Source organism: Hibiscus syriacus, unplaced genomic scaffold, assembly GCF_006381635.1.
Source record: "Hibiscus syriacus cultivar Baekdansim isolate YM2019G1 unplaced genomic scaffold, ASM638163v2 tig00110013_pilon, whole genome shotgun sequence".
Classification (NCBI taxonomy): Eukaryota; Viridiplantae; Streptophyta; class Magnoliopsida; order Malvales; family Malvaceae; genus Hibiscus; species Hibiscus syriacus.
Window position 1 is genome coordinate 3,739,947 of NW_024062563.1, and position 144,179 is coordinate 3,884,125.

General features: G+C 33.8%; 4 protein-coding genes, 2 long non-coding RNA genes and 8 pseudogenes across 6 annotated transcripts; 5 read left to right on the forward strand and 9 right to left on the reverse strand.

Moving 5' to 3' along the window:
• The first annotated feature begins 549 nt into the window (after positions 1-549).
• LOC120212560 lies at positions 550-3,777 on the forward strand (annotated as a pseudogene).
• Positions 3,778-13,020: 9,243 nt separating this feature from the next.
• LOC120212561 lies at positions 13,021-14,720 on the reverse strand (annotated as a pseudogene).
• Positions 14,721-14,732: 12 nt separating this feature from the next.
• Positions 14,733-17,986, reverse strand: LOC120212562. Its single transcript, XR_005524711.1, has 3 exons — positions 17,869-17,986; positions 17,692-17,784; positions 14,733-14,834 (listed from the first exon to the last, which is right to left on the reverse strand). It is a non-coding gene; the product is annotated as an uncharacterized LOC120212562 (long non-coding RNA).
• A 5,365-nt stretch (positions 17,987-23,351) lies between these two features.
• On the reverse strand, positions 23,352-26,207 carry LOC120212563. Its single transcript, XM_039210833.1, has 5 exons — positions 26,089-26,207; positions 25,233-25,521; positions 24,350-24,831; positions 24,042-24,273; positions 23,352-23,743 (listed from the first exon to the last, which is right to left on the reverse strand). Exons 2-5 carry the CDS (start codon positions 25,510-25,512, stop codon positions 23,622-23,624), a joined length of 1,116 nt encoding a protein of 371 aa, XP_039066764.1. The 5' UTR covers positions 25,513-25,521; positions 26,089-26,207; the 3' UTR covers positions 23,352-23,621.
• A 25,477-nt stretch (positions 26,208-51,684) lies between these two features.
• On the forward strand, positions 51,685-52,681 carry LOC120212315 (annotated as a pseudogene).
• Positions 52,682-67,216: 14,535 nt separating this feature from the next.
• LOC120212565 lies at positions 67,217-70,481 on the forward strand (annotated as a pseudogene).
• Positions 70,482-74,434: 3,953 nt separating this feature from the next.
• Positions 74,435-79,136, reverse strand: LOC120212607 (pre-mRNA-splicing factor CWC22 homolog). The gene is made up of 7 exons (XM_039210859.1): positions 77,832-79,136; positions 77,530-77,719; positions 76,590-76,693; positions 76,378-76,480; positions 75,988-76,286; positions 75,478-75,783; positions 74,435-74,874 (listed from the first exon to the last, which is right to left on the reverse strand). The coding sequence occupies exons 1-7, from the start codon at positions 79,134-79,136 to the stop codon at positions 74,512-74,514; spliced, it is 2,670 nt and encodes an 889-aa protein (XP_039066790.1). The 3' UTR covers positions 74,435-74,511.
• Positions 79,137-84,949: 5,813 nt separating this feature from the next.
• On the forward strand, positions 84,950-89,542 carry LOC120212566 (annotated as a pseudogene).
• Positions 89,543-90,630: 1,088 nt separating this feature from the next.
• Positions 90,631-97,608, reverse strand: LOC120212608 (annotated as a pseudogene).
• A 4,676-nt stretch (positions 97,609-102,284) lies between these two features.
• LOC120212355 lies at positions 102,285-102,774 on the reverse strand. The gene is made up of 3 exons (XR_005524694.1): positions 102,681-102,774; positions 102,541-102,593; positions 102,285-102,397 (listed from the first exon to the last, which is right to left on the reverse strand). It is a non-coding gene; the product is annotated as an uncharacterized LOC120212355 (long non-coding RNA).
• Positions 102,775-105,247: 2,473 nt separating this feature from the next.
• Positions 105,248-105,874, reverse strand: LOC120212609 (GATA transcription factor 4-like). Its single transcript, XM_039210860.1, has one exon. The coding sequence runs from the start codon at positions 105,839-105,841 to the stop codon at positions 105,248-105,250; it is 594 nt and encodes a 197-aa protein (XP_039066791.1). The 5' UTR covers positions 105,842-105,874.
• A 19,387-nt stretch (positions 105,875-125,261) lies between these two features.
• On the reverse strand, positions 125,262-127,364 carry LOC120212337 (protein AGENET DOMAIN (AGD)-CONTAINING P1-like). Its single transcript, XM_039210684.1, has 2 exons — positions 127,274-127,364; positions 125,262-126,299 (listed from the first exon to the last, which is right to left on the reverse strand). Exons 1-2 carry the CDS (start codon positions 127,310-127,312, stop codon positions 125,736-125,738), a joined length of 603 nt encoding a protein of 200 aa, XP_039066615.1. The 5' UTR covers positions 127,313-127,364; the 3' UTR covers positions 125,262-125,735.
• Positions 127,365-128,939: 1,575 nt separating this feature from the next.
• Positions 128,940-134,414, reverse strand: LOC120212316 (annotated as a pseudogene).
• A 3,087-nt stretch (positions 134,415-137,501) lies between these two features.
• Positions 137,502-138,781, forward strand: LOC120212345 (annotated as a pseudogene).
• Positions 138,782-144,179: the final 5,398 nt, after the last annotated feature.

Sequence of the window (144,179 nt, forward strand, 5' to 3'; positions counted from 1 at the left end):
TAATTATAAGATTCAAATATGAGACACTTTAAATTAAAGACCGAAAGCTTAGTCACTCATCTATAGCGTGAATCTATTTTTATTGTACTAAAAGTAATACTTACTTATATAATTATTAAATTAAATTACTAAAATTTATTTTATTTAATAAAACAATTAAATATTTTATATATTTTATAAAATTTAGATTAAATTATTCTAAATATTAATAATGTATAACATTTAATAAAGAATGGTGTTGTTAAACATAATTGTTTTGAATGTATTAGGAAACAAATCTGAGGTTTAATACAGTAGTGATTTGTAACGGCTAAACTACTCTCCAAAATAAGTAAATATACAAAATTACAAATCTTAGCCAATGTTAATTTCCTTTCCCCCAAAACGTACTCCGACCAAAGACTCTACAGTAATTGAAATGGACAAACTTTCCATTTCCATGTTATTTTCCGGGAAAATTCCAAAACCAAACATACGCCGTGACTACCAATCTTCTCGTGAATTATTATAAATATCAACCACATGAACCATGTCTTCATCTACAAAACAATATCGGATAAACAATAGTAAACCTTCAAAAACCCATTTTTCGCATCCTATTGATCTCAATGTCTGCGTTTTTTCTCCTTTCTCTTCTCACTTTAGCCCTTTTCTTCAACCTTTCTTCCTCCCATCGTCACCACCTCCAGCAAAACCCGCCGCAAAACGCCTCCCAAATTCACCTTGCGTGTCAATCCACTCGCTTTCCGCAACTATGTGAAACAGCTCTAACGCAGTCCTCCTCTCTCCCTCCCAACCCGACTTCACTTCAAAATCATCCAATCCGCCATTTCTGTATCTTCCCAGAACCTTAAAACCGGACAATCGATGGTTAAATCAATCCTCGAATCCTCTAAGGGAAACATCAACCGTACCAACGCCGCCATAAGCTGCCTCGAGACCCTTTCCAACTCGGATCACCGCATCAATTCCACCGTCGACGGTTTGACTCAGGGCAAGATCAAGGACGCACGTGTATGGATGAGCGCGGCGCTTTCCTACCAGTACGATTGCTGGAGCGGGCTCAAGTACGCCAACGACACCCAGTTGGTGAACGAAACGATGGCGTTTCTGGACTCTTTAACGCATCACACCAGCAACGCGTTGAGCATGATGGCCGCTTATGATAATTACGGGGACGACATGGAGTCGTGGACCCCACCCAAAACGGAACGTGACGGGTTCTACGAGAAAGGGTCGGGAGGGACGGCGCTGGTTTCAAGCGGGGGAGTGCCGGGTGGGGTTGAAGCCGGACGTGACGGTGTGTAAGGACGGTAGCGGGGGATGTTACAAGACGGTGCAGGAGGCTGTGAACGCGGCGCCAGATAATGTAGAGCCGACTCGGCGGTTCGTGATACTGATAAAGGAGGGGGTGTACGAGGAGACGGTGAGGGTTCCGTTGTCGAAGAGAAACGTGGTGTTTTTGGGGGATGGGATGGGTAAAACCGTTATTACAGGTTCTCTCAATGTGGGTCAGCCCGGAATGACCACCTACAACTCTGCCACAGTCGGTGAGTTTCCTCGTAATCTTAACTTTGAGTCGAGTCCAATGCTAAACACTTGGACTGTAATTAATTAATATTTAATTTTTGGGTAAAGTACGAAATGACTCTCTACTATAAATTAAGTAGTCTATCGATTATTAAAAATTATAAAATAATTCTTTAGTTAGAGTGCATTAGTATTTTAAGTCCTCTAATTATTAAAAGTTATAAATGATATATTTACTATTTATATATATTTCAAACTCTTCTTTTTTGGTCAACATGTTGACTAAGATATAATAGTCGTTTACCTCTAACTCATACTTTTATTAATATTTTAATAGAAAATGACGAATTTAAAATATATAAATAATTAAGTGATCATTTTGTAACTTTTAATAATAAATAATTCAATAAAACAATATTTTATATTTAAAAATTATTTTATAATTTTTAATAATTGAGATACTCAATAAAATAATATTATGTAGTTGTTTGTGTGTTTTACCCTTTGTCAGTGGCATACTATTCTCGTTTTACTTGGGAAAGTCTTAAATTAATGCATAAAATTCAACGTAGACATTGAAAGATGTTGCGAAATAGCGGTCAAAATTGTCGAAATCCGTGGCTTTGACAGCGGAAAAACAGTCTGAACACATCACTTGTACGTGAAAAGTTCTCTACCATTATACAAGTCAACTTTTTTTAATAATATAAATTGATTAGAAAATAATATATAGAGAGAGAATTTTTTAGTTAAATGTATACGCATTCTGGTAATATAATTGGTCAGAATTGAAATTTCTAAAGAGTATCATTGAAGTTGTTCTAGGAGTCAAAACTTAATTACAAATGATTTAAAATAAAAAGTATACACATGCATCCTTCCAAGAAAGGGAGAAAACACAAGCAGTTGTGCATGATTTTCTTCCATTAGGTTTGGTTGATGTGTTAGTTCATCTGCAAACTGATGTTACTTTTCAAAAGATTAGGAGCAGGTAGCTTTAGTTGATTTCGTTTGGGATGGAGGGTGATCATAATTGCTTTCACCTTGACCTTACGTCCCTTTTATTGACGTTGTTAGGTTTTTGTTGTTTGAATAGATTCTTGCCTTATAAACTAACAAGGCGAGATCAGCTGAATTCATGCATCTTGTGGTTCATAATTCAGAACCGACCTCAAAGTTGTTAAAGAGGTGGCAGACAAATAATATGCAAGTAACTGGTATATACATTTCAGTAAAATTTGCTGATTTCAATCTTGACTTAAAGTATTGATCGCCATCTAAGAAAGAAAAGGTACCCTTTTTTGTTTAGGCAGAAGAAATGCATATTGAACGATGACGATCTGTAAACTGAAGAATTTGTACAGTTTTATCCGATTGTTATCAGTTTATCATAGTCCTACTCCTAACATGTTCCATTGCCCTGTTGCAGGAGTTCTTGGGGATGGATTTATGGCCAGCGGCCTTACATTCGCTAACACGCAGGCCCTGATGCGCACCAAGCAGTAGCCTTCCGATCCGATAGTGATCTTTCCGTAATCGAGAACTGCGAGTTCCTAGGAAATCAAGATACACTCTACGCTCACTCGCTCCGCCAATTCTACAAGAAGTGCCGGATTCAGGGGAATGTCGACTTCATCTTCGGAAACTCTGCTGCAGTATTCCAAGAATGCGACATTTTGGTTGTCCCCCGGCAGCTAAATCCCGGAAAAGGAGAAACCAATGCCATCACAGCTCATGGAAGAACAGATCCAGCTCAATCAACTGGTCTCATTTTCCAGAACTGTGTGCTCAACGGCACTGATAAATACATGAAATACTACCTTAGCAACCCTAAGGTGCACAAGAACTATTTGGGAAGGCCATGGAAGGAGTATTCGAGGACAGTCTACGTAAACTGTGTAATGGGACCTCTTATTTCCCCGGATGGATGGATGCCATGGAGTGGTGACTTTGCATTGAAAACACTTTTCTATGGAGAATTTCAGAATTCCGGACCTGGTTCGAATGTGTCTGCAAGAGTCCCATGGAGTACACAAGTTTCAGCACAGCATGTATACACTTACTCTGTCGAGAATTTCATTCAAGGAGATCTGTGGATCCCAACATCATCTTGATCTCTTTTTCCCCATTAACATTACCAAGAATCTTCTTGATTGTTATGTCAAAGTAATAAGAACTTTAATGTTGTAAAATCGTCATATTTATATGCTACAAAATATTTATAGGAAAAGTAGCAGTCTTTTAGTCTCATGATATTGCAGTTTTATACCATGTATCAGACGAAGGATAGATTTTGCATTACCCTTTTTCCATTTGGCCTCTCTTCCACCCTGCAAATAAATATATTAATTGTAAAAGGGTTATATATTTATTATAATTCTAATTGATAATTAAATTGAATTTTATTATAATTTTAGTAGTTGAGATTATTTGATGATTAAATTTATTTAAATGAAAAAATTATGTACATTGGTGATTAAGTTTGTTTATTCTATAAATATTTTTATCTTTTAGAATAATGAGATATAATTATTTTGAAGAGATAAATTTTTTCACAATTATTTTAATTTTCAGGGTTTATATTGTAGAGACAAGTCTTGTAACACGTTGAAAGAATGTGTTGAGCTTAGATGGTAATTTAACCCGAAATTGACCCGATCTAATTTTATAGTGTCATATTTTTTAAAATAAAATTCAGGTTCATGATGGGTTGAATTTTTTAAGGGGTAAGGTTAGGGTGGAGGGTGAAAAAACTCCGATCTGACTTGATCCATGGATAATACTGTAATTTTTAAAAAATGATTTTTTAATGAAATTTTTATTTATACGAGTCAATTTAGATTTATACGATAGAAATTTGAATCAGTCGAAAGATATATATATTTTTTGGTCGAATCGAGATCGAATGAACGATACTGATCAACCCAAATTTTTTTATATATATATCATATTTAGATACACCAAAATTTAGATATATATCATAATTTGAAATACAATTCAATTATGTATATTTGTGTTTTTTAGTTTTTATATTTATAATGAATTATTACATTTTTATTTCCTACACTAATTTTTATTCTTCATTACATAATTTTATTTTATTTTCATTTACATATTCCCGACAAAAAGTGTCCAATAACAAGACTCTCCCTTACATTTTCTTTTGTTTTGGTTGCTTTCTTCCTCTTAATATCAATTCTAAAGCCTTTCTTTTGGATGTAATTTTCTTTATTTCAAATATCAATTGAAAAAGATTTTTATTTTCAATTTGGAAAAATATGTAACCTTGATACCTAAAAACTTGTAGGAAGCCATATAGGCTTCGATACATAATAATCTAAAATAATATATATATTAAAGAATTTACATTAATCGGTGAAGTGATTAAACGTGTTCAAATTATCTCATTGTATGGATTTAAATTTCGACATGTACTTTGAAAATGTAATACCTCTCCACTTAATTAAAAAAAGAATTTCTTAATATTGTCTAACTGAAAGCATAGATCATATCAAGGAAACGTGAATTCTGAACTGATCACTTTAGAGGAAAAATTCAGTAAGAATGCAAACTTGATGAAATCAAGTTACAACAAAGGTATTCAGCTGTCAGATGGAAGTTTCACAAGCTGGTGAGTTAGATATGTGAAATCTGTGAAGCCACATAGATTTATAAAACCTATGAATTAGGCATAGACAAGCAACTTACCAGGAAGGTCACTTGGTTGAACAACTTGGAGTGGGGAAAACCATATGCATTGATGGAGATAGGGACCCTATGATGTATGACAATGGTAATAATGGAGAGGATTTTGAGAGTGGGCAACTGCTTTTCTTGACTTAATTCACAAAGTTGTTATGGGATGAAGAGTCCTAAATCAAACCAAGTTGCATCATTGTGTTAGCTAAGGTTGGTTGCCCACATGTATGAACCAAAGGGGAGAATGGAGGTAGTCATTTTCTTTAAAAAAAATAAATTTTTATATATTTTTATATTTTTATTAAAAATCTATCTTCGTTTCTTAAAATTTTATAAATTCACCCATTCAAAAAAAATTTATAACACAAAATCTTGTGTACATAACTGATTGACCATCAGTCATTGGACGCCTTCACCGGTTATTTCATAGAGTCAGCTATCTATTCTACATGGTTAGAGGAATGAATCATGAAATAATATTGTATGAGAGAGAAAGTAATTGCTTCTGTTTAGTGGAATTGGTGTTTGAGAATACCATACCCTGGTTCCGGATAAGACATGGGAGACCTCAGTGCCTATGATTCCATTGCGCACTCCACTCCACCACATGAAATTAAGCTTGTGAAATTGGGCATTCCATTTCCATAAAAGTCGTGTTTTTTATGCTTTCAACTCCACTAATCGTCTTGTGTTTGTGGTTCTTCAAGCAATGCCCATTAAACAACACTCTCTTCCTTCTTGTTTATCGCTATATGATGGTCTTCACTATTTACATTAACAAATTTAAGTTATAAGGATTTAAACTCATTGAGTCACCTTTGTAGTTGAAAAAAGTATTGTTCTCTCGTATGTTGAAGAATCGGGTAAAGAAAACGAAAAAACACAAGAATTTTAATGAGGTTCGACAATGTGCTTACGTCCTCGGTGCCTAGACGACGCTAGAAGTTTTATTCAATATCTCATAGGTTTAGGTTACATCTCTATTTATAATAAAAAACCTAGTACATAATTAAAAAATTAACCATGTATCGTACCGCGGGGGCTACACCCCCGTACCCAACCCACATAATCATAACCCCCTTTACGAGACTTTCTTTGTAAGGTCAATTGATGTTCACTCACTCCGCTCCATCCCATGTCCTCTTTACCGGTATATTTATGAGTCATACCTAACAAATCTCCACCTTGGTGAATATCCTGCCCCTTGGAAACTTCAATGTGGGTTGGGTTACCTTACTTCTTTAACAACTCGAAACATTCAATAAGTCCAAGCAATGCTTGAACTTGTCTGTTGTAACTGACTTGGTGAACATATCAGCGGCATTCTAATCAGTATGTGCCTTCTGAAACAAAACCTCTCCAGATGCAACCAACTCTCTGATCTTGTGGAACCTTACATCAATATGTTTAGTTCTAGCACGATACACCTGATTCTTACCCAAGTGAATAGCACTTTAATTGTCACAAAGCAACTGAACTCCACCTTACTGAACACCCAACTCCTTCACTAAACCAATAAGCCATAAAGTTTCTTTTGCAGCTTCAGCTTCAGTTGTAGATAGTACCACAACAGATTGAACAATAGACTTCCAACAAATAGGCCCTCCACCAAGAGTAAACACATACCATGTCGTAGATATTCTATTATCCAAGTCACCTGCATAGTCTGAATCCACATATCCTACAACCAAAGGATTATCCCGCTGACTACCAAAAACAATTCCATATCCCACAATACCCTTTAAGTACCGAAAGATCCACTTGACTGCTTCCCAATGTTGCTTACCAGGTTTAGACATGTACTTACAAACTTGACTAACAACAAGAGCTAAATCAGGACGAGTACATACCATCTCATATATCAAGCAGCCAACAACAATAGAATACGGAACCTTTGCCATATCTTCAGCTTCCTTATCTGTCTTAGGGCACTGTTCTAATGAGAGTTTAAAGTGATTCACCAATGGAGTGCTCATTGGTTTTGCACTGCTCATCGCAAACCTTTCTAGCATTTTCTCAGTATAAACCTGTTGAGATAGCCATAGTTTCCTTGAGTCTCTGTCCCTGTAAATTTCCATTCCAAGAATTTTCTTTGCAGCACATAAATCTTTCATATCAAATTCATGACTCAATAAAGTTTTCAAACCGATAACATCATCCATGTTCTTCGCAGCAATTAACATATCATCAACATACAGTAATAGAAAAATAAAAGAACCATCATCAAGGCTCTTAACATAGACACAACAATCATACTCACATCGGTTGTAGCCAATCTTTATCATATAGGAGTCAAACGGTTTATACCACTGTCTTAGAGACTGTTTCAACCCGTACAAAGATTTCTTCAATCTGCAAACTAAATGCTCGTTTCCAGGTTGAGTGAAACCTTCAGGCTGTCGCATGTAGATCTACTCCTCTAAATCATCATGCAAAAAAGCAGTTTTAACATCCATCTGCTCTAAATGCAAATCCTAACTAGCCACCAATACAAGTACTGCTCAGATTGAAGTGTGCCTGACTACATGAGAAAAAAATTTCATCATAATCAACTCCTTTCTGCTATGAAAAACCCTTTGCTACCAAACAAGCCTTGAACTTCTCCCCCTCTTTTTCTGTTACTGCTGGTTTCTTCTTATACACCCATTTGCAAGCAATCGGCTTCTTACCCTCAGGAAGGTGAACCAACTCCCGTGTACGATTGTGATTCAAAGACTCCATCTCCTCAAACATGACAGCCATTCACTTGTCGTTTTCCTGACTAGTGACGACATCATGAAAAGTAACTAGATCATCACTGCTAACAGTAAGTGCAAAAGATACCAAGTCTTTAAAATCCAATCTGTTCGGAGGCTTTATATTTGTCCGTCTCACCCTGTCTCTGGCAAGACTATAATCCTGCAAATCATCCGTAGCGGAACCACCAGAAGTCGGTTGAGAAGTTTCTGGTTTCTCAACTGAAAACTGCTCGAAATCCACCACTGTCGTGTCTTTCTTCTGCTGCAACATGGAATGTTCATAAAAAACAACATCTCTACTGATCACAATTTTCTTCGCAACTGGATCTCAGAACTTGAATCCTTTGACACCTTTCTTGTAACCCAGAAAAATGCACTCCTTTGATTTTGCATCAAGTTTGGATCTCTCATCAGCATGTACATGCACATAAGCAGGACAACCAAAAATCCATAAATGATCAAAACTAACATCATGACCAGACCATACCTCTTCTGCAAATTTTCCAGCCAATGATGCCCTTGGCGATCTATTGATAAGATAACACGCCATGTTAACAGCCTCAACCCATAAGTGTTTGAGAAGCCCTACATTTAACCACAAACATCTGGTTAATTCATTCAACGACATGTTCATCCGTTCCGCAACACCATTTTGTTGTGGTGTCTTGCGCACTGTAAAATGTCTCTTAATTCAATGCTCCTTACAGAAGTGTATAAACTATGAATATGTGTACTTTGTACCATTGTCAGACCGCAAACACTTGATTTTTCGTCCTGTTTGGTTTTCTACCTCAGTTTTCCACAGCTTGAACTTCTCAAAAATGTCAGACTTCTGTTTCAAAAAGTACACCCAAACTTTTCGTGAAAAATTGTCAATAAAAGTAACATAATACCTAAATCCACCCAAATACGATATCGTGGAAGGCCCCCATACATCAGAATGCACATAATCAAGAATCCCTTGAGTTGTGTGCTTCGCAGTCTTGAAACGGACTTTAGTCTGTTTACCAAGAACACAATACTTGCAAAAATCGAGCTTACAGCTTTTGACACCATGCAACAAATTTCTTTTGTATAATTCTGCCATACCACATTTACTAAGATGAGCAAGACGCATATGTCACAGTTTTGTAGTATCATCACAGGACTCAACAAAATGAACTCCACCTACAACGATACTCCCTAACAATTTATAAATATTCCCTGCAGTCATCTTTCCTTTCATCACAGTCAAATCTCCTTTAACAATCCGAATGGTTTCCCTATCTTCATCAGCCTTAGGGATAAAACCATTCTTGTGCAAAGTGCCCAAAGAAATCAAATTCTTCTTCAAATCTGGGATATGCCTAACACCACTCAACGTCCGAATAGAGCCATCATACATCTTAATTCTGACATCACCAATACCAACAATATTGCAACATCGACTATCACCCAAATAAACAGAACCGGAATTAACTGACCTGTATGTCGAAAACCATTCCCTATTTGGCGTGATGTGATAAGAACATCTAGAATCAAGAATCCAAACATCCGTCAATTGAGTCATTAAAATAGAGAGCATATCACCCTCACTGCAATCAGAATTGTCATCTTCGACCACATTCACAGACTTGGATGAATAATCACGCTTTTCATCAGTCTGCTTTTTCAACTTCGGACAGTCTTGCTTTATATGTCCCGCCTCCTTGTACTTGTAACAGTAAATTGTCTTCTTATCCCTAGATTTGGATCTGGGATTCCGCTTGCCAGACCCTGCCTTCTCTGGCTTCAGTTCACGGTCTCGATTACCTTTGACATATAAGCTATTGGCTTGAGAGCTTTCCTCTGCATTATGCTTCCACTGGTTGTGAGCCAACAAGGCTACAGTAATCTCCTCAACGTTGATACTCTCTTTCTCATATGTAAGAGTAGTCACCATGTGTTTGTAAGAGGGAGGCAACAAACACAACAGAATCATCGCTCTGTCTTCATCCTCAATTTTCATATCAAGCCGAGCCAAATCAGAAACGATTTGATTGAAGACACTCAAATATTGCGTCAAATCATGATCGTCCTGTATCTTCAGCCCATACAGCCGCTGCTTTAGATACAGTTTTATCGTTAAGGATTTGGACATAAACTGACTTTTCAACTTCCTCCAAATTTCGTCTGGAGACGACAGATGCATGACGTGATACATGACCTCGTCCGCCTAGCATAATCGTATGGTTCCTGCCGCTCGCTGTTGCAATTCTTCCCAATCTTTCTCCTCCATCGATGCCGGCTTTGTAGGTCGCAAAGCCTTCAGGATCCCTTGCTGCGCCAACAGATCCTTTACCCTCGTTTGCCATAATCCGAAGTTACCCTGACCATCGAATTTCGCAACTTCGAATTTTGCTTCTGACATCTGATACCAATTGTTGAAGAATCGGGTAAAGAAAACAAAAGAACATAAGAATTTTAATGAGGTTCGGCAATGTGCTTACGTCCTTGGTGCCTAGACGGCGCTAGAAGTTTTATTCAATATCTCATAGGTTTAGGTTACACCTTTATTTATAATAAAAAACCTGGTACATAATTACAAAATTAACCCTGTACCGTATCACGGGGCTGCGCCCCCGCACCCCCAACCTACATAATCGTAACCCCCTCTACGAGACTTTCTTTGTAAGGACAATTGATGTTCGCTTCGCTCACTCCATCCCATTTCCTCTTTACCGGTATATTTATGAGTCATACCTAACATCGTAAAATTCTAAATTCGAACAGTTGTATCTATAAGGTGTATTGTCAATAACTAAAAAAATAATAATACAATATAATATTTAATAATTATTTTTATTACTTTTAAAATTCTAATAATCAAAACCGATTATTATAGTACCCTTTAATATAGTATACAGTGGATAAGGGCAATACGTGAGTGTGCGTGATGAATTGCATCCTACCTTGAATAGAAACCCACTATAAAAGTATTAATAAACTAACACTTATTTAAATAGTATTAATTAAGCCATTTATCATTAATATTATATAAAAGTATTAATATGATATTTAATAAAATTGATATAATTATACATATAATTTTTAATATTTACATATTATGTTAATTTAATATTAATTTAATAAATTTTCTCTCCTACCGTGTGGTCACATGTGATTAGTGAGAAAATAAACTACAGAAAAATTGCATAAGTGAGAGGATGAACTTGGGTTTTCTTGGCTGATAATCAGCACCCTAGCCACTGAACCAAAAGCCCATTTAGTTGATTACTTACACTTGCATTTATTTACCTCATAATATATTATTAATGATAGTAAAATAAAAAAAATAAAAACATTCAAATAAAATTTAATTTTTAATATTTTATACTTTTAAATAAAGTAAAATAAGTTTAATATATTTATATTTTCAAACAGAATTTTGCCCATGTTAATCCATGGAGTGTGGTGTTGGTATAAAATTACAATTTTGCTAAAATTAATGGGCCATAAAGTTACACCTTTGGATATGTGTTTTTAGGTCTAATAGGGAACATAGTTTTATTAATTAGCCCAATAGTATATATTGAAGTTTGTTTTCGTATTTATGATATTTGTTATAGTGTTGAAAGAACTTATCACGTAAAGGTGATAAGTTTCCCTAAAAATTATATTTTATTCGAATGATTAATATTTAATTATTTTTCGTAGAATTCATCATGCCGAGGTGACGAGTTTTATTAAAACAATATTATTTTTTAATTTAGAGTGTTTTTATAAAAAAAAAATAGGGTCTAAAATAAGTAGTCATTTATATTCGTTGGCTAACTACATTATTTTTTTGAATTGATGGAACTCGTCATGTGGGCGTGATGAGTTCCAACGGTCATTTAAAAAAATCATTATAAAATTTTTACCTCTTTAATGTAATATTTCATGGTTTAGTGTTTAATAATGTTTATGATTCATTGTTTTTATAAACAAAATCTATTATGATCTTTTTAATTTTTCATTGACACATCACTTCATTTCAGTACTCAATCACACCATTTAATACTTTGTATTAAATAAAACCTATCAATATAACCATTGGAACTCGTCACCTGAGCATGATAAGTTTTATTTATTTTTTTTAATATTTAAAAAAACTTCAAATTCAAATTCAAAAACAAAAATATTATTTTAATGGAACTCGCCACTTCGATGGGATGAGTTCCAAGAAAAATAATTAATTATTAAACTAAGAGAATCGGTTGAATAAAATAAAATTTTCATTGGAACTCGTCACTTGACGTGATGAGATCTAGGAACACTATAACAAATGTTGTATATCCCAAAATAAACCTTTACATGCCTTATTGGACTTATTATTTTTTTTAGTTTGCTGTATTGGGCCAATTTGGCTGGTTCAATTCACGGGCTTCATTCGATTTTGGACTACTATGAACCTTTGACGGAATTCATGGCGCCTTTGCCATCAGAGGGAAGTGTGGTCCTGATGGGTTTCAACCTTGGAGCACTCTGCATATCGATATGGACAAAATCAGAAATTAATTATTTTTATTACCGAGTTAAGGGTTAATGATTTATTAATCAAATTATAGGTAACCGATAACATAAGTGATCATTATAGATTTTTATATATATTTTGCTTAATCAACGATATCTTATTTATTGATTAATTGAAGGTCATTATACATGTTTATTATGGGACAAACCTTTCAATTAATTTGTTATTCACAATGTCACGATTTAAATCAGTAACCTTGTTTAAAGATCTAACTCATCTAACTAAATCAAATCAATTGATAGTTGGATGAATTTTGCATTTTTTCGTCTGGCATAAAAGGCTTAAGAAGCCATCTCATAAGAGGTCAGTGGTGCTCAGTCTTACTCAATTCAATTGCTTTGTAGAAATCTGGATTCATCACTTCATTCTTGGTGTTTAGGGGTTTGGTTGGATATCACAGAAAGCTTAAGGGTCAAATTATAAATTAATCATTTTTAATCCAACGAATAGAAAACATAACAATTATAGTTTGATGATCAAAATCAGAAAAAATAATCGAATAAAGGTGACATGTTGTAGTTGACCAAATTAAAATCAAAAGTGTGAAGCCACTTTTAAAACAGTGTCATTTGCTTAAAGAACATATTCAAGAACCCAAACTCATAAGGCATAGAGTGAAGCAGTGTTGATTGCCGGTGGGTGTTGGAACATAAAATTCATCATCAGTCCAGTTATTTTCACCCAGTGTTTCAACATGCTTTCCCATTCACATACATTGTCAATGCACTTCTTCCTTCGCCTGTCCTTCACCTTCATCCTCCAATGTCCGTCGCTGAAGTTCGCCTTCTCCGCTTCCCGTCTATCAACTCCAACTGCGCCTTTTGCTTCGATCTCAACAAGCAAACTGCTGTAATTTCTCCGGCATCGCGTCGTGCACTTTCCACCATCTTTCATGTGCCGCATCGCTAGCAAACTCTAGCATTATGTCCACATTCCAATTGCAATCATAGTCCTTGTAGCACAACCATGGCTTTATGCCCAAGTAATGAAGTACATAAAGGACAGGCGGATCGCTGCCGAAGAGACGTGTTTTCTTTTGCTTCACGTCTTCCTCGTCGCCGCTCCAGAAATGTTTGAGGAAGTTCATGTGCCGTGGAATCCGATGCCACCATGTGAAGACCTCGTTTAAGTATCCTTGATCCCCACCGTTGTATGATTCGAACACATCTAGTGATCCATCAAGATGGAAGGTGCAGTTTGATGGCTCAATGACCATCACACCGGAGTGAAAAGTGTGGCGTTGTTCCCCGTCGCCGATATTTCCGGCATGCCGAATAAGAAATCGATGTTGCGAAGAATTAGCAGATCGGCGTCGATGAATATGATCTTATCGTATTCGGTGAGCTGCCATAACCGGAACTTGCTGTAGTTTATCGTTGTAGGCATCTTTTTCAGCTTTGGATTCTGATCCTTTGAATTGTCCTAACTTTCCATCCAGCTGCCTCAAGTCCACTCCGGTAAAACACATTGATCGACTCGTCGACGAGTATCAACGAGGTCTCGAGTTGAGCCGGACATGCGGATACTTGAGCCGCTGCTATTGCCCCACATACATATACATGAGCTGAATGCAGAATTGTCGCATATGCTTCTCGAGATGGATTCCGATATGTTGATGCTGCATTTACTTGGCCGATGTTGCCAGACTAGCTGCGGATAGCTGCAGATGCAACCGAGCAACATCCCTTGACCAATTCCCTTCGTTCCTACAGGAAGCTTAACAGCAATCAGATCGAGACGTTTCCCAGGGACTTCGATCTTGGGTAGCGCGGGGCAAACCGGGACGTCTTCTTCTTGCTCCTCGTCGATCCATTCGGGATACAACGAGTCCCATGTTACATTGGGTCGGCATGATCCAATCGAAGAACCATGTGGTTGGCATCAGATATGAGGTGCTTCCAATGAGTGATTTCCGTATCATTGAAGTTCAAAAGCCCAATTCCCTGGTAATCATTCTTCTTTTTATCCATTTTCTGAAAAACTTTGATTACATCACCCCAGTTGGTATCTACATCCGATACATATCGAAAATCTGCTTTTCCCCTATCCATCTGTTCACGAAATTCGTTCTGCATGGAGTATCATTTCTATGGTTATGTATGTTAATGTATGTATGTGTAGGAGAGACATACCGAGGCGATGAAGGGTGGGATTGATTGGGCCATGGAGAGTAGAAAAGCTTAACGAAAATGATACAAAGAATGAGAAGCAGGAGAAGCAATGGATATTTACAGCAGCATGAGGAGCGGTCTTGGACTAATGGGAGATGGAAAGGCTTCTCATCAACATCTTTCACTTTGTTCTTATTTACTCTTCTTTTATATATGGCCTCACTGCAAATCAATGTTAATGGAAGAAAACAAGTTATCATAAGGCAGCGTGGAACAACTACTTTATATATTTAAGATTATATTCGTGTTTTTTCTCTCAAATGTTTTAATTCATTTTTATTGGACAGATAACAGAAATTGAAGTCAAGATCTAAGTTTCAAAGGAACAAACTATAAACTTTTTTAAACTAAAAGGTAACTTCTAATTAACTCATAAATATTCAAATTATATATATAATTTAATTTTTTGCGGGGTTGGGGGTTATAGCCAGGGGCAGACCCAGGGGTAGCCAGGGGTTGCCCGGGCAACCCCTCAAATTGTGAGAAATAAAAATACTCTCAAAAGATCCGGCCATTTTTATTTCCTTTGCGGAGTCCCAGGACACTGTCAAGCCGGCCAGAAAGTTGATGTGTTGGTTAAACCGTCATCCAAAGGCCCAGCCGTATGTCCTAGCCCTTCTACTTTGGGTTCGTCTCCTGCAAACTCACCATCAGAAATGGTGAGTGCACCTGGCTCTGTCTCCAGGGGCGGACCCGGGGTAGCCAGGGATAGTCCGGGCAACCTCTGAATTTTTGTCCTGGGTCCGCCCTTGGTTATAGCCCCTCTCATTTACCAAGTACACTCGTCCCTGGTAGAGAGTGTTAATTATTTTCAGAAATAGAATTATTATAATGTAATATATATTATTTTGTTTGATTTATTTGATAGGATGTAAGATTATATTATTTTATGAGTAGGGTTTAATATTATTTAAAAATAAATTTTATTGAATATTTATTGTCATATATATATATATATATATATATATATATATAAAATAAAATTTAATATTTAATATTAATTAAAAATAAATTAAGATAAATTAATAGATAAATTTAAGACTAAAATAATTTATATGGTCATGAATTTTATATTACCGGTTAAAATCTTGAAAATAACATTTTTATAAATTTTATCACACAATTGACCTAATTGATAATGTAACATTCTTGCATAAGAAAAATATTTATAATATTAAACAATAAAAATATCTTTTTAAAATATTATTACACTCTATAAAGAATATTCCTTTAACTAATACATTGTTGACATGTTATTTTTTTTTCACTTGAGAATAATATTCCATTGTTTATGAATATAGAGAGAAAATGCACTTCTTTAGCTAAATAATGCAGCGGAAAAAATTTAAAAAAATACATATGTTTGATAATTATTTTGAGACCTAAGTTTATAATTTTATAACGCAGGTGGAACTCATCATGAACAAGGATGGATGTATATGTTAAAGAGGTGAATTTGACTTTTTAAAATCAACTTAAATTTCAAGAAGACAAAAAAGATTTTAAATAGAAAATACATAAAAAATCTAAATTATTTAGTAACTTTAAAATTTGAAGGAGGCGACTGCCCTCATCATTCCTCGTAATAACGGCCACGTATACTATGACAAATGGCATAGATCTCAAAATAATTCTCAATCTCTCCTATTTTTCAATATTTTTTTCACCCACAATATTTCTTAAATTTAAAAAAGAAGTGCACAAAATTTAGGCTAAAAATAGAATAAGATCTCAGCATAATAATTTTTTTTTGTAATGTAATGGAGAAAATCAGCAACATAAATCAAAGAAGTGCGACATCACATCGAATATATTTGGTAGAATGATATCTTCCGTAGGTGAAGTTTTGTTTTCGATCTTTCAGATGAACCTATGGAAATAATGCAAGTTTATCTTTTAGAATTTAAAATGATTTATTATTGATGAAATAAAGAAATTTAAAATAAATTAAATTTGGTGGAAGAATTAATAAAATTTATTAAATTAATGTCTAATAAATTGATGACATTAAATTTTTAAATAAAAGTAGATATAAGATAATAAATATTAAAAAGCACTCCTATGTTTTTATAATTAAATTTAAAAGTAATTAAAAAATGAATTTAAACAGAACAATTTGAGATATATAAACAAAGATTCGTAAAATAGAATGATAAACCAGTATCATGAATGTAACAGTAGCGTGAAAGGAACAGCAGTCGGCCAAAAGCTAATGGAACTCGTAGACTCTACTTCTACTCATACTCCAGAAGAAGAAGAAGAAAACTAATTTTAAAAGGTATTTTCCTAATTTAATTAATTAAATTTGAGTTTCAATGAAGTTAAAAACATTCTAGTGTTTGATAAAAAAAAACAATTAAATCTACGAAAACCAGGCGATCAACATATGAAATAGCACAACATAAACTGTCTGCCACCTCCACCAGGACTTAGATACACCGAGGTATCATTTCATCATCTTAGGATTTGGAATTCTATCATTTATAATACTTTTTGTAAAATATGTATTGATCATAGGATGAAAATATTCAATATATCGTTTTGACGTTTACACCTGTTAGGGATCATTTTCCTTTGACCAAATTGTTTAAATCGTATGAAAAGTAAATGCGTGGTTGGTTAAAAGGAAGCCCCCATGGTGGTCGGTCAATCATTGGATTCAGAATTCTAGACAGTAAGAACGATCCTTTTGTTATTATATTATTACAGTTGATGGTAAACTTTATATATCCACAAGGGTAAATATGATTGTAATTTTAAGTGCCTGGAATTCCTCAGAAACTGAGAGTTGCAGCAGAAACTATGGATTTGCAGTTGCAGTTAAACCCATATTCTAAACGTCACTTTAATAGTGCGACCTAGGTGACCCGGCTGTCTTTCCTCTACCCTATTCATTCCACTCTAATTGAGAAAATAATTTCTGATTTTTTTTTATCCCATCAATTATGCAGTTTTGCAGGTAAACAAATCCTGAAATATTACTAGTGCAAGAAACAAGAAGAAGAAGAATGAGACTCACATTGATGCAGATAAGCGATGTCTGGGTAAGTTGCCATAATCTCTCTCATTCCTAGGCCTTCAGTGTTAAACGGCAAGGGCATGCATGCAAAATCTGATCCACAAAAACAATGAAAACTGATATAATATGAACCAAACGACGGAGGAAAAGAACAAGAAATGCCACAAAAAACTGAACCTATGATGTGTGGCAACTGGCAAGAGAGAACACAGGCCTTGAAAGCCAAACAAACAAGGCAATATAGGCTGTGGGAAACTTGCTCCCTCAATTATTATATTATTTACTTCATACCCCAAAAATCTTTATTATTATTATTATATTATTATTATTATTATTTATTTTGATTTCTCACCATATTTTTTAGGCTGTGGGTAAACTATATTTTTTGTCATCCATCTATTCATGCAGTTCTATTTGGTCACAAAATTATTTTTTTTTCAAATACCTAATGTACATTTGATATGCCGTTAAAAAATTTAACAGTGATTTTAACGTATCATCATAAGATAATGTCATATCATCATTGAATAATTGGAAAAAATACTCACATCACCAGTTCTGTTTATTTTTTAACGACGGGTGACTAAAATGGAACTAAAACATAACGTTAGTAGGGATGAGAATGGGAGTTGAGCCCGACGAGTTTCAGCCCGACCCTATTGAGTCATTTTTTTAAATTAGGTTCAAATTGGGTCAAATTCAGGTTTAGGGTGAAAATACCCCTCAAAGCACACATCATTGAATAATTGGAAAAAATACTCACACCAGTTCTGTTTATTTTTTAACGACGGGTGACTAAAATGGAACTAAAACATAACGTTAGTAGGGATGAGAATGGGAGTTGAGCCCGACGAGTTTCAGCCCGACCCTATTGAGTCATTTTTTTAAATTAGGTTCAAATTGGGTCAAATTCAGGTTTAGGGTGAAAATACCCCTCAAAGCACACAAAATATAATTATACATTGTATATTTAGAGATAATTATACTAATACCATTATTTATATTATTTTTTAATTGAATTCCTATTTTATTGAATAAAATTTATATATATGTGTGTGCGTGCGCTTGCACGTCGGGTCGAGTTTCAGATTTGGTAAGTCACCCTAAAGTTAGATCATGTCGAGTTTCAGGTGGAGATGTATTTTATCAGGTCGAGTCAAGTTGGCTAGAAACACGACTCGACCCGACTCGACTCATGCACATCCCTCAATGTTAGGTATGATTTTGGAAATAAAAAATAGCTGGGTGACCAAAACGAAACCGTGAGAATATGTGGGTAACTAACTACATAGTTTACCCTATTTTTAAAAAAATATGTAAAAATATATAAGATTTAATTGTTTATTGTGGGTTTTAGTAATTGAATGGTGGGGCTCCACTTCAACTACTTATTACACCCGTCTTCAACTTCTTTACCATAAGTTCCATTGCCCCCGACAATTAATGATTCTCAAATTGCTTAATTTGCCCTTTCTCATGAAATATAATAATTATTTACGTCCAGAAAAGTTTTTTATTTAAAAAAAACAAATATTGGGTGATTGGTGGTATTGGCTTTTTGCAAAAGTAATAGGAATAATGGGGGAAAACGTCTAGGTTTAATGGTCCTTTCAAACTTTAACTATTTCACCAAACATACCCTAATTAAGAGCAAGTCAAAAGAATTATCAATTATTGAACAGAGATTAGCGCATAATTTTGTTTTAAAGTGAAGCATCAATGCGTTGCCCCACTAATCTTTCAATTTATAGAATTTCACGGCTACCATTTGAATCAAACTTAAAATTCCAAATTTTGAAGAGTAATAAGACAAAAAAAACAAACTAAACTAGAAAGACCAAATCCATAAATTTCAAAAAGTACATTGAGCAATAGAAGAATTTGACCTAAACATGTCATTTAAACTTGGGTAAACTCACGTTTAGTACTCCAACTATCACTCTTGTTCCGTTTTGGTCATCAAAGTGTTTTTGGTTTCACAATCATACATATCCTTACGCTTTGCTTTCATTTTGGTCACCTATCGTTAAAAAATTAACGGCGATGTTAATGTGTAACCATATGGTAATGTCACATCATCATTAAATTTTTTTAAGAAAATATCATGTCAGTAGTTCTGTTAATTTTTTTAATAGTGGTCGAGTAAAATGAAAGTAAAACGTAACGTTAGTTATGAATTTTAAAAAATAATAGTTGGGTGATCAAAACGGAATAAAAGTAATAAGTGTGATACTAAATATGTAGTTTATCCTTTTATGTGAAGCCCCCAGAAGAATGGAAACTAATAGGAAGAGATAACGTGGAGATACAGAAGGTGGGACTTGTCTGTATGATGGATGCCTTGCACCCATCGCTACGTATCTCTCTCTTACTCCATCCCATGCAATTAAAGTCTAATCTTTCCTAGGTATTTTAATAGTATATAATTTTTCAACTAAACAAAATTTTAAGGCTTCAATTGGCAAAAAAGAAAGAACTCAGAATCTAATTGTCTGGAAATTCAATAAATACATGGATATGACACTGACAACGTATATGTGTTGTTGTATTTGAAGGTAAGTAATGTCAATGTGATTGGATGGTATGTGGTCCACATTGGTACCGAAGGCGGCTACTCTTATTGTTGTTTTATTGGAAATATATTTTAGAATGGGAAACTACGTTTAACTTGTTGATATAGTGGGGTGAGACATTAAATTTTTTGAGTAAGGGTAGAAGCTTGAATAATGATATTTGCATATAGAACAAATTGGGTTGAGAGGGTCGTCCCTAAGTCTCTGTAAAATTCAATCTGATTTAGTCGGTTAATAGATCGAATATAAGTGATTATTTAAAAAAATTAGTTATTTTATATGCTATGAAATAAAAAAATGTTAAGGGGTTTAAAATGTCATCCTATGTTGAATTTATTCAACGATTTTAATGATAAAAAATCATTATTATTTTAAAATTCTTGAATTCGAACGATTATATAGGTAGGAAGAATGTATTACGTGGTATACTCTTACAAGTATAGAAATTCATATATGTGAGGTGGCATGTTGATAATATTTAGAAGCGTGTAAGTAAGAAGCAAATAATGATGAATGGGCAGACTAATAGTGCTTAATGTTGGGTATCTGTCTAATATTAATTTGATGGTAATGCTTGGACCGCTTGATAACTCAGTCCCACTGACTCACCCAAATCTCAACTGTACTTGCAAACTAAGACAGATGACCTATCGTGGCTTCTCTTCAAAGGATTCCTTTTTTGAATTTTGATGTATTAATAACAAATATTATTTTGATTTTGATTTATATTAAATTTTCAGGGACGAGATTAAGGTGCAGTATTGACGATTGATCCACGTGAAACTTTATTATTTTCTGAGATTCTAGTGTTGTACTTATTATCGTTTTATTTCTCCTTATTGCACTCATCTTAAGGGCAACAGTATGTGTGTCGATTTGTTATCTACAATTATAGTTTATAGTTATATTTTTATCTTTTTTATTTTATTTTATTTTTTTATTGTTTTTCTTTCAAACTTTTTTTTTTTTGTAAATTGTGTCTCTATTGTTATTTCTTCGTTTGATGAATTGTAAAAACAAAAACACTTGTATTCTTTTTCTCCTCAGAAAAAAATAGAACCTATCATTTTAAAACCGATTAACGACTATGATTCTCATCTAAATAAAAAATGGCATTGGATTTCAACAATTCTCATTAATAAAATTTATTTTGTCAAACAGATGTTCATCGCTTCCTCCGAGATTACTTTAGTAGTAACCTTAAAAGTACAATATCGTGTAAATTATTGCGGAAGGGTTAGGGATGTTTAATGAGTTGAGTAGCTAATAAGTTGTTCGAATTTGATTCGGTCAAAATTTTGTTAAAGTTCGAAGTTCAACTCAACTCGATAATTTTGCAAACAACTCATTTTTTTTAAATAATTTTTTTTAGTAATTTGGTGTTTGCAAGCAACAATGAATGAATTGAAGAGAGTTGATTTTATATTTTTAATACTGATATGTATCGTTGAACTTCTGTTTTCTTTTTTAAGAAAGTTTTTAATATGCTAGTTTGATGTAATTGTGGATTGTTACCATAGTTTTAATATGTTAATTTGGTGTACTTGTGGATTGTTACTTTAGAGTTTAGACATTAAAATTACTTCATACATTTTAAAAAAATATTTTTAATTAAATTTATTAATTTATGTTTATATTGAAATCTATATAGTATTAATAGATTTTACTATAGTTATAAAAACAAAGTAAATTTCAGTGAGTTTAAACGAATAATGAGTCCAGCAGCGAGCTTAATAAGCAACGAGCCCAACAACGAGCTTAACGAGCAACGAGTTAAGCAAAGTTTTTTTAACGAGCACAAATCAAGAAAAATTTTAACAAACTTAGCAAGCAACGAGTCGAACAAAATTTAACGAACTTAACAAGTAACGAGAGTCGTTGAGTAACAAATATTTTTAACGAGCAGAATCAAGTATTACTTAACTCACAATCGACTCGCTCCGATAAACATTCCTATGAAGTATACTAGAATCATAGTTAAGTAGAAGATATTTTGGACTGAACTTACGGAAAATACATTTAAAGACACAACCCACACATCTAAAGGGAGACCAGCAAGCCTTCTGATTAAACTGATGAGTTTTCGAGACGATCATTCTTTTAGAACTCCTTCAGGATAATGTCAATTGTAATACCGAGTAATTCAGCCGATAAGAACGTCGATGCGGACATTTGACATTAGCTGTTGCAGCTCCAACCAAGATTATGTCCAAGCCATTTGTGTCCGATCAAAACTGTTGAGTCAGCGTCGACAGTGGAGACACAAAGGTCATAGTACTTTGGAACTGGATATTATATCCAAGTCTTGAAAAATGTGAAACGAGCTTTCGAACCGATCTAATCAGAACCATGATCCGGCAGGGGTCATCTTCATATCAAATTAATTTTTTCTATCACCATCCAAATCCATATCCACACTTCATATAAAAGTTAGAAAAGGTTTGGCATACTCCAAATGATGCAATTATACATACACCATCCATGTTCACAACAATATATTTTTATCACAATGCCAAGCACTTTTCTATATCTTACTAGGCTGTGCGATGGACAAGATCCTAAGCAATAATTCATCACTACTAAATTTTGGGGTGATAATGGTTTAATTCGAATTGAATTCGGGAAGAATTTTCTCAATTTTTTTGCAGTCCTTAACTAAATCCATCCCCAGTAAAGAAGAATGAAGAAGAGACTAAGTGATAACTTATATATGCCAAAGTTCATCACTACAAAATGCCATCTGCATTGTACACAAAAACTTACCAACACCTGAGGGCGGAAGCCAGTTAACGCCTCGATTGTTCCCCTGCAGCTAATTTCTTAAGTGTGTTACTACCAATTTCTGCACTACATCAAAATCTTGCTCAAGTGAACTTCAGAAAGATCTAGTACCGGATCATCGAGTAATAAGGAATTTTGAAATGGACAAGTAAGGGCGATAGGAAAACGGACATAGTATACACATATTTGAACAATCTTTCTAAATTCTGTTGGCAAATTATCACCGTTCACCGCTGATCCCATTTATTTAAGAAATCATTCCACATTACAGTTGCTATTGATTCTCGTAAGATGAAGCAATTGTTCCTGAATTGAGGAAGCAAATTGCAGCACGGGTTGTTCATCAAAATCAGGTAATTCATCCACCTTCACCCCCTCAATGCTAGAAAACAACCAATCATGTCTTTCCTCACGACGGATGAAATTATGTAGAACACATGCAGCTATAACTATATCCCTTTGAATATGCAAGGCATATAGCGGGGCAAGTTTGAGAATAGGAAATCGAGCTTTCAGCACATTGAAAGACCTCTGTATGGCATTTCCAAGACAAGAATGGTGATGGTTAAAGAGCTCCTATGCATTTCTGGGCAGTTGATTGGCACCTCTATATTCATGCAGGTGAAACCGAATTCCTGGATATGGTGCAAGAAATCCTTCCATATTGGAGTAACTAGTATCAACAAGATAATATTTTCCTGTAAGAGCAAAAGTACAGGGTAAGTTAGTTTCACTTCCAATCAAGTGACCAGCAAGATAAATAGAAACTTAAGGCTAAAAGGAAATGATAAGAGAGATAAATTAGGCCTTGCGATCATGTAACAAAATATGGACCTGGAGTTGAACAGAAACGTAGATTCTTATACTATATTAACATTTATTCATTAGAAATGAGGCAACCGTAATCTCATCAAATTTCAACTTGCAACTTATATTTCCACGAGAAAAAAAAATAAAGCCCATCGGTTTCCAGAGAAAGAAGTTCAAAAGTAAAACCTTCAGAAATTGGAGGAAAATTCTGATCTGGGTCACCTAGGACTGCTCTTAAAACCCGTGAATCAGCAGCAGATCCTTCCCAACCTGGATAAACAAATATAAACTGCAGATTGAATGTGCAGGCTGCCAAAATATTTTGCAATAAAAAACCTTTGGTATTTCGAAAACGAGACTGATCTTTTGCTGGGACATGTGCAGGGATGTGCATTCCATCTATGACACCAACACAATCCTGAGAGAACTAAAGTTAAGTGAATCACCAATGATAGAGATATAATGAAACAGGAGACAAGATTAGAGATATTAACCTTGAAGTATGGAAAAAATCGATTACTACTATGTATTTCTGGAGGAATATTGATATTCGGAGATTGTAAGAATTCCCGCGAAAGTGACTTGATTGCCTTCAAAACATTATTAAAATGACGACTTATGGTTTCACCCGAATGTTGAAATCGCTCTTGGATTACTCTGTTGCGTTCATTATGACTCACAATATTTAAGAAAATTGCCAGCTGCTCCTCAATCATAACACCAGCTGTATCACGTAACATACCTCTACGTCGAACAGTGTAACATAGCTTGTGAAAAACATGTTTATCCATCCAGAACATTTCTCGACACAGATCATCGGGTCCTTCTAGCACTTTCATAAAACCACTTCCACTAGGTAATGAAGCACAACGGATTTGCCTGGTTATGCTATTATAGTAATAGCAACCCGCAGCTACAGCAACTAGTTCTATCTCGTCCAATTCTAAATCAAGGTCATCCATGCCAGTCGACATATCTGTGATATAAAATCAAATGAAGACTGTGTAATGCAATGCAAACAGTGAATAGCTCGTAATAGAAAACCAATCACACATCCAATCAACAAAACCAAGCAATATTTTTTGATTTTCAAACAAAAAGAATCAGAATAAACCACTGATAATCATTTAAGATCATTAATCAAAATCAAGTAACCATGAATTCAAGGTGTCATACATGCCAAAACCTAATGAAGAGACTAAAAGGTACACACAGCAATAATGCCATTAACCATTTCATCTATGAACTAGACATAGAACTACACTTGCCCTGCAACCATGGCAACCTTTTATCACCCTTAAAGAGAGATAAATATTTCTCTAGCATTGGGGTTCTCAAACAAATTGAAAGCAAGAAAGTAAATCCGTTGATCAACACCTTGCATCTCATCTAACACTTTTATGCATTTGCTTATAGAAAACCGGTCCTCATTCTTCATAATCGCCGATGCCCTCAATTTCGAAGCGGCTGCAATTTCTAGCATGGCATCCACTATGGCATCTCCAGAAGCTTTACGACTTCTCTTTCTCCTGCCAGAACTCGACGGTGTCACGGACTGACGCTTGTTGTGCCCTTCTAGCATGTTAACATCATCACCGGAACCCGTGGAAGCATCATCATCAACATAATTCATTTGCCCACTAGGATCAACAGACATGTTCAAAGCCTTGAAATGCATCAAAATTAAGCAATGTTTATTCCAACTGTTCCAATTCCAGAATAACAATTAAATGCAGAAGTATTACATGGAAAAAATGTTCTTATCAATCAGCATGTCTACAAAACCAATAAAGACAATTTTAAAAAATGAATCACAGCTGAGGACAACAGCGGGCATAGATTCACTTCTAATCAAGCTTTATAAAACTTATGCTAAATACCTAGTCTCAAGAAAAAATAAAATAAACAAGAAATAGTTGTCAGGTTTCCCATTCCTGGAAAAAAGGCAAGCTTTTTCCCACAACTAAAAAAAATCTTACTAAAATTTTCTCTTTTCTTTTCCTTACTTTCTCACTGATCTGATATTGAACTGGAACAGATTACGGAAAGAGAAATGGTGATTAAATGGAAATTAAAACGAAAAAAAAAAGAATTTAAACTTGAAATTTCTGGGCTTTCATGAAATGTGATATAAACCATAATGTTGTATTGAAAAAAAAGATTGGCATTTAATAAGAAACGATAAACAAATAAAATCACAGAAAGGGAGAGTGAGTAGATATGAAAGAAGTACCTTTGAGTTTGAAACAAATTTGATGAGTTTATCTTCACTACTTTCCCACGGAAAAGGAAGAATCCCCAACTTAATTCTCAATTTACCCAATTTCACTCACGCTTTTATATTACTAGATATTAGTCTTTATCACATTATGGGTGAAAAAATTAAGAAATAATCTGTATACTTTTAAAAGATAATTATACTATGTTAAATTAAAGGGTAAAGTACACAAATGATCCCTTGACGATAGATATTGTTTTATTAAGTCTCTTAACTATTACAAGTTGCAAAATGATTCTTCAACTATAGAATATTACTTTATTAAGTCTCTTAACTATTAAAAGTTACAAAATGGTCACTCGACTATTCATTATGTTCCACACTCGTCCTTTTTCGTTAAAAAAGCTGTGGTTGTCTAAATTGGACATTACCATGATGAATATGATAGTCGTTTGAGATTATAGAATCAAATTTTATCATATCACAATATTTAACGTTTAGCTCAAAATATCATCATATTTTAGCGAAAATGGATGAGTTTGGAACATAATGAATAGTCGAGTGACTATTTTGTAACTTTTAATAGTCAAGGGACTCAATAAAATAACACTCTATAGTTTAAGGACCATTTTATAACTTTTAATAATCAAGGGAGTCAACCAAGTAGTACTCTATAATTAGGAGACTATTTATGTACTTAACCCTAAATTAAATTAAAGTTAAAGGATATAATAATAAGTGAGTTAAAAAATTAGAAATTTCATTGGATTTATCTTTATAAAAAAATAGGGTAAACTATCTTTCAGGTCATCTACTTATTTTTATATTTTTTATTTTGATCACTCAATTATTATTTTAAATTACACCTAACATTATTTTTCGTTTCTTTTTAAGTCATATATTGTTAGGTTTAAGGATGATCAATCGTGAGTTGGGTTTTTGGTTCACCTGAACCCAACTCGAAAATATCCCCAAAATTGCACCCAACTCGAGTTTAAGAGAGTCATATATGATTTTATATTTTTAGATTAAAACTTGAACCCGAAAGTTGTATTATTACAATTATTTATAAATACATAGAGAATAATTATAATATGTTGATAAGTCAAATATAATTTTTCACCATAAACTTGAATCTAACTCGACCCTTAAAAAAACTCAACACGGCCCGAAACCGAATTTTCAAAATAAAAATTTGACATGATCGAATCATGCCATTCCTAATTAGGTTTAACCATTGGCATAATAAAAATGGAGATGCAATATGGTATAATAATAATTTTAGCCCTTTAAATTTACACATTCTATCAAATTAGTAATAATTTAAAACAATTCAATAGTTCTTCAATCTTAAAAGATCCAATAAAATTTATTCTCTTTTTAATTTGAAATAATTTAATAACATTTTAGGACGTATATCTACTTTTAAAACTATTATAGCATAGAGACTTGTTGTATGAATGTCATTTTTTTTAATTTCAGAAGTATGGATCATCTTTGTCCATCAACCTCGCCATTGTTTTACGCTGTCGAACTTACTGCCCTTTGCTAATTGCAACCTGAGTGTAACCCCGCTCCTAAGCCGTTCGGCCTGTGTCGCAGGAAACCCTCATCATTTCAATGAGTTTCACCCTTCCTAACCTTTTCGATTTCAAACCCTAACCTTAAATCGATGACAACTTCACTAGACCGACTCTACTTTACCGTCACTTTCAGAGCTCACCCTGATCAGATAATGGCCATGCCCTTATACGGTACCCTTCTATTGCGCCCCTCCGCCCTACCTCTAATCGACTTGAATCTCGATAATACATCATTGTACGTTGTATCTCACTTGAGTGTGCACGCACCTCCTCTGACCAAAACTAAGCATGTAGCCACTAATTAAAACCCTAAAAACAATTTAAAATCCCTAACTATTATTAAGGACTAAAACTGGAATCCTAAAAATTAGGGATAAAAAATAAAATGTGTCTAACACCATAACCCGTATACATCTTGTAATCATCAATTTTACCCGCTCCCCAAACACCATCGAGGCTACGACCGAACGGTGAGGAGGAGGGTCTCGAGGAGAGGAGCAGCATACTGAAATTTGGGCCCGATCCAACGACGGAATGTGAAGATCCGAGCGGTAGAAGTCGAGGGGCTCTCGACTTATTTCGAGGCGTTGGGGGTTGTTTTTTCACAAAACCGAGCTCGTATCCATGATCACCGCGTTGAGACGAGTCTCTCGGTAAATTTTGGTGGCCAACGGCCACCAGAGACGACGACGACGCGGTGGGCGACGAAGGCCCGACAACCAGCGAGCAACTTGAATTCTAGAGAGAGGGGAGACCCTCCCTCTCTAAAAAATTGAAAAAAAAATAGAAAAATGAAATGTTGAAAAAAAGAAAAAAGTTTGTATTTATAAAATAATTTCGGGGAAAATCGTGTTTTAGGTCCCCAGCAATTGCCATATTTTTTCAAAATGGTCATTGGAAGGGACAATTTTTATAATTTTCCATTTTTTGTTTGTGCTTTGAAATTTTTGGTATAATTTCAGTTTAGTCCCCTTACTTTTAGCGTATTTTACACTTTAGTCATGTATAGTGGCCTTTTAATTTTTTTTAAATTTTTGTGGACTTATTTTGTAATTTTGCCTTTTTATTTTAACAGGTTATTTTAAGGCTTAAACAAATGGTATAATTTCATTTAGGTCCCTTTAATTTTTAGCATGTTTTGTATTTTTGTCCCTAATTCATTTTTTTTGTTTCGATTTAGCCTTCGAATTTCTATTTGTTTTAATTTAGTCATATTTTATGTTTAATTTGTTCCCATTTAGTTTAGTAATTTCACATTTATGCAATTAGGTCCTTATTTTATGTTCATTTTATTTTTATTCTATGTTTTTACTGTTTTTTATTTTTATTATTTGTTTTAAAATTTTTAATTAAGTTTATTAAATGTCTCAATGTTTCATAGTTTAAATTCTAGATTTAATTTTAAATTAAATTAACACTAGAATCGAACTTAGAAATTAGGACCACACTCTAGTTTAATTAGGGAGCAATTCGAGTCGAGTTTTCACATAAGATGTCTGATTGCTCGATCTTAAAATTTATTAATAATTAATATTTTCTAAAAAACTTTAAGTTTAATAATTTAGATAATAATTAGGTTTTTTAATTAGCCCCCCAACTTTAGAAACTATTGATTTAGGTCCTTAAACTTTTAGTCTCTTAGAGCCTAGTATTTTTAGATCTTGACCTTTTAGTCCCCTAAACTTCAATTAATGTTTTAATTTTGACATAATTAAATATGTTAAATAGAGCCTCCATTTTAGGTTAAATAGGTCCTTAAACGACATGAAAAAAATCACGCGCTAAGTAAAACTTAGTGAGGCAAATAAATAAATCAGGGTGAGCTATATCAATAGAATGTCATAAATAATTAAAAACATAAAAATAAATGTAAATAAAATCTTTAAAATTTTCAAACCAGACTTTTTCAAGTCGTTTTTCTTCATCAGAAATCTGAAAATCACGATAATCAACATAAAAAATAGTATAATTTGCATATACTTTCCATTCAGACACATTTCAGAACTTTCATATTTCATGTTCATATTATTTTCCTTTCAGTCACTTTCAGAACTTTTCTTATTTCATTTTCATAGAACAATATATATTTATGAGAATGCAAGGTACGTGAGTCAGAATAGTGTATGTGCAATAAGCACTTCAGTGCTTTTATTAGAATCAGTCTATCACTTCAGTGCAATCATATCAGTCGCACCAAATGTGCTATACACAATATACCAATGTACCCGTCATAATCAGTTTCACTCCACCTCATGGCATGCCATTGTACCTACAACTCTCAATGCAATATACAATGGACTTTCAAATCATATCTTATTCATTTAATAGTCATCGTTTCATAATTCATAATCATTTAAAATTCATCATTATAAATCATATTTGGGCAGTTTGATAACTCCGTAAAAAGGTCATATTTGGGACTTTTCACTTAAGTTATTGACCGTCTTAGAGCTCATATAGGATCATATAGATGCATTTAGGAGCATATAGATGCATGTGGTGAAATTCTGTTTGCCGCGACATTTTATTTTATAATCAGTGCTGCTTTATGGGGAAGGTGTTTATCTGGTGATGTGCAGGATTTGAGAGCAAGGAAAAGCAAAAGGGAAATGCCATGACATAAGGAGACTGTTGAGCAGAATGCAAATGCCGAACCAGTTGGCATTTCGAGAGCGATCAAAACGAAAGAAGAATATTTTTAGTAAGAGCCAGCTGTCATGGTATAAAAAGTGCTTTATGCAATAAGCCATAATAGAGGGGCCAATTACCATTTTTGCACCGACTCTCACATAAAAAGAATGAACTTTAGGGTGCAAGTGTAATTTTAACACAAAACCCTAGGTTCATTCTCCCCTATAAATAGAAGATGAAGCCTAACTTTTTAGAGAGACTTGGAGATTTTTAGATAGCCGCCAAGAGCCTAAAAATTCAGAGAAAAAGTTCTCTCTTTTTCCGTCATTCATTTTTGCCGTGGCATTCCTCCGTTGACAGGCTATAGGGAGTGTCGAACTAGGCATTCAAGAGGAGCTAGATCGTTGGGACTGTTCGTGGTGGCCGAGGGGAGCTCCGACAGTACACGTCGAAGGCTTTTCCTCATTCCCTTTGCTCTTTGCTTTCGTTATTTATTATTTGGGTTGTAAGGAACATATTAACTTGCTTTGTGCTTGCTTATTTCGAACCCCACCATGAACTAATCCTATTTGGTGGGAGTTTATTTTGGATATTTAAGTTTTGCTTTAATGATTGACTGTTTTTCTATGTTATAATTTGTTTTTCTTATGAATTTTAATGCCTTAAGGTTGTAGGATCTATGAGAGTAAACATTCCTTAGGTGATTACTTAGTGTTCGAGAGAATGCCTAAGTAGCATATCCTTAGTATTCGAGAGAAACTAGGGAGAAACCACATAAGCAAGGGGTTCTAGATAATAACTAGGCCTAATCCACCTTAGAGATAAGGCTAGGATTTCATTCGACTAAAAGGAGTTGTGCATGAGCGATAGGTTAGATGTTAATGTTGCCACAAAAAGGTATTGCAAGACATATCTTGTTATCTGGACCAATAGGATCCCTGCAGTAGCTAACGCCAATCAGTTTTGCCAAGGCATCTTCAATCTGTCGAGTCCCTTGACTATAGATAGCATAGGGCACCCTTAGTAAACTCTGTCGAGCAGATAAAGCATAGAAGTAAAACCATTCTGAGAAGTGGACTTAGATTTTCCTAGGTAATTCCTATCATTCATTCCCATAATAGCTTGTCGTATGAGAAGTCTAAAGTCCTTATAATCAAATCTAGTATTTACAGTTTATTTTTCCTTTACATTTTTATTTGATTGCAGTACACACAATTCATTTTGCCACAACATATCCATTTGCTACCACATTGTCATCGTTCCATTTCCATACCATCCATTCATTTTGCCACAACATTAACATTTGTATATATACCATCTCTAACTTTACTTAGGTGACAGAGTAAAGTGTCGTGACAAACTTATTTGATTTCCCCCAATCCCTATGGAGAACGATACTCACTCATCACTTTATTATTTGTTCGATTGTGTATACTTGCACACATATCCGCACCATTTATAGTACTCACAAACAGCAAACAAGTTTTGGCGCCGTTGCCAGAAATTGACAACTAGAAGTTAATTTATTTTGTCATAGCATTATTATTTTACTTGTTTATTTATTTATTTATTTATTTTTAGATAGTTTTACTTTTTATTTTCCTTATCTTTTTCAGGTTTTTCGCAGTGTATGACCAGAAGACATTCAAACGAGCCATTAGAACCGGTTGTACCTGAGATCGAGAGGCTTTTTAGGCAAAGAAAACGTGCTCAATGTGCAATATGTATCAAATCAGAAATCAAGGCATTGGTCATGAGGAAGATCAGAATGTCGAGGCAAATCTAAATGCTGGTAATGCAGCCCAACCTCGTGCCATTCGTGATCACTTAAACCCGATCTTAGATGACTTAAATCCTGGAATTGTGGCACCAGAAATTTAGACAGCCCACGTCAAGCTCAAACCTGTCATGTTTAATATGCTGAACTCCATAGGGTAATTTGGGAGTATGCCAAATGAAGATGCCAGGCAGTACATTCGTAATTTCTTGGAGGTTTGCGATTCCTTTCACCAACAAGGAGTGCACGAAGATGTTTTGAAATTAAATCTATTTCTATAATCCCTACGTGACCGAGCAAGAGCTTGGTTGAGTGGCGTTCCAGCGGGTTCAATGGAGTCGTGGACTGATCTGTGCAAAAAAAAAATTGTTGCGGTATAATCATGCGAACATGAACACCCAACTGAGGAACGACATTGCTTCTTTTCGTCAAGCTGATGACGAGTCGATGTATGAGTGCTAGGATTAATACAAAGCATTGCTTCGTAAATGTTCAAATCATGGTTTTGAAGATTGGACGCAAGTGGTGATGTTCTACAAATGGAGTTAATGCACCCACGCGGATGATGCTAGATGCCTCGACAAATGGGACATTACTTGACAAATCACCAGCAGAAGCATTTGACATTCTGGACAGGATTACCACCAACGATTATCAGTTCCCATCCACAAGGCTTGGACTTAGGCGCAAATCACATGGAGTTTTTGAGCTAGACTCTAAGGATAACGTGTTCGCCCAACTTGCTGCTATCACCAACATATTGAAGAATCTACAAAGGCCAAGTGAGGTGAGAGAAGTGAAGGCAACCCATTCAGCATGTTTATTATACCACGACAATCACAATGAGAGTGACTGCCCGACCAATCAAGAATCCATCAATTATGTAGGCAACTTCAATCGAGAAAACAACAACCCCTATTCTAACACATATAATCCTGGATGGCGTCAACATACAAACTTTTCGTGGGAAAACCAGGGAACCAACAATACTCATCAACCATCTCGGCAGCAGAATTTCAATGACTCTCAGGGATTTCAATCGAATATGCCATGGCATAATTCCAACAAGGGAGGGTCATCTTTATCTAACACCAGTTCTTTGGAGGCCACAGTGCAAGAGTTCATAGCAACAACGAAGACAATGCTGCAAGACCATGCAACCTCCATAAAAAACCAAGGGGCTCTGCTTTAGAGCCACAGTTCATCGCTGAGGACATTGGAGAATCAGGTTGGTCAAATTGTCATGGCATTACAAGAACAACGACCAGGACATCTGTCGAGTGACACTGAAGTCACAAAACCTCATGGCAAAGAGCAATGTAGTGTGCTAACTCTACGAAGTGGTACACGAATTAATGTCGAAGATAAGTTTGGGAGAAGATCGAAGGATAATTGAGACTGTACAAGCTGATCAAGAAGTGCTAAAAAGAAGTACCAGAGGAAGAGGATAAAGATGATAGTTCATCAAGTAAAGTGACTGAGGGAGCAAACAAAATGCCAAGGCAAATTCTGTTCCCACCCCGTTAGTACAAAGAAGCCAGACCCCCACCTCCTTTTCCGCAAAGACTGAAAAAACATAACTAGGATATTCAATTCAGAAAGTTTGTTGACATTCTGAGTCAACTTCAAATCAATGTTCCTTTTCTGGAGGCTATGGAACAAATGCCTACATATGCTAAATTCCTCAATGAGATTGTGACCAAGAAAAGAAAGGTTGAGCAGTACGAGACAATTGCCACGGCAAAAGAATTTTGCTCTTCATTAAACAAGCTGCCACCAAAGAGATATGATCCGGGTAGTTTTATCATCCCATGTTCTATAAGAGACAAATTTGTTGGGAAGGCATTATGTGACATTGTCTCAAGTGTGAACTTGATGCCTAAGTCAATTTTTGTAAAGCTTGGGATAGGAAATGCGAGACCCACATCCGTCATCTTGCAATTAGCCGATCGTTCACATGTTCGTCCTGAAGGGCGAATTGAAGATGTCATCGTGCGGGTTGACAAGTTCGTTTTTCCTGTTGATTTTCTAATTCTGGACTGTGAGGTCGATGCCACAGCACCCATCATCTTGGGGAGACCCTTCCTAATTACCGGGAGTATTCTCATCGACTGCGAGATGGGCAAGCTGACCATGAGAGTGGCTGATCAACATGTCATTGTGAATGTCTTCCGATCCCTCAAGTACATGGATAATTATGAAGAATGCCAAAGCATTTTAGAAGTGGATACAGTAATCACGAAAGAAGCAAATCAATTTTGGCAGGACAACTTCATTCAGTTGGGACCTGATGAGGGGTTATTTGAAGACTTAAATGCTGGAGAGCCTAATGATTTTTCTATCGAGGAACAACAGGTTAGCTTCCTCAAAGATAGCCCAGGTACGCATTTTGAACCTCTTAAATTTGACGAGTTTGTTCCTCCTAAGCCCTCATTACAGCATGCACCTACCCTAGAGCTTAAGAATTTGCCACAGCATCTTAAATATGCTTATATGGGTAGTAACGAAACTTTACCTGTGATTATTTCCTCTGACCTTACTCCTAACCAAGAATCGAGTTTGCTAAGTGTTTTGTCACAGTATAAGAAAATGTTAGGATGGATGATGGCAGATCTCAAGGGAATAATTCCAACAATCTGCATGTACAAAATCCTGCTGGAAGAATGCCACAGCAAATCCATAGAGCCGCAGCGCAGACTAAACTCAATCATGAAGCAAGTTGTGATGAAGGAGATTCTCAAATGGCTTGACGCTGGCGTAATATACCCTATTTCTGATAGTTTTTAGGCGAGTCCCGTCCAATGCGTGCCAAAGAAGGGAGACATAATTGTGGTAACGAGTGAGGACAATGAGTTGATACCTACACGCACGGTCACCGGGTGGCGGTTTGCATGGACTACCGTAAGCTCAACAAGGCCACCAAGAATGATCACTTCCCTTTGTCGTTCATCGATCAAATGCTGGATCGACTTGCTGGCAAGGCATTTTATTGTTTCTTGGACGGATACTCGGGATATAATCAGATTGTCATCGCAACGGAGGACCAAGAGAAGACAATATTCACATGTCCCTATGGCACGTATGCCTTTTGGACTCTGTAATGCCCCGACAACTTTTCAGCGCTGCATGCAAGCCATATTTTTAGACATGGCTGAGGACATTCTGGAAATTTTTATGGATAATTTTTCTGTTTCTGGAGATATTTTCAAAAATGCCTCGGCAATTTGGCGAAGGTACTGAAGCGATACGAGGAGGTTGATCTCGTGCTAAACTGGAAAAAATGCTACTTCATGGTGACCGAAGGCATTGTTCTAGGCCATAAGATTTCTGCAAAGGGCATTGAGGTTGACAAGGCCAAGATCGAGGTGATCGAGAAGCTACCGCCACCAACTTTTGTCAAGGGTATTCGGAGTTTCCTTGGACATGTTGGATTTTATAGACGATTCATCAAGGACTTCTCCACAATATCCAAGCCTTTTTGCAACTTGCTGTAACAGAACCAACCGTTTGTATTTGATCAGAAATGCCATGGCGCATTCGAAGAGCTGAAGCAAAGACTTATCTTTGCACCGATCGTGGTTCCCCCAGATTGGACGGCACCGTTTGAACTAATATGTGATGCAAGTGATTTTGCCGTGGGAGCTGTGTTTAGGCAACGTAGAGGTAAAATCTTTCATGTTATATATTATACTAGTCGTACCTTGAATGAGGCACAATTAAACTATACCACCACTGAGAAAGAATTACTTACCGTGGTATTTGCATTTGACAAGTTTATGTCATACTTGATAGGCACCAAAGTCATAGTTCACACCGATCACTCAGCTATAAAATACTTAGTGAATAAGGATGCCAAGCCTAGACTCATTAGGTGGATATTACTATTGCAAGAGTTTGACTTAGAGGTAGTTGTTAGGAAAGGTACAGAGAACAAGGTTACAGATCATTTATCTAGGCTAGAAAACATTTTTGAATGCCATGACATTTTTTATATTAAAGAAGAATTCCCTGACGAGAAAATTTTATATGCCACGGGCAATTCCGTGGTACGCTGACCTCGTTGATTTTCTTGTTAGTGGTACGTTGACCAAGGAAAAAAGAGGTTTCTGCATGATGCCAAGTTCTATTTTTGGGATGAGTCGTACTTGTTCAAGCAATGTGCCGATCCAATGATTCGACGGTATGTCCCCGAAGAGGAGCAACGCGATATCTTACACCATTTCCACACAACACCCTGTGGAGGGCATTTTGGAGGTGTGAGGACTGTTTCCAAGGTCCTCCAATCAGGTTTCTACTGTCCATCGCTATTTAAGGATGCCCACAAATTTTGCAAGGCCTGAGACAGATGCCAGCGTACTGGGAACATTTTCAAACGACACGAAATGTCGCTGTAAAATATTTTGGAGATAGAGCTATTCGATGTTTGGGGAATTTATTTTATAGGGTTGTTCCCATCTTCTTTTGGAAACTTATACATTTTACTCGTGGTGCGCTACGTATCCAAGTGGGTTAAAGTGATTGCGAAACCAATGAATAACTCGAAGACGATGCTCAAGTTTCTTCACAAGAACATTTTCACTTGATTTGGAGCACCAAGAGCCATTATCAGTAACGAGGGCACCCACTTTGATAACAAGCTAATTGCCAAGGCATTATAGATATACGGAGTACGACATAAAATTGCCATGGCATATCACCCACAAACAAATGGGCAAACTGAAGTGTCCAATCGTGAAGTCAAACAGATTCTCGAGAAGATGGTGAACCCCTGAAGGAAAGACTGGCCCCAAAACTCGATGAAGCACTCTAGGCATACCAGACGGCATTTAAAACACCTTTAGGAATGTTGCCCTTCAAGATGATATATGGAAAAGCCTTTCACCTGTCAGTTGAGCTAGAACATAAGGCATACTGAGCAATCAAGAAGCTGAACTTCGATGCATAACTAGCTGGGGAGAAACGACTGCTCGATCTGAATGAGATGGAAAAGTTTCGAGCACAAGCATATAAAAATTCCAAGCTCTACAAGGAAAAAACGAATAAGTGGCATGATAAAATTATTTTGTCACGGCATTTTCATGTTGGACAGAAAGTGCTCCTGCTTAACTCTAGGCTCAAACTCTTCCCTGGTAAACTGAAGTCATGATGGTCGGGACCATTTGAAGTCCACCATGCTTACCCGTATGGCGCTGTGGATATCAAGAACATGGACGATGGGTTCGTCTTTAAAGTCAATGGCCAGCGCCTGAAGGCATACCAATGAGTCCCACTATTGCGTGACAAGACTGCACTTTTCTTGCATGAAGTTGATACTGGCCCAACATCTTAAGGATGCCGTGACATTTTAGATTTACTCTTGTGCATAAATAAATGTTTATTTTGTTACTGTTTTTATTTAGTTTTCTTTTATTTACTATTTTATTTTTCTTTGCAAGGTTAGGGTCAATCCAGATTTCAACCATATCAGCATCATATTCTGAACATTCCAGCCCCACACAATTATAAAAGCGCACACGTCACACAACCGCTATACCACCACAAGCATGAAGTCAAGGTACCTTGCATTGTATTGAATTTCATAGCATGTAGTTTAGATTTTTCCTTAGTTTTTATTTAGCATTGAGGACAATGCTTCTCTCAAGTTTGGGGGAATTAGGGTTCTCAAATCATTGCATGATAGTATTAGTAGAATGAATATGCCATGACATTAGTAAGTGGTTGAATTGGTTTTCTGGAATAAATTAAGGATGCCCGATGATGATGAACTCTTAATGGCTAGGATTGAATGTACATGACTGTTGAGGATAATAGAACCAACTCTAGGACTTGCTTCTTTGAAACCCTTGAATACACAATTGTATGTTTTTTCATGCTTAAGGAACTTATAAATTTTTTATAAGAGAATTCTTGCATGTCTTGGCATAAACGATGAAAACCCCACTTTGTAAAAAAAATTAAAGTTGTGAATATATGCTTCGACATATCTGTAGAGGGACACTCCGCTATGCCATGGCATTTCCTGGAAACTCCAAATAAATAAATGGAAGCTATGGTATATGAGTGAATGAAAGTAGTCACGGGATGACTCTACTTGACTAGCTCGGGGGTAGAAGGTATGCTCCCTTTCATCCCTTTCACCTAGAGTGTGGGATGGTAGATGTGATGGGCTGACTCCCCTCGTAGCAGTGTTAAAAAAACAAAAAGGAAAAGAAAACAATGTGAGAGTAAAAATTGTAAATTTCATGGCAAAACAAGAAAACTTGCGTATAAAATTTTTAGGTTTGTTAAGCATGGACTTGATACAAACACGCACACACCCACACAAAGAATCCTGCCCTAAGGGACAGTACTTGATTTCTCAAACCAGTCTAGCATGTTGAAGCCAAATGTTCTGAGGGCTGAAATTCTATCCCATATAACTATTCTGCTTCTGAACTTGCCATGGTATTTTTATTTTGCTTAATACTATCCATTGCTTGAGGACAAGCAATAGCTTAAGTTTAGGGGTGTGATAACTACGTAAAAATGTCATATTTGGGACCTTTTCACTTAAGTTATTGACTATCTTAGAGCTCATATAGGATCATATAGATGCATTTAGGAGCATATAGTTGCATGTGGTGAAATTCTATTTGCTGCGACATTTTATTTTGTAATCAATGCTGCTTTATGGGGAAGGTGTTTGTCTGGTGATGTGCAGGATTTGAGAGCAAGGAAAAGCAAAAGGGAAATGCCATGACATAAGGAGACTGTTGAGAAGAATGCAAATGCCGAACCAGTTGGCATTTCGAGAGCGATCAAAACGAAAGAAAAATATTTTTAGTAAGAGCCAGCTGTCATGGCATAAAAAGTGCTTTCTGCAATCAGCCATAATGAAGGGGCTAGTTACCATCTTTGTACCGACTCTCACATAAAAAGAATGAACTTCAGGGTGCTAGTGTAATTTTAACACAAAACCATAGGTTCATTCTCCCCTATAAATAGAAGATGAAGCCTGACTTTTTAGAGAGACTTGGAGATTTTTACCACAGCCGCCAAGAGCCTAAAAATTTGGAGAAAAAGTTCTCTCTTTCTCCGTCAATCATTTTTGTCGTGGCATTCCTCCATTGACAGGCTATAGGGAGTGGCGAACTAAGCATCCGAGAGGAGCTAGATCGCTGGGACTAATCGTGGTGGCCGAGGGAAGCTCCGGCAGTGCACGTCGAAGGCTTTTCCTCCTTCCCTTTGCTCTTTGCTTTCGTTATTTATTATTTGGGTTGTAAGGAACAGATTAACTTGCTTTGTGCTTGCTTATTTCGAACCCCACCATGAACTAATCCTATTTGGTGGGAGTTTATTTTGGATATTTAAGTTTTGCTTTAATGAATGATTGTTTTTCTATGTTATAATTTGTTTTTCTTATGAATTTTAATGCCTTAAGGTTGTAGGAGCTATGAGAGTAGACATTCCTTAGGTGATTACTTAGTGTTCGAGAGAATGCCTAAGTAGCATATCCTTAGTATTCGAGAGAAACTAGGGAGGAACTACATAAGCAAGGGGTTCTAGATAGTAACTAGGCCTAATCCACCTTAGAGATAAGGCTAGGATTTCATTCGACTAAAAGGAGTTGTACATGAGCGATAGGTTAGATGTTAATGTTGCCGCAAAAAGGTATTGCCAAGACATATCCTGTTATCTGGACCAATAGGATCCCTGCAGTAGCTAACGTCAATCGGTTTTGCCAAGGCATCTTCAATCTATCGAGTCCTTTGACTATAGATAGCATAGGGCACCCTTAGTAAACTCTGTCGGGCAGATAAAGCATAGAAGTAAAACCATTCTGAGAAGTGGACTTAGATTTTTCTAGGTAACTCATATCATTCATTCCCATAGTAACTTGTCGTGTGAGGAGTCTAAAGTCCTTATAATCAAATCTAGTATTTACAGTTTATTTTGCCTTTACATTTTTATTTGATTGCAGTACACACAATTCCTTTTGCCACAACATATCTATTTGCTACCACATTGTCATCGTTCCGTCCATTCATTTTGCCACAGCATTACCATTTGTATATATACCATCTCTAACTTTACTTAGGTGACAGAGTAAAGTGTCGTGACAAACTTATTTGATTTCCCCTAATCCCTGTGGAGAACGATACTCACTCATCACTTTATTACTTGTTCGATTGTGTATACTTGCACACATATCCACACCATTTATAGTACTCACAAACAGCGGACACAGTTCATGCTCTAAATCACCCATAAAATTTTATAAAAAAAAACATTATGGAAATATTTCATTTATAAAATAGAAAACATACTTTAAAATAATATGAGGTTGACTTATCGTAAGTTGTCCTCAAGCATAATAATTAAATAAATAAAATGTACTCATTTTGACACTTTATTTATAAATCAACATATAAGCCTCACTAAGTTTTAGATTTAATCATTTGCTTCCATTTGCTTCAACTACATAATTTATTAAAATTTCATATTTTGATAGTTTGTACTATCTTCAAAAAATATTATTCTTTATTAATCTACTTGCTTAAAAATTATTCCATTTGTACCACCTAAAACTAGACTCGAATATGAATCTAACCGTATAAGGCACTCCATCTAGTTCTACTTGTACATTTTATAGTGAATTTGCGAAGTTGATTGACAAAAGCTGTTTTAAGCAGAATTTACTGCCATGTTTTCTGGCATATTCTCAACTAAAAATTCATGTCTTTTCGTATATGCCTCGAAATCAGTAGCCATTTATTTTTGACAAAACTAGACTGATATAAAAATTCAAAATAAATTTTATCCTCTAATTATTTTTGTATAGTTTATACTGATTTTCTGAACTTACGGTTCAAATCTTGAATTCTAGGCATTTTCCTTAATTAGTTAACTTCCTTATCTCATTTCATACTTCTATTACTTATAGAATGAACATATAGGCTTGAATCACGATTCACATAACATTAGTAGTCACTTCTTAGCGTAGTAACTCCAACACTGACTCATCGCAAGCCAATATTTGTTCGATAACATAAATACAAATTAAATGCACTCACCTCTGACTCACTTCTGGTCCGATTTCTTTACTCACTTTCTTTTCTTTTTCCTTTTAAATCACTAGGATCGTAAGAATTATCATGATCTGTACGATATCACATTTATAGCACAATATTAAACTATATGTTAGTACTTATACTAACATAATCTAATTCCAATTCTATAAAACATAATCGATACTAAGTCGATATAAAACTAATTTACTCTTCTATAATAACTTCAAACTTTTCAAAATAAATATTTAATTCCACAAATACTCATTCTCATCACCAACCTTTCAGCTTTAATGGCTTTACAATTAAATCACTATTCATGAATTACCTTTAAAATTCATATAAACTCTTCCATTTTTTCTAAATGATTCTTCATCATTCTCATTTATTCTAATTAAAACTTTAGAATTTCCAGCATGTAGATAACATCCTCAATCCAATACTTTAACTTTTGAATTCTTGTAATTCCATCCTTAATTTTCCCTAACCTTTCTTGAATTCAACAATTAATTTACTAACTTACAATTTAATCCCAAAAATCACTTAAACTTGAAAACCAGCTCTTAACTAATAATTCCCAGCATAGGACCTTAATTTAATTTTTTTTCTTCAAGATTTGTATACAAATACTTCACAATTCCAAAAGTTACAAATAAATCTGTAGGTTTCAATCAAACTCCGTTTTAGTCCAAACTTGATTTCAAACATACCAAATCACTTTTATCATCATTCTAAGCCTTTATTAAATTTTTGAGAATTTTCCAAATATTTTCCCCTTTGCACAAATAGTTTTATTCTTTATAAAATAATCTCTAAACTTGATTCAAGCTCAATTTCATCATCCACACAACATTTACAACCAATTCAGCTCCTTTCCATATCAAATATAAATCAAACACAACATTTTCCTAAACATAACCCTATGGGCGAACCATATATATAGTCTTACACTTGATTTTTAACAACTTTCATGCTTGATTTCAACTTTACAACACTTCTAACATCAATAATCGACCTTTAATCATAAAAATCACACTTCCTCTTCATCCACATCTCACCAACTTAAACATAAAACATGAAGATTTTTATGCCAAATGAAAGAGAATTTCATGTAGGTTATTTTATCCTTAATAACCTAACTTAAAATCTTAATGAAAATGAACCAAAATTTAAAAAGAAAACTCTTTCACCTTGGTTATAGAACTCACGGCTGGAAGAAGAAGAAACTAAAATTTTCTTCAATTTACTTGAAATTATCCTGTAATACACACGACATCATTAAATATAAATGAATTTTAAATTCATTTAATCCACTTTATCATTTTTCCCTTAACAAAACTTAATAATTTCATCCATGCCACTCCTTGACATCATCCCTTACATCATAAAATCCATAAAGAAAACATATTCATTCTTATTTTATACTTTTATCATTGAAAGTTTCAAAATATGCAATTTAGTCACTAAATTTCTTCAATTCGGCTAAATAGAGAAAATTATATCCAAATTCATTCCATAATAATTTTCACTATTATAAATATGGAAATAATATTTCCAAAATATATTTAGCATATTCCAAATTTTCATGAAATTTTGATTCGATCTGATTATCCGATTTCTTACAAGACTTTACTACTCAATCAATTCTTGCACAAATTCCAGATCAAAAAATTGAATTTCACATAAGATCCACTCTTAAGGATGAAATATCTATTTATAGAATAAAAATTATTTTTAGGGAAATTATTATCTTGGTCCTTAAACTTTTCCTAACTTTATACTTTGGTCACTAAATTTTCAAAACTTTTATTTTAGTCACTAACCAAAAGTTAGGGTATTACAATTCTCTCCCTTAAAAAAGTTCATCCTTGAATTTCCCATAAGCATTTACATATATGACGTAAAAAGATAAGGAAATTATTTTTCATATCTTTTTTTATTTTCTAAGTAGCTTTCTTGACTTTATACTTCTGTTAATTTTTATAAACTTATTCCTTAGTTCATTGACTTTTTTTCCAGAGGTTATACCAATTGATAAGCCACCGGGCTAATGAATTTCGGACTTAACTTTTCTTTACATTCAGATCTCAAAACTTTGTATATGATGATACTTTAATAAATACCTTATCATCAATCTCCTTCTCTTCATATCTGAGTAAAATTCGTCAGTCGATATCTTTCTTAAGATTATCTTGTGTATCTTTTACTTTTTCTTCCACTTCTTCGATTAGATACGGGCCGATTATATTTCGATCTTTCAATCCATACCAATTCAATGGTGTCCGCCACTTTCTTTCATATAAAGCTCCAACAGAAGCCATCTTAATACTTGATCGATGACTATTATTATAGACAAATTCTACTGAAGGCATGTATTTTTCCCAAGTACCTTTGAAATCAATAACACACACTTAGCATATTTTCAAGGATTTGGATAGTTTTGTTCAGACAGTCCATCTAGTTGTGGATGAAAAGTTGTGCTGAGATTTAATCAAGTTCTTAAAGCTTTATGCAAGGACCTCAACTTTAATTCTTTAACACGTGTGGCATCCTTTTCCATTGATAATTGAGCATCTAAAGTTCTTAAAGTATAGAATATTTTTCAGCTAAATGCATCAATCACTATATTAGCTTTTCTTGGATGGTAATCGATAATCACATTATAATACTCTAGAAATTTGATCCATCTTCTTTGTCTCAAATTTAATTCTTTATAAGTTAGCAAATACTTCAAAATTTTATAATCCGAGTAGATATAACACCATTTATTAAATAGATAGTACAATATCTTCAAAGTAAATATTACATCTGCTAACTCTAAATCATGAGTCAAATACTTTTTTATGCACCTTCAATTCTCTTGAAGCATAGATTACTGTTTTGCCTTCTTGTATAAGTACACATCTCAAACCATTATGAGATGCATTGCTAAAATCACATAATCCTAACATGATTCCGGTTGTATTAAAATTGGTATCTCTGTTAGAATCTTTTTAAGCGTATCAAAACTCTCTTGGCACTTTTTGATCCATACAAAAGATGCATCTTTCCTGAGTAACTTAGTAAGGGAAAAAGCAATCATCAAGAATTTCTTCTCGAATATCTGATAATTACCAACTAATCCTAAGTAACTTCTTCATAGACATTTTTCAGAGTTTTCCACCCCCACTACTACTTGTACTTTCTTTGGATTAACTCTAGTTCCCCCTACCAAAATACATGGCCAAGAAAATCAATTTCGATAATCAGAAATCACACCTTGGCAACTTGGCATAAAGCTTTTATCTCACAACCTTTGGAGTATAATACGAAGATATACATCGTGTTCTTATTTAGTCTTTAGTTGATAATATCCAGACCAGAGATCAATCCTTAAATATAATGGTGCACCTTTAATTTGATAGAACAAATCATTAATCCTTGGAAGATGATATTTATTCTTCACTATTACTTCATTTAGTTGACTTTAATATATGCATAATCGCATAGATCCGTCTTGATTTTTAACAAAAAGTATCAGTACACCTCATAGAGATACACTCAGTCTAACAAAATCCTGGTCAAGTAGCTCTTGCAACTATACTTTCAACTCTCTAAATTCGTTTGAGCCATCCTATATGGAACTATTGAAATAAAAAGGTACCAGAAATACTTCAATCCTAAATTTAACTTTACAATTCATGTTAAATCAAATAATTTATCGGGAAATACATTAGGAAAATTTGAACTGTTGGAATATCTTTCAGGCTAATTTAAGAGGTCCATGTATTCACCATACTAGCTAAAATAGCTTAGTAACCTTGTAATAATAACCTTCCTAGTAGATACCATTGAGATCACATTAAACCATGGATTCAATTCTTTACCAATCAATATGATGTCTAAACCTTTTTAATCTTTCGAGATTAATTGTTCCAATAATACTCTACCATCACATAATACTGAGATAACCAATCCATATTCAAAACGATTCCAAACTTCTCATAGGAAATCCCATCAAGTTTAATAGAAACTTAATGTCTTGAATTTTATCGAACAATTTCTACATATTTGATTTACCTTCATATTCTAACCTTAAAGGTTGGTTACTACTTATAAAATTTCTTATCTATCATTCTTTCTCCTTACTCATAGAAAAAATAAAATCCTTTGGACCCTTCCAAAGTAATAACTTTAAGCAATCACCCAATAACGATTAACCAAGATATAGCCATTTTTCAATCGAATTATTCGAAATTCTTAATGACCAACTTATACGTTAACTATCCTTACCCTCTGGTCCATATAAAATTTAATTTTTACTCTATCACTTAAGATCAGTTTCATTCGACCAAACATATAGGTGATAATTTCAAAATCATTAGTAGATTCCTCTATTTTAGGGTCGTCCTCTGTCTCGAGCACTTTTACATATTTCCTAGACATAATACTAGGTTTTTCTGAATCAATGTCCTCGTTTTTTGAACGAGTAAGTTGTGACCACATTTTATCTTCCTCCGCATTATATGGCGGGATATTCCTTCCACAAAATGGAGAAAAATATCTTACGACACTAACTCTTCTAGGGTAGAATTCTAAAATTTTCTTTGGTTTGATTGGATTGATAACAATTTCGATCTTCCTTTTAATTTTATCACTCTTAATACCTTCAGGAACCTTCTGAACAATAGCTCGTTTTAGATCCTCAGAAATTGACATCTAATCATTCATATTCAACTTAAAATTAGTAAGGCACAACATCATTAATAAAATCACCTAACCATACCAGATCAGTAATATCGACATCTTAGTGACGTGTACACTTTTCTAACATAACATAAACTTGTTTTAGGCCTAGAATCGGCTAAATTTATAGTTCTGATACCAATAAATGTAACTCACATAACTTATATATGTCTCAATATATGAGTTACAGATGTCACATCAAATCTTTATATTTTCTTTATAAAAAAACCCTTAAATGTTGAACCATTTAAAAAAAAGTGGTTAAATTTACTAGTCAACTTTGTCTAGTTAATCCGATAAAATCATATAATAGTACTTTTTATTTTACAAAAAAAAATCCAACCAACTGTCAGCACCATTTAGACATATCGGTATTGTTTTATAAACTAGGTAGATTTATCTAAACTCTGTTTTATTTTAAAAACCCTTTTTTAAGGTCCATTTACCTTATATATATATACTATTCATGCATACCATTTGATATATATACGGATAGCCTAAATAATAGTCATAATTTACTATTATAGACCACTCAATAAAATTCTTTAAGCAAACCAACATAATATACATGTCACTAAAAGCTAAGTTAGGATCATGGATGTCTTAGTGATACTGTAACTAGGTACGGCTTCCCAAGATGCTTGAAGCTCCTCACTGATCATTACATTTTTTATTTGAAACTACGCATGAAAAATATCACACGTTAAGTAAAACTTAGTGAGGCAAATAAATAAATCAAGGCGAGTTATATCAATAGAATATCATAAATAATTCAAAACATAAAAATAAATGTAAATAAAATTTTTAAAATTTTCAAACCAGACTTTTTAAGTTGTTTTTCTTCATCAGAAACCTGAAAATCATGATCTCATAATTTTATCAAAATCAGGATAATCAAATTCAGAAATAGTATACTTTGCATCTACTTTCCATTCAGACACATTTCATAAATTTCATATTTCATGTTCATATTATTTTCCTTTCGGTCACTTTCAGAATTTTTTTTTATTTCATTTTCATAGCCCAATGTATATTTATAAGAATACAAGGTGCGTGAGTCAAACGAGTGTATGCGCAATAAGTACTTCAGTGCTTTTATCAGAACCAGTCTATGCACTTCAGTGCAATCATATCAGTCGCACCAAAGGTGTTATACACAATATACAAATGTACCAGTCAGAATCAGTTTCACTCCACCTCATGTCACACCAATTGTACCTAAAACTCTCAATGCAATTACAATGGACTTTCAAATCAATCTTATTCATTTAATAGTCATCGTTTCATAATTCAGAATCATTTAAAATCATCATCATAAAATCATACTTGGGCAGTTCATACTCTAAACCATCCATAAAATTTTATAAAAGAAATCATGGAAATATTTCGTTTAAAAAAATAGAAAACACGCTTTAAAATAATACGAGGTTTACTTATCGCAAGTTGTCCTCAGTCATAATAATTAAATAAATAAATTACACTTATTTTGACACTTTATTTATAAATAAACATATAAGCTTCACTAAGTTTTAGATGTAATCATTTGCTTCCATTTGCTTCAACTACATAATTTATTAAAATTTTATATTTCGACAGTTTGCAATACTTTCAAAGAAATATTATTATGTATTAATATACGTGCTTAACAATTATTCTGGTTGTACCACCTAAAACTAGACTCGTATACAAATCTAACCATATAAGGCACTTCATCTAGTTCCACTTGTACAATTTATAGAGAATTTTGGAAGTTGACTGACAGAAGTTGTTTTAAGCAGAATTTACTACCCGATTTTTTGGCTTATCTTCAATTAAAAATTCATATATTTTCGTATACACCTCGAAATCAGTAGCCATTTATTTTAGACAAAAATAGACTGATATAAAATTTCAACGGTATAAATTTTATCCTTTAATCATTTTTGTATAGTTTATAGTGATTTTCTGAACTTCCTGTTCAAATCTTGAATTCTAGGCACTCTCCTTAATTAGCTTCCTTATCTCATTCTATACTTCTATTACTTATCGAATGAACATATAGGCTTGAATCACGATTCACATAACATTAGGAGTCACTTCTTAGCGTAGTAAATCCGACATTGGCTCATCGCAAGCCAATGTTTGTTCGATAATATAAATACAAATTAAATGTACTCACCTTTGCCTCACTTCTGATCCGGTTTCTTTGCTCACTTGCTTTTCTTTTTTCCTTTCAAATCACTAGGATTGTAAGAATTATCATGATCAGTACTACATCACATTTATAGCACAATATTTAAACTATATGTTAGTACTTATACTAACTTAATCTAATTTCAATTATATAAAACATAATCGATACTAAGTCGATATAAAACTATTTTACTCTTTCATAATAACTTCAAACTTTCCAAAATAAATATTTAATTCCACAAATACTCATTCTCATCATCATCCTTCCAGCTTTAATGGCTTTACAGTTAAATCACTATTCATGAATTACCTTTAGAATTCATATAAACTTTTTCATTTATTTCTAAATGATTATTCATCATTCTCATTTATTCTAATTAAAACTTTAGAATTTCCAGCGTGTAGATAACATCTTCAATCCAATACTTTAACTTTTGAATTCTTGTAATTTCATTCTTAAATTTCCCTAACCTTTCTTGAATTCAACAGTTAATTTACTAACTTACAATTTAATCCCAAAAATCACTTAAACTTGAAAACCAACACTTAACTAATAATTCACAGCATAGGACCTTAATTTAATTTTTTTTTCTTCAACATTTGCATACAAATCCTTCACAATTCCAAAAGTTACAAATAAATCCGTAGGCTTCAACCAAACTCCATTTTAGTCCAAACTTGATTTCAAACACACCAAATCACTTTTATCATCATTCTAATCCTTTATAAATTTTTTGAGAAATTTTCTAAATATTTTCCCTTGTGGTCGAATAGTTTTATTCTTTGCAAAATAATCCCTAACCTTGATTCAAGCTCAATTTCATCATCCACACAACATTTACAACCAATTCAACTCCTTTCCATATCAAATATAAATCAAACACAACATTTTCCTAAACATAACCCTATGGCCAAACCGTATATATAGTCTTACACTTGTTTTTTTAACAACTTTCATGCTTGATTTCAACTTCACAACACTTCTAATATCAATAATCAACCTTTAACCATAAAAATCACTCTTCCCCTTCATCCACATCTCACCAACTTAAACATAAAACATGAAGATTTTTATGCTAAATGAAATAGAATTTCATGTAGGTTATTTTATCCTTAATAACCTAACTTAAAATCTTAATGAAAATGGACCAAACATTAAAAAGAAAACTCTCTCACCTTGGCTATAGAACTCACGGCTAGAAGAAAAAGAAACTAAAATTTTCTTCAATTTACTAGAAATTATCCTTTAATACACATGACATCATCTAATATAAATGAATTTTAAATTTATTTAATCCACTTTACCATTTTTCCCTTAATAAACTTAATAATTTCATCCATTCCACTCCATGAAATCGTCCCTTACATCATCAAATCCATAAAGAAAACATCTCAATTCTGATTTTACACTTCTATCCTTGAAATTTTCAAAACATGTAGTTTAGTCACTAAATTTCTTAAATTCAGCTAAATAGAGAAAATTATATCCAAATTCATTGATCCATAATAATTTTCATTGTTCTAAAATATGGAAATAATATTTCCAACCTCTATTTAGCATCTTTCAAATTTTTATGAAATTCTGATTTGATCTGATTATCCGATTTCTTACCAGACTTTATTGCTCTTAATCTTTACACAAATTCTGGATCAAAATACTAATTTCACATAAGATTCACTCTTAAGATGAGCTATCTATTTATGTATTAAAAATTATTTTGAATAAATTACTATCTTGGTCCTTAAACTTTTCCGAACTTTATACTTTGGTAACTAAATTTTCAAAACTTTCATTTTAGTGACTAACCAAAAGTTGGGTATTAGAATGTGTAAGCTTTTGAGGATTATATTTTTATTGTATCATGTTATATAAATATTTTCATTAAGTTAACAATTAAATGTAACGGTGAGTGATCAAGATAAAAATAAAACAACAAAACGTAATGTTAAGTACGAGTATAAAATATATAATTAAATGATTAAAATAAAAATATGAGAATAAATAAGTAACTAAATATGTAGTTTATAGGATTATTAGTAAGTAAAAGATATATAAAAAAGTATATATGTGTGTATGTATGAATGAGTTAATTGATTGCTTCAATATCTTTTGATGTTGATACACATCGAAGTAGAAATGTTGCAGCCCATATTCTTGCCCAATGGACTTATATTAAATTTCATTTCCACTTTGAGTTTGAACATCCAGAATGTGTTATAAACTACGTTCTCAATGATGCTATCTATTTTAATATGCCAATTATATATAAAAGCCTTGACAAGTTGAATTGGATATTGAGAAAACAATACTTTTTCCTCTAATCTGAGTTTGACCTCTTACCAGGGGTGGATGTAAACGTTATGCGCATCCCTAATTTTAAATTTTTTATATTGATTATTTGTTTTATTAATAATATTCGTCACAAAATTTTATTTATGTTTATCGTGTAAATTATTATTATTATTATATATATATATATATATATATATATATATATATATATATATATATATATATATATATATATATATCCAGCCTCAAAAATATGTTGCAGTTAGGACTGCTTTTTTTTATTTTATCTTGACACATAAACAGTGTCATCAAATTTGTTTGAGATTAGACGAGTTAAATTATATTATTAAGGAAAATTGATTTTGAATATGTTTTGGATTATTTTTTCTAGTTATAAGATACTAAATTATATATCTATATAGGTACATAATTATTTAATTCTTATGTAAATCTCAATTGGATTTTGGGTACTGATCCTTGGATTGGAGAGCCACCTGACCTAAACTTTTAGTTAAAAAAAATTATATTTTTGCATGTTTATATTCTCATCCGGTTCATATTATTTTCATGTGTATTTTTAGTATTTTTTATATCGTTTTATGTAGTGTCTTAATTTATTTTACAAATTTCATTATGTTAATTTGTTGAAATTTATTATATATTTTTCGTAATTTATTTTAATAGTTCAATTTAAATATACATTAATTTTATATTATCCGTTAATCGAATTTTAATTTAATTAAGAATTTATAAAGAAAATTATCGGGATCTTGAGAAATTTAGGTTAACTTAGAAGTATTTAGAGGTTAAGTTTATAAATGAAATTAGAATAAATTACACATTTAGTCACCTAAATATCATTTTAGTCATCCAACTATTTGTTTTTTTCAAAATCATCACCGACGTTACATTTTGGTTTCATTTAAATCACCTATCATTAAAAAATTAATAATGATGTTGGCATGTAACAATAAGGTAATGTCACATCACCATTAAAAAATAGAGAATATGATGTCAATAATTTTGTTATTTTTTTAACGGTGTTACAACGTAATGTTAATGATGATTTTGAAGAAAAAATAATTGAGTAAAAAAAATAAAAATGATAATTGGAAGAGTAACTACATAGTTTATCCATGAGATTAACATCCCTACTCATGTTTGTTAAATTCGTAAATTTTAGGAAGTATTGTTTTATGTTTTGTTAGGTTATTTAATGAATACAGCAGCAAATGCATGAAACAGAAAGAAGAAGAAGAGAAAACAGTGGTGGTTTAGTTGAGACAGGTTCTACTGTTATTGGATCGCATTTTGCCCCTTTTTTCTTCCTTTTTATTCAAGTAAAATCCTCCACGCTCTCCACGCCAAAAATAAAATAAAAACATGGCTCCTCAACGTTCAAACCCTTCCCTCCCTCTCAAAACCAGAATCTTCATCTCCTTTCTCTCCAACCTCACCGACGCCGCCTGCCGCTCCGATGGATCCATCAACCGCCGTCTACTCCGCTTGTTCGACTTCCAGGTCGCCCCAATCCCAACCCCAAACCCTCCAACTCCGTCTCCACTTCTGACACCACCGTCGATGCTTCTCGTAATCTCTGGTTTCGAATCTTCTCTCCTTCCTCCCTCCGATATTCTTCTTCCCGTCGTATTTTACTTCCACGGAGGCGGGTTCACCTTCCTCAGCCCGGCTTCCACGGGTTGCGACGCCGTTTCGTAGATTTTCCCGTAAGTTCCCAGCTTTCATCGTCTCCATCAACTACCGTCTCGCTCTGAACATACCTACCGTCCCAATACGACGACGGAATCGACGTTCAAGTTCTTGGACGACAACCGCGACGTTTACTTACCGGAAAATGCCGACTTTTCGCGGTGTTTCTTGGCCGGTGACAGCGCCGGCGGAAACATCGCTCACAACGTAGCGGTCCGAGCCTGCAAAACGGAATTCAAAACGCTGAAGTTGAGGGGACTCATTTGCATCCAACCGTTCTTCGGCGGAGAGGAGAGAACGGAGGCGGAGGTGGAGCTAGAGGGAGCACCACTAATATCCATTTCGAGATCGGATTTTTTCTGGAGAGCGCTTTTGCCTAAAGGGTCGAGCAACCGCGACCATCCAGCGGTGAACGTGAGCGGACCCAACGCCGAGAATATAAAAGGGTTGGATTTTCCGGCGACGATGGTGGTGGTGGCGGGATTTGACCCGCTAAAAGATTGGCAGAGGAGGTATTACGAATGGTTAAAAGCATCTGGGAAAAAAGCGACATTGATAGAATATCCAAATTCGGTGCACGCGTTCCACATGTTTCCAGAATTGCAAGAGACTTCCCAGTTAATTATGAAGATCAAAGATTTTATGAGTAACTGTTCCTCTAAGCTGTAATAAAATTGATTTGATCCAACATCAAACATTTTATCAGGAATCGGTATTAATGTCTGATTTTCGACATCAAAAAGTTACCCCATGTTTGATAGCATAGTTGTTAGGGGATTTCCTGTTATCCTCCATTTCCACTCACTCTAATCCAAATCTAATATCTCTAGTCCTTTAGAACGAACGAAGGATCATATAAAATTAATGGCGTAATTTTATTAAATATTCACTTCGGTCTTTTTTAGCATTTTGATCCCAACATTTCATTTTAAAGCAAAATGATCATTATATGTATCAAAACCATTATCATGCAAATGGCCAACACACCAAAATAAAGATATTTTTATACTAAAATAAAATATTGGAGAGATAAAATACTCAAAAAAAAAAAAGAATAAAGATGAAGTAACTATTTAATCAAACCTTATGAGTTTTTTTTTTTAAACGAAAGAGCAAAATGCTCTGAAAAATAATAAAAATCAAAATAACTATTTAATTAAACGTTAGAGATATATCTTGAGACTATGTCTTTTAGATTTTACTCCTTTTTACGGTTGATACGTAAATATGTTACTTTTGATCAATATAATAAAAATATTAAGTTAGCTAAAAGTTTACTTACATAATAAATATATTAATATTGATAAATTTAATAATTTAATTATTAAAATATCAATCATAAAAAATTTACTACATAGTTATATAAAACTTAATTTTACACTAGTGTAAGGCTCTTATTATTCAAATATATATATTTTATTTATAAAAATATCACATGTGAGAGATTACCTATTAATATAAGAGAAAATCGTCTCAGTGACCAAAAATGTCTTATAATATACGATTTTAACCAATTTTTTTTGGATTTGCCAAAATGACCAACAAAATCGCAACGCGAAATAAAAATCGCAACGCGATCCTCAGAATCGCAAATCAGTTTCCAAAATCGCAACGCGATTCTTGAAAATCGCAATGCGATAGTACAAATTCGCATTGCGATTTTCCAAAATCGCAACGCGAATATGAAAATCGCAATGCGAACACATAAATCGCAACGCGTATCCGTAAATCGCAACGTGTATCCGTAAATCGCAACGCGTATGGGTAAATCGCAATGCGTATCCGTATATCGCAACGCGTATCCGTAAATCGCAACGATAATACATAAAATCGCAACGCGTGTCCGTAAATCGCAACGCGATATTTAAAGCGCCATTATAATCGCTACGCGTATTTTATTTTCAAATTACAAAAACGAATATTAAGACAAAATCCGTAATCGCAACTCATAACCTAAAACCTAAAATCACAACTCAGTCCCATCTCCATCTCTCACTCTCTACGGCGAAGAAATCCGTCCCCATCTCCGAAGATTTCCGTCCCCATCTCCGACGAAATCCCTCACAACCATTCACGGTCAGAAATCCCTCACAATATTCAGAAATGGAAAATCAACCTCCGAGGGTTAGTTTTTTTAATTATTTTTATTTTGAAATGTTTGCATTATTGTAGGTTTTTCATATTGAAACTGATGATAAGTTTACTGGTCATTTCAATAATAGATTAACCATTTCACTTAGATTTCATTTCGCGTTACGATTCTGTCGTGCGATTTTCATTTCGCGTTGCTATTCTCTCGTTGCGATTTTCAAGTTAGTATTTGTCTTTGTCTTTGTTCTGTCTTTGGTTGAAGTAATGCAATCCATTCAAGTTTCAATTTGCAGAAGAGTCGCAACGAGATAATGAAAATCGCAACGAGAGAATGACTGTCGCAACGAGAGAAATGAAATCGCAACGAGAGAATCGCAACGCGAAATGAAAATCGCAACGAGAGAATCGCAACGCGAAACCAAAATCGCATTGCGATTTTCATTTCGCGTTGCGATTCTCTCGTTGCGATTTTCATTCGCGTTGCGATTCTCTCGTTGCGATTTTCATTTCTCTCGTTGCGACAGTCATTCTCTCGTTGCGATTTTCATTTCAACCAAAAGACAAAACAGTGTTGCAAATTTTAGTTTCAAGAAATAAACTACTACTTTTTATGTTTATTGTTTTTGGTATATCTTCACAGTGTAGTTTTTGGTATATCAACTGGTATGTTTATTGTTTTAGAAATTTTTTTCGGCTTCATTGACATTAAGGAATAAAGTTAGCCTAGCCACTACAATTGCTTCGAAGCTTTCACCTGCTCAAAGACAATTGTTTGAGGAAACCTGCTTCGGGCCATGGCTGAGAGTACAGCATCCGGGTGGAGATGCTAATTTGACCCATTTGTGGCTTCAGACCATGACATCAAATCTACCCGACAGTATACAACGTGGTGAGGAAGAGATATGGTTTCATTTTCACCAGCGTATTGTTTTGGGCGGAAGGAGTTCTGCTTAATCACTGGTCTACGATTCGGACCGATGATGTAGGCCGGTACACTCGTCATATCGCCCGCCCATCATGGTTATCCCGGGTTTTTCCGGATGAGTCAATGGAGAAGCCGAACCTACACGTCGACGACCTGAAGAAATTGTTTAATAAGAAAATGGTTTCACTCGGATGGATGACGTCGATGTTGTCCGAGTATGCCTTATACTACTTGTGTATGCCGGCTTTTAGGCAGAGAGGCCAGACAACCTATTCCTCGGGAGCTAATAATATTGGTAGAGGACCTGAATGCATGGAATCTGTTTCCGTGGGGTTCGTATATATGGAAAGCTACCTGGACTAAGTTGTCTACTGCCTTTGATGACCGCAAAAGTTTGCGTGGCGATGGGTCAAAATACACTTTGTCAGGCTTTGTTTGGGCCTTTAAGGTAAGAATTTCTATATAATGTTTCTAAAATTATAATTAATTATTAACAATTACTAATTTTGTTATTATGTGTTTGTAGATTTGGATATTCGAGGCTTTCCCCAGCATGCGTACATATGCAATAAAAACGTCAAATGATATTCCAGGGCTATTTCCTGGAAGAGGAAAACTCTGTTGGATTGGGAAGACTTAATACCATATGCGACAATAAATAATGTAAGTTAACACAAATACTTTCATATAATATATAAACAAGTTATTAATAGTAGACGTTTAACTTTGTTTGAGTTTTATATTTTAGGAGGCCAACATTCCATTACAAAGATGACACCCACGGAGGAAGAGCTTGCCACTGATTGGTGGCAAGTAGTCAGAGTTTTTTTGATGGCACGGATGATGAGCAGCATCCACTTTCTCCAATTCGAGAGCCATCACCTCACCTAGAGCCATCACCCGATCGACGACTATACACCCTAGAACGAGAGCCATCACCTATCCGTCACATCATCGAGCCTCTTCTCCACCATCACTCATGATAGGCGACCGGAAAAGATGCCACGACTCCTATCTCCCTGTTCTCCACCTCCACCTCCACGGGATGAGTCAAGGGAGTTACGTGATGAGGTCAATGCCTTGCGTGAGGAGATCGGTACTCTACGCGATAACGATGGTGCATGGCGTGTGGAGGTGTCAACTTTACGTGGTGAGGTTGCCGCTCTACGTGAGATGATAGTATCGTTGCAGAATGAGGTTCATACTCTACGCAACGAGGTAAGTTTAAGATTTTCCATATTTAACTTAATGATAAATTTACTCGTAATTTCACTTAGATTAGCCATTTCACTTAGATTGCTTAGTAAATTATTCGGTTGCTGCCAATTCTGCTAAACTGTGTATTCTTTAACACTGTGAAATAGTATTTGTCTTTGTTTTGTCTTTTGGTTGAAAGTAAATTTGTTCGGTTGCTGCCAATTCTGCTAAACTGTATTCTTTAACACTGTGAAATAGTATTTGTCTTTGTTTTGTCTTTTGGTTGAAAGTAAATTTGTTCGGTTGCTGCCAATTCTGCTAAACTGTGTATTCTTTAACACTGTGAAATAGTATTTGTCTTTGTTTTGTCTTTTGGTGAAAGCAAATTGTTCGGTTGCTGCCAATTCTGCTAAACTGTGTATTCTTTAACACTGTGAAATAGTATTTGTATTGTTTTGTCTTTTGGTTGAAGTAATGCAATCCATTCAAGTTTCAATTTGCAGAAGAAGAAATAGTTACTTTGCAACACGAAACTTAAAATCGCAACGCGAAACCAAAATCACAACGCGAAATGAAAATCGCAACGACAGAATCGCAACGCGAAACCAAAATCGCAACGACAAGATCGCAACGCGAAACCAAAATCGCATTGCGATTTTCATTTCGCGTTGCGATTCTTTCGTTGCGATTTTCATTTCGCATTGCGATTCTGTCGTTGCGATTTCATTTCGCGTTGCGATTTTGGTTTCGCGTTGCGATTTTGGTTTCTCGTTGCGATTATCATTTCGCGTTGCGATTTTAAGTTTCGTGTTGCGAAAGTAAACTATTTCTTCTTCTGCAAATTGAAACTTGAATGGATTGCATTACTTCAACCAATAGACAAAACAAAGACAAATACTAACTTCAGGGTATTAGTTTGAAACATATTTTTCTTTGTTATCTGATGCATTTGTGAACTATGATAGAATAATGACTTGGGTGAATACAATGCAAGTTTGAAACATATTGTCTTTGTTTTCACTGTTTAAATATCATGTCTGTTTATTTACTGATTTTGTATTTAATTATTTAGCGGCCCGATAGAGTGGATGCTTTACGTCGGGTTATGCTTGCACGACGGAGTTCACGCATCAGACAGCGTGCACGTGCTATTAAGTCTCCGTACACCCCAATAGTGCGAAGACACCGCAAGAAGAAGCCCGACTCGCCTGTCATCCCTCAAGAGTCCACTCCTATCGTGAAGAGGCCCCCCTATCATTCCTCGAGAGTCCCCTCCCACCGTTCAAGAGGCCACTGTCATCATTGAAGAGGTCCCTCCCACCATTCAAGAGCCCGATTCACATGGCGTCATATGTAGGCTTCTGAGAAACCCTCTGACGTGCCGGACATGATGGATTCAAGTTGGCTCTCGTATGAGTTACCGGCCAGTACCATACCGGTATCTGAAGAGGAGAGGGAACAACTACCGGACACAATTCTGGATAACACCCTTTGGGCTAAGACCGCTGTTGATTTTTATCTACATGAGCGGAGCCAGGGGTGTTTCACTGACATATGCAAGCTCACCGATGATATCTATTTGTTGCTTGATCGGTCTTGGTGGGGCGTATTATTAGGGGTCGAAGACAATGGCTATTTCGATGGGGGGGTAAGTCTTATATTTTCTTATATTTCAATTGATTAATTTTTTTTTTAAATTTATGTAAGTCACTAATATATGTCTTTTTTTTGTAAAACAGCATATCGATGCGTGGGTGACACGTCTTCTAATAATAAGAAAACTTAAGAAAAATAAAATATACGATATAAAATTATGCCGACGTCTTTTAACGCCGTTCACTTGAAGAATGCACGAGATGAATCATTTGATTGGGCAATGGACAAGCTAAACTTATCCTGCATGGTGGGAGGTCGATAAGGTTAGTATTTATTTTAGATTGAGTTTAAAGGTTTTATGAAATAAGTGCGCAAATGAATGAATTATTACTTATGATTGCAGGTGTTTATCCCTGTTTTGGAACGTAAACATTGGATTCTCGTCGAGCTTCAGCTCCCATCCCTTAAGACAATAGTGTATGACAGCATGATAAATTACATATCATTGGCTGATTTAAGAGATGTTATTAAGGGATGGAGCTCTCATTTGGCTAAATTCTTGGATGCGATCAATTATTGGACTCGTTCTGGAAACAAGAAGCCAAAGAAGCTCAATATTACAGTTATTAGAGATGAGACCGCGCCACAACAAACGAGCGGAGCCAGAGGAGATTGTGGTCCTCTCGTATGCTTGGCGTTGGAGCGTTTTGACGACGGGAAGCATCAAGTATCTACCTCCCACCGATAGAGATAGAGCTGCAGTAGGCTTGTGGTTTCGGCATTATATGGCTAAATCGATATATACGAGACGCTGCCTACCTGCATCTGCGTTATAAAAATGTCCATAAACAATTGGTAAGTTTATATACTTTTGGTTTGAAAATGTTTGGTTAAGTACCTAGAATTCAATAATTTGCTGTTTGTAGGTTTTAGATGTGTAGAAAGTGTTGTTTGAGCAATGTTTGGTTTCTGCAGGTTAATCTCAGAAGTGAACTGCGTGAAAATGATGTATGGCTGCAAAAGTTGATTCAATAGTTTAATTGATTGTTTTTGATTGTTTAATTGATTTGTAAAGTTGATTCAATAGTAGATGATCGGAAATAAGAATTATTGCTTATTTTTGATTGTTTAATTGATTTGTAAAAGATGATTTGTAAAAGTTGATTGTGTAATTGATGCGAACATAATTCTTATTTGTGCTTGTTAATTGATTGAAATGTAATGGTTGATTTTGTTGATTTCAATCTGCATTATGTTGAAGGCAAAAATGACTATCGCAATGCGAAATGAAAATCGCAATGCGAAATGAAAATCGCAACGAGAGAATCACAATGCGAAATGAAAATCGCAATGCGGAAATGAAAATCGCAACGAGAGAATCGCAATGCGATTTTAATTTCGCATTGCGATTCTCTCGTTGCGATTTTCATTTCGCATTGCGATTTTCATTTCGCATTGCGATTCTCTCGTTGCGATTTTCATTTCGCATTGCGATTTTCATTTCGCATTGCGATTCTCTCGTTGCGATTTCATTTCCGCATTGCGATTTCATGTTGGGATTTTCATTTCGCATTGCGATTCTCTCGTTGCGATTGTAATTTCCGTGTTGCGATAGTCAAATGCATGCCTAATAGTGATAACAACTGAATAACAAGAGTTGGTTAAGTCAAAATGGTTGGCCTGAGTCATTAATTCAACTGAAAATGTTAAAAGTTCACACATAAAATCCACATAATACAACGTTTGCATTTAAAAATCACCTAAGTTAACAGTCCCAAAAGGTGAAGCCAATTGTGATTGGGATTTAAAGATGATTGCCTTTTGCTTGACACCATATGAGCTTTGGATTTTGATGAGGATCCATATTTTGGTAGAGGAAAAGATGATTTTGATGGCACTGGTGATCCACATGTCAACCTTGTATGACCACTTTCCTTGCACCGACTAATGTCGATCTCTTCTTCTCTTCACCTTAGACGGTATACGATCGTGACTTTTTGGTCGGCCAGGTAGCCTTCTGTCCATGGCTGGTGGCAAAACTGTTTGTAAGTCATCTGGTATGTCCCACTCAGAAGGATGTGGAATAGGGTAGACAATCTCGGCATAAGTCTGTCGATAAACTTCTGTAGTGTAGCAATCCATAGCGTATGCGCTTGAATCATCTTGGTTTAAATGAAGAGCAACTTTTATAACATGGCCACACGGATAACCAGATGTTTGCCATTTCATACAACTACGCGTCTTTGCATTTAGATCGACTAGCCCATTTAAGTTATTATCCAGTACTTGAAACAAAGTGTTTGAACATGGTTCAACTCTCCATGACGTTGACTTCACAACACGTTTCGTTATCTTTTTTCAGTCCATGGTGTAACACGATGTTCCAATGTTCCTGTAAATTTAAATAAACAATACTTAGTAAAATATATAAATATGATAAGTTACGAATTCAAAGAAATAATACATGCATGGTTTCTTTTCTTGTAGTACCACTGTTGAATAGAGGCTCGAAAAAACTCCATTAACATAGTAATGGGTAATTTCCGGGAATGACGACTTAGAGCGTTGATTGATTCTGCACTATTAGACGTCATGAAACCATATCTTGCTCCAAGTTGATGTACTCTTGACCATCTTTCAAACCCGACATCTTCTACTGTTTGAGCACACTGAGGCAAAACACGTCTTAAACAATTTATATGCTTATTGAAATCCACTTCCCGATAAGCTTTTACAGCCTTCCAGTATGTCCATTTGTGCTTTTTTTATACCAGCAGACCTTGATTTTAGATTTCTATACAAATGAACACCACAAGTCCATGAAAAGCATATGGGAAACACCTTCTAACAGCGTTGTCAATTGAGTTTGCCCTATCGGATATGATTGTCAGATTGCTAATAGGACCTATGCAATCCCTAAGATGCCCCATAAACCATGTCCATGAATCAGAGGTTTCAGATTTGCCAACCCCGTAAGCTATTGGCAATATCCCATTGTTAGCATCCATGGCTACTGCTAATAAGTTTACTCCAAGGTATCGACCTTTCAAATGTGCTCCGTCAACTATAATAACTGGGCGCATGCAAGTAATAAACGAACGAATCTACAAAATAATATACACAAGAAATATAATCATTTAAATGTGAAATGCATAACTAACAAAAATGAGTCAACAAAATTATATTGATTTACTAACCGTAGCACCAATGGCGATAAACAGCAACTCAAAGCGTCCATCTCTATCTGTTTTGATATGAGTTACCGACCCAGGATTTTCAGCTTTAAATTGTGACAATAAGCCGGCAGTGGGCAAACGATGCTTCTGGCGACCCCCTCAACAATTCCAAGGCATAACATTTGGCTCTCCAAGCTTGAGAATATGATATACTAATCTTGAACGAGCATTCATGTCAGTCATAATTTCATGTCCCCGATATACCCTGCCATTCAAAAACATTAACTCAGACAGAAAACCACCCAACACCTTTTGTTTGCCTGTCTATGGTGAGGAAAACTTGGGTTCTTGAACATGTATGTTTATCAATAAAAGTCCTAACTTGAAACATTTTGCAATCTTTTATTCTCTTTGCAATCATACGCCACGTACAGTTTTTGTCAATCATACACCTTGTTTCGAAACGATCTTTGCTTGATTTGTTAACTTTTAGTTGATAGCCATCTTCCACACATTTCGTATACAAAGCTATCTTCAAGTCTTCTTGTATCAAACAATCATCTTTCTTGATACGAATAACTTTTGTGTAACAATCAACTGCTTTCTTTATCAACTCTTCTTCCGGTATCTGAAGTAATTCTGGCATATTCCAGTTATACGCCGTGGCATTTTCTTTTCTTCGGGGACTTTTTCTTCTTCTTTTTCTTCTTCAGGATTATATGAATTACAGAATGGATGTTCAACATGTTCATTCACAGTCGTAACTCCTCCTCATTATCATCAACAATACATTCTTCGGCAACGGCTGTTTCATCATCAAAATTCGGGTATTGACCAATATCAATATCATTACACGCATGGTCTGTTTTTCTTCTGAAACATCATCAAAATCCGTGTATTGACCAATATCAAAGTTCGGATATTGACCAAGACCAAATTTCGAATACTGACTAGTACTCACAATTTTTTCTGTTGGCTCATCATCGTCTAACTGGTCAATACGAAAACCGGAATTTGGTGCTGAAAGTTGATTGGGATTTGGATTAGAGAAAGGTTGTGGGTTTTGAGAAAAACTTAGTTGATTACTACCCGCTACTGACCCAACAATACTACTTCTAGGTTCAACAACATACAATGTAACATCATCTTGTGAAACACTAATGTAAGCAATGAATCGTTCAACATCTTCATTGTCGGTTAACAAATAAACTTTACCATTTCTCTGATAAGATAGCCTAAATCCACTTAGGGGCTCTAAATTCAATTTATTTGAAACACGTAGCATTAGAGTTTCATAAGTTAACTTTTGTAAAGACAATTTTAGTTGAAGATTCATGGGTAAGGCATATTGTAAAACACCATGAACATTATCCCATGACCCTCCAAAACACAAATCTATCCAAACATGATCAACATTAGATGATTTCATGGTTGTAAATTAATTTACTAAACAGACGAGCTGCGAAACTAAAACCTGTTGCCGGATTGGGAAGGATGTCGTTGGATATAGGAACGGATGTCGCCGGAGAGAGTGATAGATGGAGATGGAATGAGTTGCGATTTAGGGATTTAGTTTATGATTTCAGTGTTATATATCCAAAATTTCAGTGTTGTGATTTACAGATTCTCGTTGCGATTTACGGATTATCGTTGCGATTTACAGATTCTCGTTGCGATTTACGGATTATCGTTGCGATTTACGGATACGCGTTGCGATATACGGATACGCATTGCGATTTACCCATACGCGTTGCGATTTACGGATACACGTTGCGATTTACGGATACGCGTTGCGATTTATGTGTTCGCGTTGCGATTTTCATATTCGCGTTGCGATTTTGGAAAATCGCAATGCGAATTTGTACTATCGCATTGCGATTTTCAAGAATCGCGTTGCGATTTTGGAAACTGATTTGCGATTATGGGGATCGCGTTGCTATTTTTATTTCGCGTTGCGATTTTGTTGGTCATTTTGGCAAATCCAAAAAAAGTTGGTTAAAATCGTATATTATAAGGCATTTTTGGTCACTGAGGCGATTTTCTCTTAATATAATACACTTTTGGTGAAGTTACACATTATCACATATTTAAGTCTTAAATATATCCCGTCAGACTTATTCATTACCTAAACTTTTTATATATTAAATAAAAATATATAAGCACACTATTGGTGAAGTCACATATTGTCAACAATGTGTTGTACCAAGCACATTTTCAGCATGTTCTATCAAAAGCATATTTCTTAGATTTTACCATTTGCTGGTTTAAGTTTGGCCCATTAGTTTGAAGTTCACAAAACGAAAAAATTATTTTCCAAGTGTTTTTTTATTTGATATACGACTTAAAGTATTTTTAAAACTAAAAAAAAAAACAAAAATTTCAAATTTTGGAGCAAGATTTCGAAACCCAAAATCTCTGGACAATATACTCAAAGTTCTAGAAACTTTTTCCGAATTTAAAAACTCTATTACGTGGTTTCTAAGCCCCATTTTCGGTTTTTAAATCCCTTGTTACAGTTTTCATATTTTTCAAGAGGGTTTCAAAATTTTCTTTAACGATTTTGAAATCGCTACGCATATAAGTAAACATTAAGGAAAATAGAGGCTTTCAATTATTATAATTCATCTCAAATAATCATAAACGACTCCAAAAATATTTGAAAAATATTACTACACCGATCTATATTTAAAGATCAACAGAAATTTTTTCATTATTTTTTTTCTATTGTATATAATATATTGAGCCTTATTAAAAATTATTGTACTCATATTAAAAACTTATATATATATATATTTAGTTGAGTATTTTGTTTATCCAAATCAAACCTTGTAAAAAGATAATAGTTTTTAGTTTAGTTTTAAAAATTAAAGTAATTATATCGTAGTCATTGAAAATGTAAAATTGTAAGGTTACATATTATCCTTAAAGATAAAAACAAATTAATGAATTTAGTGAAATCCTTAGTGGTGAAAAGCTAAAATAATGGATGTAGATTTGTTTGAGAAAGTCGAACATCTATTAATCAATTTATGTCAAAAGTTTTAATTATTTCTTCAAGTTTTCATCAAACTCTATCAAAGTCAATTCACCATCTCTTGGTGGTTTCCGGTTGATCGATTGAGCTAACAATTAAAGAATAAATAATTAAAATAGTAACATCGAAAACGTTAGACAGCTACATTGATCGAAAGAAAATTTAGACACTTAAATAGAAAATAGGTATAGTTTGAACAAAATTTTAAGGTAAACTACATATTTAATACCTAAACTATCACTTTTGTTTTATTTTGGTACATAATTTTTTTAAATCATTCATAACATTTAGTTTAGGTTTCAATTTGGTACATCGCCGTTAAAAAAATTAACTTCATTAATAAATTTTAACGACGAAGTACCGAAATGAAACCTAAACTAAACGTTAGGTATAATTTAGATGCCAAAATGAAACAAAAGTAGTATTTTAGATACTAAACATGTAGTTTATCCTTTTTATTAAGCCAATAATAAAACAAATGTAGTGAGGGAGCACCCTGCAGGTAGGGGAAATCGAATGTCTAAGGAAATGTAGACTAATATAAGGCTAAGAAACGGCGTGACTGGAAATTTAATAAGATAATTAACAAATTTTGTAAAGCACTACTGGAAATGTTAACAAGACTCATAATGTTGTAAGTGGAAAACATGAAGAACTATTAAAAATTTTGAAATATAAATTGCATAGCTTCTGTATCCATACTTACTCTAAAAGTGTTAATATTGTTTCAACAGTAACCTATGTCCAACTATTGTCCTGAAAAAGTATTCATACCTATGATGTATGTATTGATACTTATATTTAAAACTTGACCGATTAAAATAAAATATGCGCTATTTATTATGTTAAACTACCTACTAGTTTGTTTGAAGGTTATTAATAATGTAAATGGTAAAATAAAATAGGTTATATCTATTACGTTAAAATACCTACAAGCTTGTTTAAAGGTTACTAATAATGTAAACGGTAAAATAAAATAGACACTACCTAATATGTTAAACTACCTACGGTTTGTTTAAAAGTTACTAATAATGTAAATGATAAAATAAAATAGGTGTTATCTATTACGCTAAACTAGCTACTAGTTTGTTTAAAGGTTAATAATAATGTAAATGATAAAATAAAATAGGCGTTACCTATTATGTTAAATAGGCGCTACCTATTACGTTAAATAAACACTATCTATTAAGTTAAACTAGCTATTGATTTGTTTAAAGGTTAATAATATGTAAACGGTAAAATAAAATAGGCGCTACCTATTATGTGAAATATGCGCTACTTATTACGTTAAATAAGCGCTACCTATTACGTTAAATAAGTGCTACCTATTACGTTAAACTAGCTACTGATTTGTTTAAAGGTTAATAATAATGTAAACGATAAAATAAAATAAGTGTTACCTACTATGTTAAATAGGCGTTATTTATTACGTTAAATAAGTGCTACCTATTACGTTAAACTAGCTACCTGTTTGTTTAAAGGTTAATAGTAATGTAAATGGTAAAATATACACTACTTAACCGTTTGCAATATTTTTTTAAAATTCGGAAGTATTGATACTTGTTGGTTGATGTGAGGGGTGGAATTCATCAACTTTTTCAAAAATATCGATACATCAGATATCAATTATTGATATTTTAACATTCATCAATTTTTCAAATGCTAAAGTCTAGATAACAGACATCAAAATCAAAAATTCTGAAGTATCGATATCGAGTATTAATAATTTTCCTGAATACATACCGATACATATACACTAAGTATATAATAATTTCCATACATCTACATTAAGTATTGATATTTTTACAAAGTTATTTTAATAGAATTTTGTAAATAAGTCATTTTCAATCTTAACATTTCAATTTTTTTTTTCAAATTAACAAGTTTCTAAAATGATAAAATGTCGAACATTATAGATGATATTGATATTTGCTAAAGTATCGACCATCAAATCATAGTAGTATCAATATTTATTTTAAAAATAATTAACATCCAAAGATATGTAATAATATTAAATCCTACTGATATCATTAAATACAACTTTAATATTTCAGATTGCAACCTACTTCTTTATTCAAAATAACATTATTGGGCGCAACCTAGAATGTTAATATTTATTTGTGAAATTTCGAAGACCCCATCAGCTTAAAATTTGATAACATTTTAGGCACTTTCCTAATATGTTGATAATATTAATAATAAAATAAGTAATTAACCTATTTTGTTATCCTCGAATTTCTAAGGTCTCATTAGTTTAAACTTTGGTAATATTTTAAGCGCTACCTAATATGTAGATAATATTAATAACAAATTAAGTAATTAACCTATTTTGTTATCATTAGATTTTTAAGGCCCCATCAGCTTTAAACAGACACTACCTATTACATTAAATAAGCGCTACATATTATGTTATTATAATTGATAATGTTTTTAATAATTAACCGGTTATGTTAAAATCAATATTTTTTGACGCATTTTACATACGACGATAATATTCTCGGTTTTTACCATTATTATTACCAATACAAATAACATTTCTGATGAAAATATATAATATTTTTATAACACTTTTAACCGATCACTTATTTAATTAATCAAATTATTTTTTAATTATATTTTAACCGCTCACAAGATAGCCTCATCAGAGGAAATGCTTGCTCAACTTTCATGTTAAAATGTCAGGAAAGATGCTTGTTTGGAATGTGACAGAAAAACTTGATGTCTTTTTCAACTATTAATTTGCACGTCAAAATGTTCACAGGTACAACATAATAATATCTATATTTTAAAAAACATATTTAAATTCTTTTGTCTCAAGTACTTTTAAATTTTTTTTTTCAAAAAATAAATTAAATCCAAGAAATGATTTTAAGGTTTAGACATAAGATTTTAAGGTTTAAGATTCAATAAACATAATTAGATAAACTAAATTTTGTAGAATTTGTATATTAAAAAATTGACCCATCATCATTTCCTTTTATTCTTTTCACCCATTAGGTTGAGAATGAGATAGTGTAAAAAAATTGATCAGTTTTGACTTTTGATTTAGTTTGCGTTGAAAGTTGAAAACAATAGGACATTTCAGTAAAAATAATGAAAATAGAGTGTCGAAAGTGATAATTTACCCAATGAAAAAATTAATAAAAGTATAAAGAGTAAAGCTGACATACACTTGGACGACAAACTCTGTCCTGCGATGATAACGACGTGGCCACTCTGAGTCTGAGTTGAGTGCAGTTTATAGGCCGAGTCGAGTCGAGTCGCCGGCAACCACAACTCACTCACCCCACTCTTCGCTTTCATCGAACTTTCAATTTTCATTTGCCGTTTCTTCAGCAAACCTAACCCAAATTCAAGGTGGTTGCTCCGAGGTATTACTATTATTATAATAATTCTTCGGCGCGTTTCTTCCTATTTTTTAACACAGTTTGCTGGCCTTTTTCTTATATTTAATTTGTTTATTGTTTGCCCACTAGGATAATGTGATGGAAGTTGTTATCTTCCTCGAATTGTCAAAACCCCTATAAGTCGGCTTCAATTATTGTTCCTTTTGGTTTTGCTATTTCTGTGATTAATCGAAATTATAAAGAAACCATTTTGAAAACTATGCAAACCCTTTATCAATCACTGCCAATTAAATAGAAAATTGATATCTTTCTATGTCTAATATGTTCCAGTTTTGTTCAGTTTTTTCTCTTTAGTGGATCAAGCTGCCAACAGTTTTTTTTTTTGTTTACTTGTTGCTTTTATTCGGAGTGAATTTGATCTGATCCTGGCATGTAGAATCTGTTAGGGAAGTTTGGTTGACCACAAACTTCAGGTCAACCAGCTGGTGGTTGCGTAACTCGATAGGATCAGTTTTTCAGTATCATCGAGTATCGATCTCGTGAAACATCCGAGTTCCAAAGAGGATGAGGTAATCTGCCTGCCTCTTCACTGGTTTATGGCTATGGTTCAGCTTTTATGTTTTTGTTGGTTGCTTTTGTTGTGTTATTTCCGTTTCGATTCCTTAAGCTATAAAGTGGTAGTAAGCATCCAAGTTCCGAAAAGGATGAGGTAATATGCCTAAGTCTGCACTGCCTGGTTTCTGGTGTTTATCATGTCTCTTTGGCCTTCATTCGCTTTTATGTTTTAGTTGCTTGCTTCTATCATGTTATTTTCTTTTTGGTTCCTCAGAAGTTGCCATGAAGTGAAACACGCACTCGTAGCAAACTTATGATAATGGTTATAAATGAGTAGATAAAAGTTTTAACATGATTCATTCATTTGTTTATCTAAGAAAATAAATTTTTAATTGTTGTTGTTAGAATATGTTTTTCTTAGAAGATTACTTAGATGCATACATGAAGAAGAGGAGCATTGAAAACTTAGTTGACTAGCTGGCCTCTCTCTTTATTAGGTATAAAATCTCTTTCTTTGTAGTTATACACAGTTCCAATCAATTGGAAGTCACGTGGATAGTTAATGTATGTTTTTTGAAATGGAAACTCTGTTTTCTGTTTTAAGAGATGAGTTTATTTATGGGATACAAGTATCATGGTTCATGTTTATATTTTTGTTCATGAAAGTTGCAGCTGATCCATCTCTATTTAAAGTGCTTTTGTTCATATTGCCATATGCAACTGAGCTTTGGCTATCGTGAAGGAAATTTTATTTTGGTATTTTCATGTACTTCGAGAATGCTCGTAAGCTATTTATTTACTTTAACCGTTTTGATGGATTTGCATGAAGTGTATATATTTTGGTATTTCTTTGATTTTTTTACGCATTATGCTTTTGAAATCAGGAATAAAGACGTCCAAGTTGCTGTTTTGCTGAGGACTTGATTCTTGTGCAGAAATTGAGACACACCCACACTAGAGCTTCTTTTGTGATGGGGCATTATGATGGTGCTGAATACGTTACTATTGGTGAAGCACCAACTCCCACGGTAGATAACTTTAAGAAAGTATCGGTTTTACCACTTATTTTCTTGATCTTCTATGAGGTTTCCGGAGGACCATTCGGGGTCGAGGACAGTGTCCAGGCTGCTGGACCTTTTCTTGCTCTTCTTGGATTCTTGGTGTTTCCATTCATATGGAGCATTCCAGAAGCGTTAATTACTGCTGAGATGGGCACTATGTTCCCCGAAAATGGTGTTATGTTGTTTGGGTTTCATCGGAGGTCCCTATTGGGGGTTTCAGCAAGGCTGGATGAAATGGTTGAGTGGGGTCATCGATAATGCTTTATATCCCGTTTTGTTTCTTGACTATTTGAAGTCTGGAATCCCTGCTGTAGGAATGGTTTACCTAGAGTCTTTGCTGTGCTAGCTTTGACTTTAGTGCTCACATATGAACTATAGAGGTTTAACCATTGTAGGATGGGTTGCTGTGCTTCTCGGGTGTTCTCGATCCTTCCTTTTGTGGTCATGGGGCTCGTGTCGATTCCAAAATTAGAGCCTTCAAGATGGTTTGTCGTAGACACACATCATGTTGATTGGAATTTATATTTGAATACACTCTTTTGGAACCTAAACTATTGGGACTCAATTAGTACACTTGCTGGAGAGGTAGACAACCCTAAGAGAACTCTCCCAAAAGCCTTGTTTTATGCTTTGATCTTGGTGGTTCTTGGGTATTTCTTTCCGCTATTAGGCACAGGTGCCCTTCCCCTTGATCGTGAATTGTGGAGTGATGGTTATTTCTCGGACATTGCTAAAATTATTGGTGGAGTTTGGTTGAGATGGTGGATCCAAGCAGCTGCAGCAATGTCGAATATGGGGATGTTTGTGGCTGAGAGAGCAGTGACTCTTTCCAACTTTTGGGAATGGCAGACGCGGATGCTACCAGAGTTCTTTAGCAAGAGGTCTCGCTATGGAACTCCTCTAATCGGGATCTTATTTTCAGCTTCAGGCGTCTTATTGTTGTCATGGTTGAGCTTTCAAGAGATTGTAGCTGCAGAGAACTTCTTGTATTGTTTCGGGATGATTTTGGAGTTCATAGCATTTGTAAGGTAAGGATGAAATATCCAGCTGCATCGCGACCTTACAAAATACCCTTGGGGACGGTCGGCTCGATCCTGATGTGCATTCCTCCAACCATATTGATTTGTGTTGTGTTGGCTCTTTCTTCACTCAAAGTTGCAGTGATTAGCCTTGTGGCTGTCGTAATCGGGCTCGTGATGCAACCCGGTCTAAAGTACGTCGAGAAAAGAAGATGGTTCAAGTTCTCTACTAGTGAAAACCTTCACGACTTAAACGTTTCTGGTGACGACGACACCGATCACGTAGTAAGATGACATTAACACTCCAAGGTAAAGTTGTTGGTTGATTCCCCAGGCCTTAACCTTCATTAGAAAGCTTTTTAATTTTTGGAAAAGTTGATGTTCTATCTTATTAACGTTAATCGTCGTTGCATTTAGAGTGTTGGTAGATGAATTTCTTTGAATTAGAAACAAATGCCAATTTGTTGCATATCTCAAATCATTCCAACTATGACTTTGTTTTTATCTGGAAAAAAATTACGACTTTGTTACTTACTGATTTCCCTTTGATCAAAACAAGCAAACAAAAGTAGTGGCTTGTTTCTTTTACCATCATTACTGGGTTTTAACTTTATATAGAGAGGAATTCATTGAGTGACATCAATGGTTAAAGAGAGTGTTGTTCATCTTTGAAGTCTTAGGCTCAGGCAGCTGCATCTGTAGGGAGTGTGCGTTGTCAATTACTAAGAAAAGTTCCAAATAGGACCCAGGCTATTAAGAGAAGAGATGAATGACTAAGAAAAGTTCTAAATAGATACTAACCTAGACTATTAAGAGAAGAGATGAAAGTTATGCTAGTAAATTTGACTAGCGTAGAGAAAGATTTTTATCCATTATCAAGGGTTTTACTCATGAACAAGTGGTTATAAGATGGTATCTAATTAGAATATATTTTAGCTAATAGTAACGTAAACACCTTGCAAACGCAACTGCTCAAATCTAAATTACTCAATGTGGTTTTTAGTGTCCACCTAATATGTTTCGGAAGAATGATTTTTTTTCTATTTATAAACAAAAAAGAAAAAAAATCTAGTACAATTTATAAATGAGTGGACGCCCCTTCTTGCGGTGCATCAAATGCAATTAAAGGTGTGTGGAACAAATATTTGTTTATAGGCATGACTTATTTTGATTAAGGTGTCCGCTATACTATTATGCTTCTTTTGGTTAGTCGAGTTTGTACCTCAATTTTCTTGCAAGAGCATATCCACAAGGACATGTTCTTATAGTGAGTGTACACACTATTTTCATTACTTGAGCATTGCCCACTTCTACTTCAAGTTTACGGATATTTAAACTTCGAGCATGATAAATGATCTCATGGATTGCCCATAATTCGACTAAAAGGATCAAACAACTACCCTAACTCTTAAAGAAACCGAAAGTCCAATTTTCATATTCATCCCTCTTTGCTCCTCCCATAGATGCAGCCTGAGTTTTACCATAAACTCTTAAAGATATCGATAACATTCTTTAATGAGTTATTAAACTATTTTGGTTATTAATTATATACATTTTATACATTTGCAAGTTCATCAACTACAAAAAGAAAAAAAAATCTCCTTAGTAATTGCATGGCAAAATGGAAAAAATTCTAACCAAACCAAGCATATATATAAAATAAATGGAAGTTTGTGTAACCTAACAATGGCAGTGCTTAATCTGTTACACCAATACGTAATTAGTAAAAATGTTAGCCCACCAACCTCAAAAGAAACACTCTCATTCTAACCAATATATAATCATTTAACTTAGAACCTTGGTTTTGTCATATAATTACTTTTTGAAAAATATTATTTATCAGTTTTAAAAGGTAAGACTGATCATGTAAGTTGTTTGGAGAAAAATTGGCTCACGTAGGATGATGAAAAAAATTATATTTTAAAATAGAGTATCTGTTACAGTGTTGATTAGAAGTTGTCCTAATTATCGAATATTTTTAGAAAGTGTTCAGAAAGATACGACTTCTGTTTTGTTACTGAAATAAATTTAGTATTCTGATTGCATGCAACCATGTATGTAGTAGTCTACACATCTTACTATTAATACTGTAGTAAACACTCTAATCTCAAAAATTAATTTATCCATAGAGTTAATTTTTTTTATCAAATTATCTCATCAATTTTGACGTTTTAAAATTATAATCTCATACTTACAAAAAATATTTTTAAATTTAATTTCTTTCATGTATGTTTCTTTAATATGTAAATAAAATTCACTCATAAACAGTAATGGATTTAAAAATTTTAAAAATAAGATTCCAAATTTTTAATTCTTTTTGAAAATGAGTATGTAATTTTTTTCTATTTTTCTCTCCTCGCTTAATAAACTAAACTAAATTTAATAGAATTTTTAAAATAATGAGCATATAATTGTTTCTCTTCGGGCTTATTATATCCGTCTTGCTCATAAATAATAATAACTTATAGATTATCAAGAAAGTAATTAATAATAATAACTATTATACTTTTTTGGATAGTCTAGGGTGATTACAAAGTTGTATATGTTCATAATCTTTTTAAATCATTAACGACACACATCTTAGAGACACAACTCCTTGAACATGTGATTTCTAAGGAAAATAACACTTTTTTGATCACTGAAATACTTAATGAGTTCAATAACAATGTTATATTTAATGCAATGCTAACGAAGATTTTAGACTTTAGGTTAGAAGTATCATGTATGGACACATGATTTTATATTAGATATAAATCTATAAAATTTTATAAACAAAAACATATTATCAATAAAAAAAATTTACGGTCATTTCCCTTGATTCATTCATAGGATTGATGACACATGCCTTAAATTATATATATATATATATATATATATATTTCTCATTTTCATTTTTTAATCTCCACTTCAAATTTTCGTTATACAAAATTTTATGCTAACCTTAAAAATGAATGTCCTTAAATAAATGTCCATTTCAAAGATTAAATTAATTAAGATGATTTTTCTTTTAAAATATTTTTTTCACGACACGATCAACTTGTATCTTATTTCAATTATTTATTTTTTTGATCAGTACTAACAGATGTTTTGCTGTAGTATCATTATATTTTCACTAAATCATGAACTTTTTAGTAATCAAAATTTTATATTTTCGTTAAATTTTGAGATGAATAATAATTTATTTTGTTAAAATTTATAAAAAATATAAAATAAAATTTATAATCATTATATTAATAAATAAATCATTAAGGTGCAAGTAATAAAAATTATTAATTAGACTTAAAGTTTAATTGGATAAAAGACCAAATTAATTAAAATAATAATAATCTATAATCTTAGATTACATATGAAATGGGATATTATGAATTTATACCTATATTATATTCTATCTATAATATTAGATTACGATCTGTTCATAATATTCATAAATCAAACACCTTAATCTCATACTAAAACCGAAGATTATAATTTATAAACTTATATAAGGAAGTTATTTAATAAACTATAAAATTTGAGTTGTGCATTTTTAGTATTAAATTTTACAAGTACTCAATGCATATTATAAATCTGGTTGATATATTAGTAAAAGTTACATAGTTAATCTTGATTTCTAATATAATATTTTATATTATTTTGAATAATTTTAGATAAAAATTAAATATAATAATTTTAAAAATCATGTTTAATAAAAAATAGTTTTAATATAATTAAAATTAAAATAAAATCAACATAATATTGTTAACATTAAATGATAAATAAGTACCTATCTAATATCATATTCCACATTTTTAAACAGAACTTGTATTAGTTAAAAATTGAATGTCATTATCACATTTATTTGAAAAATTAATTATGGAAAATAATGAACCTTATCAAAAAACATATTTTTTTACATTGGCCCGGTATTAATTACTATATTAAATTTAATAAATGATTTTTTTTATAGAAAACACATTTTATCCTATTACTCTTAAGAATATTATATATAAGCTCACAATTGCAAAATTAATACTAAACCTAAAATTTTAATGCATGTTCTTCTGAGCTCGGTTTTTCAAATGTTTAAAATAATAATTTTACAGAAAACAACCATAAGACTGATTAATTAGAGAATTATGGTCGCTGGGAACATTTGGTACGATCAAAACGATCCCTATGAAATAAAAGTATTGAGCAAATCTCATTTTGGTTTCAAATAATCACAAAGGATAAAAAAACAATTTCATAATTGATTGAAATGAGTAAAAATCATAATAAAATATTGCTGGTCTGTAAAAGTAGAATATTATTATCTAAAATAATGCGTATTTTTTTAAAAATTCTTTCAAAAAAATTATTTCTAATTGTATCCAAACATGCTTTGTTTTGTTATAATCGTGCAATTGCAAGTGTTGAAACAACAAAAAGAATTAATGCCCCAGAGATGTACTCTAATTATCATGAACGAGTAAAGTAATCAGGAGAAGCAAGTACCGAGACTCGGTGAAAAGGCCGCTTCTTCATCGCCTCCGCCTCCTCTTCTTCCTGCGCCTTTCACTTTCATCAGAGCTTGATGAATGCGACTTTGACTTTGAACGAGCACTTTTTCTATCGTATGAACTCGTGCTCCCAGAATCATCACCGGATTCTGATTCTGATTCTGATGGTGGCTTCTGTTGTTGCATGATAAGTCTGGGCATGTTCTTCAAATACTCGCGTAAATTCTCAGTGATACCACCAAGCCCAATGGAAGTGAAAAAGTTAATGGAAAACCGTGTGTTCTTGGGATTATCCCTTGGGAAAATAGATTCGAACGAGTCCTGCATTCTGGGATCTAGGAGCCGCTCATTCAGTCTGCGGATTCCAAGATGCTCCGACAGTTCCTATACCATTACCAAGTATCAAAATCAACATAACAAAATTTTCCATATATATACATACATACACGGTACTTTAAAATATAATCGGTTAATATAAGATTAAAAAAATGATGTAATTGATTATAACCGAAAAATTTATAAATTACCAAGTAAATTTGGTAACATTTTAGGATGAAACCAAAAATATTATGTTCTCTATAATAAATCATATAAATTGCGTAATAATTCTGGTTACAACCTAAAAAATTACAGTCAAGAAACTCATGTAACTGAAACTATTACTAATTGTGTAACTTTTTAGAGTAGACACATTTTGGGTAAAATCCCGTTGCAATGTAAAGAGTAAACATATAACATTTTAGATTAAAATCTGTCACAAATTACCGTTAGATTTTCCTCCGTACAGCAGAACTCTCTCTCTCTCTATAGTAAACTAGTTCAAGTTTATTTCCAACCAACCGGTAGTTTTTGCTTTATATCATCCAAGTCCAGTTTGAAACCAACCAATTTCCCAAATGCACACACATAAATAAACTACAGCCAGCCAATAAAAATAGGGAAAGAAGCAGGTAAAAAAAAATATGCATGTATATGTTTTTAGCTTACCTGGAAGAGAATCTTAATGAAGATTCGGGAAGAAGAAGTAGTATCCTCCTCAGTTAAGCGTATATAGGCGAGAACATGCCAAGGCAGAGCATCTGTGCCAAGTAAATGTGCGAAGAACTTTGCCACATTACGTAATTTGTTTGTTTCAAGACGATGAATCATAGAATACTGCTGAACAAAGCATTTATCAAAATTTTCCTGATAGACTTTGTTGATCATGCAAAATCGTTGCCCCAGAAGACCGTAATACCGAAGGTAAGTTCTCTCCTGACTGCAGCATTCCAAGAGCATAACGCACAACTCCATCTGAAAAATCAAAATCAAAATCAAGGTAACAAGTTTCTCATAATGCAAATAAGAAACAAGAAAATCACTCCACTATAAATGAAAAGGAAAGCTATTAAGTTTTGTGAGGGTTAAAGGGTTAATGCATAAAGCAGAAAAGCCAGAAGGGAAATAGGCAAGACGAACACATATGGTTTGATCTATTACGTTACACTATCATGTTACCTCTTGCCCCGGCTCAAGCTTAATTTTGAGCAGCTTGTGGCCAGCCTCCTCAAAATCTACACTCGACATGATTGTCAGGTAGATTGTCCTTCGAAGATTTACAAGATTTGTCTCCGTCTCATCTTTTATTTTCATCTGATCATCTTCCGCATCACATTCATCATCCTCCTCTTCCTCATCATCATCATCACCTGAATCTGAACCCTCTTCATCTTCAGATTCCTCACCAAGGATGCTTTTCTTCAACTCTTCATATTGCTTTTCATTCTCCAAAAATTGAGGATCCGTTTTAAAAATGTCTGCAAGGAGGACAATAAAATGTATTCATGATATCATACCAGAAGGAATTAACCAAACAAAAAATGTAGCTGGAGACATTTTGGGACATACCAAGGGAGATTTCTGGATCGATCTCATCTTGGAGAGATATCTCATGAGTTAATTGGTCCTCTTGCTCAACAAGGTCTAGTTCTGGACGAACAGCAGGGTACCCCTGCAAATGCATACATGGAAAACAAAATTATAAGTTGTTCCTTTTGTTATATACAAAGGTACGTAACCTCTACAGGGCTTTGAAAAAGTTAAAATGAGTAGAAACACACCTGAAACTTGGCTTTCCTTATAGCAAATAACCCCTCTATAAGAAACTGAACGCGTTTATCTATCTCTCCTTCATGAAGAATACCCCTAAAACGCTCGAAAATACCTGTAAACACAACAGCCGACACTAACTGAAAAGGGGGGAAAATAAGTCATATAAGATAGATAGATACCACTGGACTACAATCACCCAAGCGGGGGGAGAGAGAGGGAAACAATCTGAACTTTCTTTATTAGATAAATTACATGAACATTACACAAATTTTCTATTATAATGCTTCAAGCTGTAGCCAATACAACAGAAATTAAGATGATTTTTTTATTTCAGATAAAGAAATTAAGATAATGAACTTCAAAAACATAAAGAACTAGGGACACAATTATAGTTTTTCCACTAACAATATTTTTTTAAAATTAGTAAACATTGAATTACTCTAAACTGGACTCGTATAAATGACCAGCATTAAAACCTTTAGGTTATCAACTAAATGAAGTTAATCTCAGTATGTTCTAGAAGCTGAAGAAGATAAAAGTGGCATTCGCAAGAAAAAAATTGAACAGCCATATTACATGTATGATTAACAAATGCAAGAGAATGCTTCTCAACATGCTAAAGTATCTAGGCAGTCCTTGTGACATAGTCCATGTACTATAGAACTGAGTAAAATTGATAGAAGTGCAAGGAAAACCATCTATAAACTGACCTAGACTCTTGAATCTAACAATACAAAGTACAAACCAGTAAATAGAACTAAAAACAGAAAAAGAATTCTTCCATGAGGAACATATGCTATTGAATCTAAACTAGCGTCAATAATACTATTGAATCTAAACTAGCGTCAATAATACTATTGAATCTAAACTAGAGTCAATCATAATACAGATAAGTAAAACTACTGCATTGAACTAGTATCAACCATATACTCATATGGATACACTCACCGTGGAGGCCTTTGGGTGAAACATCCTGAAGTAATGAGCCACATTCCGTGACAAAACCAACAGCCACCTCGACACTGTCATCAGTAGGGTTCTCCAGCAAAACTGTTAGCAGTTCTAAAGCAATAATCTCATGAGCCACTTGCTGGTTCACAAGATGTGCTATAAATTTAACAGTAGCTAATAATTGAGGCTGTCCAACAAAACAAATAGTCAGCAATTCATACAACCCAACAAAAAAAAAGTTTCCTTTGGTCAATCATAACTAAATCAATAGAAACAGGAAGGAAGGGGCAACTCCTCACCTTATCGTTCCGCTTATATGCTCTCTTCAGCTGTAAAACAATCCTTCTCAATAGTAAATCCCCCACCTCAGGAAACTTGGTGTTAACAACAGCCACCAATGCAGCAAAAACATCAGTGAAACCTGGGGATGCCATCTGAGATTTCATACATGAACGACAAAGGAGACCCCTTCCTCGAATAAGATTCTCAGCAAACAGTTCTGGAACAATGTTCTTTATATTAGTAGCATTGACTTTGTTAACAAGCCCATTGATACTTTTTTTAAGGGCATCCCACGTTAATCGTTGATACTCTACACTGCTCTTATCCTGCGTCTCTTTCAACATTCTTGCCAATTTAAATGGAGGAATATAAACCCCTCCACTCCTACCTAAATCGGCCCTATCACCATTCAAGTTAGTTTCTTGTGGAGCTGCTTGCTTCTGCTTGATTTCTCCTACCTTCTCCTTAAAACTATTTTCATCTCTGTTTCCAGTGTCTGGCTGACTATCATTCTCTATCTTATCACTTCTTTTCTCGCCTTCCTTACTTTTGCAAGACCTTCTTTGGCGATCCTCATTATCATCATCATCAGAATTATGCCGTGAATGACGATGCTGATCCCTATTTCTACGCCTATCATTTTCAGATTCCGGCAATCTACCATCACTTATATTCTCTCCTTCCGTACTTCTGTGGGACCTTCTACGGCGATCCTCATTACCATCATCATCCGAATCATGCCGCGAACGACAATGGTGATCCCTATTTCTATACCTATCATTTTCAGATTCTAGCTCCCAACCATCACTTATATTCTCTCCTTCGATTCTTCTGCGGGACCTTCTTCTTCGATCCTCGTCATCACTATCCGAATCATGCCGTGAGCGACGGCTATGATCCCTATTTCTATATCGATCATTTTCAGATTCCAGCCGTCTATCACTACGCCAATCCCTACATCCAATGTGATGCCTATTACTTCTATCCCTTTCACCCCTTTTAGCTCCGTTGTCCCTCTTCTCTTCTGATTCATCCGACCGTTCAGAATTCCCCTCCAATTTTCCTCTACGCCTATTCTCATCATCATCATCATAATCTCTAATTCTTTCTCGATCACGATTTCTACCCCTAACGGCATTCTTGTCATCATCTTCTTCTTTATCAGAAGATCGTGAACGCTTGCTCCGCCGATTCTCCTCATGATCACCGTGATTTCCTCCTCTTTCTCGTTTTCGTCTTTGCCTTTTGCGACGGTTACGATGTAGGTTTTTCTCGTCGCTCGAATTATGGTCACTGGATTCACTATTATGTTTTCTAGCCATTGTTTCGAAGGTAAAAAAAACCAATTATGGAAAAACTGCAATCTTCTGTCCCCTCGGGCCTCGACGCAGTGATGTTCGATAACGAATCAAATTAGTGTGGAAACTTGAAACCGCTCGAACTCAAATAAAAGCGGCAGAGGAAACGCTCTATTTGAAATATGGCAAGGGGACAGGGACAGGGACAGGGACAGGCTACTCCACCAAGGCCCGTGAGGATTTAATATAAACGTTTGTGTAAACTACACCATAGGTAATTCTATTATTAATAAGTTCCCAGGCAGTTGTTAATCCCTCTAGGACGCCCCATAATTCTGCCTCCAGTATTGACAATGTTCCCAGTGATTTGTGAATTCCTATCTTCCAGTATCCCTTCGCGTACTTATTTTATATATGGAGGAGTTGATATTTTTAAGTTTCATATCCTGGTATTAGAGGAGTTTTCTTTTCTTCGAATAAAACTAGCGATGTCAATGGGGCAAGTTTCATAAGGACTCATCCCACTTCATACTCAACTAGGCGAGGATGGTCACAATTTTAATAGGTGGTGGGATGATGATGGGGACAAAAAAGTAGACCCATCAGGGATGGTGGGATAAGTGATAAAGGTGAATATGATCAGTCACAAATGTAAAATATTGTCTAGCGACGAACTTTTAAAATTTTAAGAAAATATAAATTTATAAAATTTTAGGAAGGAACGAAAATATGTTTTCAATAAAAAATATATAAAAAAATATCTAAAATATATAATAACTGTAAAACTTTAGGGAGGCGATTGCTCCGCCAGATTAATCCCCGAGTATTATGTAAAAATTTTATTTTTTGGATTTTTAAATGCATATTTAAGTTTTATTTTAATTTACTAAATAAAAGGTCATGACAACTTATTATTACTTTTAAAATAATGATAGTTAGAATATTGTCACATATGTGGTGGGATATTGTTGATATAAAGTTAATTTAGGGTAAAGTATAGTAATGGTCACTTAACTTTTCTAAGCTTCATTTAGGTTCCTCAACTTTTAAAACTTGCTATAAAGTCTCCCAACATTTAGCCTGTTTGCAATATGGTCCCCCAACAGTTACATTGGGGACCATATTGCAAACATACTAAATGTTAGGGGACCATATTGTAAACGAATTAAATGTTAGGGGACTGTATTGTAAGTTTTTAAAGTTAGGGGACTTAAATGAAAGATTTAGAAAAGTTCAGTGACCATTACTATACTTTACCCTTAATTTATTTAAAATTTTATTTTTAATTTTACATTTCTTCAATTTTATCCTTAAATTTATATTTTTTTTCAAAATTGATCCATGATTTTTTTTGTAATTTACTCGAAATCATATACAATTACGACTTGAAATTCAACAATCACGAAAGATGACAAAATAATTAATCCAAAATTAAAAACGACCCGACCTGAACCTAATCCGTATCTGGTAAACATCCGACCTGAATTTTATCTATCAATGATGTGACCCGATCTGAACGAGATCCGATTGAAGTCCACCTGAACCTGAATTAATTGGTCTTTATCTGTTTCGAACCTGAACTGACATCGATCCGAACTGAAAATGAACCGACTTGAACCCGATATGGATTTGGTGTTAATCAACCTGAAAATAACCCGAATTGATTTGACATGTACTCGACCTGATCCGAGTCAAACTATCAAATTAAACTGACTTGACATATACCTGATTTTACAGCCTTAACTGACACATTCTTAAGTAGACACTCCACCATGCCGGCCTATTGAGGTCGCCCTCTAAGACCAAGGGTAAGGATGTTGTTTGGGTAAAATTATTGAATTCTTACATAATAAAGTTAATCACCAATACATTTTTAATCATTCGAATTATAATCGAATTTAATTTAATTATTAATTAAAATTTGAATAATCTAACAATCAATTATATAATACTCTAATTATATTTATACATAAAATATAAGATTAATTAATACTTGAATATGATATATTATAAAATAAAATATAAAATAAATAATAGGATAAAGTATAATAATGGTCACTGAACTTTTCTAAAGCTTTCATTTAGGTCCCCAACTTTTAAAACTTGTAATACAATCCCCCAACATTAGTTCATTTGCAATATGGCCCCCAACAGTTACGTTGGAGACCATATTATAAACGGATTAAATGTTGAGGGACCATATTGCAAACGAACTAAATGTTAGAGGATTGTATTACAAGTTTTAAAAGTTAAAGGACCTAAATGAAAGCTTCAGAAAAATTCAATGACCATTACTATACTTTACCCTTAATTTTACTAGGTATATTTTGAGATTTGTACATTTTCACATTGAATTTTGATGTGACATTTTGGTTTAATGACTTTTCGATTTTTGATATAATTCTTATGGATTTAAAAAATCTAACATTCTACGCAAATATCTTAATAATAATTCATTCCAAAAATTAATAATATATCTTTAAATTAAGAATGTTAAGATGCCATTTAAAAAGCGCTAAAACCTTTCTACATTATATTTAAATTATATTTTGATCAAATGATATCATTAAATTTATTTAAATTTCAAATTAAAAAAATCTATTGAATGATCTATGATAATTTTTTGTGAGGGTATAAATGTATAAGATATTATTTATTCATAATATTTTTAATCATTAACAATGCTCACACTTTGAAAATATAATTGTACTAATTTGAGATATCTAGAAATCCCTTTAACCACTTGAATAGTTCAACGAATTCAAAAACAAAACTAACTTTTTATCAATGAAAATTTCTATAATAATACGATATCAGTGATGATTTTAAATAAAAGAGATTTAGAGATAAATTAAATGTATGTAAGAAAAAATTGAAAATTATAAAATTTCTTTTTACAGTTAATAATTAATATTAGGGTAAAATATAGTAATGGTCACTGAGCTTTTCTAAAGCTTGCATTTAGATCACCTAACTTTTAAAATTTGTAATACAATCCTCCAACATTTAGTTCGTTTGCAATATGGTCTCAGACGTAACCGATCGTTTGACGCCATTAGTTCATTTGCAATATGGTCATTGAACTTTTCAGGCGCTTGCATTTAGGTCCCCCAACTTTAAAACTTGCAACACAATCCTCAATTTATTTCTAAACCCCAAATTTCTTTTCAATCTCGAATTTTCTTTTTCGCTTCTATCTTCTCATTTCCAGCGTAACTTTTCAGTCGCATATGCATGGGAAATTCTAATCTAACTTTGAATTATGTGGAGGTGTTGACTTGAATAAGGGTCCATTGAGAGAAGACCCGACTAAGAGACTATTGGGACCATCAACGATTCAAGGTGTAATGTTAGATACATGCCATCTCAAGTGAAACATAAATGTTCGATGAAATGTTTGTGAGAAAAAAAGGGGTTAGAAATGCAGAGTTGACAAATATTACTAAGATGAACTAAGTATCATTGTTGAAAGTCACCAACAAAGCTGGAATTATTTTGTATAAATGACATATAATAATTTCATCGTTTAATCCTTGTGGTTAATGATTTTCCAACAGATGATCAAATATAATGAAATCCTAAATAGCGCATTCACCTCTCAGTCTCTTTCGCTCACATGCACTATCATTTGGTTTTTTTCTTCCGTTTTTCGCCATGTAAAATTGTAAACCCAAGCATTGATGTCTTTCAGCTTTTTATTTACAAAGAAAAAATGGAGGAAGAATTACTGGAACGCAACACCGATTGCGTTTATTTCTTAGCCTCTCCCCTCACTTACAAGAAGGTATTTATTTTATCTTTTGAGTTATCCGGAAGTAAGCTTTTCCTCTTTCACACTTTCCCATTTTCATATCGCATTGTGTTTTTTATTGAAATTTTTATGTTTCTGGAACAGCATGTCAAGGATCTGGATATTCAGTGTTAGTTTTGAACCAAAACCATCTAATTTTATTTATTTCTTCTTAATCAAAACTTTTAGTACTCTTTATGAAAGATATTCAGTCCATCAGAATATAAGTGAAAGAGGATCCTAGGTTAATTTTTTTGATCTTCTTGTTTGGTTTTTCTTTAAATCAGGGATTTGGTTGAGAGTATCGACATAGTGAAATCATCAGGCTCAATCCGAGAGACTGCTAGTACTAGTTTACTGGGAATTATATTGATCCTACCTGTGATTTTCGGCGTCCTGTGAGCTCGTATTCTTTTTAATAAGTTCATATTGATTATGGGACTGATATATCATGAACAAATTGAATTTTTTTACATGTTTTGGAAATTTTACAATTGAATCTGAATTGAATTATATCTTTAGAAGACAATTTTGCATGCATCAACTCGAAAGGCATTTATGACAGGGTAGTATATTTGGAGCAGCTACTTGATATGTTGCCCGGTCATTGCACATTTTCATCTTCATTTATGTCATATTTATGTTTGTTGCAATGCCATTTATGTTTTACAATGTCTTTTATTGTTGACATGCTATGAATTTACAAGAATTATGTGATCTTATGATTTTAGTTAATCTACTTTAGATTCTCATCATGTTTGACTATTAAGGAACATTAAACATGGAGCATTAGAAGCAATTATATGTTAAAAGGGTAGACCATTAATGCATTTGCAACTGATAATGTTGTATTTGGCATCTAATGTCTATCTTAAACAACCCATTTGATGCCATAGCTTTTGGAGTGACTATGACCGAACTTCTTTCCATTTATTTATTAAGTCCTCATTTTGAATGAATTATTAATTGATATTCTTGGTTTATTTTAGTTATTACTTGGTTGTATGTTATAGTCCTATGAACTACAAATCTTTACTATTTTCGCAGCAGTTGGATGTGCATGCTCAAGTTCCATCCAGACCTATTGGATTGTCATACCAAAGTGCGACAGCTACAAACAAGACAAATTGGTCTTGTTACTTTTACTTCGACGGTTTATGCAATAACCGTGAAAGGTGTACTTTTCATGTTCAAAGCGCGACAACAGTTGGATGTGCACGCAATAAACCTCACATTTATATTCAAGTAAACACTGTCAAATAACAAATTAATGTTCAAAATTCCAAAACACTTCAATTACATTCTAAACCTCAAATTCCAAAATACTTTAATTATATTCTAAACCCTAAATTTAAGTATTTTAGAATTTGGGGTTTAAAATGTAATTGAATTATTTTAGAATTTAGGGTTTAAAATGGAATTGAGAACTGTGTTGCAAGTTTTAAAAATTAGGGGACCTAAATGCAAGAGCCTAAAAAGTTCAGTGACCATATTGCAATCGGACTAATGGCAGTGTAATGACGTCAAACAGCCAGTTATGTCGGGGACCATATTGTAAACGGACTAAATATTAGAAGACTGTATTGTAAGTTTTAAAAATTGGAGGACCTAAATAAAAACTTTAAAAAAATTTAGTGACCATTACTATACTTTACCCTTAAATTATTACAGAATATTTTATATTTTTGAAATCTTACATATTATTAAATAAAAAATTAAGAATTACTGTGTAAAAATTGAAAGTTGGATCAAACAGTAATAAAATTTGGGGTGAAGCAAAGAAAATGGCGGGCATGGGGAAGTAGGCAATTAGGCTTAGCTGTCGCTCAAGGAAATTTTGGTGTTGTTTTTTATTGGGAAAAATGCCATAAATGTGAAATGGAGAAGGGGTTATTGGGAGGTTCTAAAGTCGTTGTCTGGCGTTCTAAATCTAACTCTCTCGCTTTCACAGACAAATGAATGGCGTAAAATTTGGGGGATTTTGATCTTTGGGATTTCGCCATTTGGGGATTTTGGGGGTAGGTGTTTCTCTCCCCCCCCCCCCCTTTTTGAATTCTTTTCCCCAAGTAAACTGTTTGTTTACTGATCTTTTTACTGTTCAATCTTTTAATTCCTTTATTTATCACTGGTGTTTAAGCATTAATTGTGATTTATAGAAACATTACAGATTTTGATTCTTTGAATGGAGGTTGGGCTGTCTTTTGGGAGTGGATTCTAAGCAAAGGCTTGTTTTCAGATTAATTTTCAAAGGACAATAAAAAATAACCCTCATTTATTGTTCATCCAATAGCTCGACGACGACAACAACAAAAAGTAATGGATTAAACCATCAACTGAATTTAGTTGAATTGTGTTGTGTTGGGGTTGAAGATGGATAGGAGGAGTTGGCTATGGAGAAGAAAGTCTTCAGAGAACAGTCCAGCTGAAACTGATAGCACTTCAGCTGGTTCCATTTCATCTCATTCTGAACGATTCTGGGATGAGCAGGTATACCATTTTTTCGTCCTTTTTACTTGGTTTCCTCTATCATTGTCAATCTGTATGAAAATATGAAATCCTGCAATTTCGTATTTTTCAATTCTGCTGTAAGTATATCCAATGTTGCTTTAACCAAAATTAACTCAATTTAATTGTTTAGCCCCTCTGGATGGTCCTCTAGGCTGCTTATTTCAAAGAAATTATCATTCTCGAACTCTGGTGAGACGGATTATAGTTTGGAACTTTTTATAAGTTTTTTATAGTTAAGTTAATACTCCTTCAGTATCTCTTTTTCCTTTCTTAGTAAAAGAAAAATGTCATTCGATCCGCAAGACAGAAGAGCCCTCGATCTCCTTTGACAAACAGAAATGGATAATAGATCACTCTGTTAGATCCTTGCAAGGTTTAGGAGGCTGTTATTGGATTTTTCCCCATAAATTGATTACTATTAAGTAGCCTTGTTTATTGCAGAAGCATGATTGACCAGAGTCTAGTTCCTTCTGAACTTAATGAAGGAAATGAATGATGATGGTCATCTGTCACTGGTTTCATCTTATTTTCTATCATTTTTTCTCTTAAATATCTTGGAGGTTATAGTTTGCATGTATAATACGTTTCCCATGACCTACATAAGCTTTACAAAAGGTCCCTTGATTGTGGTATAGTCTGCTTGTCTTTCTAATTTTCTTTTCACATTTGTATGTAATGTTTTTTAGTTTCAGCTGGTTTGGTTGGAGACAATCTGACATTTCTTTGTTGTCAAAGGCTAATGCCACCATTGGTTCTCAATCAGTGGAAGTCACATCAAAAGCCATAGCTGTCGGTGAAGAAAATAATAATATAAGATCTCTAACAGAGAAATTATCTGCTGCTCTTATGAACATCAGTGCCAAAGAAGACTTGGTAAAGCAGCATGCCAAAGTTGCAGAAGAAGCTGTTTCAGGTATCTTTTCTGTAAAAATTATAGCTTTTTGTTTGTAGAATAAACAATTTAGTAGTCGTATTCATGTTTGCAGTGAACTAATGAGGAATACTTTTTTCTTGGAAGTATCTGGATTTTCTTTGTTTATATATCTATATCTATATATCTATATACATGTTAGGAAAATCTGCTGCAAGTGAGAAGTTAATTTTTTGCTTTATCATGCAAATTTGAATTTAGGTTGGGAGAAAGCTGAAAAGGATGTGTTAGCTTTGAAGCAACAGCTTGATGCTTTCATGAAGAAAAATACTACACTTGAAGATCGAGTTGGTCATCTTGATGGGGCACTCAAGGAATGTGTCAGACAACTTAGGCAAGCAAGGGAAGAGCAAGAGCGGAAGAATTATGAGGCTGTTGCCAATAAATGTCACGAATTGGAATCTTCTACGTCTGAGCTTGAGAGTCAGCTTCTGGATCTCAAGGCTCAACTTGAATCCGCCAAAACAGATACTGCTGCCTCAGTTGATCCTGATCTTCATCTGAAGCTCGAGGCATTTGAGAAAGAAAATTCAGTCCTTAAACTTCAGCTTCATTCTTGAGTTGAGGAGCTAGAACTTAGGATTATTGAGAGGGACCTGAGCACCAAAACTGCTGAAACTGCAAGCAAACAACATTTGGAGAGAATAAAGAAGCTGGCTAAGCTTGAAACTGAGTGCCGCAGGCTAAAAGCCATTGCCCGTAAAGCATCCCCTGCTAATGATCAGAAATCTTACACTGCCTCTTCGATTTGTGTCGAATCTTTTACAGATAGCCAATCAGACAGTGATGAGAGGCTACTTGCTGTTGAAACTGATATGCAAAAGATGAATGGGTTAGAGATGAATGAAAGCGGGAGAAGCCGCTCAGATGCATGGGCATCTTCACTCATTACAGAACTTGATCAATTTAGGAAGAAGGCTGTTGGAAGAAATATCATGGTCCCTTCAGTAGAAATCAATCTCATGGATGATTTTCTTGAAATGGAAAGGCTCGCAGCTTTGCCTGATACAGAAAGTGGGAGTGGTTTTATTGAGTCTGGTCCTATATCTAATCAAACCTGTACTGTTGTCAACACATTAAAGGCTGAACTGGAAACCTTAACACACAGGATTGCTCAACTAGAGGAGAAGCTAGTGCTGTCTGAAGAAGAAAAATCGGAATTGCAGATGGCTTTCACCGAATCTCAAAAACAGCTTAAAACATTGCAGAATCAACTAAGCGAAGCCGAGACAAAGTTCAAAGATGTGCAAACTCAATTAGCTCTTGATGACAACTCAAAGAAATCCGTAGAGGAGGAAGTAGAAGTTGCAAACATGAATAGAGAAGTGGTGGTATCAAGGCTTAGAGATGCTGAAATTGAAATAAAGGCTTTAATTTCCAAAGTTACTTCATTAGAAGAAGTGATCAGAAAGGAACAAACATTTTCAGCTGAACTAGAGGAGAAGCTAGCGCTGACTGAAGAAGAAAAGTCGGAATCGCAGATGGCTTTCACTGAATCTCAAAAACAGCTTCAAACATTGCAGAACCAACTAAGCGAAGCCGAGACAAGGTTCCAAGATGTGCAAACTCAATTAGCTCTTGCTGACAACCCAAAGAAAGCCTTAGAGGAGGAAGTAAAAATTGCAAACATGAATAGACAGGAGGCAGAAACTGAAATAAATATTTTAATTTCCAAAGTTACTTCGTTAGAAGATTTGTTAAAAAAGGAACAAGCATTGTCTGCTGAAAACATGATTAAGTGCAAAGAATTGGAGAATGAACTTTCTAAAATGAAATGTGAAGCCAAACTCCAACACGAGTCTGAGTTCCAACTTGTGGCAAGATATAATGAAGAGTTGAAGGTGCCGCAGGTTAGTTATTTAGTATGTTTATTATAATTGTAGATATTGTTAAGAATGCATCAAAAGAGAAATCTGTTCTTTTAAAGGTGCAAAACTGTGTCACGTCCTATTTAGTACGTTGGCATGTTTCGATTGCATTACTTCATGTAGATTCAAGTTGGTTTAGTCCCTCAAAGGATATGACCCTCAAAGGATCCTTCAAATACATGGAAAAACATTTTTTGTGAATAAAAATTATATGAAAAAACTGAGAAAAATAAGCATACCCCTGTTTGACAATTATCTATATTCGACCTTCATACCCTAGTCCGAATAACATAGTTACATACTACCTTAGTTTAGAAAGCTTTGGATGACTCCTAGAATAATTCCTTCACTACCTTAGTTTAGAAAACTTTGGATGACTCCTAGAATAATTCCTTATGTGCAGTGATAATCTATTCCTCCCACACATGTAATTGCCCTTTTAGTTCCTCCCAGAACCATAGACTTGCTCATTGTGTAAATTGCTATTGGAGTACGGAGAGTACTGACAAAATATGTCCGATATAGGTACTTAAGAAAAATGAAGAGTCGAGCTAATATGGTTGCTAAGTAAACTGACATAGGATGTGACAGGGACAGAGTTAATGAGGATTCCATTTTATTTCGACAGAAATCGTTCAGAGTAATTTCTTCCACGTATGATAAAGTTGTCAACTGGCACAAGCATTTATAAACTGTTAGCTGTAATGTTATAAACACGGTACTGTGCAGGACCAGGAGCTAGCTATTGCTGCTCGTAAATTCGCAGAATGCCAGAAGACGATTGTGGCTCTCGGCCAGCAGTTGAAATCTCTTGCGACACTGGAAGATTTTCTGGTAGACTCTGATAAGCCATCTCAACTCGAGGATGGAGGATTAAAGTATCCCGGAAACAATGAGGCGCAGCTGAAACTGGGTTCTACTGGTACAGTTCTTCCGAGAAGAGGCTCTTCAGGGTATTCCAAAGTAGGAGGTGAGTATGCTAAACATTCAGAGAATAGCAATGTTAAGGAATCAACATTGCCAACTAAAACATTCAGAGAATAGCAATGTTAAGGAATCAACATTGCCAACTAAACCAGTAATTACTCGAACCAGTTTCGGGAACATTTTCCCACGAAGCAGGAGTGGGAAACCGGCTTGAGTATCCGTCCTCAGTGGAATTTGTTTCTAGACCCAAATCGTTGGCTTAATATTTGTGAATCAATAGGTATATATAAAAATCACATAATTATTGAAAGATCAGGATGAAAAGAAACTAGTGAAAGAATATAGCATTTTTTTTTATCATTTTTCACTTCACTTGCAATTCTGTTTTTCATGTTTTTGGTCAGGTTACCGGAAAATAAAATAAAATCATTCCAGGTGAAAGAAAAATTACTATTATTTTTATTTCATCCTCTTACAATGTTTATAGTGGTGAAACAATATACCTTGAAGGGCTAGGTGACTTTTATCTGGATTTGGAGAAAACTACCCTGCTTGAATTTAAATGGATAGGTTTCATCATTCAAAGCTCTAACTTGTTCGAGGTGGGCCAATTTTTCAATTTTATATGTTTTTACTTTTACTTTTATATACTATGTGATTTACTTCGTATAAAGAAATGTGGATAAATTTGATTAAGCATATACTGTGAATTTAATTGATATTCTATATTCACTTATGTAAATGACAAAATGAATTTAAATTTAAAATGATTTTATAAAAAAATAAAATAATTTAAAGGTAAATTATATAAATGTTCAGTAAGTCTCTTTTTCCCATTGATGTGTCGAAAGTAACCATTTGATAAGCTGATGGAAATTGCTTCATCCTCTTATGGCAATTTCCCCCCCGAAAAGCTCGCATCCATCAACAAATTCGATCACGATATAAATCCTTGACTTGTTTGCCATAGCTTCAAGCATTGAGATGCTTGATAAGCTTCACTGTTGATATTTCTCTCTTTATCTGTTAGCCCTTCCGGACTCCGGTGACGGTCGAGGATTTTAATGGTGACTAAAAACATAGTTCCATGTGTTTCTCTAATTAAAACAAGGATTCATTTATAACTGAATTTGCAGGTCTCAACACATATCAAACGCATAAATTTTATAAACAGAGAAATGTGTTTAAACAAATTGGTTGTAGATAATTTTTCAAATGTGAACCATGAACAACATCAACATCCCCAGAAAGGGATTTCTTTCAGACTTTCACTTCCTTCAAATTTTCCAAGGGATCCTAAAAGTTACTTCAAGTAAATAAAATGCATTTAACATGATGGAACCTTATCATTATAAGTACATATATTTTATGTCTTTCAAAATAGTTTGGGACTAAAGGTAAAACACCAACTTTCAGGAGCAATACTTATTAGTTTAAGCACCCGAAATGTACAAGGTCATTCCATCATTGGGAAGAAACTATGAAAACTACCAAATAGTTTCGATGTTCGATTACCCTGCACTGCTCAGTTCTTATCGAGTAGATCATAGAAAACCTTCGGCTTTCTATAGTCCGAGATGCACAGGGCCTGAAACCAAATGTTTTTACATTTTAGCCATAATGTACAATTAAGATACCACAAATACACCAGATTCCATACTTTTCCAAGATGTTGAATTTGACAACCGTAGTTCATATTCTCTGAAAGATTAAACGAAAAACAACTGCAGTCAGAAAAGCAAGTGGCCTACCTGCATCGTGTATGCAATGTGCATTAATGTAGGTTCCGACCACGGTTTCCCGATAAATTGAAGGCCAATCGGCAAACCTGCTTTGTCATAGCCGATCTACCGAGCAGGCAAGGAGAAATGGTAGTAGTATAATTGCAGTGTTTGAATGAAGCTAATAGCAATTAACTAGCAAGATCAAAAATTATAAAGATCAGTAGTTATAAGATTCGTACAGGAACAGTCGGAGCATGTAATCCCAAAAAGTTTGGTGCTATCTGAAATCGGATAAGGGCAGCTGAAATAGCAAAAAAGATGATATACTTCCATTCTCATGTAGACTGAGAAAGCACAAAGATTTAAATGTAAACCCATACGGGAAATCCAGTCAAAATTGATACCTCCATTTATGCACTAAACTTCACCGGTCTTTAGAGCATCATCGATTATCGAGTATGCAGTCCGTCTGTTTCGACAAAATGCTCATTTAACTAAGGCACTATAACACTGGGTCTTGGAGATGGAAAAGTGAAATAAAGGTGCTAATGATTTTAGAGCTTAGAGAAAGAACTCTATTAAATACATGTGAGCTTCTGCAGTAAAAAACAATTTACCCTGTTGTTGGAGCAACTATGACATCTGCCATGGCGAATATATTGTTATGAATCTGCATTTGGCGGTACCTTCATATGTGCAGTAAAGCTAAATTATCATAACAAGCTTGCAGAATCTAAAATCATAACCCATGTTACTCGGATTTGGGTGCAAATGTTGCACATGAGTATGTGCCTGACATGGATATGTTCAATTTTTTTCTAAGATTCTTTGTATTTGGAGAGTCCTTGGATCATATTCCCTTACCTGTCTAAATACGGTTTGGGCAAGGGTGTCAGACATGAATACTTAAAGAAAAATGAAGAGTCGGAGTAACATAGGTCATAACTTTGTCTGATAATTTGAAGCATGCAAACATATATATTGACTGCTATTCTAACTCAACTTCAGAAAATACTATGTTGACACTCACTTATTACTACTTGAAACGGTTTCTATTAATAAGTAAAAAGACTATTGATCTCTTGAGAAAATAGAACAAATGATTGGACTGAAAAGAACATTATCAAATCATTAACAATCACTTATAATCAATCCATGAATTAAATATTAGCTACAATTTAACTCATTTTCTGGGCCTTAATATACTCTTTGCCGTGGGGGGACGTTTGGATCATGGATTTCAACATTACTAGTAGAAATATTTTTTCTCTTTGTGATACCCACGTTTGGATGGATAAGATTTCCAATAGAGGAGTAATAAAATATTTCCAACAATAATTTTTTTCAAATTTTACTGGGAATGCTAATCCCATGGTGGGCTTAGGTATTTTTTTGTTTCCCTTCAACTTGGACTAAAATGTCTTTGAAACAAAAGATTTATTTCAAAAATACCCTTACTTTTATTTCCAAAGCTATAGTATATTATCATAAATTTATTATCATAACTTTATTTCAAAAATATTCCCAACCGAGAATTTTATTTATTTATTTATTTATTATCATAACTTTTTAAATATTAATTAAGATTAAAAAAATATATGGTATATTTACTCTTTTAATCTACCCATTTATCTTTTAAATTTTGTAAAAAAATTATATAAATTTTATAAATTTAAATTTAATAAAAATATATATAAATTGAAAAATAATACAATAATATATTTTCTATGAATTTTTATATAAATATTTTCATTTGAATATTTGGAATTCAACTTGTTAAAAAAAATCATAAGGATAATTTAGTAAAATATGCATTCCAGTAATCTTTTATTCCTTTAACCAAACATTGTAATCATACATTCCTGTCATACAAACCAAACACAATAATGTAACATTCCCAGTAGCGTGTAAGGTAATGTAACATTCCGGTAATCTTATTCCCGGAGGTAATGTTGTATTCCATGAACCAAACGCAGCACCCTAAGTGCTACTCTAACATCCCATCCTATTTCTGCAAAATTGCTGTTTCAAAAAGTTTATAGTGTAAGATATGAACTTTAAAATCCTAGATAAAACGAACATAAAAGCATAATATGGCCATCGAAGTCCGGAAGAGAACTTACAGTTTTTCCATATGAGAACTCAGTGAAGTGCAGCATTTTGAACTAATGGTCACATAATGTGTAAGGAGCATTGATTCTATATCTGGTATGGTCACCCCTACAGTCTTGTGAATGGTACAACTTTTCAGACTATTGAGCAATCACTTGGAATCATCTAACATTCAATTTATTGCATTTTGTACCAATGTGTTTTATTCCTCAGGAGGTTTATCTTCTGATTAGGTTCTAACTTCTAATAAAAGGGAGTTTGATTGCTCATACGGTCTATATACAACAAATTATAATATCGAAACATGGGCATTCATTGCTTGAAAATTGCATCCAATGTTAGTACCTTCCACTTGTATTGCTCGCAGTGCAAGTTCAGAGCATCGGAGAAGCATATTCTGATTTCATCGCTGCAATCATTGAACCACTAACCGAACCAATCAATGGTTCAAAAAATAGAATGTCAGTCCACTTTTTAAGCCATAATTGATGATAAAATTGAACTTAAGTTAATTGCTCATAATTACATCACTAACCTCTCCATATTTTGCGAACCTGATGTTTGATATTGGATTTGTTGAATTCAGCTGCGGAAAATACACTTTGGGCTCTAAGTATCCATGTGCCAAGAAAAAAAAAGGCAAAAGTTGTCCAAGCTTAGAATGGTTCATATAAATACTCTATGATTCAGCAGAAGAAGTAAGTTCGACAGGACTTATTACAGTAAAATATGATCATTAAGAGCCAGTCATTCTTTAGGCATTTTAAGATAGTTCTCTCATTTCTTGTCATAAAATGCCGTGTTCATACTATCAACTGCAGATTCGATACTACAACTTTGACTTTAAAAAAATGTGTTATACTCAATATCAAAACTACAAGGAAAAGACGCGCAGAATTTGTAGTGGTCTTACAAAGCATGTACTTACAGGTAAAGTGGTTGGCTTATGTGAGGGAAGTGCACCACTGATAGCAGCATAACTGAAAACAGAAAACTAACCAGTCATTTACGACTAAAATTGTAATCTATAAAAGTTAAAAGGAAATGGATTTATAGATTGAGAGAGAGAATACTTACACGATAAATGCATCCTCTAAGGTGGCTGCTAGTATTCCAACTGTCCCCACTGTCCAGTTCAGAGGAAGAACACTGGAAACAGCATATGAATTTTCAGATATTTTCTAAATTTTACAAATTATGGAGTTATTTTAATTAAATAAGTTCTCACCCTGAATGAGGTATACACCCAAAAGTAGGTTTGAACCCAACAACACCACAAAGGGATGCAGGCATCCGCACAGATCCTACACAGAATCCATAACTGAAGTACATTGGCCCTTTAAACTTATTCATATAGTACAATGGCGTATAGAATAAGGCAGCATTTTTTTTTAATTATAAAGAAACCAATTGACTTGAAATATAAACCTAGGTACAAGCCACTCTAAAATAAGAAGGGTGAATTATAAAGTAACGATTCTTGTGCTTATCTTCTCAAAGTAATAGGAATGAAAGAACTCTTACTCCTAGTAGACTTTTATAATATTATAAAGAATGGAACTTTTTCTGTCAAGGACGAGTTTTTTACCTCCGCTATCCACACCAAGAGCAACAGGGCATAACCCTGAAGACACCACTGCAGCAGATCCACTTGAAGAACCACCAGCAATTTTGTTGGGATCATAGGGATTTCTAATAGGCCTGCAGCAATCACAAATTTTACATAATACAAACTTTAACATCTATTAATGGAAAGAAATTAGACAAAAGAAAAGGAAATGTTAAATTTAGTGACGTTGGTTGACTGTAAATTAATGTGTAATTAAGACCGCGGATAATTAATCTGTAATCAAGCAGTTATGCACATATAATGGAGATTAAATCAGAGCAAAATATCATTGTATTTAAACGTGGCATTTGTGGTTTATTAAAGGGACAGAAATAGAAATTCTCACCCATAGTGGGGATTTATCCCAGTTACACCTCCAAGCTCATGCATATTAGTCTTTCCAACAAGTATAGCCCCACAGGATCTGAGGATCATAACACAGCAAGCATCACCAGTGCAAGGTCTAAATTTTTGCAACCACTTTGTGCCTCCTAGAAGAATGAAGAGCAAGATAGGGACAAAAATGCCTCCAGAAAAGAAAATTGACGTGAATAAAAAAAACCATGGCAAGTAGAGAATTTAGGAGACCTGTGGTTGGATATGGAGAACAATCTATTTCATCCTTGATAGCAATCAGGACTCCATCTAGAGCAGATATTGGATTCCCTGCAGAAGAGATAATGAGATCCGTGTGAATGCCTAGATGATATTGACAATGGCATGTTATAATTTATAAATAAAAGAGATTCTACATTAAAATGAAAGTCCAATTTTGCTAAGTCTGCTTATCAACAATGTCTAACGTCCTTGTGGCTCAGGACAATGACACAACAATGTCTCCATTAAAAAGCACATTAGGATAGGTAAATGATGATTAATTACACTAAAAAAGTTACCTCTTTCATACCGAAGCGTTGACTCTCTAGCTTGCCTTAGGATATATTCAGCATCATAGTTAATGAAGAAGGACATTGGCAAAGGAGGACTGCAAGATTCACGCACAACATATATAAAATGCTCTGCAGCCTGCAGAATTGAAATTTGATTTTCATGACCAAGGTAAACCAAAAATTAAGGACACAAACTATCAAGGAAATCTAAAAAAATGGTGAAAATATGCCATAAATGAGATAGCCAAGAATAATACCCTCAGTGGAGTTATATCCCCTGTACTATAGACTCTGCTATTGTCCAGCGTCGGAAGCAGTTGGGTTTTAGATCATCCAATGACTTCTCCGAGGTTACAGGAATGCAATTTATTGCCTCTTAAACTTGTTCCGGTGGAGATGCATCAGAGTCAATTTGTTTGACTTTTTGTTGATTAAGCTCTGTGTTATGCAATCTAATTAGACACAAGACAAGAAACACCTTCGAAAAAGGAGAGCGCACGTTGATATCAAGATATGGGGGTGTAAGGTATGTTTGTATGGTGCAACAAAAGCTTAATAAAACTACTAGCAACAAAAGCAGCACAAATACATGATATGAACATTCTCAATACTTCATATCCTAAGCAAAGTGCACTTCATATCCTAAGCAAACTACCAGCAATCATGTAGCCCAACCACTTGCTGATGTTATGAACATTCTTATAGTTGTCTCTAACAATTTTAATAGATAAAGTATTAGAAGTTCATCACACAACTTTGGAACCTAATAAACTTCCAGCGTATGGAATCTATGTTTCTTCCATGTTGGTTTCTCATATACGGAGGAAAGAAGAGAAAGGAGTGGTCTCTAGCCTGGCATTCCTTTCTTGGTAACTGTAAACGGAAGTGACAAAAAATTCATGGATATTTTAATGGCAGCAAATTTTACGATGCAATGTTTAACTAGTTCTAAAATGCTTCATAACATAATTCTACTATAAACAGAAAAAAAGTTTCATTCTATTTATGATGATGATTGATGAAGAGTACCAGCCTACCAGGAGTATCCAATATATGGTAATCCGAATTCTGAAGCATGTGAATTGCGAAAGGTATCTAGAACATACCAGTAATACGAGGTAAGGGAATGAACATAGGTATATCCACGAGTCTTGCATTGGTAACAAGCTGTTCTAGGGAAGACAGTCAGAAAGAAGTTCATAATAAATAGCAGATAAGCAACCATTTTAAATTTCCAAGACATAGTCAGTGTTTTACAAGTATATAAAGAGCAGAAAATTCCACTTTTCTTTCTTTTTGGATGAATGCCATGTTTTTATACAGAGCCTAACCAATATATTGAACTGAACATCAATTTCTGATTTCTAATCAAGTGTTTAAGATAACAAATGTGCACCTTGTGAACTTGATTGTTCTTCTTCACGATGTACAACAACAACGCTCCAATAATCCTTGACTCCAAGAACCAGGCAAAGATTTTCAGCAGAAATCCAGCCATACGAGGAGCTATATCCGAAAAAAAAGGGTAAAAATCCACTCAGAGAGAAGATCAATCAAGTAAAACTAAACATGGTTTCTGAAGGGTAATCCCTTAAACTTCTGAATTCAGCTGCTTAGCTTAACATTCCCATACATTAAAACTGTTTTATCCATTTAACCAGAAAGTGGGCAACTACTAGAGCACCATTTTAGTAAGTAAAACATAAGTAGAAACAGAACAACTGCAATCCATCTTGAATTTCTTGATTTCAATCACCAAACCAAACCAAAAAAAAAGAAAAAAAAGTAGTTAAAACAGTTTGTGAGAACAACACTTCTAAGCTGTTGGTTTTCAGAAATTAAAATCTCATTATACTGATATGATATAATTTTCTCATTCTCAGCTAAGCTGCTGCAGACGATGATAAAGTAATGCAGAAAAAATGATTTGGTTAAAAAGAAAACTTTTATCGACTCTAAAATACGACTCATTGCTGCAGGGACCAAGATCAATCTGCTCCACGGGCTTGTAAACAACGCCGGCTTCCCTCGACAATCCCATTTTTGCATGAAAAAAAATGGGGTCGGTGGTGGTTGCTAGGGCAAACTCAGCTAGACAGATTCAAGTCAACAACGTTTAGTCTGTACAATTTATATATATATAATTGGATTCTTGTCTTATATATGATTGGAATTTTCTAATGAAGATAGTGCATGCGACATGTAATAAATTCAATAATTTATTTAATGAATTTATGGAGAGGGTGGGAATTGCCATGAAAATGAGCAATTGGCCAATGGCAGCCCCATGCAGAATCTGTTTTTCAAGTTAAAGCTCCTTAAAACCAGATTGAAATCTCTTAATCAACACTATTATAGTGACATTTCAGCCCGAGTAAAACAGAAGAAATTGGAATTGGAAACTCAACAACTTTTATCACTAAGAGCTGAAGATTCCTTCCATAAAGAGCTTCTTTTGCAAAATGAATTGAAAAACTTAGAAGAGGCTGAAAATATTTTCTTAAGGCAAAAGGCTAAAGTCCAATGGCTTAAAGATGGTGACAAGTGTACAAAGTTCTTTCATTCGGCAGTTTCTACTAAATCCAAGAGGGAAACAATCAGAGTTCTTATCGATGACAATGGAAACAGACTCGAAACCTATGATACAATGGCTTCCGAATTGATTGAGTATTTCACAAACATGATCGGAACTGAAAATCCAGAAATTAAAGTTTGTGACCAGAATTTACTTCAGGAACTCCTTCAGTACTCTCTCCCTTCTAATTCTTCCAATGCTCTTATGAAAGATGTAACTAGAGATGAGATTAAGGAAGCGTTTTTTTCTCAAGGTAATGAAAAAGCTCCAGGACCATATGGCTACACTCCTTACTTCTTTAAATGTACATGGCCTATTATTGAAGAAGATGTGATTGCTGCGATTACTCATTTTTTCAAAGATTCTTATATGCTGCCTGCTTTCAATTCGACCTCTATCACTTTGGTTCCTAAAGTCCAAAATCCTTGTAAAGTTAAAGATTTCAGGCCTATATCTTGTTGTTCAGTAGTTTACAAAGTTGTTACTAAAATCTTGGTTAAAAGACTCACTCTTTTACTCCCTGATATCGTCTCTCTCAACCAATCTGCTTTTGTAAAAGGACGGAACATTGTTGATAACACTCTTCTGGCCCAGGAGCTTGTTAAAGGATATGGTAGGAAATCTATCTCTCCTAGGTGCTCATTGAAAATTGACATCCACAAGGCTTTCGACTCTCTGCATTGGGGATTTGTATTGACTGTTCTTAAAGCTATTGGTCTTCCTACTACTTTCATCAAGTGGGTAGAAGCTTGTTTCACTGGAGCTCGTTATTCCATCTCGTTTAATGGAAGTCTCGTAGGATATTTCAAAGGAGCCAAAGGATTACGACAAGGTGATCCAATCTCACCTTTACTGTTCGTTCTGTCAATGAACGTCTTATCACACATCCTCAACAAGGCTGCTCTTCGAGGTATTTTTGGCTTTCATCCTAGATGCAAAAAAATTGGTTTAACACACCTCACTTTTGCTGATGACCTGCTTATTTTTTGTAAGGCAAATGTTGAATCAGTTGTGGGAATTATTTGTGTTTTGGAACAATTTTATGTCATTTCTGGCCTTAAAATCAATGCGCAGAAATGTGAATTCTACACGGCTGGAATATCACCTACACAAATTGATGAAATCAAGCGAATTACAGGGTTCAATCAAGGTTATCTACCTGTTAGATACTTTGGGAGTTCCTCTAGTTACTAGGAAACTCTCGGACAAGGATTGTATTGCTCTTATTGATAATATCAGGGAACGCCTTCATCAATGGTCACGAAGACACTTGAGCTACGCTGGTAGATTAGAGCTTATAAAAACTGTTCTGTTAAGCATCACAAATTTCTGGTGTAGGCAGTTATTCCTACCCCAATCTGTTCTAAACAGAATTGAGCAGCTTGTTCACGTTTCTTTTGGAAAGGTTCGGACAAGGCAGCTTTGGGAGATAGAGTGAGCTGGAAAAAACTATGTCTTCTTAAATCAGAAGGGGGTTTAGGACTTAAAGATATAAAATCATGGAACAAAGCTTGTATGATGCATTTAATTCGGAAGGTGCTTGCGGGTGAAGGTTCTTTATGGATAGCCTGGATTAATAGTTATATCATTAAAAATTCTGATTTCTGGGACATGGAAATTGGTCTTAATATGAGCTGGAGCTTCCGAAGCTTGCTTAAAATGAGGCATCAAGCTTCGACTATTTTGTCCATGGGAGCTGCTACTATAAAAGATATTTGGCTTCAAATCAGACACAGGGAGGAGAAAATAAAATGGCACAAGTTAATATGGTTCCCACTCCATATCCCAAAATTTAGCATTATTACTTGGATGGCTTTGTTAAATAGACTTCCAACTAAAGATAGATTGGTTGGAATGGGATTTGAAATTGATAATACATGTGTGCTTTGCAATGTCTCTTTGGAATCTAGGGATCACTTATTTCTCCATTGTCCTTTGTCTAGCTCACTGTGGGATGCGATTTTGCACCTAAATGGCATTAGAAGAAGACCTTGCTCTTGGGAAGAACACATATCTTGGGCATGTACTACATGGAAAGGTAAATCCCTACTAGTTACTATCTTGAAGCTTGCTTGGACATCTTTTACCTATACTATATGGGAAGAGAGGAACAAAAGGTTATTTACAGGTTGCTCAAGATCTTTTGAAGCTATGTTCAACTACATTAAAGATACCATTTCATTCAAATTACGGGGTAGAAACATCAATAGGATTGATAGTATCAATATCACACTTTGTAATAAATGGGGTATTGCTTATTGAAGTTGTTTTGCTGTAACTTTGATTGTAGTTTTCTGGATAATCTTGTAAGTACTCTGTTCTTTTGAGCATATTTCTGCTCTTGGATAATAAAAATAAATTTATCCAAAAAAAAGCAGTGAAGAGAAGGCAGTTGTGCTTTGCGTGTTTCTATGTATAATATGAATGAATTCAGTGTTTCTTTCCGGTTAAATTGTTGTTATTTGCTACTGAAAAAGGACAACAGAAATAAGAAAACCATACATAATTCGCTTTGATTCGTAGATCGAATACGGAATCTTAGTGCCTTAGTTTTACTATTTAGGGAGGATTGTGGAATTCTCATGAGATGAGAATCCCGCATTCCCATGTTTGGTTGGTCAGGAATCTCATTCTCGATAATGTTTTATTATCAATAGTAGATTTTTTTGGGTATATTACCGGGAATATCATTACCTCCTTTCCCTTAGGTATTATAACATTACCGGCGTTTTGGACTAAAATGCCCTTAAATTTTTATTTTTTTTTTCAAAAAATATCATTATTCTGTCATTGAATAATAAAAATTCTACGAAGGTTAAATTACAAATTTATCCTTAAATTATTTTAGATTTACAAAAAAAATCTATAATTAAAATTTTATATGAAGTTCAGAGGTTAAAAAAAATTTATCCTTTCATTAAACCTTTTTTATATTTTTAATTTTGTAAAATAAATTATATAAATATTATGAATTTAATTTTTTAAAGAAAATATATAAATATTTTACAATTTGTAATATTATACAAATATATAATAAGGACAATTTGGTAAAATATACATTCTAATAATATTTTATTCTTTTAACCAAACACGATAATCTTACATTCCTGCTAAACCAACCAAACACAAAATACAACATTCCCAGTAATCTTATTCCCTAATAATCTTTTATTCTCACTGATAATCTTACATTCCGTGAACCAAACGGACCCTTACAGTTTGTCGGGTAGACTTTTTTAGAATGAATTTTGAAAATTAAAATTAAAATTTGTGATGATAACTTTATTTATTCGTAACTTTATTTTATTTGTCGATAAACATTTTAATAATTTGTCTATATGTTAAATAATGAAAATATAATAAAAAATATAATATTTAAAAATTTTCGTAGTTAGTGAAGGATTGAAAAGAGATGTTATTTACTTGGGTTTCGTGAGTTCCTTTTACATAATGTAGATCCACTTTCCTTTATTTTTACTTACCAAAATGCTTATAAAGGAAATAAAAAAATCCTTTGACTCCACCCTCGATGACTGATAAGATCAGCCCTTATTTCGTCTTCATTACGCTCCGTTCACCCCTTCCACTCAACGTTTATCTCTATCTTTGTTTCCTTTATTTTTATTTCTTTTACTAACTTTTATAAAGGGATAATGGTACTGTTGGCCCTGTACTTTAATAAATCTTCTAATGTGGTATTTTACTTTCAAAATGTCTAATATGCATCCTAAAATGCCCGGTATAATCAGTGATCACTAACATATCATTTTATCGTTAAATATTAGACGTGATAGTAATATAGTCTAGTATAATAATAATTTTAGTTCTTCAAACTTATGTAATTTATTAATTTAATACTAATATAAAAGAATTCCAAAAAAAACTTTTCATATTTAAAAAACCTAACCTTGCAAATAAAATTACCCGAGCTTAGGACTTTTAGGGAGAACATTTACTTTTATCACTAAAATCGCTCAATAGGCTCAACTAAATCCATAATTAAATTACCTAAAATGTAGTTTATCATTTGTTATTATGATTATTAGTAGTAGCAATATTAACTTCATGAAATTGTTGATTTGGTTAATTCAACAAATTAATAGAAAAAGATTAGGCCTTAGCAAATCTACATAAAACCAAGCAAATAGATACTATCAAAAAGCTCATAACAATAACAATCACACTCACCCTCTCAATTTACAAGGCTTTGCCACTTTATTCTTCCATGATATGTTAAATTCACTTTCATTTTCAGACTGGAGGCGAGGAATCACATTCGTATTCGCGTTACGGCGGTCTCGGGGACGCTCACATCACCGCCATTACCCCTTTCCGAATGAACCGTTTATCCCTGCATGCACATTAGGGTATGTGTTCAATGACCTTGCAAATAATTGTTGAAAGTATTGCCTAAACTATCAACTATATGCTTATACAGCTCCAAACGTGTGTTTAAAACGTTTCCAGATTCTGTTGTATTTCATCAGAACTTACACTTTCATGGGGAACTATTGCATATCGCTCCGTCGGAGAAACCCAGGATTTACCTGCCGATACAACGAAGAACATTAAATCATCAACAGGATAGGACAGAAAGCAGAGCAGGTAGGATGTCTAATGCAACTCTACAGCACCTGACAGCTGCTCATGCTTTGAAGATTCTATCTGCTGCACACTCGAACCATCAAAGCTCAAAGCCTCTATAATCTTTGGAAGGTTCCTGAAAACAAAAATCGAAAATTCAAATTTCGTTCTCCTTAGAACTCATCATCCTAATCAAGGATTAAAAACTTACCGATCCATTAGCTATCCTAATGTTCAGAAGCAGCAAGAGAAGTGTGCAAAATGAAACCAAAACCTAATATCAAGTATTATTTTGAAATAAAAAAAAGTTGGATGATCAGAACGGAATAAAAAGGACAATTAAGGTACTAAACCTGTAGTTTACCCTAAAAAATGAATTTCAACATACAAACATTTCACACTTTTTATTTTATTTTATTTTCTTATCTTATTTTTCATTTCCTTTATTTTCTTATTAAATTAGAGGATAAAATTGGATACAGCGTATAAACATTACACATCTCTGAATTCAAGACCGTCCTACCATTTTAAAGCCATCTCCACCTTCCTCTCAACATTGCTCAAATTGATATAAGTTTTCCAACAATCTGACCTGCCAGAGACGATGTTTCTTGCGATGGAAAACAACGTTAAGAGTTTGATATTGAAGTTATTATCGGTGCTGATTCTGTTGACATGCACGGCGTCGACGGTGAACGGCGATGCCGTTAAGCCGAGGTGGTCGTTTATCAAATGCCAGATCGATTGCATGCCGATGTGCATGAGCATCAATAACGTCAAGATTTCTTCTTGCAGGATTGCTTGCAGAAGCGGATGTCTGCAGTTGAAAGGTAGAGGCGTGGTGCAAGCAACTGGCTGGAATGTACCTAGATTTGTTCCGATTTCCAGACCTTAATTATGCCGATTCCGACGAAAGGGTTGCCGGCCGACGTTAGTTATGGTGCTGCGATATTGTCCGTTTTAGAGATCGTCCTCGTTGTAGTTTTTTTAAAGAAAAAAATAGCGATATGATATGATCTTTGATTAATTTATATGAGATCGTCTAAGTTTGTTTATAATTTCATGATGGCTTTTATAGTATAATCGTTGTAATGCACCAGAAAAGATATCTATTTGAACTTTCGATTCAAAGGTTAATGTATGCATTTAGTTTTCAATTCTTAAGGAGCTTAATTAAAAAAATAAATATACATTTCTTGTTTAATTTAAATGGAAATAGGTGTTTATTATTTATTTTGTTATTATTTAAGGTGTTTAACCATTGTTGATATCCAATTAGTACTCGACATTTAGTATCTTTTACTTTTTAATAATAAAATCATTAATTCTTAAACCTTAAAATACTTCCTAAATTTCAAATCTCCAAATCTTATATACCACATTTGAATCATCACCGTCAATTATCATTACGTCGTTAGACTTTTACGGATTAATTGTCTCATTGTTATCACATGTCGTCATTCAAACAAGATAATTACAGTACTTAGTCACTAACCCATTATAAAAATATCATTTTTTCACCCCCATCATCCTCTATTCCTCGGTGATACTGCACCACTGTTTGAAGTTTTACCCATTGATCTCCGATCGTTTAAGGAAATTTAGAGTTCTTTTTTGAGAAATTATAAAATTTATAGTTTTTTTAAATTTGAAATTTGAAATTTTTTATTTTTAAAAAATTAATATTAGTAAAGATTTAATACATGGCAAATAGTTATTGGTTGATGATTTTTTTTAATGATTGTTGATGAAAAGCTCTTAAAATAGTAAGAGAATGAAAGATTAGACACCTTAAATGGTAATGAAATAAACGATAAATACAAACGAAATATAATTTGAACACTTATTTTTCAGTTAAACTTTAAAATTTTAATCATCTCGACAAAATAAAATTTCTACGAATGAAAATTTAGGTATTCTGACCTAATCTGATCTAATAGGGTTGGATTTTTTTAACAAAATTCAAGTTAGGGTCAGGTCAGGTCGATTTTTTAAGGGAGCAAGGCCGGGTTGGGTTGGGTGAAGGGTGACAAAAACTCCAACTCGAAGATAATAATGTAATTTTTTAAAATAATAATAATATTTTTTAAAATTAAGTCCTTATTTTATACCAAGTTGAGTGATAATTATACTATAAAAATTTGGATCATGTCCGAGTCGGGTAGAAGATATATAATTTTCAGGTCAGGTCAAATGGAGGATATATAATTTTCGAGCCATGTCGAGTTTGGATAGAGGATACTTTTTTTTCGTATCAAGTCGGATTAACCAAAAAATCTACCCGACCCAACCTATTTACATCTCTAAAATTTTTTCTTTAAAATTATTTTCAAATATTTTTAAAATAGTCTACGATGACTATAAAATAATATTTGCTTATTAAATTTTTTAACTATTAAAACCACTCCATCGATTTACTTTACTAAATATTATATTTTCACATTATAAATAAATTATATATATATATAAAGCTTTTTTTCTGGAATTTGAATTGGATTTCAATGTGAAACACATCGCTAAAGAATTTTTTTTCTTAAAGAATAATATAATAAAAAGAATTTGCTGTATAAATATAAATTCATAATAAAACCTTACACTATTCCTCGAATATAAATCGTTATGCACCGAAATCCCTCCGCCTTAATATTTGCTTGTGAAAGTTGGAATGTTTGGCGACATCGAAGGTGGGACTCGCCGCAGGCCGATACTCCGGCACCAGTCTCCCCGACTTGTACCGCACTCCGCAAGCGTTGCACAGCGTTTTAGGCCCTAAGGGTCCCATCCTCCACTGCGGAGTGCTCTCCACCAGACAATGACTGCATTTTCGCCTAGCATCAGAATCCCTCTCGGCAATATTATCGAACACTTGCGACTCATTACCACTAATCTGCTTCTGCTTCGCAATCCAATATCCTCGCTTCCCCTCGCGCTTACTCCTCTGTTTCCTGTTCGCAAAAGCAATTGTTTCATCAAGTTTAGCCGTCATCTCCGCCGGAATCTCCAGAACGAAGCATTCTTCATCCAGCGTTTGGAGAAATCCGTCGAGAGAGATCGTTTGGTCACTGAAATTAGGGAACCAGTCAATGTCTTCCAGCGAATCTTGTGGAACACAAAGCGGAGTCTCCCAATCAGACCTTTCTTCCCCGATGATTGGCGATGGTAACGACCGGTTTTTGATATTATCGTAAGCGCTGATTTCTTCAACACCCATTGAATTTGCAGAAGACAAAACAGAATGGACTATTTGCAGTAGAAATAAAGCGAAGAATTCAAGTCTCAGATTTGTATTTAAAGAGCAGTAAAAGAGAATCCATACAAGGTAATTAATGTTTAGCAAAAATTGAAAAATTGCTTAGTTGTTAAGATTATAGTTTTGGTTATATACGCTTCTCAATTAGGATGAATAAAAAGAAATTTCCGTAGAGGTGATTAGGAGTTAATCTTTGTTTAATTTTTAAGATTTTGTTGCCCCCATATATTTAATCATAACAATATTTATACAGTAGCATATTACGCGGCCAATCTATATTTTGAAACATGTCATCAATCCAATTTTTAATACGCCTTTGGTGCATTCAATAAATTTTTATTTCATATATAATAAATTATATTTAAGGTCAATTATACCATTAATAACTGGTCTCTCATCTTAATAATTAAATTATACATTAGTTTAATTGTTTATTAAACTTTTTAAATTAATTTTTAGTTATTAGGTCATTAAATCATTAATATTAAGATTACATGATTGTTTTACTAAAAAAATGATATAACGGTTATATTTCTAAATTTTTTAAAAAATAATCAGTTTATTTTAACATTATTATCGATCAATGGTATTTATCACTCATTACGATAAGATTAAAACCAACACTCACATTTTCCTTCTCTTACTTCTTCTCGTATTGATTTTTCATAAAGATTACTTTAAATTAATTAAAATACATCTAAAAATCTGACATTTTATTATTCCAATACTCTTCATCGATTGCACAATGAGATTATGATAAGACCAGATTTGATGTATATTGTTTATCTTTTAAAAAAAGTATTTTTCATCATTCAAAATTTTAAACTTACACTTTAAGCCCCAAAATAATATCTTTTTCTTTATTTAATTTCGTGAATTTTAAAGAATTTTTTTAAAAATAGAACTGATAAAGTGATAAAAGATTATGAGATGAGTTCGTTAACATTTAAGGTGATCGTAAAATACACTAGAGAATGATGATTTTCGATGGCGACTGAAATTATTTGAAAATCTCCTAATGTTAATGAAAAATTAAATAAAAAATATTTTTAACTTCTATATATAAAATCATAAAGTTTAATGCAAATTAAAAAATATATATATAAAATAGAGAAATATTAAAGTTTGACAACTAATGGTGTAATTTGATATTTATTTTAACTTTTTAAATTAATTTATATATATATCTTACCGAATCAATTACCATACATTCAAACTTATCATAACAACAATAATTAAAAACATAATATTAAGTGCATTGATTATTTTTGTTTCGAAAATTGTAATTATTGAGGAGGTGTTAATGGTAAGGCTTGAATCCTAACTAATCAAACTTCAATCATTTGTTTTGTTGTTGTTTTTTTATCATACCAAACTTATTAATAATAAAAATTAATGTCTTAAAAAAAAGCATAATTTATCATATACGTTTGTATAGATTTTTTTTTTTGGGAATTCCAACAACCGGTTTAATGGTCTAAACAACAGTAATCTTTTCGTGTCGAAGAGAACCACAAAGTATTTGAGGATAAGCTGTAATTTATATAATAAAAAATTAAGATATAATACATAAATAGTATTCTGGCTATTGAAAGTTATAAAATAATTCTTTAATTATAAGGTATAACAATAGTTATGTTGAATCTTTTAACTATTAAAAGTTACAAAATAATCACTTAACTATTAATATGTTCTAAACTAGCTCTTTTCCAATTAAAATTAGACAACCATATGAACCCGAAGTTAACATAGTAAGATATGATAAAAAAATCATTTATATTTTAAGGATCAAATCTATATTTACATTATATTATCGAATTAGTACTTGAAATATTATATTGTCGAAACAATGCTCAAAAGCAACCACGATATTAGTAAACATCATTAAAATATAGTTTTATCATATTTCGGTCAACAAGTTAATGTCCAATTTAGACCGATCGTCATTTTTTTAACAAAAGGATGAATTTGAAACATATAAATAGTCGAATGATATTTTATACCTTTTAATAGATGAGGGACTAAACAAAGTTGTGCTCTATAGTTGAAAGATCATTTTGTAATTTTTAATAATAAAGAGACTTAATAAAATAACATCTTATAATCAGTGGACCATTTGTGTATTTTACCCTAAAAACATATAATTTTTTTATATAAATCATAGGGCTAATCATGCAAAGCCCTGTGATCTCTTAACAAATATTTAATGGCGTCGCATTTTCAATTTTTTTCTGGATAAGTTTCAAACTTATTTATCCAAAAAGTAGAAGACTGCTACAAATTTACAAAGAATACAAAAAATATGGGGCCATCAACAAAAATTTAAGCAATGACCCCATGATGTACAAAGTCTAGCATTTACATTTCCCAAGCTTGTAACACCCCAAATTCTAGGCTAATAATTTCGAGTTTACCTGACAGGTAAGTGGACCTCGTGAAATTCATAAGTAAAGTTGTTGGGCTTAATATGATTTAGATTTGGGCCCTATTAGCCTTAAAAAGGGGATTTTAAATTGTAAAAGAAAAGAAATGACTAATTGTGGAATTTCCCCATTTTGCAAAGATGAGGGTTTTATATCTCACCATATTTCTCTTCTTTTCATTTCATTCTTCCTTCATTTTCTCTAAGTAGTCATAGTTCCAAGGTAAGGTCTTGAACTTTTTTCTTGTTTCATTTTCGTTCTTAATCCCCCTTGCAACATAGTTTTAAAGAATCAAAGCCTTAGTTTATTTATAGCTAAAGAAAAGTGGGTTTTTTCATCCAAATCACCAAGGAGAAGAGTGTGGATAAGCAATAAGCTCAATTTCGGGATTCAAACATCAAGATAGTGTGTTTCTAATCCTTTGAAGTATTAATTTTTCATAAATTCAGAGATTTTTCTAAGATTTGGTGATTTGAGCATTTTATGGTTTATCTTTGATTTCTTAAGCAAATCACGTTTTAGGTGTTAATAACACATTTTTATGAAAACTTAAGACCCTAAACAACTTACTAAAGCTTTAGAATAAGTTTAAAAACCAAACCAAGTCATTTGGGATGATTTTTGAGTGATTACCAAGCCTAAATAAACTATTTTAGGGTTCAAGTATCGATATTGTGATGAACAATATCGATATTGGTTGAATTGAGGCTAAAATTAGGGATTTCATGAGGAAATATTGGTACTGCCAAGTGGATTATCGATACTGCCCCTATAGTATCAATACTCAGGGTGGCAATATCAATATCGAGGCCCCATTTTCGCAACAAAATGCATTTTTGGTATCGATTCTCATAGGGGTATCAATACTTGTCCTTAGGGTATCGATACTACAAGTAGAGTATTGATACTACCCACTTTAGATAATCAGATTTGACCCGTTTATGGCCCATAAGAGTTAAGTACGATCCATAACAGTAAGACTTAGCCCGTAAAGGATATAAATGACCAAGCATACCTACAAACGATCAAATTACATCAAGTGTAACTATATTAAGTGTAATACGCCAAAGTATCTTCAATCGAGGATGTATACAGATAGTTCATACTAGGTCTGTAAATGAACTGAACGTTCATCGAACCGTTCATGAACCGTGCGGCGAGAAGTTCGTTTATGTGCGTTTATTTATTAAATGAATGAACATGAACAAGACTTTGTGTTCGTTTAATTAAATGAACAAACATGAAATAGGTCTCGTTCGTTCATTTACGTTCGTGAACGTTCGGTTATGTTCATTCATTTATGTTTAACCCAATCTTCTTAAATCAATTTTGGTGACCAATTTGTAAGTATCTTAAAAATATTAATTAATCCAATATTTTGTTGACTATCTCCATAATTAACCCAATTTTATTTGGAGATTAAATCCAATATGTTAACCCATGAGGCACCTCGCACCTATATTCATTTTCCTTTTTTTTCTTCCCAAACCCTAATACTCACTGGAAACTATAGATGATCACTGAAAGCTTCAAAAACAAGTTATATTATAGTGTAATCTAAAGTTTAAAGGTCTATTTTCATCTCTTCCTCTGTTTTATTTGGCTTAATAGTTTATATGTAAAGTTATTGCGGGTATCTTCACATCTAAAACTCAAGAAAACATCATACTTCTTTCGAGAAATAGATGGGAAGATAAAGGTAACAATCGAAAGTATATGAGCATCAGTAAAGAGAAAAATATAATATAATTTGCCAGAAAACAAAACAAAGGTTTCTATGCAATTTCTGAAAAAGAGTGTAATAGTGGAAGTAATGGGTTTTCCAAGAAGAACCCATTAATAAGTAGAAAATACACTTTGACAATGAACTTTTGTTTTCATAGTTTTTGTGTGACCTTTAGTTGTGGAGTAGACTTTAGGTATGTTAAAATTTAGAATGGTGGTTTAGCAATAATATCAGTTACAATATGTAGCATCGAATTGATTTCAGATCTATGTTATTGCCTTGTAGTCCAATTTGTACCGTTCGAAATCTTCATGCTGTTAAATTTTCTACTCTGCCAACGGAAAGGACCATTATTAACAAACCTCACTAAAGTCTGACATTGATGTCACAAAACTTTTAGCCGGCGAATTTATTAAAATAACGTAGATTTGGTTGATTTGCATTGTCGACTATTTTCATGAAAGAACAATAGAAGGTAGGGTCTTCAACGTTTATGTTCGTTTATGTTCGTGTTCATTTATGTTCGTGTTCGTTTATGTTCATGTTCATTTATGTTCGTTTATTTATTAAATGAACGAACATGAACAAGTTATATTCCTTAATAAACGAACATGAACAAAAAAAATATGTTCGTGTTCGTTTATGTTCGTGTTCGTTTATGTTCGTTTTTTTATTAAATGAACGAACATGAACATACCTCTGTTTGTGTTCGTTCGGTTCGTTTACAGGCCTAGTTCAGACCGAGAATCATTACAGGAGACATCCGATAAGCGGTACGATGATTATGTCAAATTCAGTGGTAGCGAAAAGCACAAGCTTCGAGAATGTCAGTGAACCCAGAAAGAGTAAGTCATACTTTTCAATCAAGAGGTTCTAAACGGAAGTACGATAAGGTCGAATAGAGAATCGCCACTCAAAAATGAACTCAAGCCAAATATCGGGCTAGTCAATTCCACGGTTAATAAATAAGCTTTCGTATAATGTTCTAGATGAAAGGACGAGCGAGACAATTGTTAGTGTGGAGTTGACTTCACTTTAGTGAGTCCAGCTATGTTAAGGTACACCCATGTTATCTTAGTTTCCGTAGTGGGTTATTACCAGTGCGTGAGGCAATTTAGAGCTAACAAGGTACGAGGCTCGAACACTCACGAGGAGTGGGTTAGCGATGTCAGTGTTATGTAGCCTATAGGCCTTAGATATGCATGGATATTTATGTCAGTTCAATTTAGTTGGGTAAGTTTTCGATGCACGTAAATTCCAGTTCTTACCCCTAGGCTATTTCGTATTCATGATAGGCTGGGGGTGTTATTCCGAGATGCACATAAAATTTCTCTGACTACACCACTAGACCTACTTCACGTCTACTTATGTCAGTTATGCATGTATAGTCTCATCAGTTCAGCACCTCAAATATGTTAAAACTTGGCTTGAAGGGTATGTGAGATTGCAAATACATCAGTTAGGCGGGAATTGTACCGATGTTAAGTGACACTTGGTTCCCCTTAGTGATCTACTTGATGGCTATATAAGTGTTGAATACATTTTGATATTTCGATATAACAAATTAAGATAAATGAATTTTAAGATTTTCCTAAATATTTTTCTAAGTATATTCGATATAATTATTCGAATATCAAAATATTACTTCAAATCTTTCAAATGTCATTTTTAATCCTTACTCAAGTGTAAAATTAAGTTTTAATCTTAAAATAATTTCAAAACGATTTTACAAAATATTTCGAACCATTTCAAAGCCAAAAATTCCAGATTGCTCAGAGGAAATTGATTCCCCCTGAATGGTTTGGCTCCGAGAAATTACAGTATGCTCGGATGGAACCGATTCCCCCCCAAGGGAGTACTGATTCCCCCATGCTCCAAGCAGAAATATTAATTGTTTTCACACTTAAACGGCTCCAATAACTTCATTAATGATCCCCAACGTTCAGAAGTGATTCAAGGTGTATTTAAACAAGCTTAGAAGCCATTGATCAATAACAAGAAACATCAAGCAACTAGAATCAAGAGAGAATCAAAGAGAAAGCATCAAACCTCAAGTTTGAGCATTTCAAGCCTATTTTTCATTCAATATTCATTTTTCTTTCAAGAACACTTATTGTGCTCAATTATATTTATTCTTAAGTGTTCTTTCTTTGTTTTAGAATTGTACAAACATCTTACCTTGTGAGGTTTTTCTTGTAAGTTTGCGAAATTTGTAATATTCTCTTTGAGAAAGAGTGTTCTCAAGAATTGGGGTATAATTCTTAAGGGAGTTGTAAGGTTATCTCTTTGGCCTCAAAAGAAAGAACAAATTAGTGAATTTGTTGAAAAATCCTTAGTGTTGATAGCTAAGGTAGTGGACGTAGACTTTGGTTGATAAAGTCGAACCATTGTAAATCGTTGTGCAATTACTTTCAATTTTCTGCAAAAGCTTCCACCAAAATTTTTATTGCCAGTTCACTCCCTCTTGGTCGATTTCATCGATCGATTAACTCAACAATAAGGACCAATAGATCATTCAATATGTTTTGCGGGAATTATGCCGATGCTATGTGACACTAGGGTTCCCTCAGTTAACTAGTGTCTGATGACTATGTGAGACCAGATACTAGTCAGGTTCGCATTCAGATAATGCACAGTATGTCAGGTTTGCATTTAAATAATGCACAAGAGTATCAGTGTCACATTTAGATAATGTGTAGCATGTTCAGTAGTTAGGTCGTTAGGGTTAAAGACCCTTTAGTGGAGTATCATGGCGAGGCCCTTAGTAGAGGATTAAGGGAAGCGTGAGACCCCTACTTCAGTTATAGATCAGTAAAGTATTAAGTGAGTAACACTTGATCTAGATAATGCATGTACTTTCTGCTTAGTATCATGTCTTTAGCAAACTTATGTTTATGAATTTCTTATACTGCTATAGATTAACGATTATATTGCTGGGTTTTGTAAGTTCAAAATTCAAATGTTTTTCGTTGGCAAGTCAATAGCTTGAGAAGTTCGTGGAGCACCGTCGTATCAAGACTTCCAACATATCCGACAAAGTATTGTATTGTAGCTTTAGTGGGCATGTGTATTCATAGAACCTTACTCATGTATTCAGTTTATTAAACTCAGTGTTGTATTATTTTGGTTTTAAATTACTTGTCACGAAGCTCCGAATTTGTAAAAATGTTTTGATAACATTTATTTATGTTTTATTATGATACCATTCAATATGTTTGAAAAGAAAATGAACATGTTTTGAAATCAAGGGTTGTCTCGGTGGCCCAGTATGGCACTTTAAGCCCAATTGGGTTTAGGGTGTTACAAAGCTATTACATTGTCGGCCCCAAACTTTCACACTGGCAACTTACTTTATATTGTCCACAACTTTACCCATAACTCAAGATTTACTCCTTAACTGTCAAAAATTCATTTATTCCCATACATAGTATATATGAGTACACCAATCAAGTTTCAAAATAAGAACCAACAAGGATTTTCCCTTCAAATGAGAAACAACCCATGCAAACTCCTGCTCTCAACCTAAAACATCCTTCCTCAATCCACATAAACTCAGAACCTCCTTCCAAACACAACAAGAAAAAATACATTCAAAAAATAGAAGATCTCTAGTTTTTAAAAACAACATTGCAATTTATACAAATAGAGTCAACTATAATATTCATTCAAAAAAGCATATCCCTTTTACTAAGTCTATCAATGATGACTAACCAGGCAATGATCAAATGATTAAGAATAGGTAAATGACCAAATTACCTTTTGTCGCGGCACATGAAGAGCCTTCCTCCTGATTTCACCCAACAACCAAGCAATTTTAACATGTTGCATACTTAAAGCTAAAGCAAAAATAATAGCAACCTCATTCCTCGTCTTAAAAAGTTTTCTAAGACTCTGGCTAGGATTGCTATTGCAATTAGCTTGCAAAAAATCCGTCCCTTTGAGCACATAAGAGTGCACTCATGCCACCTACAAGGAACTTTCTTGAACAAGCAGGTTTCTCATAAGCTGCATCACACAGGCTCTGTTCTAACAATAAAGATCTTTAAGGCCCAAAACACCCTCAGGTTTTAAAGAACAAATCATCTTCCACTCCACATTTTCCCTTATAGTACTAGCATCTTGACCCTTCCAAAAGAATCTCATGCACAACTAATTTATCTTTAATCATAACCATGTGAAGAAGTAGTTGGCGGCACCAGAACACATACCTAATAAGCTAGAGCCTCCCTGTATAGCTTAATAACAGACCAGTCCATTGCCTCATCTTAGCCACAATCTTCTCCAATAAAGGTAAAAAATCCTTCTTAATAAGTTTAAATGTCACAAGAGGGACCCCAAGATACCAAACAAGAAGGCAACCAAGTATGAAATCAAAGACAATCTAAAATTAGAGACATCTTACTATCAGGAACCCTAGAGAAGAATAACTCACTCTTTACAGTATTTAGCTTCAAGCCTGACATCGTATAAAACTCCCCTAAAATACTTAACCCCCAAGATAGACTCCAAAATGCCCTTACAAAAAAATTAGTAGATAATCTACAAAGCAAAGTTGATTTAGGTCCATCCTTTTACATTTTAGGTGGAACTGAAAAATCCCTTTGCATCAACTAAATTTAAGATCCTAAAAACACATTCATAGCTAGGACAAATAAGTAATGGGAAAGAGGGTCCCCTTACCTCATACCCATAGTCTCCTTAAAATACCCAATCAAAATGCCATTCAAGGAAATGGAAAACCTAGAAGTTAGAGAAACAACAATCAATCCTCTAAAAACACCAGTCAATCTCATAACCTCTAGTACATTAAGGATAAAATTCCAATCCAAAGAATCAAATGCTTTTTTGTAGGTCCACTTTAAGAGCAATTCTTGGGGACATAGACTTCCTTGCATAACCCTTAACCACCTCTTGAGCTAGACGGGTATTACCCGTAATATATCTTCGCTTCACAAAGTCAATTTGATTTAGAGAAATCATGCCAAGGAAAAAACCAACTAGCCTATCAACTACAATGTTTGTGACAATTTTATAGACTATTGAACGGTAGCATATAGGGCGAAAATCATTTACTATACTTGCACTAGGATTTTTTTGGCACCAAATCGATAATAGTGGAATTAAAAGTACGATACATCATGGAGGAATTAAATAAATAACTTACCCCTAAAGTTAAATCCTTCCTCACAATAATCAAAGTCGACTTGAAAAAGTGAGAAATATATCCATCAAGACTAGGAATTTTATCACTCATAGGCCAAAAATAACAATCTTAATTTCAACATCAATGACATTGTTGAACCATGTTTTATAATATTTTGATATAAAAAATTAAGGCAAAATCTTTTTGTATTTAATTGAATTTGTTCAAAGTTTTCAGTAATAATTCAAAGTCTATTTAAAGTGAATTTGAGCATAAAACTGATTTTCACGTATGAAGTATCGATACTATTCTTACAATATCGATATTATATGAACAATATCGATATTGTTCATGTGGTACTGATACCTTAGGTAAAAGAAGTATCGATACTCTCTAGGTAGTACCGATACTACCAGCTTGCTCAAATTTCATAATGCAAAATATGTACCGATACTCAAAGGGGTACCGATACTACTTTATATAGTAGTATCGATACCATGGTCACAGTATCGATACCGTCAGACCCAACAACTAGTAACATATAGTTTTATTTAAAATAAATAAAGGAAGTATTGATACCCATTAATGGAGTACCGATACTCTCTGTCATGGGCAGCTTACTTTTGCAGAGAAAACATCCCTAAACGACTAGAAATCACCCTAAACGACTAGAAATCATCTTCAACGACTAGAAATGACCACAACCTTATTCCAACATATAAATACAAATTCAAGACACTTGAAGAAGAGTTAGAACACATCCAAGCAATCAAACACAAGAGAAATGTTTTTCACTCTTTATTTTCTTTCTATTGTAAATATTGTGTTTTTGTGAGCTTTAATTTGTAAACACCCTACCTTGTAGAAGCTTTATTGTTTACTTCTTTTATCCTTTGTAAAGGGATTTTGGTTCTAGCTAAGCCTGTTAAATGCTAGGGAGTTGTAAATGTTATCTCTCTGTCCTTGAAAAAAAAGAACTAATTAGTGGATTTGTAGGAAAATCCTAAGTGAGAAGCTTAGATAGTGGATGTAGACTTTGGTTGAGAAAGTTAAATCATTATAAATCATTCTGCAACAAATTTTTATCCCTTTAATTCTCCTTACTTCCTAAAATTCTCAAAAAGTCGATTCATCCCCTTTTGGCAAATTTATTTCGGTTGTCATTTTTTTAGCTTCATAAATCCTAACAGACGTCCCTGGTCAACACCTCAACTAGGGATGGGCATAGGTCGGGTCAGATTTTCGGTCCACCAGACCCAAAAATTTTGAACCCTCTACCCGACCAAGTCTAACTGAAAAAATATACCTCATCCACTCGACTCGAATCCGATCCAATTTTTTGGGATACAATTTGAACCCGACCATATCGGATCCGAAATAAATATATTTATTAAAATTTTAGTTTTATTCAATAAAATAAGAATTTAATTGAAAAAAATTAATATGTAGAAGGGTATTATTGTAATTATCTCTAAATATATAAGGTAAAATTATAATTTTTTGGGTCGGGTCGAGTATTTTTCACTCTAAACTCAAACCTGAACTTGAACACGACTTTAAAAAACCCGACCTGACCCAAACCCAATTTTTTTAAAAAAAAATCTGAGCTGATCGTGTTGGGTCGAAATCCGTCGAGTTCGGATCTCATGCCCATCCCTAACCTCAGCAACTCCATCAGGTAAGAAATACTTAAGAATACCCTCAAGCTTAGCTACATCACAACTCTGCACGTTGGCATCCTTAGAGACTATGAGCTTAAAAAAATTTGTAACCTCAAGGCCATTCCCTCAAAAGTATCCAACTTCTACAGACTCATCCTGCAAAGCTCTAACAGCGTGCCTTTTCTGCTTAGTCATAACAACAGAATGAAAAAATCTAGTGGATTGATCCCCTCCTGCAACCATTTAACTTTAGCTTTTTTGCCTGAAAAACAGGCTTCCAGCCTTCTCCAGGTTACGTAGCTCATCAAACAATGTCTTCTCTTAAACAACGTCAACGAGAAAATTCCCAAAAAGATTCATCATTTGCTGCTTCTCTTAAAGCAATTGTATTAACCTAACTCTAGAAGCATCAATCCTAATGAGAAGCATATTAAGTGAACAAAACACTATATAGAACTCTTTTGTTTGAAAAGGAACCAAGGCCCAGAGAAAAACACTGTGAACAGGTCAACAATGAATAGCCAACCAAGGTCTTGATCAGCCAGGGGACATCAACGTAAAATCAAAAATAACCAGTCACATTTCAACTACTCATTATCCCTCCAAAGTCCAAACATCAAGTCTGGGGAAAATCCCCATGGAAGCTCATATCAGATTTTAACCATGTTTCTTGGGGGGGGGGGGGGGGGTTAACTGAGAATTTCCAGTTCAATAATGTGAATGTCAAACAGGCCTAGCTCAGGTGATTGGCAGACAAAGGTAGAGGCAGAGATCCACGTCTGAGCATAGTGCCCATTTTTTGTGACCATGAATAAACTTTGACATGAATAGCATGTAGAAAAATATTGGTAAAGCTAAAATCTGATCTAGCAAATAGCAAGGCAACATGCAGAAAACTGTGGTGATATACAAAAAAAAAATATGACATTTTTTTTATAAGAATTTCAGGCCTCGTTAAAAAAGAATCATGACATGAGTAAAAGAGCCCCAATGTTTCTGCAATAAGAAGAGGGGGGGACCGGCTGGAGAGGAGAATGATATAAATTAAAATGTCATTCACCAATGATTTAACACTTTTTAAATACAAAAAGGTCTTCCAAGTATTAATTTATTTAACCATCTATAAAAAATAATTAAAGAAAAAACCTTACCCTGAATTGTAAACAACATCTCTGACCAATCTCTCTTGGTATGAGGATCCTCGGCAGGTTCAAAACACTCGTGGATAACTCCTAATACATCGGACAGCTTAATCCATGTGTGAGTTTTTGACACGTCAGGAAATTTATAAACTTTTTTCAATGATCTCATCAGTTTCCAGCTTATTCCATCTACCGTAGTGGGATTTGAAATTCCCAAAAGTTGATGAAGTTGAGCATATAACTGAAGCGTATATATGTTGCCATGTATCATAATTATGTTGGAATGTCAAACTCTCAATCCAATGTTCTCAAAAACAGACAAACAAATTCAACAAAGATTAAAACCGTTCAATTTTGGAATAAAGAGAACCAAAATTTTCAAAACCAATTGAATAAACCACCTACAGCATGAAAATGAGAAAGAGACGGGTATAGGAATCAGGAGGGTAAAATAACTCCCAAAACTATTAAATGAGGACAGACACAAGAAGGGAATTATACCTTATAACAAGCCTCACTACAAAAACTCCCAAATGGACAGTCTGTAGGAGACATACACTGAGCTTCACTTACGCAAGCAACATGATCTACAAAGAAAAAGAGATGATTTATTTAAATACTTGGAGACAGAGATGATCTACAAAGGGTTTTGCATCTATTGGGGCTATTTTCTTTGACTGCCATGAGTAGACTTAGGTGAGATTTATAAACTGAAAATTTAAATACTGACAAATGAACTACAAAATTTATAAGCACTGCATATGTATTGTCAATGTTGTTTAGTAAATAATTCAATATTAAGCATTGAATATAATTATATTGTTTGAAAACTATAAAATCTCAAATTTTGAAAATTATTCATTTCACAATCTTAGTTTTTTTACACAATATTGTAATTACTGTTTTGAACAGTTCTGGATTTTAGGAAAAAAATAGCAATTTAAATATCTCATCTTCTGTAACAACAAAAAAAGAGACAATTGAGTTTATATATATATATATATATATATATATATATATATATATATATATATATATATATATATATATATATTTCAGCATTAAGTGATAAGTAGCTCTTACCTACTTGTTGCATTCCACAATTTTTTTCCGAAATGTTTTATTAAGTAAAGTTTGATCTGGGTTATCAAAAATAATTTTTTTTAAATAAATGATGAAAATTTGCTTTTTCCATGCATTGAACATTTCCAATACATATCCTTAGTTAACTAGGATTTCATCTTACAAGGGTTCTATACTATACAACAAAGCATTGTTATTGACGTAATCAAAGTAGTTTAGGTTTTTTTTTTTTTTTTGATAAAAGAAAGGCCTCATTAAGGACCCCTTCATGTCCTACATGTTTATATCAGAAACATGAAGGACATAGGAAGGAGGACTAGAGCACCTCTAAATTTCATTACTTTGAATCATAACGTACAACCAGCTCCTAGTTTTAGACTGCTTGACATAAGATTTAAAAACATAAAGCATACTGCCGCCATAAAACCAGAACGTAAAATCTGACTCTACACTCTGACTTAAGAACCTCAACATAATTCCACTCAATTATCCGATACCAGCCTTTGCTAATTCATCCGCTTCCCAATTTGCAGCTCTCGTAATGTCTTGAAATGATGCCCTGTCCTTGCACAGTATTTGCTACACCTCTAACCAATGTCTGAAATAAAGGGGTACATAGAATAGGATTTTTAATCCACTTCAGAGCTGTGGTTGAATCCGTTTCCAAAATAATCCTCTGACTAGGAAGATATCTTGCTTCTTCGATGATAGTCAAACCTCTTTTAATCGCCATCAACTCTGCAAGAATAGGAGGACCACCTTCAATTTTTTCAGAGAATGAACCAAGAACCAAACCCCTGTCATTCCTAATCAAACCTCCTATACCACCTTTGTCCCATCCCATAGCCATTGCCCCATCAACATTGAGTTTGAGGAAACCTTCTGGAGGAGGTACCCACCTAGAAGGAGGAGAACAAACTTTTTTCTGACTACCATACGAATCTGCCAGATTTAGTGCCCCCACTAGGGAATCAAAAGGAACTAACACATCATTAAATCTCACCCGAAACCAAGAAGCAGTTCTGTATTTAGCAAGAAAAACCAGCATAGCAGAATCAACCTTTTTTTCTGGAAAACAATCTCGTTTCTGCATTTCCAAACCGACCACAGCACCGCCCTTGGGATGAATTTCCAAATATTTGATCTTGGAACTAAATCATCCCAGGAGATTAAAAAATCAATCATCTTCTTAGGAACCACATAAGAAACGTTCCAATCCCTTAAAAATCTAGACCACATAAACCATACCACCTCACAATGCAAAAACATATGAGGAATTGACTCCTCGCACTTCCCACACAAAGGACATAAAGGATGATCAATCCCAGTGACGCCTCTCTTCAATAGCTCCTTCTTAACAGCTACTCTTTGGTGAGCAACTTGCCAAACAAAAGCTTCTACACGTGGAGGAGCAATCCCTGCCCATACATGCCTATCCCAACTACTCTCTTCTCCTTTATTGCCCTGCTGATCATAAAATTTTGAGATGCATGATTTAGCTGAAAAGCAGCCCTCTCCATTGCCAAGCCAAATCCAACAATCTTCCTCCATTAAAGAAAATTTTGAGCTGTTCAACAAGGAAATAAGTTGCAACCACAACTCCACCTCCCAATCCACCAAATTCCTTCTCATTTGAATATCCCAAACCCAACCGGAATTACCGTGCATCCTGAATTCAGCCACCTTGCCCCTTTTATTATTCGATAAAGCAAAAAGTCTCGGAAACATCTCCTTCAAAGAAACCCCACCCAGCCATATATCATTCCAAAACTCCACAGATTCCCCATTTCCAGCTCTTAAACACATATTATTCCTTAAACAATCCCCAAAATCATCAGAAGAAAAGAAATTATTAACCACACCTCTCCATATCCAAGAAGCTCTAGCTAAACAATTGTTCCCAATCATCATAGAGTTCGAATCCAAATTATTCACACTACACAAAACTTCCTTCCACCATGATTTCTTCTCCGATGCGAATTTCCAAACCCATTTCCCCAATAAAGCCTTGTTCAAAAGCATCAAATTCGGAATCCCTAAGCCTCCCAATTTCTTTGGTTAACATACCAACTTCCAATTCAACCAGTGAATGTTATTATTGCCTGCCGAGTTTCCCCATAGAAAAGCTGCCATAATCGAATTTAGCTTGTTGAAAACGCATAATGGAATCCAAAAAATAGATAAAAAGTATATGGGGAGAGAGCACAGAACAAATTTCACTAAAACAACCCTTCCAGCCAACGATAATGATTTAGCCTTCCAGCCGGCTAAAGCCTTGTAAAATTTCTGCACAGCAGGCTCCCATAGAGCAGACGAGTTCCTCTTGGCCCCCAGCGGCAACCCATGGTATTCCGATGAAAAAGAACCCTTAGAACATCCAATTTCGTTTGCCCAATCTTCTAAAACCTCCTCCTCCACATTAACTCCAAAAATTCTGCTCTTTGTTAAGTTTAATTTCAACCCCACCAATAATTCAAAAATCAGCAAAACCCTTCTAACATGCAACAAATCACGAATTGTTGCCTTGCTGAAAATAATCAGATCATCCGCGAATTGTAAATGAGTTAACTTAAATGATCGATAACTATTCTTTCTATTCCTTGAGCATCGCCTGCACTTTTATGCTCCCTCTACCAGCCCCTCTCTCCTTTTGGTTCTCTTTCTTCCAAGAAACAGAAAAATAGATAAATAACATGTAAAAGAAATCCTAAATGCCCATAAAACATGATAAACACCGCAATTTTACCTTTAAATTTTTTTAAATGCCAACAGAATCCAAGGGCTTACTAAGCAAGATATTGTACTTCATTATATTAAGCAATGATCTTGTGTTCTATAAGCATTTTTCCTTACAAGGAGGCTTGACCGTTTGAGGTTGGTTTTGGCATCATGATCTGGGTGTAATGCTAAAAAGATGAAATAAAAAGCTACGCAGGCATTAGATAAACTCAGCGCACCGTAAGGAGACTGAAATATTTTTTTACTTCTGGAGAAATAAAAAATATATTAGCAACTCATTTAGCAAAACATTAGGGATTTACGCTGTAAATACTTATTGTAATATTTACCTTTCCTCATTTGTATATATGATTACTAGTATAGTCAGGGTTTTAAAAAGAGGTCCGCGACCGAGATAGCACCCACGAAATAGCGGTAGCGCTGCCTTCTAATATACCCGCTATGGCTGCAATCGCGGTAAACGCGGCATGACCGAAAACGCGACCGCGGCCGCAATTTGAATCCCTGAGTATATTATAAAATTAGATTTAGTTTTGAAGATTAACCAAGCTGAATTATTCAAAACCTATTTATCTTCTTCTTTCTCCTCTTTCTCTCGCATGAAAATAGCACGGTTTTCTTCTTTTATTTTCTTCTAACTTATAAATTCCTCTATATTAAACATTAATTTCATCAGGTTAAACAAAGTTTTTCATGAGCAGACCAGCAGTCTTTATCTTATAGATATATGATATTACTAAAGAACCAAAACTAACTTGTTTTGACAGCTTCTGTAAGCATTAAAACAATTCTTAAAAACCAAAGGTTGATTAGTCAGTTAAATATCCTATTACCTCACACCAAAAAATATATAAACAAATGTTACTATATAACCTCTAGATTAATTTACCAAGTCTGTTAGTTCTTTCTCATATTTATTTCCCTAGCACTCAATCAGGTTTCTATCTGAAAGCTTTCTTTTTCTTCCACCACCTGAATCATCTACCTTGCAACAATCTTCCTAGAATAAAGGAAATTAATAGTCCATAACTGCAATAACTCTTTTCAGATCTAAAAGATTTTATTTTACATCAAAAACCAAAAAACAATAGCATTAATTTAACTGTATTGGCATGTGAATTCAAGCATCCAAAAGAAAACAAAAAAATGTATGTATTATTTACCAGTAGAAACTGTAAACAAATTGTATAAGTGATAAAATTAAACATATGAACACAAGACAGAAAATTAAATAGATTCATGATGCATGAATAAGAACAAACCTCGAGCTTAAATGATATGAGCATGGACAGTGATCAAAATTTTTAAGATCTCCTCCATAGTGACAGACACTACATATAGTATCACGCAGTCTAGAACCACAACGTTTTCGCTTCCTCTTGCGCCTCCGAGAACGAGACACTATGTCTTTAAACCTAACCTTTTTTCCACAATTATCAACTGGAAGACTCAAACAATGATGAGCATCAACTAAATCATCCTCTATGTTTATGACATCTATGCCTTTCTCCTCTTTCTTGGGGTTGGCTTCAGCTTTTGAATCAGCTTGCTTAGGTTTCTTTGAAAACCTTCTCATCACTGAACCATTTTTATAAACAAGGAAAGAAGCATTTTTATTCCCCTTCTTTAACCTCGATAGATTTTTAACCCTTGAATTTGGTCGCTTTTGAAACCCTTTTCCTCATTAATGAAGATCTTCTCTTCTTAGGAATAAGAGAGAAGAATGCCGGCCAGGTACCCTGCATTTTGCTATAGTCAGAACAAATGACAGCATGATTACCAGAAATCTGCCCATGCTTAGTGGAAGTCTTGTAAACTGACTGATTTTCTTGAACATTAGAGACAGAAAAAGAAAGAGAAAATCGCCTCAGTGACCAAAAATACCTTATAATATACGATTTTAACCAATTTTTTTTGGATTTGCCAAAATGACCAATAAAATCGCAACGCGATATCAAAATCGCAACGCGATTTAGAAAATCGCAACGTAAAAAAGAAAATCGCAACGGTCAAAAGAAAATCGCAACGCGAGCTTCCAAGTTCGCAACGTGATTTAGAAGAAAATCGCAATGCGATTGATTTATAGAATCGCAATGCGATTGAGAGAGTCGCAACGCGATTTAGAAAATCGTTTGTTTCTTAAGAATTTTCTCTAAAAAGATAGTATCCGCGCGGACGTGTCGAAGATACGTATTACCACGACCACGACCACGACCCGACCCGACCCGAGACGAGACGGCGGCGGCGGCGCGCGAGAGTCCCCCTTGTCCTCTTTCACTCAACAAGGAAGTGCAAAATACAAGCCTTAAATACCATTCCCAATAGTATTTCCAATACTATGTGGGATTGAGCATTACCAACACTTGTTCCAAATATCATTATTCTTCATAAGTTATCATCCATTACAATATGAATTAGTCGTGTTAATGAACCAATATACCTCATTAATATATGGTATTGTTGAACAAAAGAATGATGATGATGATCTTATTAAAGACCATCTAATACGAAAGAATCCAATGCATAACCGATACCTTATTGTGAAACTAATTCACATAGAGGTTGTACGTGAAAAAAAATCTTTTACTTTTATAGTAAATATCTATCTCAATAATTTTAATATAAAATATATTTTTTATTTAATAATAGAATTATTTCATGTATTTATCAAGTTATAATTTTAAATACTTATTAAAATGAATTAATTTATTATCGATAATTCATATTGTAATGAATGATAACTTATGAAGAATAATGATATTGGGAACAAGTGTTGGTAATGCTCAATCCCACATAGTATTGGAAACACTATTGGGAATTATATTTAAGGCTTGTATTTTGCACTTCCTTGTTGAGTGAAAGAGGACAAGGGGGACTCTCGCGCGCCGCCGCCGCCGCCGTCTCGGGTCGGGTCGGGTCGTGGTCGTGGTCGTGGTCGTGGTCGTGGTCATACGTGTCTTCGACACGTCCGCGCGGATACTATCTTTTTAGAGAAAATTCTTAAGAAACAAAATTTTTTTAACTATTCTTTTGACCGTTGCGATTTTCTTTTTAACGTTGCGATTTTCTAAATCGCGTTGCGATTCTATAAATCGCATTGCGATTCTCTCAGTCGCATTGCGATTCTCTCAGTCGCATTGCGATTCTCTCAGTCGCATTGCGATTTTCTTCTAAATCGCATTGCGATTCTCTCAATCGCATTGCGATTCTATAAATCGCATTGCGATTCTATCAATCGCATTGCGATTTTCTTCTAAATCGCGTTGCGAACTTGAAAACTCGCGTTGCGATTTTCTTTTGACCGTTGCGATTTTCTTTTTAACATTGCGATTTTCTAAATCGCGTTGCGATTTTGATATCGCGTTGCGATTTTATTGGTCATTTTGGCAAATCCAAAAAAGTTGGTTAAAATCGTATATTATAAGGTATTTTTGGTCGCGATTTTCTCAAAAAGAAATGGCTTTACTTCCTCTTGAGCTGTCAACAGATAGTCTATTACTCTCATTTTCACCAGGTATAAGAGACTTTTGCTTGTCTATTTCACAATCAAGTTTACCAGATTCCATCAATTGATTTTCCTCACATGATTTATCTGCCTGAAATTTTTTACTGGAAGATGTATTCATATTAGATAGCTCCTCATGTTTCGATTTCGACATTACATATTGTTTCCTTCTTTTGTGCTTACTAAGAGGACCTTTTCCCTCTCCTTTTTGATATAATCTAGCATCCTTGAAATCAATGCAGCTTTCTGCTTGTGCAAAAGTGTCAGATAAATGGGAAGTCTCCTTCCCAGGATCCTTAGATTTTTTACTTTTCTTTCGCACCGTCCATGCCAAGATTTTGTGATTAGCAAGATTTCGCCAGCTTGACCCAACTGCAATCTCCTGAACAACTTCCATGAAGTACTTCCTCCAAACAGTCCGAATGCTACAAGTCTACTCAGATATCATCTTTTCAAACCCATAATTTAGGCGTAAGGAGAACCAAACTTTCTTTACAGAACAAGCCAAGGGAACAGTACCTTCAAGCTCCTTAGCTAATTCCACCAATATCCATGTACCTCGGTCTCTCCAAATGCCCAGAAACTCATCCCAATCATGAGCCACACGTAATTGACTCACACCAAACTTGCACTCATCATCCTCATCAGGAAAATACACAGCCCGCTCAGATGCGTTATCATCATTATCCAATATAACCCCTTCCCACCATGCATCTTCAAAAAATGCATCAACACAAACCCCAAAACCCAAGTTTTTATTAGAATGAGGTTGGGATGAGGGAGGAAGAGGTCGTATGTGTCCTCGATAGGTTGATGGAACATGGCGACGGCTATGAAGACCTTCAATTGCCTCCGTCACAGGGATGGACTCAATGAGCATTGAATCACCTGATTCACATAAGTGTTCATCATATTCAATAGATCTGAATAAATGTGAAACACCAACAACCACCCCAGGGTGCCAAGATCCTCGCAACCCTTCCTCAAATTGGCGAACCTAAAAACAGTCCACAATGAAACTTGTATGAATACAGCAGGAAATCAAATAGATGCAACGTTGTGACAAAAGAATGTAATAATTATTTCAATACGTGAACTTTTACAGATAGCCTGTTGTTTAAAATAAGGGGAAGATTGCTTGCATCAGGACCTTCTCCATCTCCTGCTTATATTGGGACCTTGGGTACGACCTTCTCTTTCAAAGGAAAGTTCCAAAAGAAAAAAATTTAGCTTGAAAACTGTGAAGAACTTGGAGAACCAAGCTAACAACAAGTTTGATTTTAAATTTGAGTTTTTCGAATTCACTTTATTCAAAGTAATTAAATACTTTTCCCACGGCATTGACCAACTGTACTCAAGATATCCATAGTTCAAAAGATTTTATAATTTTTATTTATAAAAGAGAAATAAACTCTTATTTATGTTTACGAATCAGGTCCCAGTATCATACCCAAAAGGAAATTGATGCGAATAAAATCTTATCTAACAAGAAAATTACAATTAAATTTGGAATTACTAATTTTCCCAGAGAAAATACGCTACCGCGTGGTTATTCAGAAAATGCGGGAAAATCAATTAAAATTTGAAACCTTAATTGCTTCAAAAATCAAACGAAAGCAATGAAAGAAGAAACTCTTATACTTCGATCAAGGGATCAAATAAAATACATTTAATATATTTCGCTAAGAAACAAAAATTTTCGAAACAAACAACAGTTACGTTTCCTGTTTGGCTTCCGGGAAAATGCAGGATGAATAGAAAGAAATTGCCAACCCAAAGGTGGATCAGAAATATTTGGAAAACAATAAAATAAAACTAATCTCGACTTTGAACCAAATTTCTCTCGATTACATTCGCTACGAAACCAAACAGAATAATAAGAGGTGCAAAGAGAGGGGGAAACAACACCAACAAATAAAGAAAATTTAAAAAAAAATTACACTAGGAAAATCAAAAGGAAGTAGGCATTACCTCGACTCTTTCATTCAGAAGAAGCTTCCGCTGGCTCATGAATTCAATTTTTTTTCCAGTTGTGAAGAGACTGGATCTTGCTTTAACGGGGAGAAACTGTGGACTTTCTATTTTACCAATATTGAGCGGTAGGGTAATTGGATTCCGCATCGTGGAGGGAAATATTCTGGTGCTACCACTTCTACATTTTAATAGTCGGTCGGACTAGAGAGATTTTTTTTAAGTACGTTTGATGTGGCTCGTTCGATCTAAGCCGTTGACTTCCCACGGTCTCTTAGCTTTGCCGCAAAATGTGGTAATAGTTTGGTCTTTCAGTCTCGATCACGTTCTCTTTTTTCTATAATAATTAAATAAATAGGGATGAAATAAACTCGTGTATAGTTAGAAAGTCGTACATAATTAATTAATTGCGTATAAAATTATTTTTAGTTACCAGAATTTGATTTGCATATATTGATGCAAAAGTTTTTTAACCATTTTAATACGGAGAGTATTTAAGGATGGATCACGAATTTGTAAAATTTTAAAAGAAGATAATTAATTAAATTTTAAAAGATTGAAATATATTATTAATAGAAAATATATAAAAAAATTTGAAATAAAAAATAATTTAAAATTTTCAAAATACATTTGCCACTCGTTCACCTCAATCTATTTGTGTGCATAATTAGTAGTAGTGGATCCATAAATATTTTTCAGAGTGAGTACACATATGTTAATAACATAAAATTTTTATAGGATATGACTAATAAAATGTTAGAATATATATCATCTGTAAAATAAGTAAATAATCGAAGAAAACTCAGACTTCAGAGTGAGTAAAAAAATTTCAAAATAGATACCGTCAATAAAATAAATAACTAATCGAAGAAAATCCGAATGTAAAAATTAGCTCACCAAGTTGTGACTCTGCCACCAATGATTAGCATGAAAATCCATGCATCCATGCATATGTTATTTGGTTTCTTCTTGGTTGCCTCGGGGCCAGATACCAAGCCAGTGGGGGCAGGCAGGGGCATTTGCCTTAGTCCCCTCGACAGATTCTCTTCAAAGATTATGAATTTGGAGCCAGTAGAGGCAGGCAGGGATATTAGTCTTAGTTCCCTTGGTAGGTTCTCTTATGAATATGAGTTGTTATATTTATTATATTTATAAGGTGAATATATATTACCAAATGATTAAGAAAATTTTAAATAGATACTACTTTATAAATTATATAATCAACCTAAATTATTAAAAAAATTGGTCACTACTTAACAATAATACTGCAGAGAACAATCTCCTCTTCGATAGATTCCAAAGTGACCATTTTGATAGCTATATTTATAGAGATGCATATTTATACTATTAATAATCATACTCCTTAAAGGAAAAAGATTAATTATTAAATTATTTAAAAGTGATAAAAAATTAAATTACAAACTATAAATTAATTAAACATGTCTAAAAAAATCCATGGAAATGTTTCCATTAAGAACTAATAGAATGACACTTAATGAAAACTTTGATAAAAAGCTTATAGGTTAAAGAGAAAAGTTATCCAAAATTAACGGCCTAACATCATACAAGCTATAAGAGCTTACATAGATAACTAAACTAATCGCCATGACTTTCAGCCAGCATTAACTGAAACAGACAAAGAATACCTGGCCTATAAATGAGGCAATCGTCACCTGAAAGGAAAGCACCCCTAAGCAAAGGCATACGCGATCGTCTCCACCACTTTGGGTCGCCGCATTGATTTCTGGACACACAACAACCCCTCCTTGTCCTTTGAGAAAGTTGTGAGCACTTCTCATTGCGTAGACCTTAAAATACTCTCGAGCTCATTGATGGTCTCAACGTTGTCTCGGACAATAAATATCCCTTCGGGCCTTAGAATTCGATCGACCTCCGCAACCACGGACACTATATTGCACCTACAAGTTCCAAAATTAAATCGAAACAAATATATACTCTTATAGTTCAATCCGACTCTGTTCATGTTAATGGAATCAGAAAAAAGAAAACGCTCATACGTACCTCTTTTTAAGCTTGGAGAATAGGTGGTCAGCGTGGAGAAGATCATAGGACCTCGGATAGGTGCTGAATGATTCACACCAATTATGATACATACCAAATAGACCTCTCTCGTATATTATAGGAAGGGTATCAGGAGAGCGAATTGGGACTATATTCATTACCCACAAATTCAGATCTTTGAGTGCCGCAGCAAATCTATGAGCATGTCAGAATCAAGGAAATGAATATTCAACGTTAATAAAAAAGACAAACTACGTATTTAGTCACCTATCTATTCTTATGATTTTGTTTTGGTCACTCAATTATTATTATTTTTAAATCATACCTAATGTTATGTTTTGGTTCCGTTTTGACCACCAGACGTTAAAAAAGTAAACATAATTGTTGACATGATAAATTTTATTTATTTCTTCAACTTTAACGTGATATTATCTTACGATGACACATCAGCATCACCATTAATCTTTTAACAGCAGGTGATCCAAACAGAATTAAAACGTAACGTTAGATATTATTTGAAAATAAATAGTTAAATGACCAAAATAGAACCGCAAGAATAGATGGATGACCAAATATGTAATTTACCCTAAAAAAAGTAAACCTTTGTATTTACTTTCTTACCCTCCATAAACAGCTTTCATGTCCATGACATTTCTAATAGATAACCAGTTTATTCCCACATTCTTTCTGTATGATTGAACCATTCGTTTCCAGTGTTCATAATCTGAAACAAAATCCTCAGGTACTGCTTTGCCATAAACTCCAACATGGGAACTCAACAACCAATAAGGTGATTTTTCCAACCTTGCCGGCCATTGCTCGGGCCACTTAGACCCACGTTTTGATGCATCTACAGGCACTTTGTGCATGCATGTTTTCAGTGACACGTTCCTATAAAATTTAAGAATTTAATTCAGTAGCTAACTCAGAGAATGCAACTTAGGGTCAGTTTGTTTCACTGCATAGAAAATATTTTATGGTGTTTGAAAGATATTATGTAAACTATTTTTCACTAGTTGATAAATTTTTAAAAAATTATTTCTTGCAAATATAAAATATAATAAAAAATATTATTTATTATAAAAAAATTAATATTATTATTTTAAAAATATAAGAATAATTTATTTAATACTATTTATGGCAATATTATTATTAAAATATTATTTCTATAATTTTATAAATAAAAATATTAACTCTAGTATATTCTATTTTAAAATTATTAATAAATATATTTAAGGAATTTTTATAATATTATTAGACTATTATATTAATATTAAATACATAAATAAAAGTATTCACTATTAAAAATTCAATAATATTATTTTAAGAAATTAATAAATAATACTTTAATTAATAATTTATATATTATTAAAATAAGAATATATAGTATCATATATTTTATATATAATTGAGTATATTATTGTAATAATACTATTATTATATTATATTATTAAAATATTAATAAATATATTTTAAATATGTTAATAATTAATATTTTTATTAAAATGATACTAAAATATCATATTATTATTACATTTATAAAATAATATTGTTTTGAGTATTTTAAGTAAAAAGTTTGAAAAATGACTTACGAAAAATTAAACCGTAAGTCATTTGAAATTATGTTGATCAGGAAAATGTTTTACATTGACTAATCTGTTTTCTCCAACCAAACACTGAAAAGTAAGGAAAATGTTTTCCGAAAAATGTTTTACGTAAAACAAACGGATCCTTAGCATCTTGTTAAGCCACTTGGGGCGGAACTAAAAATTTATTATAACAGGGTTAAAATAATTTTTTATAAATATATATTTTTAATTTGATGAGTCTGATAAATTTTTCTTTATTTAGTTTTTAAAAATATATATTTTTCTATATTGATTAATATTTAAAAATATAATTGATGGGGCCAAGGGTCCCCTTGCCCTCCCTTGGTTTCGCCCATGGCCAGTCGATGGATCTTTTGTCATTTGAACAAGAAGCGTTAGATTTGTCTTTTAGCCAGAGTTTTGGTTTTATAGCAGAGTTAATAAGAAATATTACCAGGCTGCATTTGGATCATCAGAGTTGGGACAGAGTGGAGGCTCTTGTTTTGACTTCCATTATAGCAGTCGTTAGAATCAGGCTTCTTAAATATTGCTACAGCTACCCTATTTATTCGATGCTTCCTAGTTTTGTTCACAAGCTGCCAGCACATAGCTTTCGTTAGTTCAACCATTGCTGATGAAAATCCACACAAGTTGCAGCAGGTGTTAAGACATAATACACATAGATGGTACGATAGGATCATGTACCTTTCCAGATTTCAGCATCTTCATGACCTTTCTGATAAACAGGAGTCGCAGACCACACAAAGAAACCACCAGGTCGAAGCAAACGGTTGAGCTCCAAGAGGAGTTTACCGCCTGCATGTTGTTAAGACCGATGAATATTCAAGCATGGACAATTTATAAAAGGCAGTTCTAGCAACTGATTACTGAGTCCAACACGTATCATAGTTAAACTTTTATCAAATGAGGCTGTTTTATACCTTCTATGTGCCATGGCACTCTACATCGTGCACAATGAACAATATCAAATACTCCGCCAGAGTAGGGAAGTTTCTTAGTACCCATCACAGCGGACACAGCAGGAATTCCCCTTTCAAGTGCAAATTGCACTTGAGTTTCATGTTCATCTTTAGGTGCAAATGACATAGCAAGCACATTTCTGTCGAAAAGAAAACCTCCAAAGCTGGCAACCCCACATCCAACATCCAGTATCACACGAGAGCGTTTTCCCCAGGCTATATCGGGAGCAGACTACGGAATAATAATCAAACATTAAGCACAAGTTGAAAGAACAAATTGCAGGAAAAGAATGACCCTGCATTAAAGTCATACTGCTTACTGCCATCATTGTTCAGATGCAACATGGAATGCCATGGTTCTTTTTAATCATATCAAATATTTGTAAATAGATGTGCAATAAAACTACTAGAGCTGTAAAAAAGCAAAACTTACAAAAATGGCACTTTTCGTTACCATTCATGAAAATTAAACAAACATGTTTATAAACATGACATAAAAATGTCTGCAAAAAACTCAGAACTTGTTCAAGAAGTAGAGACTACAAGAAGGGGTGAGAGACTAATGAATAAAATACTGAAGTTTGAAGACAATAGAATCATTTTGAGCACTCACCTCTTCTATGAAGTCAATATAGAGAAGAGCACCATGCTTAAACTGAGTTCCACCACCGGGAAATGTGAGATACTCTCCAGTTACTTTTACCCAGTTCTGATGACCCTTAATTTGTGCCAACTGAGTATGGGGAACGTTACGATACCATATCTGTAGCAGCAAGAAGTCATTCGTAAGTAATCTCTTCAAGCACAGAATTAAAGCGAAAAAGTGAACCAGCAAATGTGAAGTGAAAGTACGTTCTCTCTGCTTTTTGGCCACCCAATTGGGCGTCTATATCCTTCAGGAAGAGGAACAAGGCAGGTAGGTGGTTCTTCAGGGCAATGCCTCTCTCGATGTTCATAATGTTTGTTGGTACGCAGATGCTTGATTGCTTCCCAATTGTCAAGACATGGGATATAATCAGGCCCAGCAGTAGAATTGCAAAGCTTCCAAATGTATTCCTTGGATGCTAACTGAGTCTTCTTTTCATTTGTTGATACTGCCGCCTGAGTAGAGAACGATCCATTCTGCGTACTGGTTTCACTCAAAAGTTCAGACTGAGCACCAGAGGAGGAAACTTCATTTAAACTCTGATTTTCCACTACAGGATCATTTTTTGCATCGCCAGTGCTTTTATCCAACTCCTTTTTATCATTTTGATCAACCTTACCCTCTATCTGACCAACCACCGTAGTTCCCTTGGTTCCAGAGGAATTTTCATCTGGATTCTTTTCACCACCACCAGAATCAGATTTATCGACATTCTTCTCATTGTTGCCCAAATTCTTACTACTATTGTTGTTTGACAGTCTACCTTCAGAATCCTTTTGTTAGACTCATTTTTTCATTTTGATCAACATTAGTTTCCGATGATTTTTCATCTTGTTTCTTTTGACCACTACCTGAATCAGACTTCTTGTCATTCTCATTGGAGACAGCTTTCTCGTTGCTCTCTCCCGGATCAGATTTTTTGTCATTGGGATTCTCTTCAGAACCCCTTGATCCACCCAAATTCTCATCATTGTTGTTTCTCTGTCCACCTTCAGTATCCAACTGCTTCTTATCCTTCTTAGACTCATCCAAGTTACTCTCTTCACTGGTCTTTTTTTCTTGCGTATTTAGGTTGTCAGTGCCATCACCTTTATCCAGACTCACATTCGAGTCCCCTTTCCTTGCTTTCTTGGAGAAATTCTCAACATTGTCTTTTGTTTGTCCACCTTCAGAATCCAATTGCTTCTTCTCCTTCTTAGATTCATCCGACTCACTTTCTTCAGTTTCTGGTATGTTGCCAGTACCACCATCTTTAACCCCACTGGCATCCTTGGGTAAATTCTCACCACTGTTGTTGTTGTTGTTTGTCACTTTGTCTGTCCACCTTCAGAATCCAATTGCTTCTTATCCTTCTTAGACTCATCTGACTTACTCTCTTCAGTTTCTGGTGTGTTTAAGTTGCCAGTACCACCATCTTTAGCCCCACTAGCATCCTTGGGTAAATTCTCACCACTATTGTTGTTTGTCCGTCCAACTTCAGAATCCATTTGCTTCTTATTCTTCTCAGACTCATCCGACTTACTCTCTTCAGTATTCCCCTTGTTTTGTGTATTTAAGTTGCCAGTGCCCTTGTCATCATCTTTAGCCAGACTCACAATCAAGTCTCCTTTCCTGGCATCCTCAGGTACATCCCCGAGGTTATCTTCGAATTTAAGGCCGTTGCTTGTGTCATTGCTGTTATCGATTACCTGTGTAACCTGGTCATCGATACGGTTCTTCTTTTCATGAGCCACATCCTCCATGTTTTGATCGGGGACAACCGAGGACGAACTCATCATCCAGAGTCCAACTAAACATAATCCCACGAAAACCACTATGGTGACAGTGGAACCAGAACTCGAAGATGGTGACCTCCTATTACTGGTAGTACTATTATCTACTCTACCATATTTTCCTAATGCCATGATCACTATTCCCTTTTTTCACTAATCAAATCTTCAAAATTTCACACATGAAATAAATTTAAAAAAAAGGTAAATCAGAATTACGCTTAAAAACGTTGAAGCTAATGCATATCGAATGAGATCCAAAATTGCTTTTGAAAATTAAACCAAAAAAAAAAAGGCTTTTAGAAATTATTTTTCTTTTACTACTAGTATTCCTATGCACGTGTTTACACTCCTTCAAATATTAGTAGAATAAAATAAGTTTTTCAGCCTATATTAAACTATATTTTTATTTGATCCTTCAAATTTTATCTGCTGTTACTATTTCTTGTATCAATATACCAGATATGTTTCCTTTCTTCCTATATTACATAGAAACACTAGCATATATAAACAGAGTAAATAAGCAGATAGACGGAAATCGCAAAACTATAGTTAGGAACATCGAATATATATATATATATATATATATATATATATATATATATATATATATATATATTGTCGTGGGCATTGCATTAGATAGGCAACAAACAGAGAAGAGAAAAAAAGAAGATACCTGGAAACAAAATAGAAAATGAACCGATCTGAAAAGATAAGAAAATTCCAGCTTTTAGCTGCTGCCGAAAATTAAAAGAAGAAAAGTTCATGAACTTTGTTCGTTTGTTTGATTAATCGAATGGTCTTTACAAATTCCTTGAAATAATCACATAAAAAGAAATGAGAGGGGAAAAGGGGGAAGGACTCGTATAGAAGACAGCATGGGAGAAGGAAAGGGAAACATCCCGCGAAATCAGTGCGAGTAGTTCATGTTATTTTTTTAGGAAAAAAATTATAAATCTACCAGAATTATGAATTCATTTCAATTAATTATTTAATACTCTAGTCACTAATGTTATAATTGTTTTTGCACTTTGTAACGAGTTAAAATATTGTCATGTGTTTTTAGTTAATATTAATATAATATTTTTTATTTTGATAAAATATTAATATATGATATTTATATTTTAATATATAATATTTAATATAGTACTTATAATTTGACAAAACATTCAAAATAACATGCATTATTATGGTACAAGAAAATTACACTACCAATGTGAAATTAACTAATAAAAGTTTTATACATATAAAAGAAATTCAGTAAATTTAAATTGATATTATAATATTATATGAAAATAATAAATAAAACAAAAAGAAATGTTTTTCCAAATTGGTTATATTTTATTTGAATTATAGATAGATATTATATTGGACATTTTAAAAGTATGAATATTGTATTAGATATTTTAAAGGTTCATATATATATATATCACATTACATATTTTATTAAAAATGTAAGTACTGCATTTGATATTTTATCAAAGTATAAATATCAAATATGATATTATCTCATTAATATGAGAATTAAGAGGTCAAATTCAATGATAAAACTTGAAGGCAAATTGCAACAACAACAAAAATGCGAGGGGTCAAATTGTTTATAGGCTTAAATTAAAAACAAACTTTTAAACTAGGTTTTTTTCCTTTAAGTTTTTAAATTATTTTTAACTAAAATACCATTTTAAATTATTATTATTTTAAATTTTACAATTAATTTTTTCAATCAATGGAATATGAACATGTTGCATAAATTGATTATATGTTTTGATTAAAAAATAATTTAAATATTTAAAATAAAAAAGATGCAATTTAAGATTTTCTTTTAACAATTTTTGTTTAAAGGGAGAAGAAGATAAATTTTACCCCTAATAAATATTGAACTCATAATTTAAGAGAAAATAAAAACATCAACGGTTACAATTTAAGATTTTTTTAACTAAACGTTTAAATAACTTTTGACAAATTAATTAATTTTTGTTATAAATTTGAACATATATATATTATAATTTATTTTTTCATAAGTCATAATAGTTTTAATTAATTTTTATATGTATATCGTATAATGATGTTGACCCACCCAACTTTTTATTATTGAACATAAACGAAATAATTTGTTTTCTTTTTCTAGATGGGTCAGTTTGACTTTATATATATATATATATATATGATATAATACTATAATAATAAAATGAGCATTGAGCAAAGTAGGGGACCACCTCTCACAAATACAATACAAATACAAATACAAATACAAATCAAATACAAATACAAATACAATACAAATACAAATACAAATACAAATACAAATACAAATACAAATACAAATACAAATACAAATACAACATACAAATACAAATACAAATACAAATACAAATACAAATACAAATACAAATACAAATACAATACAAATACAAATACAAATACAATACAAATACAAATACAAATACAAATACAAATACAAATACAAATACAAATACAAAACAAATACAAATACAATACAAATACAAATACAAATACAAATACAAATACAAATACAAATACAAATACAAATACAAATACAAATACAAATACAATACAATACAAATACAAATACAAATACAAATACAAATACAAATACAAATACAAATACAAATACAAATACAAATACAAATACAAATACAAATACAAATACAAACAAATACAAATACAAATACAAATACAATACAAATACAAATACAATACAAATACAAATACAAATACAAATACAATACAAATACAAATACAAATACAAATACAAACAAATACAAATACAAATACAAATACAAATACAAATACAAATACAAATACAAATACAAATACAAATACAAATACAAATACAATACAAATACAAATACAAATACAAATACAAATACAAATACAATACAAATACAAATACAAATACAAATACAAATACAAATACAAATACAAATACAAATACAAATACAAATACAAATACAAATACAAATACAAATACAAATACAAATACAAATACAAATACAAATACAAATACAAATACAATACAAATACAAATACAAATACAAATACAATACAAATACAAATACAAATACAAATACAAATACAAATACAAATACAAATACAAATACAAATACAAATACAAATACAAATACAAATACAATACTCATATAAGCTCCCGTCTCGGCCTCCTCTCACAGTAACCTTTGCCTTTTTGGTTAGTATTTCTTTCTAGTTCTGGGTTCTTTTCTCCTCCCATGAAAGAAGCTCAAATGACAATTCCTCACTTATTTAGATGCCCAATCAGCCTGGATTTGCTCTCGGATCCTGTCACCCCATCCACTGGCCAAACCTTCGATCGATCCGGCATCGAAAACTGGTTCGCTTACGGCTATCTCACCTGTTCAGTCACGATGCAAAAGCTCCACGATCCATCTCTTGTTCCCAATCATAATCTTCGTCATTTCAATCAACAATGGCGTCAAATGGCTCAACCACTCGACCCTTTACTCAGCATGAAGCCCTTGAATCTCCTCAAGCTACCTCACAAAAGAAACTCCAAATACTGCAGAAGATCAGAGTTTTAATGGATGAAGCACCCTCTAAGATCCCCTTTCTTCTTCAAACAGGTCTCTTGCCTTTACTTTTACAATTACTTTTCGGGAAATTGGACCCTGGATTTACGGAGGAACTGCTTCATTGTATTCTAAAGTTGATGTCTTTCGGCGAATTCGGGTGTTTGAATATGCTTAAAGAAGAGTCCAAGATGGAATCTTTCGTGGTTTTGTTCGAAAATGGCACTACCATGATTAAGCAAAGTTCGTGTCATCTCGTTGGGGCAATCTCGGCATCTTCGGAAACCAGTGAACTTTGCACGATGATCGGAAAAGATCGTCGGCTTTTACATCGGCTCCTTGGCCTAATTCATCAGAGTTCGGAGACGTCGAAGGTTGGGATCAAAGCCGTTTCGGCATTGTATCGCTTGGAATCAAACAGGGACGAATTGATCCAACAAGGCCTAATCAATGGCCTGGTAACATATATTTTGAACTCGAAGGAAGGAAACTCGGCAACGGCGACAACAATGGCGACTATAGAACAAGTTATGGGATGGAGAGAGCGAAAGAGGCGCTGATAAAGGATCCGCGAGGTGTTAAAGCGGTGGTTAAGATGGTATTCAGGGTGTCGGACCATGAAGGGAGTGAAAGTTCTTTGAACTCGTTGATAATGGTGTGTTGTGAATCGTTGCAGGCAAGGGAAAGTGCCATAGCTGCCGGGGGTTTGACACAGTTGCTGTTGCTATTGCTGCTACAAAGCCAGTGTGGCTGTCGGATAAAAACAAAGGCGACGACGTTGCTGAAACTGTTGAGGTCCAAGTGGGACGAGGAGCAATAACATGTTTCTTTTTTAGCACTAATGGATTCACTTCCCTTTTTCTCTTTTACCACTTTGTTTCTATATACAAAATATCAATTTTAAGCCAAATTTAGCTAAGTTAGTGCAGTCACATTTAAGTTTCTCATCATTCAAAATTTTATCTATCCTAAATTTTATACAACCTTTATTCTTAATCTCAATCCTACCAGATTTATTTTACGAATCATGTCCGAATATATTTTTTAAAAAAATATGAAATAGTTTCAGATTTTTTTAATCATTTTTGAAAAAAATTTGATTTTAAAATTCTTTTGATTTATGGATGGTGAAACATTTTCTTCCAAATTCCAATAATGGAAAGGTAGAAAAGGAAAAAGTGACTTGTATATATTGATTTCACGGTAATTGGATGGTTGATATTATAAAAGAGAAAATAACCTCAGTGACCGAAAATGCCTTAAAATATACGATTTTGACCAACTTTTTTTTGATTTGCCAAAATGACCAACAAAATCGCAACGCGATCTCTAAATCACAACGCGATCTCCAGTATTGCAAATCAGTTTCTAGATTCGCAACGCGATAATACAAAAATCGCAACGCAATTCTGATTATCGCAACGTGATTCTGTTTATCGCAACACTGAATTTCAAATTCGCAATAGAATTTAGTTTCGCAACACAAATGTTTTGGGTATATAACTACGCAGCAGCAACAACTCATAACCTAAATCCCTAAATCGCAACTCATTCCATCTCCATCTATCACTCTCTCCGGCGACATCCATTCCTATATCCAATGACATCCTTCCCCATCCGGCAACAGGTTTTAGTTTCGCAGCTCGTTTGTTTAGTAAATTAATTTACAATAATGAAATCATCTAATGTTGATCATGTCTGGATAGATTTGTGTTTTGGAGGGTCATGGGAGAATGTTCATGGTGTTTTACAATATATGTCTTTACCTATGAATCTTCAACTAAAACTGTCATTAAAAAAGTTAACTTATGAAACTCTAATGTTACGTGTTGCAAATAAATTGAATTTAGAGCCCCTAAGTGGATTTAGGCTATCTTATCATAGAAAAGCTAAAGTTTATTTGTTAAACCGAAAATAAAGATGTTGAACGATTCATTGCTTACATTATTGTTTCGCAAGATGATGTTACATTGTATGTTGTTGAACCTAGAAGTAGTGAAGTTGGGTTAGTAGTGGGTAGTAATCAACTAAGTTTTTCAACCATAGTTTATGGTGCTCAAAATTTAATGGTTCCACCACAATTTCATCACCAAGCAAATTTTGTTTCACCACATTTCCAATACCAAACACAATCTCAAAACCCACAACTTTTCCCTAATCCAAATCCCAATCAACTTTCAGCACAAAATTCTGGTTTTCGTATTGACCAGTTAGACGATGATGAGCCAACAGAAAAAATTGTGAATACTAGTCAGTATTCGAAATTTGATCTTGGTCAATACCCGGACTTTGATCTTGGTCAATGCTCGGATTTTGATGATGTTTCATAAGAAGAAACAGACCCTGCGTGTAATGATTTTGATATTGATCATTACCCGAATTTTGATGATGAAACAGCCGCTGCCGAGGAAGATGTTGTTGATGATAATGAGGAGGAAGTTACGACTGTGAATGAACATGTTGAACATTCATTCTGTAATTCATATAACCCTGAAGAAGAAAAAGAAGAAGAAGAAATCCCCGAAGAAAAGTCCCCGAAGAAAATGCCACGGGAGTATAACTGGAATATGTCAGAATTACTTCAGATACCGAAAGAAGAGTTGGTAAAGATAGCAGTTGATTGTTACACAAAAAATTATTCATATCAAGAAAGATGATTGTTTTGATACAAAGGAAGACTTGAAGATAGCTTTGTATACGAAATGTGTGGAAGATGGCTATCAACTAAAAGTTAACAAATCAAGAAAAGATCATTTCGAAACAAGGTGTATGATTGACAAAAACTGTACGTGGTGTATGATTGCAAAGAGGATAAAAGATTGCGAAATGTTTCAAGTTAGGACTTTTATTGATAAACATACATGTTCAAGAACCCAAATTTTTCCTCACCATTGACAGGCAAACAAAAAGGTGTTGGGTGGTTTTCTGGCTGAGTTAATGTTTTTAAATGGCAGGGTATATCGGGGACATGAAATTATGACTGACATGAATGCTCGGTTCAAGATTAGTATCTCATATTCTCAAGCTTGGAGAGCCAAATGTTATGCCTTGGAATTGTTGAGGGGGTCACCAGAAGCATCGTTTGCCCAACTGCCGGCTTATTGTCACAATTTAAAGTTGAAAAATCCTGGGTCGGTAACTCATATCAAAACAGATAGAGATGGACGCTTTGAGTTACTGTTTATCTCCATTGGTGTTGCGGTTAGTAAATCAATATAATTTTGTTAACTCATTTTTGTTAGTTACATGCATTTCACATTTAAATGATTATATTTCTTGTGTATATTATTTTGTAGATTTGTTCGTTTATTACTTGCATGCGCCCAGTTATTATATAGTTGACGGAGCACATTTGAAAGGTCGATACCTTGGAGTAAACTTATTAGCAGTAGTCATGGATGCTAACAATGAGATATTGCCAATAGCTTACGGGGTTGGCAAATCTGAAACCTCTGATTCATGGACATGGTTTATGGGGCATCTTAGGGATTGCATAGGTCCTATTAGCAATCTGACAACCATATCCGATAGGGCAAACTCAATTGACAACGCTGTTAGAAGGTGTTTCCCAGATGCTTTTCATGGACTTTGTGGTGTTCATTTGTATAGAAATCTAAAATCAAGGACTGCTGGTATAAAAAATCACAAATAGACATACTGGAAGGCTGTAAAAGCTTATCGGGAAGTGGATTTTAATAAGCATATAAATTGTTTAAGACGTGTTTTGCCTCAGTGTGCTCAAACACTAGAAGATGTCAGGTTTGAAAGATGGTCAAGAGTACATCAACTTGGAGCAAGATATGGTTTCATGACGTCTAATAGTGCAGAATCAATCAACGATCTAAGTCGTCATTCCCGGAAATTACCCATTACTATGTTAATGGATTTTTTTTTAGCCTCTATTCAACAGTGGTACTACAAGAAAAGAAACCATGCATGTATTATTTCTTTAAATTCGTAACTTATCATATATTTTACTAAGTATTATTTATTTAAATTTACAGGAACATTGGAACATCGTGTTACACCATGGACTAAAAAAAAAAACGAAACGTGTTGTGAAGTCAACGTCATGGAGAGTTGAACCATATTCAAACACTTTGTTTGAAGTACTGGATAATAACTTAAATAGTCTTGTCGATCTAAATACAAAGACGTGTAGTTGTATGAAATGGCAAACATCTGGTTATCTGTGTTGGCCATGTTATAAAAGTTGCTCTTCATATAAACCAAGATGATTCAAGCGCATACGCTATGGATTGCTACACTACAGAAGTATATCGAAAGACTTATGTCAAGATTATCTACTCTATTCCACATCCTTCTGAGTGGGACATACCAGATGACTTACAAATAGTTTTTCCACCAGCCATGGACAGAATGCTACCTGGCCGACCAAAAAGTCACGATCGTATACCGTCTAAGGGTGAAGAGAAGAAGAGATCGACATATAGTCGGTGCAAAGAAAGTGGTCATACAAGGTTGACATGTGGATCACCAGTGCCATCATATTCATCTTTTCCTCTACCAAAATATGGATCCTCATCAAAATCCAAAGCTCATATGGTGTCAAGCAAAAGGCAATCAAAATCAAAATCCCAATCACAACCGGCTTCACCTTTTGGGACTATTAATTTAGGTAATTTTTAAATTCAAACATTGTATTATGTGTATTTTATGTGTAAACTTTTAACATTTTCAGTTAGGCATGTATTAGTAACTTGAGTTTGAACATTGCTATGATATGTTCAGTTGTTATCACTTATTACACATTTATTTGAATATCGCAACGCGAATTTGACTATCACAACGTGAATTTGACTATCGTAACGTGAATTTGATTATCGCAACGGGAATTTGACTATCGTAACGAGAAAATCGCAAAGCATATTATACTATCGCAACGTGAATTGACTTTCGCGTTGCGATTTTGGCTTTCTCATTGCGATTTTGACTTTCGCATTGCGATTTTGAGTTTAGCGTTGCGAAAGTGTATCTTCAATAGGTTTTTTGCTTTCAATATGATGCAGATTGAAATCAACAAATCAACTTTTACATTTCAATCAATTAAAAAGCACAAATAAGAATTATTTACACATCAATTAAACAAATCAACTTTTACAAATCAACTTTTACAAATCAATTAAACAAGCAAAAAATAATAATAATTCTTATTTTCCTCATCAATTAAACAAATCAACTTTTAAGAATCAATTAAACAATAAAAAAAAGTGTACCCCAGACAGTTGTTTATGCACCCATACATCAATTTCACGCAGCTCACTTCAGGATTAACCTGCAGAAACCAAACATTTGCTCAAACAACACTTTCTACACATCTAAAACCAACAAACAACAAATTATTGAATTCTAGGTACTTAACAACACTTGTATTTGACTTACCAATTGTTTATGGACACTTTCATAACACGGATGCAGGTAGGCAGCATCTCGCATATATCGCTCTAGCCATAAAATACCGAAACCACAAGCCTACTGCACCTCTATCTCTATCGGTGGGAGGTAGAAACTGTATACTTCATGTCGTCAAACGCTCCAAGCATATGCATACGAGAGGACCACAATCCCCTCTGGCTCCCTGCATTTGTTGTGGCGTGGTCTCGTCTCTGATAACTGTAACATTGAACTTCTTTGGCTTCTTGTTTCCAGAATAAGTCCAATAATTAATCGCATCCAATAATTTAGCCAAATGAGAGCTCCATCCCTTAATAATATCTCTCAAATCAGACAATGATATGTAATTTATCATGATGTCATATTCTATTGTCTTCAGGGATGAGAGCTGAAGCTCGACGAGAAACCAATGATTATGTTCCAAAACAGGGATAAACACTTGCAATCATAAGTAATAATTCAATTGCGCACTTATTTATGAACACCTTTAAAATATTTAAAAAATAAATACTAACCTTATCGACCTCCCACCATGCAGGATAAAGTTTAGCTTGTCCATTACCCAATACATATGATTCATCTCGTTGATTTTTCAAGTGAACTACGTGAAAAGACGTCGACATAATTGTATATCGCGTATTTTTTTATTTTTCCTCATTTTCCTTATTATTAGAAGACGTGACACCCATGCATCAATATGTTGTTTTTAAAAAAAAGACATATATTAGTGAATTATATAAATTAAAAAAAATTAATCAAAATGAAATTAAGAAAAATATAAGACTTACCCCCCCATCGAAATAGCCATTGTCTTCAACCCCTAATAACACACCCCACCAAGACCGATCAAGCAACAAATGCATATCATCGTTGAGTTTGTATATGTCAGTGTAACACCCCTGGCTCCGCTCATGTAGAT

Excerpts from the sequence above, each read along its gene's own strand:
- LOC120212563 (XM_039210833.1), bottom strand. The coding sequence starts at position 25,512 with ATGTCTGTTGATCCTAGTGGGCAAATGAATTATGTTGATGATGATGCT. Across the intron at positions 24,832-25,232 it reads AGTGTTAGATGAGATGCAAG|ATATGTCGACTGGCATGGAT; the intron begins GTGTTGATCAAC and ends TTTATATCACAG. Across the intron at positions 24,274-24,349 it reads GATTTTTTCCATACTTCAAG|GATTGTGTTGGTGTCATAGA; the intron begins GTTAATATCTCT and ends TAGTTCTCTCAG.
- LOC120212607 (XM_039210859.1), bottom strand. The coding sequence starts at position 79,136 with ATGGCTAGAAAACATAATAGTGAATCCAGTGACCATAATTCGAGCGAC. Across the intron at positions 76,481-76,589 it reads TAAGGAAAGCCAAGTTTCAG|GGGTACCCTGCTGTTCGTCC; the intron begins GTGTGTTTCTAC and ends ATGCATTTGCAG. Across the intron at positions 76,287-76,377 it reads CGATCCAGAAATCTCCCTTG|ACATTTTTAAAACGGATCCT; the intron begins GTATGTCCCAAA and ends TCCTCCTTGCAG.
- LOC120212609 (XM_039210860.1), bottom strand. The coding sequence starts at position 105,841 with ATGGGTGTTGAAGAAATCAGCGCTTACGATAATATCAAAAACCGGTCG.
- LOC120212337 (XM_039210684.1), bottom strand. The coding sequence starts at position 127,312 with ATGAGCCAGCGGAAGCTTCTTCTGAATGAAAGAGTCGAG. Across the intron at positions 126,300-127,273 it reads TTCTGAATGAAAGAGTCGAG|GTTCGCCAATTTGAGGAAGG; the intron begins GTAATGCCTACT and ends GACTGTTTTTAG.